Source organism: Schistocerca americana, chromosome 1 (assembly GCF_021461395.2).
Source record: "Schistocerca americana isolate TAMUIC-IGC-003095 chromosome 1, iqSchAmer2.1, whole genome shotgun sequence".
In the NCBI taxonomy this organism is placed as follows: domain Eukaryota; kingdom Metazoa; phylum Arthropoda; class Insecta; order Orthoptera; family Acrididae; genus Schistocerca; species Schistocerca americana.
In genome coordinates, this window is record NC_060119.1 from 284,322,833 (window position 1) to 284,467,011 (window position 144,179).

Below are 144,179 nucleotides of genomic sequence, written 5' to 3' on the forward strand. Positions count from 1 at the left end.
CGTCGGCCAGTCATAATGCAGATGTAGGATGCAGCTTGCACTGCAGAGCATACCGCATTAGTGTGTTGTCGAACACCAGAGAGAGTAAACTATTGGAGAGTAATTTTCTACTGGTAGGTACATAGTTTTCATTTAATAAACAAGTCATTGTTCTAAACCTTACACTCTCAACTACAGTAAGTGGAGGATATTCTTAACAACAAGTCTTAAAATATGTTCGTCAATTTTGGCTAGTTTGGATTAAGGCACTGGTCTTGATGCAAATCCAGTAATCTTTGTTTGTCTACTACATCTACCCAGAACTGAACCGGTGGAAGTGCTGAGTATTTCTTGCACAGATTGTACATCTTGACGCACAGGCACTAAAATGGCAAATTCCTGAACAGCTGCTATGGAAACTGAACTGGCTTCGTCACTGCCCAGATTCATAAAAACTGGTTTCGAATGAGTTTCGTTGAAATTAACCGTGGGATGCTTATGTCACAAATGTCTGTTTAAGCAAGAAGTTGAAGTACCTTTAAACGACAACACTACCGAGCACACGTTACATTTAATTTTCTGAGGACTCATCTTCATAAAGTAATCCAATACCGGGCTATGTGACGCCATGGCTGAAGACAGAAGAACCAACACAAACGGAAATGGAGACGGGAGAAAACTGCAGAAACAACGGATACGCTACTGGGATTCCTACATTCCGTTAGTATGTATAATATACCCGTCCTGCTAATTTTCATGTAGACAAAAGGAATCAATTTGGAGAGGAGGCACATTGACTATAGACTCACAAATAATGCCACGTAATTCGAATTAATAACAAAATATAAGAGAAAAAATTTTTGCCCCAAAGGTGGTTCGAACCATTACTATAAATCCACTATGCTTCCCAGCCCTTTCTGTTCACCATTACACCATCAATGACCAGACAAATCAGGTTTCTTGCAAGTATAAGAACATGCAATATATGTATATGTATAAAAACTGTCACTCTGAGCTTTTTTTATCTAAAATGTTGTATGTTTATTTGCGTCTTTTAATATGATTCTTGTACATAAACAGAGAAGAGTATGTTATAAGAGATGTGTAATTTAACTGAATGTTCTTCACACTTTCATTATTTTGAATGCGAACAGAGTTCGTTATTTTATTGTTTGTTAGAGTTTACAAAGCAGATATTATGACATTTCGGAATAGGGCAGTCAATTAGGAACGAAGCTTTAATTTCGGATATTATAAGCTTCATGCTGTTGTGTGTCAGAAATATTTCGACACTCTTGAAAGTGATTTATGAAGTAGTAAGTTAAACTTGTTTCAGTATATGCTCCATGCCCGAATCTCGTCCGAGACAGAGCAGGAGTGGAACATCACTGTTTAGATATAATTAGTGTGTTTCAAGCGCAAGTGGACTGAAACAGCGTTATATATTTAAAAAATGGTACACTTTCTGTGTCTGGCGTGAGATGTAATCTGGTACTGTTACACGAGGCAGAACGGAATGAAACACCACTGTTACGAAAAAGTGAACCATAATCGTCTCGAAACACTGAGTTCGTCCACATAGAAAGTGTAGTTCCCATCTTTGTTCCGGTTGTTGGCGGTTAGTACGGCTTGCAACAGACCATTTGCAAAAAATTCCACTCTCTCGTGCCAGATTCGCGCATGAGAAGAGAATAACAAACGTATTATACGTATTATTATTTTACTAAGGTGCACTACACCTGTAAACATTTCCAAAAAATACAGTATTATAATAAATGTTGTTTATTGTGGCCTCGGGTTGCTTGACGCCAATGTGGTGTGTGGTGTAATTGCGTGTGTTCTGTTGTACAATTTCAGCAAGATTGCGATAAAATCAGTTACTTATTATTACTGTCACGTGAAGTTTTGCGTAATCACTGCATTTCCCGTCTAAGAATCGTTATTTTGTTGAAGAAATCTCTACCTGAGAACATGTAGCAATGTTGTCTGTCAAGCAGTGCACCTGCCTCTAAGTTCATTCACAAAAGTAATCATTTATAACCAGCAAACAAGCTAAACGGATGATAAACAAGAGTAATGACTTTTAGTAATTTCAGTGCTGTTGTTTAAAAGACTCTTTGCTAGTTGCAGATCGTTTATCGAACTTAACGCCACTGTTATTCATGGTGGCAACATTTTTCTTTAAGCAAAATGAATAGTTTTGGGCACACAGTACCACACGTATACAACACCAATGTATTTTCCAGACAAAATATTTCATAAAAGTTGTTACGAACTAACCACTATTCATAAATCAGCAGATAAGAATTTATATGCAAGATGCTGTTTGCATTCATGGAAGTTCAATGTATTCACAGTCTAACAGGAATTTATTACCTCAGAGTGGGTCCACGGCCACCAGTACACAATTATTATTGCAATTATGACCAACAACGTTTATGTCTGTATAGAAAATCAATTTAAAACGGCCACTGCAATATTTCACTAAGAGGGCTGCTAACATAAGACAATCACTTATCGATTCTGGATCAGAATTTGTTTTACTCCTAATAAATAATAATCTTTTTGCACCTTCACTATATGCATTAACATCTGAAAATATTTCTCAATGTTAATGGTTTAATATTCATAATTCTAATAAACTGCGCTGTGGATCAATAGCGCTAATGCCTGCGCTCATTTTTAGCTGAGCAGAAAACTTGACATTTATATAGGACGAGAATTACGAAATAAAACTCCAACCAAAGAAGATTCATTTCAATAACACATAAACTCTATTTTCAAATATTGCTTAGCAACACAATACATGCCTCTTTGTTATAAGACGTCAATCACATTCTATGAGTACAACAGTTCGAACAAGAAGGATTTTTCTGCAAAAACCATGGATAAGAAAAGATTGCGATTTTCACTTTCTTTTTACATGGGTATTGTCTCAGATATAATTTCTTACAAATATTAAATTATGTCGTTGACAACAATTATTTATTATTTTATTAACAATGAAGTAAGTTTTATTCGTATTACGAGAATAGGATCAAATTTCAGTCACGTTCTACATACGATGCTGCCGTGAATATTATTTTGAATAAAATATAGGCGTGGATATTACAGCGACATCTTTCGTCTCAGTATGGGAATAGATACTGAAATATGAGTCATGAGAGAGAATGACCTATGTTTATCTGAGGATCCTTATGCTGGCGAAAGATGGCCGTGTCTCTTCTAAATATTTTATGCATTGTGAATAATCCACTGCACGTACCCTGACCTGTCATCTGCGCATATGTGATATATGCTGTGACGTAAGAAATCAGTAGCGTTCTTGGACGTGGACGTTTATGCCTTTGTGACGACACTCTAAGATTTCATGAACACCTCAGAGAAAACTGACATTGATGTAAAAGCACAGAACGAATGAAGATTGTAAATCTTAGCTCTTAAACCGCGTTCATTGTGCTCGGACTTATTGATCAATGTATTTTTAGTTTATGAGTTACTGGTATTTGGGTCTGTCTTCACAGTTGATGTAATTAGTTGGAACAGCATAGAAGATTATCAATGAGGAAGTGCTCGCCATTCGGTAGTTGGAAGTAGCGACAGTCCCCTACAGCATGACCCTGCCTCGATACGAAGTCAAGAGGAATACGTTCAAGCACGGCAGTGATAACGGAGTAACCGTAAGACTAAAATGAGACTAAAAGGCGACCGTATTGGAAGAAGAACAGTCAGAGGTAGCGTAGACGACATCACACGGACAGACTGGTCACGCAGCGTTCCCTTCTCGTGGCGTTGCAGCCAAGTCACACCACAAAAACGGGAGGAAACGAAGCAAGATCAACCAGCAGAGAATAGGCACATTTCATGCAGACATAAATAGTATCCATAAAAATATCTAATTCCACATATGAAAATGAACACAAAACAAACACGCTACTGCGATATAACAATGAGGAGAGGAGCAGCAAGCACAAATTTAACGTTTTTAGAAAAAAAAGTCTACATGTCAAATCAACAGAGTCATAAAATCGGAAACTAGCAGCTGAACAACATACGTTACAGAGACTGATTAACATCTAACCAGAGGAGAACGTTACAAAAAGAATTAGAAACAATATAACTCATAACCAAAAACATTGAAGATATCGCCCATATTGAACAAAGACTCATACAAGAACTCAAAACGCAACTAAATAAAAATGAAAAGAAACAGGGAACAAAACATCGCACAAAAATCACATACACTGAAGTACACACAAACAAAAAACAAGACATGACTAACAAAAGGAAATTGTTCAGTTTTAAACCCCAATCAACACACACAATAAGAAATCTAATGCTGCTAGAAAGATGACACGTTGCTTACAGAACAAGAAACACAATCCATTAACATTCACAAACACCACCATACAAATTTGCAAGAGGCTGGTATATACTAGTTAAAATGTCAAGAATGAAAATCATTGTATCCGGGAATGACAGCCATAAGTTTCAAGACTTGGTATAAAGGACACAAAAATAAATGACCAACAGAATATAAGTGACAACTAACTGTTCATGCTAACCACTAAAACAATAAGAAACTGAACAAACTGAGATGCAAAAAAGAACAGATCAAATAATAAATTAAGCCCTTTCCCTCTCTCTCTCTCTCTGACACACACACACACACACACACACACACACACACACACACACACACACACACACACACAGAAACGTACAGACAAGACAAATATACACAGACAAAGACAATCACACAGAATAACACTCTCTTACACATAAGAACAGACGCACTCTCATAGAAAACAAATGTTAAACTACGTATAGACACCACAATACATATAAAAAACTAATGCTAAACACACATCGACAGTTAGCATCACAAAAAATTGTAAAAATACGCACTCAACACTCAGAAAAAAGTGAAAATGAAGTACTCAAACAAATGTGTTCAAAAAAGAAAAATACCGAAAATCAACTATCTGGTATACTGAGACCGACTACGCACGACTCGAGGGTGACACACACGGACTAATAATTTCAGATATCGTAGGTATTGCTAATTTAACCACGTGAAGCAGATGATGTTTATCGCATGCAAGTCAAGATAATACCAGAATATATGTAACCACAAAACAGTCTGCCTACCGTTTAGATGCAAAGACAGAATACATCTCCATGATATAGGAGCAACAAAGAATGGCGGAAACGAAAACATATAAAACGACACAAGTAATCGTTATCTAGAAGATTAATCGGCACGAAACGGTTTTCAAAATTTAAACCATAAGAAGTCACAACTCATTCCCTTGCCAGACTGAAATCTGTTCACTGAACTTTACAGTAAGTCAGATTCTCCCACACACTTCGATAGTACACAATTAATCTGTCTGAAAACAATAATGAATAATACTGAATGTGTACCTAAACAGGGAAGAACAAGCAAGTAGGAAATCTCTCTCTTTGTTACATGGGATTTAATATTGTAGGAAGTTATTTCACCTAAGAAAAGAAACCAGTCCACTCATCAGCTCTCACTAATCTCTGTTACTATGATGTGTAAGTAAGCTGTTTAGGTTTTTATGTTGGTAACGCCACGTAGCGCTCTATATGAAAATCACTGACTCTGCTGTGTGAAGGCTGTGGTTGGTTTGCATTGTTGGAGTATATGCTATTGCAGTGTTGGGCAGTTGGCTGTTAACAGCGCGTAGCGTTGCGCAGTTGGAGGTGAGCCGCCAGCGGTGGTGGATGTGGGGAGAGAGATGGCGGAGTTTTGAGAGCGGATGATATGGACGTGTGTCCATCAGAGACAGTAAATTTGTAAGACTGGATGTCATGAACTGATATATACACTCCTGGAAATTGAAATAAGAACACCGTGAATTCATTGTCCCAGGAAGGGGAAACTTTATTGACACATTCCTGGGGTCAGATACATCACACGATCACACTGACAGAACCACAGGCACATAGACACAGGCAACAGAGCATGCACAATGTCGGCACTAGTACAGTGTATATCCACCTTTCGCAGCAATGCAGGCTGCTATTCTCCCATGGAGACGATCGTAGAGATGCTGGATGTAGTCCTGTGGAACGGCTTGCCATGCCATTTCCACCTGGCGCCTCAGTTGGACCAGCGTTCGTGCTGGACGTGCAGACCGCGTGAGACGACGCTTCATCCAGTCCCAAACATGCTCAATGGGGGACAGATCCGGAGATCTTGCTGGCCAGGGTAGTTGACTTACACCTTCTAGAGCACGTTGGGTGGCACGGGATACATGCGGACGTGCATTGTCCTGTTGGAACAGCAAGTTCCCTTGCCGGTCTAGGAATGGTAGAACGATGGGTTCGATGACGGTTTGGATGTACCGTGCACTATTCAGTGTCCCCTCGACGATCACCAGTGGTGTATGGCCAGTGTAGGAGATCGCTCCCCACACCATGATGGCGGGTGTTGGCCCTGTGTGCCTCGGTCGTATGCAGTCCGGATTGTGGCGCTCACCTGCACGGCGCCAAACACGCATACGACCATCATTGGCACCAAGGCAGAAGCGACTCTTATCGCTGAAGACGACACGTCTCCATTCGTCCCTCCATTCACGCCTGTCGCGACACCACTGGAGGCGGGCTGCACGATGTTGGGGCGTGAGCGGAAGACGGCCTAACGGTGTGCGGGACCGTAGCCCAGCTTCATGGAGACGGTTGCGAATGGTCCTCGCCGATACCCCAGGAGCAACAGTGTCCCTAATTTGCTGGGAAGTGGCGGTGCGGTCCCCTACGGCACTGCGTAGGATCCTACGGTCTTGGTGTGCATCCGTGCGTCGCTGCGGTCCGGTCCCAGGTCGACGGGCACGTGCACCTTCCGCCGACCACTGGCGACAACATCGATGTACTTTGGAGACCTCACGCCCCACGTGTTGAGCAATTCGGCGGTACGTCCACCCGGCCTCCCGCATGCCCACTATACGCCCTCGCTCAAAGTCCGTCAACTGCACATACGGTTCACGACTACGCTGTCGCGGCATGCTACCAGTGTTAAAGACTGCGATGGAGCTCCGTATGCCACGGCAAACTGGCTGACACTGACGGCGGCGGTGCACAAATGCTGCGCAGCTAGCGCCATTCGACGGCCAACACCGCGGTTCCTGGTGTGTCCGCTGTGCCGTGCGTGTGATCATTGCTTGTACAGCCCTCTCGCAGTGTCCGGAACAAGTATGGTGGGTCTGACACACCGGTGTCAATGTGTTCTTTTTTCCATTTCCAGGAGTATATATATATATATATATATATATATATATATATATATATATATATATATAATGACTTTTGAACACTATTAAGGTAAATGCATTGTTTGTTATTTATCAAAATCTTTCATTTGCTAACTATGCCTATCAGTAGTTAGTCCCTTCAGTAGTTAGAATCTTCTATTTAGCGTTTCAGATGTACCTTAACACATCACAAATACCAAGAACTAGGACTAACCATAAGTGTTTGTATACAGTATGTGTGTGTGAACACTTGATTTCTTGAGTCCCTGCTGTGCTCAGTAAGGTTGAACGCGGCCTACTCGGCTACGTGTAATTACTTTTGTCCTCAATATCTCCCGCCGCATATCTTCCTTCCGAAAGTGCGAAATGAGACGTGCTACATTTAGCATCTTAGCTGCATCTGTGCGATATTCTAAACTTTTTCTCTGTCTCCTCAAATTGAACTACACACCTTTTGAACAAACTACGAGGTAATTTGCGTCTAATTTAAATCCACACCTCACCATCGACGTAACTTCACGCTCAGTACAACCCAGCTGTCCAACAATGGACACGTATTTTGTAACAAAGTCAACATTATCTTTGATATCCTTGTTGCTGCCTATTTCCGTTCTTCCTTCCATGCCTTGTTTTAATGTTGTCCAATTATTTCTCTCTCTTCACAGGATAAAATTACTTCTTCTCTTAATATGATTATTTCTGTGCTATTGCAGTGCATTTCTGTTAGTGTGTTATAGCTTTCATTCGGCAGGACAGTAAGGCTCACATAACCTTAATAAGATTCACGTTAGTGCAGCATTTATATTAATTTTCCTTCTTATTTTTATTTTTCCCATTGTTATTACCATTGATAATAGTGTTGTTATGATTGTAAGCAGCTCGTGTACTATGCACATTTCATAGTTAACGATAAAAACAAGGCTGTACACTGAATGGTACATGACTTCAAATCTGTTGTGTTAGCTGAAAAAGCCATTTACATTATCTTCGTAGAAACATTTTTCACGTATCAATTAAATCACTGACTGAGATATGTTGTACACATTCCAAGACGTAATGATAGTGTATTGAAAATGCTATGGAAAGTAGTACGTACTGTTCTCTTCATAACGCTAAGATTTTTACCTGCATGTTGGTCTAATTCATAACCTTTTATAAATGATAGCACGACTACACAGTTACGCTACTCTCTATCTTCTAGCGGTGTCGCTTCTATCACGATTCCGTGAGCAGCAAATTTTAACTACGAAAGCAAAATCACTCTTTAAAGTAACAAATTAGTAATTGTATTGGTGTTTGGACCTCTTGTTATCATTTCTACCTATGTTAATGAAATGAAAATAGTTTGATATAACTCTGTCTACTAAACATGTTTTATTTTCTTTGCTTTCGTTGTACACTCAAATTTCGCCATTCCAGGGGGGTATTTTCGTACAGGATAACGTTCGTCCATGTAACAATATTGAACCCAACATGTTCTGCAGAGTGTCTTCATCTTGCCTTGGCCTCTCGATAACAAGATCTGTCTCAAATGGAGCAGATGTGGAACATCGTCGAACTACAACTCCATCGTCATCCACAAACCACATTAACTTTCCTGCACTGTCCGACCAAGTGCAACAGACGTGGAACTCGATGACAAAAACTGACATCCGACACCTCAACAACACAAAGCATGTACGTTTGTGATCTTGCGTTCAGCGTTCTGGCTGTTACACTGGTTATTAATGTATCAGCATTTCAAATTTACAGCGGTGTATCTCATGCTTACATTAACCTGTTCTATTGCAATGTTAATCACTCAAGTATGTTAACTGGACAATTGCATTCCCGAAATTTCGTTACTCTAAATAAATTATCTTTTGGTATTGTGATTTTTTTTCTTTACTGTATGTCTAAGGTGATTTCTGGTTTGAGCAACCTTTACACAACCAAGGGAAACGTCGAAGATCCGTGATAAGAACTATTTTACTTTATTACTATCAGCTCCATAGGCGTGGTGTCTGTAACTGTTTGTGCATACGCATGAGTAAACTCGGTATCTCGCTCAACCTGTTCTGGAACGTACGCGTTGCTGAATCACGATTATGACAGAAGACTAATGTCGTGGGTACATAATAATACGGAATTTTGATATCACACACTTTGTATTCCCGTAGTACTGCAATGGGATTATTGCCCTTGGTGAGTTAATTCTACCACACAAAGTTTAACATCTAATGAGAACGAAGTAAAAGCAACAAGGAGCAACTGTAATTACTGTAGGGATCAACTGTTTCCAAATTCAGAAAAATAAATGCTTGGCAACAGTGGCTTGGTATTATGCACGAAATAATCCCTTTGCTGGTAAACAGAATTAATTTCCTCAGTAATTTATTATTATTTGCAGAACTGTTTACCTATAAGAGGAAAGAGGTATATTTACATGGATACAGTGTACGCCACTGCGATGTTTAGTGAACGATCACATAGTCTGAACTCTTACAGCTTTGCGTCCACGTCTATTGACCGTCAGGTTTTCTGCAGGGTGGTGGCTAGCACCTTCCCATATTCCCGCTATTTTTCCGGCAAGGCGAAAAAAATGAGGAGCCGTCTTCGTTCAGAGAGGAAGGTAGGATAGCTGTCGCCCTGATATACGACGTCATTACACTCAAAGGCCCCCTTCCGCGCTTCAGAAGCCCGGTGGCTGTAATTTCCGGACCTGTTCCCACAACCCGATACGAATATTCATGCCCTCCGGTCTGTCAGCAAGTACTCTGCTGTCAAGTGCAGTACCTGTCGGCAGCAGTCTTGACGCTCTTCGTGAATCTTCAACGCTTTTTTTTTTTTTTTTTTTTTTTTTTTACATTTTCCTCTTGGTATGCAGAGCGGCTACAGCTGAGTAAGTACACTCGAAATGTCCTTGTAAACATGAGATTAAGAAGGCAGACGATAGCAGCAGTCTAGTCGATTTTGTGATCGCTGACTCACAAACAAAAACATTATGCATAGTTCTACACCCTCGTCCAGTAATCACTGCACAAGAATTCGGTGTTTCTGCTTCGGGAGTAGTTGTTCTGTCCCACACAGCCAGGGGCTAACATACAGAAATGTAATCCCCTGGACGCAAACCAGTTTTAGCAGATCGTGGTCAGTTCCTGACTGGCTCCGACTGATAAGGAGTCGAGTATAATACCTTATCACTTTAACAACACTTGGGACAAAATTCACAAAAGCCAAGAAATAATACAGTTTCTTAGAATAAATCAAATATAATCCGTAAACTAGTCACTAATTCCTTATCATGGATAAATGCATTAGAATCGCAACGAAAACCAGCAATGTAACAGATCATGAACTCATCCAATAGCATCAGTACTTTTTAAACTTCTAAGTCTCGTTCAAAGGCAGTTCATAAGAGCAGAGTTATATTTCCACGTACGTCATACTAGTACGCCGTCAAATCCCTGACTACCCTGAAATTTCTTAAACACAGTCAACATTCAGTTAAAGTAAATCTCGTTGCATGAACCAACATGAAAATGCTCCTACTGATGCACAAGAAAGGTGAATATGCTCCTGTTTAATAGACTCTGAAACCTGGGGCATCAGCTGACTCGTTCTAACTACCTCAACACCTTTGAAATTTTCCCAACAATTTTGTCGTGCGAACATACTAGCGCTCTTTTTAACATGCAACTCACCTCTCATTCACACAAGCTATCCTAACTGTAACTCAAAAAAAAAATGGTTCAAATGGCTCTGAGCACTATGGGACTCAACTGCTGAGGTCATTAGTCCCCTAGAACTTAGAACTAGTTAAACCTAACTAACCTAAGGACATCACAAACATCCATGCCCGAGGCAGGATTCGAACCTGCGACCGTAGCGGTCTTGCGGTTCCAGACTGCAGCGCCTTTAACCGCACGGCCACTTCGGCCGGCAACTGTAACTCGTTCACACCCACTAATCCATCGCTTTAAATCGCTAATGCCCATCCACGTCCACTAGCTGATTCTCATTTACTCATTCAGATAACTAACTGTCGTTATCTTTTTATCTCTCTGTGTCAATGTCTCTTATCTCAGAGCCACAGTATCCTTCGTACTGTCTTACTCTTTCTGTCTGCTGTTGCTGTCATTCTTCCCCTCCTGCTCTCTCTTTTTCTGCTTCTATCTCATTCATTCCTTACAACTGCCGCTATCTCTTCTCATTGTTAGTACCTTTCACTGCTTCGCTATCATGTTCATACACTTTTTTTCTCATTATCACTGGCACTCGCCCACTTTCACTTTCTCCTTCTCTCTATTTCCCTCCCACTGGCACTGTCTCTGTCACTCTTTCGCTGAAAGTATCTACCACTGCCCTGTGTCCCTCTCTTTCCCTATCACTGCCACTGTCTCTTTAGCTCTTTCTATACTACAATCACTGCCTAGTATTTTCCAGTATTTATTTTCCGTCTCTTTCCCACTACAACTATCTCCTTCTCTATCAGCTAATAACATCTCGAATAAGCTCTCCCGCCAAATACACTACTGGCCATTGAAAATTGCTACACCAAGAAGAAATGAAGATGATAAACGGGTATTCATTGGACAAATATATTATACATGAACTGACATGTGATTACATTTTCACGCAATTTGGAAGCATAGATCCTGAGAAATCAGTACCCACAACAACCAACTCTGGCCGCAATAATGGCCTTTATACGCCAGGGCATTGAGTCCAACAGAGCTTGGATGGCGTGTACAGGTACAGCTGCCCAAGCAGGTTCAACACGATACCACAGTTCATCAAGAGTAGAGACTGGCGTATTGTGACTAGCCTGTTACTCGGCCACCATTGACCAGACGTTTTCAATTGCTGAGAGATCTGGAGAATGTACTGGCCAGGGCAGCAATCGAACATTTTCTGCATCCAGAAAGGCCCGTACAGGTCCTGCACCATGCGATCGTGCATTATCCTGCTGAAATGTAGGGATCCGTAGGGATCGAATGAAGGGTGCCGTCAATGCGAACAAGAGGTGACCAAGACGAGTAACCAATGGCACTCCGTGCCATCACGCCGAGTGATACGGCAGTATGGCGATGACGAATACACGCATCCAATGTGCGTTCACTGCGATGTCGCCGAACACGGATGCGACCATCATGATGCTGTAAACACAACCTGGATTCATCCGAAACAATGACGTTTTGCCATTCGTGCACCCACGTTCGTCGTTGAGTACACCATCGCAGGCGCTCCAGTCTGTGATGCAGCTTCAAGGGTAACAGCAGCCACGGTCTCCGAGCTCATAGTCCATGCTGCTGCAAACGTCGTCGAACTGTTCGTGCAGATAATTGTTGTCTTGCAAACGTCCCCATTTGTTGACTCAGGGATCGAGACGTGGCTGCACGATCCATTACCGCCATGCTGATAAGATGCCTGTCATCTCGACTGCTAGTGATACGAGGCCGTTTTGATCCAGCACAGACTCCGTATTACTCTCCTGACCCCACCGATTCCATATTCTGCTAACAGTCATTCGATCTCGACCAAAGCGAGCAGCAATGTCGCGATACGATAAACCGCAATCGCGACAGGCAACGATCCGACCTTTATCAAAGTCGGAAACGTGATGGTACGCATTTCTCCTCCTTACACGAGACATCACAACAACGTTTCACCAGCAACGCCGGTCAACTGCCGTTTATGTATGAGAAATCGGTTGGAAACTTTCCTCATGCCAGCACGTTGTTGCTGTCGCCACCGACTTCAACCTTGTGTGAATGCTATGAAAAGCTAATTATTTGCAGATCACAGCATTTCCTTCCTGTCGGTTAACTTTCGCGTCTGTAGCACGTCGGTTTCGTAGTGTAGCAATGTTAATGGACGGTAGTATATTTTGTGTAAATTTTTGAAAGTTAAGAGGATGGCAGAAAGAGATAGCTGGTATTCCACTTTCCAACGAGATTCCCTTAATAATCATGAACACATTCGCCTTTTTGGAGCTCCGACAGGAGCATTTCTCTGCTGGTTCTCTTCTTCTCCCTACTACAGTACGGCACGTCACTCATATGAAAAGAAATTCACGGCTGAGAAATTCTAATAATTCAAAATTAGTTTTACACTTCAGACATATTTTACCTGCACAAAAATACTGCATGTGCTTCAGTATATTCCCAGAACTATTATACTGACGAAAGAGACGTTTCACAGCTTAGTTCTCCGTGCTACGTCACTCTATTATGCTACGTTTTCGCCTCACGCTTGCTTTTACATTTGTGGTTTACATGTACAAGGAGGGTAGTTTTTAACTTATGTATCTCGGAAACGGATAAATATATCAGTTAAATTTTCAAGAGATCGGCGTCTTAGTTATTGTGCCGATGGTTGACACTATTGCATTCGACAGCGGCTGTCTCAAATACATCGCGAACTCAAGTGACCTCCCTTGACCTATTATCTGGACAGTGTGAAGTGACGGTCAGGCAGCTAACGGTGGTGGGTGTTCCGTCGAGGGGCAGAAGCAGCCATTAGCTTACTCGTCTCGTCGGTTAACTTTTGCCGAACTTAAGTACTCCGTTGACGAGTGCGAGGCGTTGGCCATTTTGTTCGCATTGGAGAAGTATCGCTAATACTTTGAACATCGGGTTTTTCGGCTAGAAACCGACAATCAGGCTTTGAGTTGGGTGTTGGCTAGGCAGCTTAAAACTGGCCGCACTGCCAAGGTGGGCGGTACGCATTTCGGCTTTTCAATTTGAAGTTAAACACGTGAGAGGCTCTGAAAGTATTCTTGCGGATATCGTCAGCCGGATGTTTGCCGAATCGACTCCTAGTGAAGGAACCCGGGAGATAGAGAAATACAGTCTTAATTGTACTGTGTTTGGTGAAATTCCCCACTTTTTCAATGATGTCGCTCAACATCAGGATCAGTATCCTGTTTGGGGCCCGATTAAGCAACGCGTATTGGCTAGAGAGTTATCGGATGAGTATGTTGTTAAGAGTGGTATTCTCTGTAACAGGGTGGGGGATGTTAGGAAGTGCAAGATCTGTTTACCAGTAGCTTTGTTGCGCCCGGTCTTTTGTTACTTTCATGATTCGTTGATAAGAAGGCACTTAGGAACTTATTAGACTCTCCAAAAATTCGAGAAGCATTTAACTTGGTCCTCCATGGACCGGGACGTGAGAGAGATGGTATCCCAATGTCGCATGTGTAATGTAGCTAAACCCAAGAATGCTCTTCAGCAGGGTTTGTTGAGTTCTGAGTCCTGCCCTGTGCGCAAATTTATATTGATTATCTAGGATCTTTCTCTCGTACTAAGAAAGGTCATTGACATGTGTTGGTTATTATCGATGCGTTCTCCAGATTTACTTGGCTCCTTCCGAGCCGTAATCCCACCACTACCACCACTATTTCTCATTTAATTAATGTGTTCATTGTTTTTGGCTCCAGCCTTTCGTTCGGCTCCTTTCAAAGCATTCTCTTTCTGAATGGTGTCAAGCACATCACGACTACGCCGTACTATCCGCATGGATCCTTTGCGGAGAGAGTTAACCGAAATCTTAAATCCGCGTTGATTATTTATCATCGGTAAACGCCTAGTAAATGGGACTCTAGTCTTCCTTCACCTAATTTTGCGTCCGCAGCTCGTGGTCGTGCGGTTGCGTTCTCGCTTCCCGCGCCCGGGTTCCCGGGTTTGATTCCCGCCGGGATCAGGGATTTTCTCTGTCTCGTGATGACTGGGTGTTGTGTGCTGTCCTTAGGTTAGTTAGGTTTAAGTAGTTCTAAGTTCTAGGGGACTGATGACCATAGATTTTAAGTCCCATAGTGCTCAGAGCCATTTGAGCCAACCCAATTTGCCTTTAATACCGCCAGTTATGAAGCCTTGAGAGCTACACCCTCTGGCAAGAAAGGAAGAATGAATTGACTGTTGGTGTTAATAACGATCATCCTCCTTTACCTCCTCTGCATTACTGCAGATGACGTGTCACTGAGCACGTTGGTTCTGTGCTTGCAGTACACGTGAGGCGCCTAGCTGTATCCGCTGCACTGTGTGGAATACGAAGGTTCTGTTATAGTTCACTGACCTGCTGTTTTCGCCGGCCAAAGTGGCCGAGCGGTTCTAGGCGCTACAGTCGAGAACCTCGCGACCGCTTCGGTCGCAGGTTCGAATCCTGCCTCGGCCATGGATGTGTGTATGACGTCCTTAGGTTAGTAAGGTTTAAGAAGTTCTACGTTCTAGGGCACTGGTGACCTCAGCAGTTAAGTCCCGTAGTGCTCAGAGCCATTTGAATTTGAACCTGCTGTCTTCAAGTTGATGTTCCCATCGCAGAAAACAGCACGTAGGTCGTAGGTTCTGTATCTTGAGGCTGAAACTGATTTTTAGCGAGGTTCTGTTCTGAAATAATGTATCACTTCTTTGGGATGCCACTCGCATATTTTAATATAGCCACACGAGAAGACTTCATGATCTTAATACAACACTTTCTGATACAGGAAAGTACATGATCAAACACAATGTTTATGAAAATGTATTTTTACACTATTTGTGGCACGTGTCTTTGCCTCATGACTACCGGAGTGAATCTTCTAATGCTGAATACTGGCAAACACAACCTGCCACAGACAACATGACTGTACATCTCGACTGGCTAATCCAGAGTGACGAACGGGAACTTAAATAAAAGTTGGAAACACATCGTACGACAGACAACATGTCTGTTCTTCTCGACTGCCTAATCCAGAGCGACGGACAGCCCGAAACCCTTCGCGCGCCATACCAGAAAAGGAGTGACCCGAACGCTTCCGAAGTGCTTCGTCTGCAATTTCGTCAGTCTTTTGTTTTCGATTTAAATTGTTTTTAGTAATCGTAAAATGACTGCTTGATAGTCAGCTGTTGAGACATATTTATATTAAAAAGTGAAGTCATTCCAGTGAGTAGTTTAAGTAATAATAATAACTATAACGTTTTGGCGCCCTTGCTCCGAACACAGCAGCCAATCACAGAGCAGTAGCATTATGCAGGCGGTCTTTCTCACGGGAATAGTACCGAATCTAACATCTGTCACAGGTACCTCACACCACATTTCGTCATCTATATACTTCTTGCATCTCCACTGCTCTGGGAACACCTTCTTGGAGCCTAATACGATGGCTGACTAATCCAGAAATATTACAGCCCGCCTCCTTGATCCTTTCCTATCCAGTTAATTCCCCTCTTTCGAACTTGTGGGGAATTCAAGATCTAATTCCGCCGGACATTAGTCCTCAAGTCATCAAGGAAACCTGGAACCGTGCCAGGCGTAATCTACTCAAGGCCCACAGTAAGCAAGCTGAGCGCAACAATCGTAATCGGGTAACATTTAGTGGGAGGACAGGAGTTCAGATCTATGTCCGTAGCCGACCGCTGTGGACGAGCGGTTCTAGGCGCGTCAGTCCAGAACCGCGCTGGTGCTATGGTCACAGGTTCGAATCCTGCCTCGAGCATGGATGTGTGTAACGTCCTTAGGTTAGTTAGGTTCAACTAGTTCTACGTCTAGGGGACTGATGACCTCAGATGTTAAGTCCCATAGTGCTTAGAGCCATTTGAACCATTTGAATAATTATGTCCGTAATTTTCCCGGTAGGCAGGTGCGTGTCTGGAGTCTAAGTAAATTTACTTCTCGTTTTCTGGGACCTTCCACCATCGTGCGTATTTTTGGAACGGTTAATCTGTTTGTGAATGATAACCACTCTGGTAAGCAGTGCCGGGTTCACCGTAGCCAAGTTAAGATCAGGTAGCCATAGAAGTGAGTCCCCTCCCCCCGCCCTCCCCCCCTCCCCCACGGCATTGAGTTTGAGGGTGGGAAGTTGAGCCGTGCACTGCACGTGTTCATCCCTTTAATTGTTTGTCATCTTCTGTTACAGTATGCCGCCTCGTTTTCTTATTCCATTTACTGGCGTCACTAACTATCTGAGTTACTTGCCCGTGAGTGGCAGCAGCAGCGTGAATCGATAAGTGCACTGTCGTGCCATCTCTGGAGCAACCGATAGTATTTCCGGGTCGTCGTGTGTCCGTGTGTCAGTGACTGGGAGATGCACCAGCAGTCGCGGATGGACCATGAGTCCAGTCGGTCGTTTGGCGTGGAGCAGGAAGCAAGCACCCATCACCTGGTGTCGAGCTGGAGCCGCTGGCGGCGTGCACGAGCGGTTGGAGTGTGAGGTGCTGCTTGCGAGCGCTACAAAGTTCGTCGCCCTCCGATCTTGGACATGAAGGTTGAGACCTCACTTAACTTACTATCGAGACTCAACTGTTTACATTTCTTCATTCCACCCTGGTTGTCGCTTTTGGGACAATCCTGTGAGCAACAACGTGTGTGTATTTAAGTCGGCTAAGATTCCAGGCGTCTTCCTGTGAAATTTAACTCAACTTAATTGTGCCCTATTATGTAAGTTCAGAAAAAAAGTGTTCAAATGTTTGTGAAATCTTATGGGACTTAACTGCTAAGGTCATCAGTCCATAAGCTTACACACTACTTAACGTCAATTATCCTGAGGACAAACACACACACACACACACACACACACTCATGCCCGAGGAAGGACTCGAACCTCTGCCGGGACCAGCCGCACATTCCATGACTGCAGCACCCCAGACCGCTCAGCTAATCCCGCGCTGCTATGTAAGTTCACCAGCGGTATGTTCTGCCTTGTGGCCATTAACATTCCAGTTACCTGCCCTGGTCGTTGACGTAATTATAGGCAGTGTATTTTCCTAGTCGTTTTGTTGCTGTCCTGCGCGGCGCAGTTCGACGGCTGAGGTGTTGTTGGTCGTTGTGGGCACCAATATTCTTTGTGTCGTGTATCGAAATCTTGTGGTCATTCTGCTCGTTGCTTGGAGCGGAAGTGACTTGGTTGATTGTTCGGTCAGTTGTCTGTCGGTTGGGTTGCCTCCAGATCAAGAAGTCGTTGGACAGGCTGCCTGTCTCACCTAAATGGGTGTTAGTGTACAATCCCAGCCCGACCGTTGGAAATTTCTGAGCACCGTTCTTTGGGTGTTATGCAGTACTTTCCCTGTATGGATTTTAGTTATTTAGTTGATGTGTGACTTTCAGCCGAATATCAATATCTCTTAAATTAATGTTCTTGTCTTGTCCTTAAGGCATGAGATTGTTATATTCTTGTATTTGGCCTTCACCCGAATTTTACTGGAGAGGTTTTACGAAAAGGCCTTCTGCCTTTTAAATTGAAACTCTTTCTGTGCCTTAAGCCGTTAAACATATTTTGTTGATGTGTGGCCTTCAGCCGAGTATTAATATCTCTTAAATTAATATCCTTGTCTTGCCCTTAAGCATGAGATTGTTATTCTTTATTTTATGTGAAAAGTTTTGTGATATGGCCTTCTGCCCTTTGAAATTGAAACCTTTCTTCTAGGACTTAAGCCGTTAAATTGTTTGTTGGTGAGCGGCCTTCAGTTGATTTTTATTATCTCTTAAATTAATCTTCTTCTCTTGCCCTTAAGGCGTAAGATTGTTATTCTTTTCAATGAGGCCTTCATCCCAATTTGCTTGAAATGTTTCAAGATAAGGCCTTCTGCCTTTTGATTGAAACTCTTCTTATCGCTTGATATGCAAACTCAAGCCTAATTCCCTTAAAATTAAACTTCTAAGGCTTTCAGTCGATTAGACTGAAGATTTAGAAAATATTCTTGGATGAAACCTCCAGAAGAACCTTGTATTTCAATTTTGTTTAAGCCTTGTGTCTTGGGTTTTGAATGTGGCCTTCAGCCGATCTACATTTAATCAAAGGAGGTCGATTAAAGTTATGAGTGTTTTGCATCCGTGTTGTAATATTGTGCGCTGATAAATAAAGTTTGTATGTTGAGTGGAACTGACAGGAACTAATTTTGGCCCCTTTCCATAACCTAATCCGCTCTGTCCTGCTAGCCGAGGCATTTCACAGAATTTATCAATTTCCTTACGTCGTCTTCTTGGTGACATAATATCAGACCTAAGACGACTGTGTATTTCTGCAAAGCTGTTCCTTGACATGTTTAATGATGAAATAAACCGACTATTAAATGCTCCATGAGCGTAGAGTAATCCAGTGAAAGCATCTAGTTCTTCCAGGTTTGGAGACCATTCATCATTACCAACAGCGCTGTGAGCCTTTCTTCGGGACTTCAGTTTCAGGGTCGATTCGCTGACATATAGCCGCAACGCTGAGAGTGGCGAGTCATCTATAACACGTCGTTTCGCGTGTCCCGTCGGCCCATGGATTTCTTGCAACACATTTGGCCCCGGTATCTGTCGCAAGACATTCTGGGCGTTGCGCCTACCTGCTGTGTCGCCTGGCTCAAACCGCGTCCACTTGGTGCCATAGGAACTCTCCACTTCCACGCCAGAGAGTGGATGTCACACAGCGCTTCCTCGTCCTCCTCCATGATGAGCTGCTGCACCACATCTGGTACTAAATGTACTGTGACCATGTACACCACTCACCATTACATTAACTGCACCTCCCGTCACACTATCGCCATCTTATGAGTCATCCGCAACACTTGGATCATCGTCATTGTCAGCTGCAAATGGAATCTTATGTCAAAATTCGTTGTTAATAGTGACAGGTAGGGAGTAACGGCTGATGACGGGCCGTAGCACAATTTACATACATATATGACGGTAGTATCTGTTCCCGAAAGAACAATTACCATTGATGACCATGCAGCTTTGCCAGAAATGAAATGATAATTAAATGGACACCCTAGCTGCAAACAAGCGTTGATGTACTTCATTGGAGAAATGTTGACAATGTGTGCCCCGACTAGGACTCGAACCCGGGGATCTCCTGCTTACATGGCAGACGCTCTATCCATCTGAGCCACCGAGGGCACAGAGGATAGTAAGCCTGCAGGGACTTATCCCTTGCACGTTCCCCGTGAGAACCACATTCCCAACATGTCCACAGCACAACATTCGTAGTGCGCCTAATAGGTGTTTGCCCAAAATACTCATTACTCGTAGCAGATTAATCTACCAAGTCCCGTACGAGTTCGTGCATAGGGTGTGCGTTCGCACAAGAAGGTCAATGGCCGGGAAGCCATATTTTATCTATATAGTATATTCTGAATTTACATACACTTTTACATTAGATGATCAGTGACATTGCGTTTGAGTTTTGAATAAGTTTCTTATCAGTGACTTACCGATTCCATCAAGTAGCCACTAAGTCCCCTACCCTGCCGTCTTCGTCTTTGTCGAAGGTCCCATCCTGCATTGCAAGCACGTTTGTCTCGTCGGTGGGATGCAGGTCCACACCCTCTGTTGGAATCCGTAAATCCGACATTTAAGAATAGAAGTAAGAGAGTCATACATTAGACTGTGTGCTCATTGATTCAAAAGTTTAGGTAGAATGGTTCATGATTACCTTGTGCGAGAGATAGGTCATTGTAGGTAGGTCACTGTAAGGTTGATAAGATACTGCTTGCCGTTCATTTAATGCGTCTGAACCACTTGAGTCAGCAGTTTACACTGGAACAAAATCGTCGTCCTCTTCCGCTTTCGTCCCACTACCGGATTAATCACTCGATTGCGTCAGCGAAACGTTCTCCGGACAGTAGAAAATCTCGGCCACTGTAAACCCATGTCGTCATGCCATCGTAGCAGCAATGACGTGAAACAGCGAAAATAAACTAGAAGCTCACGTCGCTGGCATCAAGACTGCCACAGCCCGCTCGGCTTGACCACAGACAAAGATATACTGACAGGAAACTTCCATTAGGGCGACGTGCCTGACATCTGCTGTCGTGTAAGAGAACTATTAGCAGTCTACGAGACAGCAGGGAATGGGGGTTCCTCAGTAGGTAATACATTATTCTGTGGCGTCGTAGTGTCACTTCGTAGGGCTGCACGTCGCAAGTTCGTGGAAAACGAAAAGTCGCGCTGATATAAAATATCGCCCGACCTCTGAATTCTTTGTGTAAATTTTCATGCTGGTTTCGGCCCAAAGTGTCATAATATACCCCAGCATCTTGTGAATAACGTCGAGACACGCCCAGAAACTACGTAGTGTCTGAAAACCGGTGTTACTGATACCAAATTGCATTAAAATGCTTATTGGTCAATAATGACCCACATGATACTACTTGTATGTAGGTAAATTTTTCATACATCTAGGTTGGCTATGGCGATGAAATTTTGGTGAGTTGTACAACACCATAAGTTATGAAAAGTATCTTGAGCTTTTGGTCATGTGAAGATTATGGGAGACGCTTAGGGCCCTTTAAACACCCTTGTGTGTCAAAAATGACCCACATGGTGCTTCTATTGTTTTCATTAGTCTGCTATAATGGCTAACTACCCATTTGAAACACGACTTCCTGAAACTAGCTTACACAGATCGGCAAGAACGTTATGAACCACCGACCTACTCTTGATGTAAACACGTCCAGGTGATAGCAGTGTCACCTGGCGAGGAATGACCGCTAGTCAGACACGCGCACAGTGCATGTACTATCAGCGAGCATCCTATCGGTGCATAGAATGGGGGAGACGCTCAATGTATCTGAGTTTGAGTGAGGGGAGATTGTGATGGTTCAAAATGGTTCAAATGGCTCTGAGCACTATCGGACTTTACATCTGAGGTCATTAGTCCCCTAAACTTAGAACTACTTAAACCTAACTAACCTAAGGACGTCACACACATCCATGCCCGATGCAGGATTCGAATCTGCGACCATAGCGGTATCGTGGTTCCAGACTGTAGTGCCTAGAACCACTCGGCCACAGAGTCCGGCACCAAATGTGAGTTTCGTGGCTACTACGTTGCTGGTCATAATGTTCTGGCTGATCAGTGTACATTACTGAGAAACATTAATCCAAGAATGTTGAATGAATTCAGTACTAGCTGTCAATCTCACATTCTGGATTTATGAATATGTACTAGGGAAAATTATTAGGACAACTTTTTCAGCAATGTACGGAAATAGTTAGGACAACGTTTTCAATAAGTTCCGAAACTAATTCATGCAAACACGTTAATCTGTCCCTTATCCATAGCCCAGTCACGTGAATGTAGAACTGTACTCACTGATAAACAGCTTAACTGTGAGGCTAATGGATCCTACAGTAATGAAAAAGGTAACCTCGTGTTGAATGTAACCGAGGCAAATATTTTTTCTTGAACGATATATTCGCCTCACACGTTATGGACAGTATTGTTTTTTTTTTTTCCATCAGTGTTCTGACTGGTTTGATGCGGCCCGCCACGAATTCATCTCCTGTGTCAACCTCTTCATCTTAGGTTAGCACTTGTAACTTCTGTCCTCAATTATTTGCTGGATGTATTCTGATCTCTGTCTTGCTCTAAAGCTTCTTCTAGCACCATGGAATTCATTCCTTCATGTCTTAACAGATGTCCGATCATCCTGTCCCTTATCAGTGTTTTCCACATATACCTTTCCTCTCCGATTCTGCACAGAACCCCCTCATTTCTTACCTTATCGGTCCACCCGATTTTCAGCATTCGTCTGTAGCACCATATCTCAAACGCTTCGATTCTCTTCTGTTCTGGTTTTCCCACAGTCCAAGTTTCAGTACCATACAATGCTGTACTCCAGGCGTATATCCTCACAAATTCCTTCCTCAAGACCGGTATTTGATATTAGTAGACTTCTCTTGGCCAGGAATGCCCTTTCTGCTATTGCTAGCCTCCTTTTCATGTCCTCCTTCCTCAGCCCGTCATTGGTTATTTTACTGCCTAGCTAGCGGAATTCCTTAACTTCATCTACTTCGTGACCATCAATCCTGATGTTAAGTTTCTAGCTGTTCTCATTTCTACTACTTCTCATTACCTTCGTCTTTCTCCGATTTACTCTCAAACCATTCTCTGTAATCATTCTCTGTAATTCAGCAGATCATGTAATTCTTCTTCACTTTCACTCAGGATAGTAATGTCATCAGCGAATCGTATCTTTGATATCCTTTCACCTTGAATTTTAATTACACTCTTGAATCGTCTTTTTATTTCCATCATTGCATCCTCGATGTACAAATTGAACAGTAGGGATGAAAGTCTACATCCTTGTCTGAGACCCTTTTTAATAAGAGCACTTTGTTCTTGGTCGTCCACTTTTGTTATTCCCTCTTGGCTGTTGTACATGTTGTACATGACCGTCTTTCCCTATAGCTTACTCCTACTTTTTTCAGAATTTCGAACATCTTGCACCATTTTACATTCTCGAACACTTTTTACAGATCGAAAAATCCTATGAACGTCAAAAATTGAACGCAGATCAAGCATGAAGGTGTACTTAACTGTAAAAAAAAAGCCAAATAGATACAGTGAACGGTCCCAGATGAAGCAGTGCAATATAGAGCCAGCCAAAGGAGCAACGGCGTTGTTGTTAAGTGGTTATCATGTTGACCTGTGAACCGGACTAGTTGTGTTCAAACCTCCTTCGTGCCTTTTCCCTTCTCAACGTCATGAATAGTCCCTCCGTTCATTCAAATTGTTGTTCTCCTTCTGTAGTCTTGGTAGTTGTCATACTACACATTAGCTATAGAATACAAGTCACCGTTGCAAGTACATCTACATCTACATCTACATGGACACTCCGTAAATCACATTTAAATGCATGGCAGAGGGTTCATCGAACCACCTTCTCAATTCTTTATTATTCCAATCTCGTACAGCGCAGGGAAAGAATGAACACCTATATATTTCCAAACGAGCTCCGATTTCCCTTATTTTATCGCAGTGATCGTTCCGCCCTATGTAGGTCGGTGTCAACAAAATATTTTAGCATTCGGAGGAGAAAGTTGGTGATTGGAATATCGTGAGAAGATTCCGTCGCAACGAAAAACGCTTTCTTTTAATGATTTCCAGCCCAAATCCTGTATCATTTCTATGACAATCTCTCCCATATATGGCGATAATATAAAACGTGCTGCCTTTCCTTGAACTTTTTCGATGTACTCTGTCAGTCGTATCTGGTAAGGATCGCACACTGCGCAGCAGTATCCTAAAAGAAGACGGACAAACGTAGTGTAGGCAGTCTCCTTAGTTGGTCTGTTACATTTTCTAAGTGCCCTGCCAATAAAACGCAGCCTTTAGTTAGCCTACCCACTACATTTTCTATGTGTTCTTTCCAATTTAAGTTGTCCGTAATTGTAATACTTAGCTATTTAGTTGAATTTACGGCTTTTAGATTAGACTGATTTATCGTGTAACCGAAGTTTAACGAGTTCCTTTTCGCACTCATGTGGATGACCTCAAGATTTTCGTTATTTAGGGTTAACTGCCACTTTTCGCACCATTCAGATATTTTTTCTACATCGTTTTGCAGTTTGTTTTGATCTTCTGACGACTTTATTAGTCGATAAACGACAGCGTCATCAACAAACAACAGAAGACGGCTGCTCAGATTGTCTCCCAAATCGTTTATATAGATAAGGAACAGCAAAGGGCCTGTAACACTACCTTGGGGAGTGCCTGAAATCACTTCTGTTTTACTCGATGACTTTGCGTCAGGTACTACGAACTGTGACCTCTCTGACAGGAAATCGCAAATCCAGTCACGTAACTGAGGCGATATTCCATAAGCACGCAATTTACTACGAGCCGCTTGTGTGGTACAGTGTCAAAAGCCTTGCGGAAATCCAGGAATACGGAATCTATCTGAAATCCCTTGTGAATAGCACTCAGCACTTCATGTGAATAAAGAGCTAGTTGTGTTTCACAGGAACGATATTTTCTAAATCTATGTTGACTGTGTGTCAGTAGACCGTTTCCTTGGCGGTAATTCATAATGTTCGAACACAATATATGTTCCAAAATCTTGCTGCATATCGACGTTAACGATATGGGCCTGTAATTTATTGGATTATGTAATGAGTAGTGACACAGGCGAGATACCACATAGATGCCTCAGAGAAATGAAAACAACAAAGAAACGGATGTAAACTATGTTTCAACAAGAGTGAAAACTTCCAAAACGGAACACAATTTCCAAAACGTTCAAAAACGTATGTTTTGACAGAGCACAGAAAAACTGTGCAATTGTGAAACTGTTTCGTTCATTTGTTGCAAATTATGTGACATCCACATTCCTAGGAACACCTAAATAGGGTTATGAGGCATATTTTATTTACCAGGCGTACACATTAGGTGCGTCAATGAAAGACCCTTACCATATGATACACGTACTAGTGCCGTGTGCCATGTATGGCACACCAAACGTGTTTTCCAGTGGAGGATTCGGTTGACTTGTCGCCTTGTCATCAAACGTTTACAGTTCCCATTCCAAAGGCACTTCCTTTCGGCTAGTAATAGAGTAGTTGTGCTGAATCAGCTGTCACTATAGGTCCCTTCATTACACCTAGCTGTTGCAAACGGACGTTATACGACGGCACAGACACAACTTTGAATACAGCGAACAGAGATTTTCAAAAAAATTGTCGAGGGCGACGCTGTTGCTACAACGTGCTTCTCTTTATTGTATTACTTCTGTGACGGTTCACTGGTTCTATTTTGCTTTGTTTTTCACAGTTCAGTACACCTTCTTCCTGTTTTCATACTTGAGTTTTGTTCAGATTTTGACGGGCTGTTCACTGCTCCTCTTGCCACTCAATCTGACGAGGGTACCATGGTGAGTTTCCCTTTTTAGAATGTTGTTAGTAAAGTTACCAAGAAACCTCGTATGATTTTGTAAATAGTTTCTAGTCTGGTAGAAAACGCGTGTAACGGATATCATTTGAAATGACATCCGACATACACGTGTAAGCCATGGCAATAGCGTCTAAGTAAACGTAACGTGATTTCCAGTTTGTAAACATTGTAGCATCCTCCGACAAAATGTTTCTCTTTGTGGCACAGTAAAGTTTCCTAAACAGTGTGTAGTGTGGCCAGCACAGAGGTAAGCCCTGTGCTCGCGTTGGTATTAAAACGATTAGAAGCTCTGTCCCCACACTGACTTGTTCTCTTACTGAGCGTGTTACTTTGTAGGAAGTACGTTCCTCTGAGTCTTTCGCGGCGGCATGGCTGTATAAAATCTTCCCGGTTTTCAAGCCACGTCATTTCTACTAAAATTCTCGAGCTTCCGATGGCTGTCTCCACCATCGTCATCAGGAGTAAACTCAAACAACTGTCTACTTTGTATTAACTATTCGCAGTATCTCACTGATTCGGTGACAAGTGATTTCTGCTACCCACTTGAAACACACAAAAAACTAGTAATTACGCTCCTTATGTGTGTTCTGTTGACGCTAACACGCGCTCATAGGCAAAACCTTCCTGATACAGCACTGACTATGTTCCTCTATTAACACATCCACGCATACACACTCCAACTGACACTATACAGCAAAAGTATGAGTATAGAAGAATAAATTATATCAGTAATTATCGAGTAGTGTTGAATTATTGTTAATAACTGAACAGAGTCTGTATTACTTTAGAGCGGAACCAGATAAAATATCCGTCTCACGATGTAAATTGCGTGACATAAAATTACAATAATTAATCTCATATTGATCATCGAAAATTTTCAAATTAATCTTAGCGTAGCTAACTGCTAGAGATGTCTGTATTTCTGAGACACAATGGAAGGTAGGTTGAATGCTGAAACTCGAAATTATTTCTTATTCTTTCGAGACGACTGTTAAATTTGAGAATTTGGTATAGTATAATAATATTTTCTTCCTGATATTTCATTAAATCCTATACTGTTCTCATATATTGAATGTTGCATATTACGTTATCATCCCCACATTTTCCTCGTGTTTTGAATGTGGAGGTTCTAGAGATGTAAATATGCTAGTTGTCTATCTGGAATCATAGTAGCTGCGGAAAGAGTATGCGGAATGAAGAAATCTCTGACCACTGCCTCTGGCCGCCCCGGAGCTGGTGGACCAAGATGGCGACAAGTTGGGATCTGCTCTCGCTTCAGACATTACAAATTCAATAATAAATGCTTCTATTAATATCGTGGCACCAAAACTCCACTCAACGTAAGAAAATGGTGTTACCATTTCAGGACAATCATCTAAATGGGGATAAGATGTGGTAAGTGGGAAAAACACAAATTCGTTATGACAACAATGCTTATACACAAAAGACGTATTTGACGAACCATGCGTACAATTACTTAAAAGTTCCACAGCCACTTACTGGACCTTTACAGTTCGTTGAAAAACCGTTCACTGCAGTGGATAGCCATACATCGTTCACAGATTTCCATAAAGAGTTAGCTTATGTGTCACAGCCTGTATACACGGCACAGTCCTAACGTACTTTCCACTTCCACGAACAATACAATTCTTCTAACTTCACACTCCGTGAACTGTTAAAACACAGTTCCTTCACATTTCTTGAAAGCCAAATTTAATGCATTGCCTGGTTTGTTCTAAATTCTTCAAACTTGCTTTTTCTTAATCTCTTCTCTATTTGACAAGTGATCTACGTCCAGAATTTAGTTTTGCTTCTTCTTCTTCTTCTTTAGTAGCCACTCTTCTCTTCTTCAGCGGCCTTCATAGTCTCTGAAACCTTCACATATGTTCAGTTACAAGGCATTCAACCACTAAAATATTACACAGTCGTTGACGACTATATTTATTAAGTCCGCAGTTTTTTCAGAACCCTTCTACGTTAACTTCTCATCACATCAAATGTCTCTCCCTCTTGCCCTCTTGTCCACACACCATCTAAAGCTTGTCTCAAAAAAATCTTGTTTCCTCATTACAAAAACCGAACCTCTCTAAATCTACACCTATATCCCTCACCATCCTTCCAAACTCAATTCTGTTTTTCTCCGTTTAATGCCACAGATAGTTTTTCTCCTACTGTACAAAGAAATTCCTTTACGCAGATCTCAACAATTACACGCTTTCAGACATTCATGTTTAATTTTAACACTTGCACGAAAATATTAAAGTCGCGAATTATATCAACGCTGAAAGGTAAGGTAATCAAGAGAATCGACAGTATTATTGAAATGATTCATTTCATTGCGTTGACGAAAAATTTCTGTCATAGTGTCTTCCCACAGAACGTTCCTGAATTCCTATTACACATTTGAAGAGGTTCTAGTGGCAACGTCGTGTTTCACTGTTACAGCAATAACAATGTGAGGACGGTACTCACACACTACACAAAAAACTCCAAATGAGAGTCTGTCCACTTTTTCTTCTCTCTAAAGGACACTTCCTTCATTTCCTCATAGACACCTACAACTGTCCCACAAATACCAGCTTGGTGTGCTCTAATCGGTAGTTGCGCACCCCGCTGGCCGGGTCTACTTCTGATAAATTACCGACAGGTCCTTTCCTCCGGCCAACCTCCGAGATTCTTCATGCATCCTACGACACTACTAAAGATAATTGAAGGCGGTGTGAGGGGTGGTGTTGGGGGGGGGGGGGTGGTTGGGAAGGGAGCGCTAGTCGTAAACTCGAATTTGCTCTTTAGTAAACCGTACGACGTGATCAGCTCGTTATGAGTGCAACAGAAATAATGCCCATGTATCGAACACATATGACTGAGTTTATCTGGACTTACAATTCTGGTAGCACTTGTGCATCTGCATCTACGTCTATGTCTATTCTCTGCAAGCAACTTTACGTTGTGTTGCAGAAGGTACGTACCTTACCAGTAGCATATCCCCACTACCCTGTTCCATTCGCCAACACTGTGTGAAAGGATCGTTGCAAATCTTCCTTGTGATATCTAACTAATATGATTTTTTCTTCTTGGTCTTTTCCCGAGACATATTTAGGACGATGTAATATGCTCCCCCACTCTTAATCGGATCATGCTGTTGCAGTTTTGAGAATAGCCCTCTTTCTGAAACACGACGCCTCCGGAGCAGCTACTGCAACCCGAGAATGTTCAGCATTTTCACGTTGCTAAATCATCCAGCGACGAACTGCGCTGCTCTTTGTTGGATCTCTACCTCTTTTATTAATTTGACATGGTAAACGTGCTGGACCAAGGAACTATATCAAAAATCGGTCGAACAAACCCTTTTGTCAGCCACTTGTTTCGTGGATGAATTTCATTTCTTTGAGATTGTTTCACTGAATCTTACCTTTGTATCTGTATTTCCTGCAGTTAGTTTTATGTGGTCACTGAAGGACTGAAAGAAACATTTCAGTCAGCCTACTAACTTCACATACGACCAAAACTTCTTAGGATTTTTGCGTCAAATCGTTTCGCAAAATTTATCTTTCGAGTTCAATTAACGGTTCTCGTATTTCTTTCCTTACATCAATTTTGATTTCATTCAGGTTTGTTTATCAAATACACTCTCATTTCACTTAAATCTGTCATTAAGTTCTCTTCTCTTTTAATGCCTTTTAAGAGCTAATTACGTCTGTTGACTACCCAGCTACTTGGTGATTTGTTTCCTCTCTCTCTGGCAAGAAAAAATATTTTTGTACCGGTCTATCTTTCTTGTGCCCCCTGTAGTCATTTATGCTAAAAAAAAGCCATATAAACACAATTCCCCTCTTACACACTGACTCTTTCGACAATCTCTGTTCTGTTCGTTACTAGGGGGCTTAAGAAATTACTCTCACGAGTCGGTTATTTAACTGTCTGCTCGAAGTAATTTTGAAATTAGACATTCAAAACAATCTCATACTAATCTCTGTCTCTTGCTGTTCTCCGCTACGGCTCAAAAGAAGTAATAGATCACCATGTCTGATCCACCTCTCATGACTAACTTTACCCAGATAACTGCACATTTAGTTGCGCTAATAAATTGATATTATTTACGACAGCCACTAAGGCGATATCTTTGGCCTCTAGCCTATCCTTACCGAAATATTCCAATCTGAATTTATAATTCCGTTATTACTCACTCAAGGCATCAGCCAGCTTTCTGGTCGTAATACCATTTGATGTTTATTACTTTGAATAAGTGAAGTTGATTGTTGAACATTACCATACTCCTGCAGTTTGCTAATAACATACAAACAACATCTCTTTCCGATCTGCAAGTACGGAAGTACTCCTCTGAGAATAATGTCCTTCATCTCTCTTCGCTTTCGAAAAGCAGTTCATCACTGATCCTAGGCAGGATTTTCTCTAACCTAATAAAGCCTTTGAGCGCCAGACGTACACCCTTACCTCAGAAAAAGCTTCCTTTGCGTAATGCACGCCAGATTTCGCGAGAGAGGGGCCAATAAGACTCCAACCGATTGCAGTGGTAGAGAGATTCGCTTCCGTTGTCGACACAAAATCATCTGAGGATCTGGTTTGACTTTCCACTCCTCTCAAAGCGAGATGCTAGCGTTTCATTCTGGGTCAGATGCGATAAACACAGTGCCGTAATTCTGCTCCGCGAGCGAGCCTATCTGTCTTTTCCATCTCCGCCAACCGTTTAAGGGAACCGAGAATAACCTTAGGACCGAGGCTGCAAGTGAAATTTGCATTCAGTTTGCGCCCACTGCGTTCAGTAGCTCCCTGAAAAATAGTAGGTGGCTGAAGAATATGCGTTTTTCGGTAGTCGTTTCGTGATATTCTATGTACTAGTTCTCGCTAGATGTGAGAATTTCCTCTGGTGTCTGTCAGAGAAGATTTCACATTTGTGGCTCACTCCCTCTCCCGTTCAATGCACTTCAAATTACTAGCACCACTTTCTTTTTAACACACTCGATATCCCTGTTAGCTCTACCCGTCATTGGCACAGAACTCAGTATTCAAGTAAACGCCATAAAATTATTTTGACTGTGATCTCTTCAGTAGTCAATTACAATCTCCAAGAATTCCGTGTACGAATTCTTCGGCCATAGCGGAAAGTATGTAGTCATCCCACTTCAGCAACACATTGTTATTCCCAAAGGTTTTTGTATAATATTATCGACTGTAATTGCGGCCGGTCAGTTCAGAAGTCAAGTTATACCACGCACTGACGTATGTGGAGAACATGTGCATTTCTCTTTTAGTTTCTGCTCAAGAGTGGTTTACTGTTGAAGTCAACTAAGATGGTGACAGCACTTTTAGGAAATGAAATTTAGCTGTGAATAACTGAGTCCATTTGGAAGGCCTGAGGTCATAGCTAGCTAACTAGCTTAGAGGGTGATTCCGTTGTGGTGTTACAGCCTTGCAGGTATAGTGGAGAAGGGCAAGTGTATCAACATGACGTCAGCTACCTTGGTCCGGAAACGACCAGATATAATGATGTATGTGAAAATCGTTCTGCCAGCTTTGACAGTGGAATACATGTACCGGTACTGCTGTTTCTAAGATTATATGGTTGACAACTTTCCGTGTTGGTAATATGCACCAAGACAAGAAAAAAAGACAAGAAAAAATTGACAAAAAAAATAAAGTGTGCACCGTAATAGTTATGAGCACTCGTTCATCTTCGCTACTACGAAACACATTTCTTTTACTGAACGAATGCCCATAGCTTTTAAGATACATATTTTAATGCCCTTATTTAGAGTTGTGTACGTCTTCTTGGATACTGTATCACAGGGACAGTCCCTTTCACTCTTAAGAGATGTCACTAAACCCGCCCAAAGATGTAAACAACCAAGCATGAGCAGCGCCTATTAGACGGAGGTGTACAACAGCCGGTCCGTGCCAGTCATTCCACCAGGAAGGAGGTACATGGCTTATGTTGTCTGTTGTTCAACCGTGTCTAGACGATCAATACCGCGGTTCGATCGCTTCCGCATTGTTACTTTGTACCAGGAAGGGCTCTCAACAGGGAAGTGTCCAGGTGTTTCGGAGAGAACCAAAGTGAAGTTGTTCTGACATGGAGGAGACACAGAGAGACAGGAACTGTCGCTGACATGCCTCGCTCAGACCGCCCAAGGGTTACTACTGCAGCGGATGACTGCTACATACCGATTATGCCTCGGAGGAATACTGGCAGCAAGGCCACCATGTTGAATAATGGTTTTCGTGCAACCACAGGACGTCGTGTTACGACCCAAACTATGCGCAATAGGCTGCATGATGCGCAACTTCACTCCCGACGTCCATGGCGAGGTCCATCTTTGCAACCACGACACCGTGCAGCACGGTACAGATGGGCCCAACAACATGCCGAATGGAGCGCTCAGGACAGACATCACGTTCTCTTCAACGATGAGTGTCGCATATGCCTTGAACCAGATAATCGTCGGAAACGTGGTTGGAGGCAACCCGGTCAGGCTGAACGCCTGAGACACACTGTCCAGCGAGTGCAACAAGGTGGAGGTCCCTGCTGCTTTGAGGTGGCATTATGTGGGACTGACGTACGCCGCTGGTGGTCATGGAAGGTGCCGTGACGGCTGTACAATATCTGAATGCCATCCTCTTACCGATAGTGCAACCATATCGGCAGCATATTGGTGAGGGATTCGTCTTCATGAACGACAATTCGCGCCCTCATTGTGCACATCTCATGAATGACTTCCTTCAGGATAACAACAGCACTCAGCTAGAGTGGCCAGCATGTTCTCCAGACACGAACCCTATAGAACATGCCTGGAGTTGACTCACATGGCTCTGAGCACTATGCGACTTAACTGCTGAGGTCATCAGTCGCCTAGAACTTAGAACTAATTAAACCTAACTAACCTAAGAACATCACACACATACATGCCCGAGGCAGGATTCGAACCTGCGACCGTAGCGGTCGCTCGGTTCCAGACTGTAGCGCCTAGAACCGCACGGCCACACCGTCCGGCGGAGTTGACTCAAAAGGGCTGTTTATGGACGACGTGACGCACGAATCACACTGACGTGACCCACCAACCACTCCGTGGGATGTACGCCGAATCGCCGATGAGTTGTGGGACAATCTGGACCAGCAATGCATTCTGGAACCGCGCGACCGCTACGGTCGCAGGTTCGAATCCTGCCTCGGGCATGGATGTGTGTGATGTCCTTAGGTTAGTTAGTTTTAAGTAGTTCTAAGTTCTAGGGGACTGATGATCTCAGATGTTAAGTCCCATAGTGCTCAGAGCCTCTTCTTTTGCGGTGAATGAGAATGATGCCACTCCGTGGACTGCCTTTCTGTTTCCGTCGTAAACTGGTGCACCCAGCTATCGTCCCCCGTAACGATCCGTGACAGAAATATTTCCCGCCGGTCTCAAAACGATTCAACAATTCAGATGAAATGGCCTTTCTTTGAAACCTGTGGTCCGCTGTGAGCAATCGTGGAACCAATCGTGAGCACATGTTTGAATAACCGAGAGTTTCGATCATTGCAGACGCACCTCCAGTACTTACCGACAACTGGGACCAATTGTCGAGTTGTGATGCACGGTCGGCACGAATAATGACATCGGCACGAGTCAGAATGCTCGGAGCACTGGCTGTGACAGAACGTCCCAAGCTTGGCTGATCATGGAGCTCTGTTTCTGCTTTTTCTGAGTCTGGAACTTCCTTTACCCATCGCCCAACTGTACTCCTACCAACTGCAGCATCGCCATACACTGCACACATACGTTTATGGATATTCACCACGGTTTCTTTATCTGCATACAAGAATTCGATAACAGCACGCAGCTTGAAAGTGAGTAGTATGCAGACGCCATTTTGACACTGTACTACGTCTCTGCCATTTGCCAGAACGGTTCGAATGGCTCTGAGCACTATGGGACTCAACTGCTGAGGTCATTAGTCCCCTAGAACTTAGAACCAGTTAAACCTAACTAACCTAAGGACATCACAAACATCCATGCCCGAGGCAGGATTCGAACCTGCGACCGTAGCGGTCTTGCGGTTCCAGACTGCAGCGGCTTTAACCGCACGGCCACTTCGGCCGGCTAGAACGGTTCGAAACCTCACCGGCACACAGATCAAATATTAAATGTGTAGCACCAACAAGGACGTTTGTCTATCTACATTAATGGCTTTTTAAAAAGATGTAGGGTATTAATCATTGAACGACCCTCGTATTTAATTTTTTACTAGCATTTTCCATCCACCACCTTTCACACATTACAGTCATACAAATTCTTCTGCGCAGAGTAAGTAGTTGGCAACAGAAACCTGTTCAGTTTATTTTCAAATTTTACCTTATTGCCAGACGTTTTATATGTCATAAAATTTTAGCTGCGGCATTGTGTACCCCGTTTTGTGGCAAAGACAACCTTAATATAGAGTGATGATTGTAATTTTTCCTTCTCATATTGTAATTATGTAGATTATAGTTCCTTTTGAACTGCAGTACATTAAAAAACAACCAACCTATTGATTTGTCTCTCTACGAGATTCGCAATGAGTCTAAGGGCAAATGTGGCTGAATTAAGTTTTTTTAAGAGTTCCAGAACGTGGTTTTTCCTCATCATTATGGACAACTAAGAATTTTGTAGTTTGCACCCCATCTATTATTTCCTCAGTATTTGTCACACTTGTCGTTGATATACTACCTTTAAATGTACAGAATTAAATATTTGTACCTTTTTAAAATTCAGGGTGAGACCATCTGCCGAAATTAGTCAGCGATGAGGAACAATAGCGGTCATCAGACTGAGCCTTGAGGAGCCCCATACGTGATATCTTTCGAGTCAGAATAATATCCTCGGACTACATTTGTTAGATAAATCATGTTGGCTCGTTCTATGTTTATGCATCTTTGCCTACTGGCGGGATCCGTCTCTGTCCACTCGTCGGGTGGCAATCCGGTCGCGCTCTAGTTGAGTCTTTGGTTGTATTTCCTTGGAGCAGCTTGTTGACCACATCGACCGGCAGTCGATCGTAGTCAGGGCGACAGAGAGGTAAGAGGCACACATGACGTACGGCGCTGTTCACGTAGCTTGCGAGAACAGGATTGTTAAGCGGCCAGTCGTCGATAGAGTTGTGTTGGTCGACAATACTTGAGCGTTATGTCGACGTAGTCGGTTTATCCTAGACTAAGAACGCGTAGTAGCTGATATGGAGGTTGCAGTGAGGTCATTTCCTGGTGCCTTCTATTCTGCCCTTTGAGGGCAAGGTATTCGTTAATTGAGTACAGCATGTGCTCTCATTTGTGTTGAAGTTGCTCCCGCTACGCTGGATTGCTTGTGGTTCTCCATCACTCTGTTTCAAGACTTGAATTTACACATTGGTATCTCTGTATGAAATTATTTGACTCCCGTATTTGTGTGTTTTAAAATTTCTTTCATTACAACTTGTTCAATGTCTGTCTATTTATTAGTTGTGCTTGAAATTAACTGTCAAATGTTATTTATGTTATTGGGCGCCACGTGTGTGAGCGATGAGTGAAGTCGAAACCGAGCCTTATTTGTATTGGAAACTGTTGCTTCCTTGACTGTTGTAGCGATAGTAAAATTTCCTACGGCTGTAGTAAACAAACGCTAACGGCCTGTGAATCTTGGCTCATTTGGGTAATTTGGATCCATAACTCTGGTAGTATTTCGCCCCTTTCATATCAGCGCTTTCAAGAAAATTAATATTTATTGTTTTAAATTAATTATTATTGTAGTCGCTTGAGTATAAACCCATGAGATTTTCCTGCTACTCTTTAAGTCACTGATGTTAATGTGTCTTGTTATATTTTATTGTAAGATTAACAGGTTAATCCTTTTAGTAACTCTAGTAAAATTCTTCTTGTTACACGTGAGATTTGATTAGTGCTTGGGCAACGCTCACATTAAGTATCTTGTCTTGGTCTGAGCATTTTCATATGTTCTATGATCACTATGCATAAATCACATGTTTACTTGTTTTCTCTTGACCTTCCGAGCTGTTCGTAGAACTTGGAGGCCCTGTTCTGGGGTGTTATTTCTTATCGGTCGGTCCATCGGGCCCAGCCTGTCTGCGACGGCTGCGTACGTACGTGCACGAGGCCGAAGTGCCGCTTCCCGTCTGATGAGACGGCCTCCTTCATATGTTGAGATTTTATCTCGTAGCAATCGGTCGTTAATTTACCCAGTAGTGCTGGTTATTATAAACCACCTTATTCAGACATGTCCTACCGTACCTGGCTCTTCCAGGGTTTCCCTCTCTGAAGTTTGGTTTTCAACGTAGTAGTTTTAATATTGATACAAAATTTGTTAAATGTTATTTTTTTTTCCAAGTAAGTATCTTCAATATGCCCAAGAGCCTTCCCTGATAGAGAAAATATGTTTTATGACTTAACGTGTTTAAATTTTGGCCAGTGCAGCGAAAAAAATATTTTTATTTATTTATATCAAGCTTATTGGTGCTCTTTTCACTTGTAAATCTGAACTAAGAGGTTCCACTTTTAATGCATGTTCTGTATTTATGATGGTAAGATGGAGTAAGAGAAATGAGAAGCGATGTGCTTTTGCTATCAGCCTTCTCTGATTGATCAATTATGTTTCCGGAATTATGTAATTCAACTTTGACCAGAGTCACATAAAAAGTTTATTTTTTTATTTACTTATATTGAACCATTTCTTTCTGTTTACCTGTAAACCTGAAATGAAGAGTTTCCATTTTTAATGTGTGTTTCAAAAATGCTATATATTTACGGTGATGAGATGAAATAAGAGAATTCAGGAGAATGTGTTTTTTTCCAGGCAGCTGAATCATAAGATTTATCTGTTCAATAAAATGTTGTTGGACTCTTGTGAACTAACAAATGCCTTGAGATATGTGGCCTGTCCACTGACATTTCATTAGACAGGATTTTATCCTTTGGACAGCTGCACCATCTATCCCATAAAACTTCAGTTTATCTAGGAGAATATTGTGTTTCACACAGTTAAATGCCTTGATAGGTCACATTTTGATATTTAATGCTTGTAAAATTTGGTGAGTGAACATGCGAAAGACATTCTCTGTAGACCAGTTCTTCTAAAATCCGAAATGTGATTTGATGTCGAATCTCAGACAGGCACAAAGACAGACTATTAAACATGTAAGTTTTCGGTCAGAAGGCCTTCTTCTGAAACAGGAAAGATACACACCCACATTTAACCAAATTCATCTCTCTCACACATTATCGTTGTCTCTGGCTGAGAAACTGGTCATGTCTCTGTGAGATGCGTTTCAGAAGTAGGCCTTCTGGCCGAAATCTTACGTGTTTAATAGTCGTTTCTTTTTGTGCCTGTCACCAGCTCAGCACATCTCCGCTGTATGGTGAGTAGTTATCTATCATTTTAATAATATTGTCATTATACAGTGAACTATTCAGATCTGTGGGGCATTCCGGTGGGACAGTGGCCCGATGTTGGGCTGCTTACTTAGGTGAGAGTAGGCTACTTCTCGTCAGTTCTCCGGCACACCATGTATGACCACGAAAAGGCATCTTTGTACATACAGCACGTATGCACTTACTATCCGATAAGAAGTAATGGGTACCGTCGATATTCTGTGTCACCCTACATTGATCGGAGGCTAGCAGGAGCTGGACTAGGAAATTACTGTGCCATGCGTGGGCTGCCGTTGGCGCAGTAACACAGTCGGCTGCGTTTGGAGTGCTACGGCTTTCGGGAAGCATGGACTGCTCATAAATGGCGTCTCATAGTATTAAGCGATGAATCACGGTTCTGTACTACACCGGATGACTTGGCGAGATTTCGTACTCTTCCATTCCTATGGAGAAACGCAACTCTATTAGTTCTGGTGTCATGTGGGAATTTATCTGGTACGCTTATGGTCACTCCTGGTCAGGGAATTTCGACAGCACAACGCTATGCCCGGACATCCTGTTTCCTCGTTTGCTACCTCTCTGGTGACAGTATCGTGGTGCCATTTATCAGCAAGGCAACGCTCGACTACACGCCTGCGCCATGTTGAGATACTCCTATGGCCAGCTATGTCTCCGTATCCGACCCGATGTAACTTATATGAGACCAGCCAGGACGCCAACTCCGTCCCACTGACAGCATCCTCGATATGAAGCACCAGTTAAAACAGTTTTGGGCTAGCTGGCATTTAGAAGAGGTTTCGACGTCCTTTTCACACCCTTTCTAACCGAATCAGCGGAAACATCCAAGCCGGAGGGGGTGGAACGTTATACTAATAAGTTAGCTCATACTACCAAGTTATTTGTAAACGTAACTCTATTTTGCAACCACTCTAATAACATCACATAACCCCCCAACCTTTTAATGGTTGCACATTCTGTCCTCCTCATCTGGGTGTTCCACTTATTTGTCAGGCTGTGCTTACATATATCTTTACCAGAAAATGGGTTTTCTGACGTTTCTCGAAACACTGATAAATTTCACCGCGGCCACGCATTTGAATCTTCGAGAATTTTTTTAAGCAACATACTGGGAAAAATTTATCTTCACACAGTTCTTCTGGCCATAAATTTTCAGGACGTCTCATTATTAAAAGGTATTGTTTCTTTCTTGACAGAATCGTTTTTCTTGACACATTCATAAACGGCCTCGGCCATAATGGCCATCTTCAGAAGCTAAAAGCGGCATTTGGTTAACATATTTTTGACAAGACTGAAGCGTTGGCTGGGATACGTACCGGGGAAAACAGACAACGCCAGAAGGCCAATATTTTGAATACGTGGAAGTTGTGGAGAGTGCGAGCAGGCACAGTTTCTCTAATAAAAGTTTTCTTTACCTTTAAAATTTTACAACTTTATTAACTATATTTTAAAACAGTAATTGAACATTCGTTATCATGGAAAGCAAGATCCTCAGTATAGTTCCTTTATGAAAGTTCCTGAAGCATTATTTTAACAGATCAAAGAACAACTCTCAGAGTCAATTAACAATGCTTAAAACTCAAAATTCCTTTTCAAGCAAAGGAAAGAAATACAATACAATACAATAATGCAAGGTTGAATAAAAGATTCTGACACCGTATGGCAATATTAAAATTTTCTTAGATAACACCTGTGATCTGTAAAGGGAATAAACTATTGATCGCAAATTTTTAATTGTAATAACAAATTAAATGCAATAAAATCTGATTACTATCAACGTATACTCAAACCCTGAAGCATCTACATTGCGCACCATATCACAAAATATTTTCCTTCCATTAAGACACTTTACACCATAAACCTCCCTACATATGATGCATACTACACCCAACGAATTATGACAAATAATTAAGCATAGATGTTGTAATTAACCAGAGATGTAAATCTGTTCCCTTCAAAATAAATAAAAAAACACATAAATCAACTCATAAGCTCAGTGATTACATCTGTTAAAAATAATATATAATACGTATCTTTTGATTTACTACTGGTCATGCGCTGTTGTGCGGCGTTCTTTCCTTCAGGGTCGCATGCGGCACGGGAAAGATTTTCCACGATGTACAAAACGTTAACAGGGCGCAACCAACTTACAAAAACTGCATACTGGGATTATACGTCGATATGGATGCGGCTCGCAAATCTTAAAGTGAGCGAGGGGGTAGATGCGATACTACCGAACACTTCGACTATACCGCAGCGCAGCAAACAGCAATACGATGAGGTAGACAAGTGACATACCTGCAACTGTTGCAAGGGAAGCTCTGCAAGGCAGTAAGAAAATGTGTGGAAATTTTTGGGAAGGTCGCACCAAACCATAGAATGACGTCCCAAGCTAAGCTACGGAAATACCACTGGAAATTTCGTCACGACAAGTAGACGAATACCATATGAAGTGAACTACAATCAGCACGATTCATAAGGTCCTACTGAAAAGCTCCATTGTCTATCTTTCCCTTACTAAAAACACTTAGCAGTACCTACAAAGATCACTCATGTACACTAACAGTGACTATTACTCGTTACAACTGTGGATAAGTTTCCCATGCTGGGTGTCGCTCACTTTGATCCACTTTCGATCCAAAACAGTCATTTGCTTTATTTACTGTAAAGCACCTAAACAGGTGACAATGCCGATATCAACGCTGACCACCCAAGCAGTACTCTAACTCGAGTCTGCAGTACCGTAGCAAAGCTTGCACCACACACAAGTCTGATATACGCGCCATCAAAGTACACTTGTTTAGAATTCCTCATACACAAAACTTGTAATTCTTCGTCGGAATCCAAGGGCAGAGTCAAGAAATCACCTCTGAGCCCTTGAATGACCACACGAAGATCGCCATCGGGACATCACCGGCGCTCCACACTAGAATCTTCGAGTCCGCGGCGTTCCGTACCCAACCGCCTGCTTCTGCTTACTCTCCTACACCGACGTCGCTCTTCTAGCACAGCCCAGAACTAACTCCCAGAAACCCCTAGCGGCGAACGGAAAACCAACTCACCAAAGATATGCGGCGACCAGAAACTCCAATCCGATCTAGACATTGACATCGCGGCGAATACTGAGAAGGCGGGTGATTTAAAAAACAAAGCAATTTAAATAGCGAGTGGTACCGGCTCAAACACATTAACATGTGTTCACCAAATGGCTCTGAGCACTATGGGACTTAACATCTGAGGTCATCAGTTCCCTAGAACTTAGAACTACTTAAACCTAACTAACCTAAGGACATCACACACATCCATGCCCGAGGCAGGATTCGAACCTGCGACCGTAGCGGTCGTGCGGTTCCAGACTGAAGAAACATTTCGCCAAATGGGCTTTTGGCGTCTGAAAAGGGCCATTGTGGGCCAAACTGGTTATGGTTCTGTCATAAACTAGTAATTGTGTCAATAAACAAACAAAACTTTATAAAAGACACAAGGGGATTGATAACAGTAGCTGCTAGTGGACACTGATTTAAATCAATGAGCCGGCCGTAGTGGCCATGCGGTTCTAAGCGCTACAGTCTGGAACCGTGCGACCGCTTCGGTCGCAGGTTCGAATCCTGCCTAGGGCAGGTATGTGTGTGATGTCCTTAAGTTAGTTAGGTATAAGTAGTTCTAAGTTCTAGGGTACTGATGACCTCAGAAGTCAAGTCCCATAGTGCTCAGAGCCAATTTAACCATTTGATTTTTTTAAATCAATGAGGAAAGAAAGAAAAATTCGTGAGAGAGCGGGATTCAAACCTCGATCCTCCGCTTTCCAAACTGCTGCTCTGACCACTGCGCCATCAGCACAATGTGAGCATTGCATCTGCACGGACTACCTTTCACACCCTAATTGATCCAGAGTGGGTGCAGGGCAAAGTCTGTCACACACCAAATATAAAACTTTATAAAGCAATCACAGTGTATTAGTCATAGTATCAAACTGGATGTCGTTTTTCTATATTATTATTTATGCCAAACAATAAGAGAAACGTGCCAAGTCAGGCGTGTGGAGATCACAGAAAATTGTTCAAGATCATAAGATGATTGTGCTTAAGTCGAAACTAGTTATCAGATAAAATAAATTGTAGTCTTGAATTTTCGGAATCAAGAGATTCGTTACTCACTGTTGAAATTTTCGGTACATGGGCGCCTGAAACGACTCGACTTTCAGTTCAGATGAACTGTATAAATCTGAAAATCTCGAAAGTGCTCATATAACACTTACGGCTGCTAGTGTTACAACTCTTGACAAGACAGCCGAACTCGACAGCGTCTGGCTTCGATTGCTGTCGGAGTCCCCAAGAGTACACGCGTGGTGAGACAAGAGCCATCGCGCGCAGCAGTCTGGACGACCGACCGCAGCTGGCATCAAGGGCCACGGGATCCCAGGGAAACAATAACACGCCGCAATTCCGCCCAATTTCTCGCTTGCGTGCAGCCAGCTGCCGTGGGACGGGAAGCAATCGACCTCTCGGTCCACGATACCCCTGTGGGCTGCTCGACTTTGTCCACATATCGCACACGTCCAGTCGTGCACTACTCTATGCTTGTAAGAGTTACAGCTTGATTTTCTCCAAAGATTCAAAGTACGATTGCCTTAACAACGTCAACAATGTGTACTCTTGTCAGGTGATTATGTGAAATCATCTGTCATATCGGAATATTAAGTTTGCTCGTGTTTATCTGATTTCAGTTTTCTTTTGACGCGCACAGAATTTTCAGGTGCATTTGTCCCATCCTTTACCACAATTTCCCGGGGTTCTCTTGCTCAGAAGCATGCTTGGAAACAGCTCATCTCGTAACTGTCTAGAAACATACGTCATTTTGGCGTAGAAAACAGCCACATTTTAGAAAGTTCTTTTTATTTAATTGATGACCGGTTTCGGGTATCAGAACCCATTCTCAAATCATCCAAACAGAAAGAATGGTATGTTCTGTGATAGCACACTACTCTTATTAATATACTGGTGTCCGTTGACAGAACAACCTTGGTTAACATCCTTAGTGAGTTTGGAGCAAACAAGAAAACAGTCGCAATCGTCAAAGAAACACTTACGGATACCTATGCAAAAGTAAAGTTCCGTGGTGAGGTATCCAGACCATTCAAATCAGAACAGGATTAAGACAAGGAGATGGGTTGTCACTTACCCTATTCAACTGCGTGTTAGAAAAAGTTATTAGAGAGTGGAGGAAGAAAACGACTGAAGAAGGAATACAAAAAATCAGATTAGGAAGAATAAAGGATGGATTAGAAGTAGATTGCCTCGCTTTTGCTGATGACTTAGCAATTCTGGCAGGAAGTTTGGAAGAAGCAGTCAAACAGACCAATATTCTGAATGAAACAGCAGAAAAAGTAGGACTGAAAATCTCCTTTGAAAAGACAGAGTACCTAACCAATGTAAAAGAGGCACTGAACAATATGATTACAAAGTATGGCCAGATAAAGAAGGTTTCTAATTTCAAATATTTAGGGGAAATCATCCAGCCCAATGCTTCAGATAAAGAAGGAAATAAAACAAGAACAAGAAAAATGGAAATGGCATTCCAGCTAACAAAGAATGTGTACAACAAGAAGTCAGTATCAATAAAGGCAAAAATAAGGCACTACAACACTGTGATTAAGCCAGAGTGTCTGTATGCATCTGAATGTTTAGCAATGAACACTAACAAGGAAATCGAAGCTATAGCAAAAAAGGAGCGAGAAATCATTAGAAGAGTACTTGGGCCGAGGTTTGAGAATGGGACTCGGAAGCTTAGAAGTGATAGAGAAGTGTATGACAAAATTGAGAAAGTGGGAGATACTATGAGGAAGAGAAGAGTAAGCTTTTATGCTCATTTGAAAAGAATGAATGATGAAAGGCTGACAAAGAAAATATTCATGTTTTTTGACAAGAACCCCAGAACCCAAATTACCTGGTTCAAAGAAGTCAAAGCAGACTTAGAGGAGATGGGTATAGGAGAAGATGATATAACCAACAGAGACTTAATGAGAGACAAAATTCAACATTTTGAAGGATTTGAAGTGAAGAAGAGAAGAACTGGAGGAACAGTGTGGACAGAAGACCGAAGGGAGCAGCACAGAGAGAGGATGAAGACATATTGGCAGAAGAGAAAAGAGGAGGAGCGCAATAGGAGAAATGTACATTGAAAAATAGTTGTTTAACGCGGTCCCTAGACGGCCAAAATCGGTTATAAAAATAACAAAAATACTGGTGTCTAAGTTCAAATGGTTCAAATGGCTCTGAGCACTATGGGACTTAACTTTTGAGGTCATCAGTCGCCTAGAACTTAGAACTACTTAAACCTAACTAACACACACATCCATGCCCGAGGCAGGATTCGAACCTGCGACCGTAGCGGTCGTGCGGTTCCAGACTGTAGCGCCGAGAACCGCTCGGCCACTTCGGCCGGCCGTGTCTAAGTTAAGTTTTCCAGTGACCATTGCCAGTACAATCAAACATCCGTGCTCGCTGAAAAACGTGACTTTCACTATGTGTTATATCAACATATTTAACATAATTTGCTGACCTTTTATTAACCAAGCATGCTGTAAATCGAAAGATACGTCCTTTCATTCCTCACTGAAATATTTATTCAATTTGCAAAACGCAATATAATGACCGGTTGCTGAGTGATGGAGGAAGTGTAACAAGTGGGAAAAATTATTTTATTAATCTGTCTGTAAAAATCTGTTACAAATTTTAACTGGCAAGGAACGTTAGATCCGACATCCAGCTTCGCATTCTCGGAAATGGGGTACCCGGAAGACTGGCGTAGATGTGGTATACGTAAGGAAATGATAGCCTAAGAACACCCAAAGTCGGCCGTTGTTTTCTCATGAATTAACATAAGTATGACACTTCCATGTACGCAATCTTTGTATTTTATCTGTCCTTGTTTGACGCGTTTCTAGTTGAGCCATGTCTGAACTATTACATCATGTATTATTAAAGCTATTAAGAAAGTGATTTTTATGAATGGTGGTTCCTGTGATATTTCTGGACGAAAATATTATGTTGTTAATTCAGTGATCAATGTTTACTTCCAAAGTGAACTGATATGAAAGTGATCTCATTATATTACCAGTCGGTTTGTGTAGAGAGCAGTTTCTCAACCTCTGCTTGAGGCCATAGTCTAACATACACAGTCGTGACACACAGGAGTGCTGTGAAAAATGTTACCATCTGACGGTTGGAACGACACGGTTGGAACAGATCTACCGTCCTGCATCATTCCCACCAATTGGTTAGTAGGACCTTAGAACATATTCTTAAGCCAAACATTATGAGATCTCTAGAGTAAAATAACTCTTTGACAGGTGTTTTTTTTTCTGCTACGTTAACGAAACGGATACTATATTTTTACGTCCCAAGCATTATTACATCATCAAGAGATGTCAATGATCGTGGAATAAACGTAAAAGCTCTAGAATCTCAGTAATTCGGTGACGTAAGCGCCACGTTATTCATGAAGAAATGCTTTCGAATACGTGTCTATTTGCAGCTTACTCCGCTTAAAGTAAGAGAAAATAAGCATATATTTCATGCACGAGAAGCATATACTTTTGTCGATGGCTGCTATTATGCTAGGCTCTACTAATCCCGATGCAACATTAACGAATGCGTGATGGTATTAACTGGTTTTTAATAGCCTTAAGGTGCGATATGCACGCTTTAGGTATACTTTGTACATGTTCCTTCCTCCTAGTTATCTTAATAGGCTACTTAGTTATTGGTATGACAAACTTTTTATTTATTATGACACCTTGTGGAATGTGTGCCGCTCGTAATCACAATTACTTAGACAATTTATACAAGTGATGTAAGAGGAACTATTTCTTGAAGTTTTACCGGTGGACAGAACATTCCATCAACTTTTGGGGGCTAGTATGAGGGCTATCATATTTTTGTCCTCCGATCGGTTGTGAAATGCAAACCATAGTGAAAATCAAAAAAGTTTTCTATGCAATATTTAGCTGCACCTTACAGCAGCTACTCTGCATATTCCTTGCTCCGACTGAGATATTTGTCATAGTGTTCTGCACCTCATTTTCTGTGCCAAAACTCTGTCCTCATAGCGGTTTATGTGAGCGAAGATATGAAAATGGGAGGGAGCAAAGTCCGGGCTATATGGTGGGTGATCAAACACTTCCCATAGAAGAAGCTGTAGGAGGGTATTCATGGCACCTGCAGTGTTCGGCCTGGAACTGTCATGAGAAACGAAGTACATGATAGTTACGTCATGTGGCCTCCGTTAAATCAGGAGCTACACACTTTACAGGAAACGCTATTCTTGGAGACGTCTTCACATGCACAGTTACTCCATAGTACCGCGCAGTTATCAGCTGAAATGTCGGTTTAAGAAATAATACTATCTCTTACAAACGCCCAAAACATGTGTTGGAGTGCCTGTTCTCGAATGATAGCTTGTGATAGGCTACAGAAGACAACGCTATGTTTTAGTTTATGTAAACGGGTCCAGAGAAAACAAAACACAATACAAGCTAAAACTAAAATCTAATACTGATTGCAAGGAAGCTAGCTAACACTTTCAGAGTAAAATGTCCGGAAGCCAGAATAGCACAGTCATTCGCTGGAAACAAGTCTTACATGTCACAAGTTTGGCTCGGATTACTGAAAAGCAGGAGGTGTACAGTCCTGGCTTGTCCCACATTCACAAAATGTTTCGTCACTGATACCCCGCTTCTTCTTATTAGTGTTGCACATTGTCACCCGTGTTCTACCCGTGTTCTGAGTCTCTTGAGTGTCTTCCCGTGTTGGAAATGGCTGCTAAATGGTAGCTCCTCTTTTGCTGTGTATAAGACATTTTTCTCCATAGCACAGCCCAACAGGCTTCTGCTGAATTTGGAATTGGTGCTGTTGTAGGTGGGAAGGTTCCTGTAGATTTCAGCCTTGATGGATAAGCGTGGCTTCCAAACAACGAATGACTTGGATCTAGTATTGCTTCGTCTTTTCATTCTCTGCTGCTTCTTGTCTTCATATTAAGGTGTTACTCTCATGAGTGAAAACATTTTTTTGACTGCTGTTGGCCTTAGGCATCCTGTGACTCTTCAAGAGCCATATCAAAGTGTTTATCATGTGCCGAATCCGTCCAGACTGCTGTGCGATATTCGGCAACAGAGCAAACACAGAGCACGTGCGGATATACGAAGGATGTTGGGATGCTCTCCCTATGTTGCGCTTGTCAGTTTGCGAATCAGACTGTTCCTGAAGCATAAGTTCTGTCTCACGCCTACACAGTGTTCTTTGTAAGTGAAGGCACTATCCAACTTCAACCCTAAGTACTAGGGATGGGCATAGTGATTTCGATTGCGTTCTGCCAGGTGGTGTTAAGCTTCTTTCTTGTCTCCTCACTGCGTATGTGGAAATCACACACTTGAATTTTATTCGAATGATATAATACTGGAGCCAACACAGTTCTTTGGGATAGGCTGTTCTTCTGCATTCTCAGTTGTGTTTCGCCTTTACTGCAGCAGACACTGAGTAAACAGCGCCCTTTAGTTGCTTACAGCTTATTGTTTCTTATGATTCATGGTATCGTAAGCAGCTGTAAAATTGATGAATGTGACTCCTCTACGCTGCTTTCTTGCCTTCCATTCCTCGCTGTCCTGGGTTAAATTAAGTACCTGAGCAGTACGTAACTTTCCTAGCCCGAAACATTGTTCTTCAATATTCTTCCAGTCGATACACTCAAAAATTCGATTCAATATCATTCCCTCCCGAACTTTAAGCAGATGTCACACAAGTGGCATAGGTCTGAAGTTTTAGGTGCTATTCGATATTTGAGCTGGTTTAAGCAATGCCATGACTTTTGCCTTGAGCTATTTCTTTGCCATTAGCATCATCGCAATACAAGTGTTCTTCATTTTCAAGATCCATTTGGTAGTAACAGGGCTAAAGTTTTTTAATTGTTTTGATGTTATGTCCTCCAAGCCTGCAGCTTTGTTACCTTTCATCTGATGAATAGCAGTTGGAGTTGGAGTGCCATGATTATCCTTCTTCTCTTCACATCGTTCAAGTTTTGTTACTTTTTTTTGCCATTCAGCAACAGTTGTTCAGTTGGTGTCTTGCTTCGTCAGGGGTAATCCAACACATTGCTAAGGGTGAAACTATAGGATCAGTGTTAATGTCTCTCAGTGATGTCTAGCTTAGTGACTACTACGTTTCATGTCGAAACTTTCGAGGAGATTATGCCCTTTTCCTGTTCGTGATATTGCTATGACTTGGGTAAGTTGTTCTATCTTTATTGTCTCTTCCGACAATTGCTCGTTTTAGAAGAACTGTTCGAATCTCTTAAGGAACAGTTTTGAGTCTTTATCAAATCCAGGTAAGTGTATTGTTCTACAGCCTCCTGTGATGTGTTTACTAGAGATCCTCCTCACTAGATCCACAAAATCTCCATAACTTTCTGTATCAGGGCTGTTTTTAAGACTTGCAGTAAGGCTTCATTATAAGGGGATGTCCTGTACATCTAAGAGAAGAGTGGTCTCACATGTTCGACCACGTACGCTGTACGTCATCATGCCGCAATAGCTGTTACAAATTATACTTTCCGTATACCATACTATTTGGCTGAAATGACTGTCTCCCAATAAACCAACATCACTCTTCAGATTTGGCAGGTCTCATCATAGGACTATTAACCAAAAATATTAGTCAGAGGATTATTGTATACCTTTCACACGTTTTTTTTTTTTTTTTTTACTTTCTGTGTCCGAGCAATAACACTTAAACTCAAAGACTGCAGCCTGTCAGTGCATAAAAATAGATCTTCTGTTGTGAAAGCAAACGCAGTCTTGCTCTGTGTAATGTTTTTGGCTAATAGTCCTATGCTAAGACCTACAAAATCTGGAACGTGATGTTCGTTTATTGGGGAACAGTCATTACAGCCAAATAATTCTGTGTCGAACTGTGTTTCTAAATATTCACACTAGTCATGTGAAGAGTAGCCCTGTTTAACCATGTCTACCTAGCATTTTGCGGCTCCTGCTCTTAATCTATTCAGTATTCTCCATCCTTTAGAGGGTGGCCTCATGCGATTTCCTCTTTGAGGTGCAGGGAACGTAGAGAAATACCACAAATTTTTACACGCAATCAGTAGACAGACAATGTCTGACCCAGTATTACCGACAGCTGCTTTAAATGCGAGATTCACGGCTTGGCTGTGATGTTCGACATATTTTCCACAAGTGTAGCTACAACTTTTAAGCCACTGTTACTTGATTAAAACTTTGAAAACATAGCAGTTGTCAGCATTAGTAACACATTTAGAAAAATAATATAGGCCTTTGAGGGCCGTGTCAGCATTTGCCAGGTACACCGTATGTGAGGAAAACAAATCTCGTGACACCGGATTTATATTTCCCTACGAATATTAGTAATGTACACTTTACTGTTCAAAACCAAAGGGGAACCAACTTTGGCGCATTTAGATACAGTAAACTGGAGGTGGGTGGGTTACGATGAGACATCGAATGTAAATTTTACGCGGAGGTAATATCGAAAACTTGTAATCTCCCCCTTTTTTTTTTTTTTTTTTTTTTTTTTTTTTTTTTTTTTTTTTTTTTTTTGTCTAGTGGAAGGAAGTGGAAGGGCGATAGGGGCGGATACCATCGCACCAAACTCTCACTACAGGCAGGCTGTTGGTTGCCTGCGGTCACTGGTTCTCCAAAAAGCGCTTGGCCAGCAGCGGCAAGCGCGCGATGCGATCCCGGCATGCTCCAGCACCAGGCGGGCACCTGTTCCATTCTGCTCTGGCCGCAATTTCCCCGCCGGTAGATCGGCCGGCGCTGGAATGCGGCCTGACGACGCGCCCGAAACAAACGCGGCGCACGCATGCGCGGCGAGCCTCTATTGTTCTCGCACTCCCACTTTAGAAGAGCTATTTGCGCGCGCGCAGGTGAAAGTAAATTGGCGTTCACTTTCAGACGTAACCGGTTTTTCCTCTATTATGTGCAGCCCTCTATCTGTGCAGTCTCGTTCTGTGGAGCCCTACACCTGCGTACATTCCCGCGCGCGCTGCGGCGCCCGATAGAAATTACGCCGAGAACGATGACGGTAGAGGAACCAAACGCGATTCACAAATTAGCGGGACGGGCGGAACAAAAAGTGCCAGGGGCAGCATCAAAGCGTTATCGTGTTACTCTTTTGTTCAGCTGTAATTAAGCATTATCGATTTTGTTAAATGGGCTCGTCGACGCTTTCTGTTACAGGCAATTATTTTTTCCGCGTGGCTGATTCTTCTCGTCGAGCACCCGTCCTGCTCTTACATACTGGAACATTGTTTTAATGTCGAACTTGTTTCAGTTGTCTGAGTTCCTTCACTTAATAACATTATTAGTGTCAATGACAGATAGATTTCCCATAATGTTATTCAAGCATTCCATTAGCATCATGGGTTGTATTGGAATAAGCTCTTGCATAAATTCGCTTTAAATTATTTTAATTCTTCTATGTTTAACAATTAAGGGGGTGGAGGCTAGAATAGTCGTCTAGAGACCTAGATTTCAACCAGTAACACCGGTCTATAGTTGATTTCTTGCAGAGACCAAAGCAGATGATCTTTATAGATTTCGGTGGGCTGAATATGAATATTACCGTTACTATTGACTTCTAGCTCAGGTTTACAAGGAAAGTTGGGGCTTTACGCTTCACGTACATTGCTAACGTACTCAACAAGATGTTTATCTTAAGTGAACTACCCTAGTTTATGTGCGCCGTTTCTTTGCCATCATCTTGTGGGTGGTGTCTGGAGCATCCCCCTGTAGCATATAACAGAAATCAGCCAACATAAGCAGTTGTCCACCGTCCTGCGGACCGCTGATTCATGAGAGAAATGCCCTGGTCGGAACGCTCGCCATGCTCATCATTGAATGCACCACAATTCTCTTAAATACTTCGAGATTGGAGTAACGGAATCGCATCTTCAGGCTCATGTAGCAACCAATGATCTTAAGTGCTTCAATGAGTTCGTCCACAGGGTTATTGTAATTTTCGGCCCTCTTGTTTCCCAAGAACAATGTTGTTACGTTACGCAAACAATTCCACGAATGTAAATGTTAGAGTGGACTCAAAGTGTATGCCCCCCAATAGCTGTGATATCTGTGGACCAACAAATATCTCATTTGTAATTATCTCTGTGCTGAATTGTGGAAGCTTCTTACATAAATACTGAAATACTGCTACATTCCTGTGTGCAGGCTTAACAAAAGCAGTCGTGAGTCCCAACTTAATGTGCAAGGTGGAAGAAGAATTTTATTCGGGTTCACTAAATGTTCTTCAGCAATATTGTTTGACTCAGGCACCAGAGCTCTTTGTCTGTGTAGTGATTTCAAAAATGGCTCAAATGGCTCTAAGCACTATGGGACTTAACATCTGAGGTCATCAGCCCCCTAGACTTAGGACTACTTAAATCTAACTAACCTAAGGACATCACACATATCCATGCCCGAGGCAGGATTCGAACCTGCGACCGTAGCAGCAGCGCGGTTCCGGACTGAAGCGCTTAGAACCGGTCGGCCACAGAGGCCGGCGTAGTGTTTTTATCTTGCGCGACTATGCCTCTCAAGTTTCAGCAATAATTAGTGTAAGTCCCTTAAAAACACAACAGAATCGCAATGCCTTTCAAATCTCCACGTATCAGCCGTTCAAGCTTTCTGTAGTTAAAACAGTTTGCAAAGGGTTAGAACATGGTACAACTTTCTTTATCTTCACTGCATATGTGTATTACATTTACTGTTGCATAGTAGCGCTGCAAAGCGTTACAACATATTTCAACTTTCTTTATCTACACAGCATATGTGTATTATATCTACTAGTGTATAATAGCACTGTCCTCAGTCTGGTTTTTAAGTTTTCCTTGAAGAGTCTCTACTCGTCTAGTTTGAATGTAACGTCGAGGTCTCCCAAGAAACGGTCAATGTCACTTCAGAATTTGATGCCGCCCTCAGTACTGAAATGACACTCATGTTTTTTTTCCGCGGTTGCCAAAACACACACACACACACACACACACACACACAGAGAGAGAGAGAGAGAGAGAGAGAGAGAGAGAGAGAGAGTGGCCGTGCGGTTAAAGGCGCTGCAGTCTGGAACCGCAAGACCGCTACGGTCGCAGGTTCGAATACTGCCTCGGGCATGGATGTTTGTGATGTCCTTAGGTTAGTTAGGTTTAACTAGTTCTAAGTTCTAGGGGACTAATGACCTCAGCCGTTGAGTCCCATAGTGCTCAGAGCCATTTGAACCATTTTTAGAGAGAGAGAGAGGGAGAGAGAGAGACAAACACACATACACACACGTACCCTTACAGAGAGAAAATTGGAAATTTCACTTCTGCAGTCATAAGGTCTGGAGCTTGCCTTTGTGCCTTGAAAGATCTAAATACCTAAAGGAACACTTAGTTCACTTTGTGTGATTTTGTGTGGTTCTCCATATGACACTGTTGGTGTAAATGAAGCCTCAGTGTCACTGGTATATGAGTCTTATTCAGTTGTAGGCTATGTATCGTTCAGCATCATTGCTATCAATGTTTGATGGTGGTACATTTGGAGGAACAGGAACCTTTAAACATTCTCCTTGAAACCACAAAGCCAATAACAGATGAGATGACAGGGTATTGAATATCCCGCTTCCTCCTGGTATTCTCATGAGAGGTACCATACAAAAATAATAATCCGATGCATGATTTGTGGCTTCCCGCCAAATAGCAGGCACGGGATGCTCTAAAGCAGTGTTGCCAAGGTGCACTGGAAGTATTCTCTTCACTAATGGCAAAGATATAGATGTCACAATGACTCTGCATGAAGCTGTCATAAATCCCCGTAAGTGTGACTGTGGAACCTAAACACCTGAGCTAGGAAATAGTTTTGACCTTGACATTCGCATACAGTACATCTAAATCCATAAAGCGCGGTTACTTCCGTTTCTGTAATAAATAAAAAGAGAAAATTTGTGGCTCAATGTTATTTATAACATAGTGCAACTGCTCAACTGCTGCGGAATCATATTAGGGTCTCACCAGTAATGACTCCTCCCTCCAAATCTTTAAAGAACAGGATTCTTATCAATAAATGGTCGCGCCTCTCTAACTATTTTCCATACAATGTCGTAATTTGGAGGTTCTGTGTTGCGAACAGAGTTAGAACTACAGAAGTAATGCCTGATGATGTACTTCTGCTACATAGCCGATGAAAGTTTTGAAACTATGCGTTAAGTTTGTTGGAAGTTGCGAAGTGCTCCCAACACTCGATGAAGACAGTCTGTAAAATATGCGCTCCGTGGAGTTACACTGTCTTAGGACATATAAGATGCACAGCATCAAACTTCAGTAGTTGATATGTGCTCTCATATCTTTAGTGAAAGACTATTCCTCCTAATTATTAACTGAAGGAAACATTTTCAATTTTTTATTTCGGCTAATAATTTAATAATGTATTGGAAATAAAATATTTATGCCACTGGAAGCTAAGGGATAGGCAGACTGCAACTCACAACTTGCAGCCTCCATCTTGCACCGTGCTCTGTTTCACCCAAAAATTACACTGTTCAGTCACATTAATGTGACCATGGGTCAAAACCCTGGATAACCATCTTTTGCCGCACGGACCCCTTCGAGACCTGATGGAAGGAAGTCAGTGAGGTTCTGGAAGGTACTGACAGGAATGTGTCAGGCCGGTGCTCCTACAACCATATACGTACACTGCTAGCTGTATGATACTTGCATTGTTCTGTTGGTAGATGCCACCGTGATGAGGAAAAGTGTCGGCAGCTAGGGGTTCTCATTGTCCCCGGAGATAGCTCTACGCTTGTATTGATATGTTGTGATTTCCAGAATGACGAGAAACCCCAGAGGATGTCCAAAAAACATTCTTCGGACAACAATTCTCCCTCCCCTGGCCTCGATCCAACTGATATTTGTTGTTCAGTGTTTGATCTACTGCAACTGAACATAATCAGTGGACTTCCAGCTGGGTTGCAAGCAGTAATCTTCATCGCCAATAAACAGCAGTCAGCGTAGGTGCTTGTATGAGGCACGTCTTGGAAATCTGGAAACTTGCCGTAAGACCTTATGGGACAAAACTGCTGAGGTCACCGGTCCCTAAGCTTACATACTACTCAATCTAACTTAAACTAACTTACGCTTAGGACTCACACACGCACTCATGCCGGAGGGAGGACTCGAACCTCCAACCTCCGACGGTGGGAGCCACGCGAACCGTGACAGGACGCCCAAGGCCGTGCAGCTGCCCGGCACGGTAGCACCTGTTGCAGAGGTTCATAAGTAGCAACACTGCCTGAGCACTCGTTGAGAAGAAACTATTGCTAGCTTCTTGGTTCATCTGAGTGGGCAGTTGCTCAAGGCTTGCACGTCTAGTTGCCTGTATTCATCTCCACAGTTCTCATTCAGTGCTGCCATCTGTGGCCTGTTGTGCACACTAAGTTTCTTCAGTGCGGGTTTTATACAGCGCCATTTTGCCACTCACAGTAAACTTCGACCACTGCGCCGTGGCACGTGGCCTTTTTACAAACTGCTTCTACCCTCGGTCCGAAAACCAGTGATCATGTTGTTTTGGACGTCAGATAAATCGCTCCGTTTCTGCAATACGGCCACGACTCCACTTTTTGCCGCATTCGCCCCCACGACACGCTATAATGACCCCCCTCCCCCGTCCGTTAGTGCTGACATCTGCCGTGTGTGAGTGGACATTTCTCATTGAAGCTCTACATAGGCAATGGTCACATTAACGTCGTTAGACCGTGTATTACAGACACAGAAAAAAGATTATTGAAAGTTAACGTCCTGTCAAGGATGGCATTCATGTGAGTTTGGGGTTGGGTTATTTGTAGGAAGAGACCAAACAGCTGCACTGCTCGACTCTACGGCCAGAAGAATCCGGACACCTTTTAAAACACATTAATTTGTGGTGTGACCATCTTTCTGACAGCTTCAACTCTGCTGGAGAAATTGCAAGCAAGTTTCTAAGGGTTTGTGGAACACTGGCAACTTCCTCGAGATTAGAAACCAGAGGAGGCAGCACTCTAAGCTCTGAAATCGATGTTCTAAGTTATCCCAACCATTGGGTTCAGGTCGGGGGTCTGCCAGGGCAGTCACTTTCGGGAATGTTATTATCCACAAACAATTTTCTCACAGACACTGCATCATAACAGGGCGCATTGTCATGCCGATAGAACCATCATTTCTGAAATATTCCTTTGAATTATGTAGTACATAATGTTGTAAATCATGTTCTTATCCTACATAATTTAGTGTATTCTTAAGCACAATAAGAGGACCACATTACAGAAAACACTCCGATCCCTTTACACCACTTCCTCTGTACTTCACTGCTGAAGCTAACGGAAAGTAACTTTGTCCTGGAATTCGCAGAACTAAAACCACACTGTCAGACTGCCGTAGGACACAGCATAATCCAACTGACAGTAAAGTATTTTGACCCCATTCCACAAATACACTCCTGGAAATGGAAAAAAGAACACATTGACACCGGTGTGTCAGACCCACCATACTTGCTCCGGACACTGCGAGAGGGCTGTACAAGCAATGATCACACGCACGGCACAGCGGACACACCAGGAACCGCGGTGTTGGCCGTCGAATGGCGCTAGCTGCGCAGCATTTGTGCACCGCCGCCGTCAGTGTCAGCCAGTTTGCCGTGGCATACAGAGCTCCATCGCAGTCTTTAACACTGGTAGCATGTCGCGACAGCGTGGACGTGAACCGTATGTGCAGTTGACGGACTTTGAGCGAGGGCGTATACTGGGCATGCGGGAGGCCGGGTGGACGTACCGCCGAATTGCTCAACACGTGGGGCGTGAGGTCTCCACAGCACATCGATGTTGTCGCCAGTGGTCGGCGGAAGGTGCACGTGCCCGTCGACCTGGGACCGGACCGCAGCGACGCACGGATGCACGCCAAGACCGTAGGATCCTACGCAGTGCCGTAGGGGACCGCACCGCCACTTCCCAGCAAATTAGGGACACTGTTGCTCCTGGGGTATCGGCGAGGACCATTCGCAACCGTCTCCATGAAGCTGGGCTACGGTCCCGCACACCGTTAGGCCGTCTTCCGCTCACGCCCCAACATCGTGCAGCCCGCCTCCAGTGGTGTCCCGACAGGCGTGAATGGAGGGACGAATGGAGACGTGTCGTCTTCAGCGATGAGAGTCGCTTCTGCCTTGGTGCCAATGATGGTCGTATGCGTGTTTGGCGGCGTGCAGGTGAGCGCCACAATCAGGACTGCATACAACCGAGACACACAGGGCCAACACCCGGCATCATGGTGTGGGGAGCGATCTCCTACACTGACCGTACACCACTGGTGATCGTCGAGGGGACACTGAATAGTGCACGGTACATCCAAACCGTCATCGAACCCATCGTTCTACCATTCCTAGACCGGCAAGGGAACTTGCTGTTCCAACAGGACAATGCACGTCCGCATGTATCCCGTGCCACCCAACGTGCTCTAGAAGGTGTAAGTCAACTACCCTGGCCAGCAAGATCTCCGGATCTGTCCCCCATTGAGCATGTTTGGGACTGGATGAAGCGTCGTCTCACGCGGTCTGCACGTCCAGCACGAACGCTGGTCCAACTGAGGCGCCAGGTGGAAATGGCATGGCAAGCTGTTCCACAGGACTACATCCAGCATCTCTACGATCGTCTCCGTGGGAGAATAGCAGCCTGCATTCCTGCGAAAGGTGGATATACACTGTACTAGTGCCGACATTGTGCATGCTCTGTTGCCTGTGTCTATGTGCCTGTGGTTCTGTCAGTGTGATCATGTGATGTATCTGACCCCAGGAATGTGTCAATAAAGTTTCCCCTTCCTGGGACAATGAATTCACGGTGTTCTTATTTCAATTTCCAGGAGTGTATAACCTCATCTGTCCTGCTAGCCCAGCGATATCAGAGAGAGTATTATTTGGAGAGCTTAATTCATTATATGACAGTTTACGATCAAATACCAACATATTACATGCATACATGACGATGTCTGTATCTACTTTTATATTTTGAAAAAGTCTGATGCACGCTAGAGAGAACCAATTTTCATTCAACTGTACTGTGAGAGGAAAAACTTAGAGTTATCCTGGTGTACGTAACACAAAATTAAACATTTTTTTACAATTTTATTTTAACCGAAAATAGTTTTACACAATATAAAAGATTGCAGTCAGGATCACTAGCGGTAAAAACTGGGCGACACATTTTGAAAATATCTTTTGTCATAACAGGGTGGCATTAGAAATGTTCACTTCTCGTCATTATTATGATTCATTGCGATTTCCCTCATTCTTCCAGTTGACCTACTTCTACACTACAAATGACAAGATTGCCAAATTTATGGCCTTCTTACGTATGTGATAATTTCTTCAAAGTAAATGAGCTACATGTTCGAGAAGCACAAACTGGTTCGTTGTGCACCTTCACTCTCAACTGGATACTGTTACTGCCAACAGCACGATATATCAGAAACACTAGCCTCCAAGACACCTCCGTATCATCGGACAGGTTTGTGTTATATACTGCAGTTGAACCCACATTCAGCACTGCCTGTCTTGCTACATTCAGGCAATGGCTTTTTTAAGCTCTCACTGATTTAATCTAATAACTGCCTCGACCACTAGGAGACATCAACGCCCATAATTTGCGTTTTTGTTGTTGCTGTGGTCTCCAGGCATACGCCTGGTATAGTGCAACATTCCAGCCTACTCTACCGTGGGCAAATCTATTCATCTCCGAGTAACTACAGAGGCACACATCCCTTTGAACCTGTTTCCTACACTCTTTTCTTGGTCTCCCTCTGCAATTTTTCCCTGCACACATCTCTTCAAATGACACTGTCGATTCCTTCGTAACTCTGAGCGTCCTACAAACCGATCATTTCCTTTAGTTTAATTAGCCCACAAATTACTTTTCTACCCATTTCTATTATATACCTCTGCCTTTTTTACACGATATAACCACCTAATCTTCAGCATTCTTCGAAGAATGTTCTGTTGGATCACTACTGTACCTTTCTGGTTTTCCAAAATGTCATTGCATTTTTCCATTTGCTAAATTTTGCGAAAATAATCTGCCTCTTCCCGAATTGTGCAGCTGATTTCTTTAAGCCTTCTTGTTCGATAAATGATAATACGGATCCCCTATGCTCACTTTCTTCCTAACCCTATTAATGTGAAAATCCAATCCAGCAACAGACGGCAAATATGTAAATTAATAAGAGGAACACGGAAAAGTCTTCTCACTGAGACATCGTCTTGCTGTGATGAAAAGTCTGTTAACTTCGGTTTCCACAAAAAATACCAGTATAAGCATAAACAGAGCAGAAACAACTGCAACCACCATCATAGCTGGAAGCTCCTCTTAACAGGTCAAGGATTAAACAAGACATATATTCTTGAAATAATAGGTTTTCATTTGTATGCGGTAATACAATGTATGGTCGCAGCGAGACATGCAGAAATTCCAGAAAGGCGGGCCATTGTGCCTTGTGAACAATACAGAGCTCAAGTAATGCATATATCACAGCCGCTGCTCAGAGCAGTTGCCTTCCAAGAACAGCAGGGATTCGTCATGGTCTGTTCACAGTGGTTTGCACCTGGCAGAACACTTCACTGATTAATGGTGGAGACACGTCTCCTGCAGACATGCTGGTCCATCCCAGAAAAAACTGCTCAGAAACTGATCTCGGCTGCATATTGAGCTAGTCAGAAGTTGACAGCAGGCTCGTCTTGTCTGAGAGGTGAAACAGAAATTGGGGTTAGAGTTAGAGTGTTATTATAAAAGACCCATTGCTTTAAATGACTGCATACTGGGTAAGCTGGTAATGCCCTCTAGCGTTAGACAGGGGAGCGCCAAAGCCAGCGCAGTGAACAGGCAGTTAGTTGGATCGAGCCTTCATGTAAGGGACAACAGGGCTGTGGCCCCAAAGTACCGTTATCCAAGATGGCGGTGGTGACGGCATCCAAGATGGCGGCCTGTAGACTCGGCAACAGTGCGTGACGTCATACAATATGGCGGCTGTGACATCAGCTGATGATACATGCACCTTTACCCAAGATGGTGGCTTTTGGCGGGAAGTTTGATTTGCTGTAATAAGACAGGTCAATTTGGCCACCTTCACTAACCTTACCCCCTCTCCTCCACCTTCCTCAAGATAATGGCGGAAAATTCAAATTCCATCAGGACTATGCACCACATCACTGCTACCTCCATTAATGTAAGAAAATGGCGCGAATAAAGAGCACTTGGGCTACCTACACTAAGTCACCTGACTGCCACCTCTTCCCAGGAACTGGCAGGAAAGGGACCTGGCCTGTGCTGGACATGTCTTTATTTTCAGTCTTTATTTAAACAATTATAGGCAGAACCACCATCAAGTGTGTTCTCCATGGTGTCTGGAGTGCAATGGACCTGGTACACAGTACTGCAACCAGAAGGCACAGTCATTGATTCCATGATGTAATCCAAGATGGTGGTCTGGGGTGGGGGAAAATGGTGGGAAAAGGACTCAACCTGTGCTGGATGTAAGTCTTTATTTTGCATGCAGTCCTTATTTAAACAACAGAAAACAGTACTGCCATCAAGTGTGTTTGCCATGAGGTCAGGAGTGCAACTGACCTAGTGTACAGAACTGCCACCAGAAGGTGCTGTCATCCCTTCCATGACATACCCCAATTTGGTGGTCTGGAAGGGGAAAAAGGCGCGAAAATGACCCAACCTGTGCTAGGCTGCTGGAGAGAGGATGGAGTGTACTTCATTTATTTTTGTAACAGTTTATTTACTTCCAGATTTCACGTAGTTTATTTTTTTACACTGATACAAATCACACACTCCGATGTGCTTGGGGTAGGAATGCACAGCCTACAGACCCTCAAACTACTCCCAAGTTACTGAAATAACGCATGTTACACACTCTGCAGGCAGGATCACTAATTCTAATCTGTCCAAATAATGAACTACACAGCACACAGACAAGCAAACTACTCGTATATTACCAAAATAATGCATTACACTAGTGTACAGACACGAAATCAACTCGTAAACTACGGAAATAATGCATATATAATGCTCTGCCAACACGCTCAGAATGCTTAAACAACCAAAAATACTGCACCCCACAAACACTCAGTGCACTCAAAAATCGCTTTCGAACTATAGGCAATCACAATGTATCAGAGGCTCCAACACATGCACACATCAGTGCTGCTACGAGCCACCACCACTGCCGAGCCATGCACAGGTGTCCACTCGGATTCTGCAAGAGTGAGGCGGCGGCATCCCTTTCGTACTTAACATGTGAGAAATTGCTGATGAAATGATGCATAGCTGAGGTGCGATTCCAGTGCTGAGAAAGATGTGTGCATAGCAGTTAAAAGGTTGGCAATGTTATACTGACATCACAGGTTGCACAGCCTGTTCACCACTTATTTATTAATTTATTTATTTTATTTATTTGTTTATTGTTCCGTGGGACCAAATTAAGGAGAAGTCTCCATGGTCATGGAACGAGTCAATACATGAAATTATAAGACGATAGTAGAAAAAGATAAAATGAAGTACAAGAAACGTATTCAGGCGACAATTCGTAAGTTTAAATAAAGAAAATCAATCCTGTAACACTGGAATTTGCTTTATTTTTCAGCTCTTCCAGGACCTCCTCGACAGAATAAAAGGAGTGAGCCATGAGGAAACTCTTCAGTTTACACTTAAACGCGTTTGGGCTACAGCTAAGATTTTTGAGTTCTAGTGGTAGCTTATTGAAAATGGATGCAGCAGAATAGTGCACTCCTTTCTGCACAAGAGTCAAGGAAGTGCATTCCACATGCAGATTTGATTTCTGCCTAGTATTAATTGAGTGAAAGCTGCTAACTCTTGGGAATAAGCTAATATTGCTAACAACAAACGACATTAAAGAAAATATATACTGTGAGGGGCAATGTCAGAATTCCCACACTATTGAACAGGGAACGACAAGAGGTTGTCGAACTTACACGACATATAGCTCCAACAGTCCGTTTTTGAGCCAAAAATACCCTTTTTGAATCAGAAGAATTACCCCAAGAAATAATACCATATGACATAAGTGTATGAAAATAAGCAAAGTAGACTACTTTTCATGTTGAACTGTCACTTATTTCAGATACTATTCTAATGGTAAATAAAGCAGCATTTAGTTTCTGAACAAGTTCCTGAACATGGGCTTTCCACAACAGCTTACGATCTATTCAACGCCTAGGAACTTGAACTGTTCCGTCTCGCTTATAATATGCCCATTCTGTCTGATCAAAATGTCAGTTCTTGTTGAACTGTGAGTTAGAAGCTGTGAAAACTGAGTCTTACTGTGATTTAGCATCAAATTATTTTCCAGAAGCCATGAACTTATTTCATGAACTACATTATTTGATAATGTTTCAATATTACACACAAGATCCTTCACTACCAAGCTGGTGTCATCAGCAAACAGAAATATTTTTGAATCACCTGTAATGCTAGAAGGCATATCATTTACATAAATAACCCTTGGGGAACGCCCCACTTAACAGTGCCACATTGGGACCCGACGTCACTATCACTCTCAATATTGTAGAGAATTACCTTCTGCTTTCTGTTCTTGAAGTAAGAGGCGAACCAATTGTAAGCTACTCGCCTTACTCCGTAATGGTCCAACTTCTGCCGTAATATTTTGTGGCCAACACAGTCAAAAGCCTTCGTTAAATCAAAGAAAACACCTAGCGTTCGTAACCTCTTATTTAATCCGACCAAAACCTCACAGAGAAAAGAGAATATAGCATTTTCAGTTGTTAAACCATTTCTAAAACCAAATAGTACATTTGACAGCAAATTATGTGAATTTAAATGCTCCAGTAACCTTGTATATACAACCTTCTCGATAACTTTAGCAAACACCCATGGCATAGCAATAGGTCTATAATAGTCAACATTATCCCTGTCTCCCTTTTTATAAAGTGGCTTCACTACCGAGTACTTTAATTGGTCAGGAAACCGACCGCTCCTAAAGGAGAAGTTACAGATATGGCTAAGTACTGGGCTAACATACATAGGACAATACTTCAGTATTCTGCTACATACCCCGTCATATCCATGAGAGTTCTTGGCTTTTAGTGATTCAATTACTAACTCAATCTCCCTCTTGTCAGTATCATGGAGGAGCATTTCAGGTAACAGTCTCGGAACACTTTTTTCTACGAGCGCTATATGATTCTCTCTTGGGACTAGGTTTCTATTTAGTTCACCTGCTATATTCAGAAAGTGATTATTAAATACTGTACATACATGCAACTTATCAGTAACACAGGCATTCCCACTACGCACTGATTCTATATCCTTGACCTATCTCTGCAGAGCAGCCACGACTGACCATATGGTTTTATTTTTATCCTGAGACTTAGCTATTCTATCTGTATATCACATACTTTTTGCCTTTCTAATAACTTTTTTAAGCACCTTACAATACTGTTTGTAATGGGCTGCTGCATTTATATTTTGACTGTTTCTACCGTTTTGATATAATTGCCACTTTGTTGTTATCTAGTCAGCCACCCAGGCTGCCTGCTTGTGCTAGTACCTTGTTTTGAACGTTCTAACGGAAAGCTACTTTCAAAGAGCACGAGAAAAGTCATAAGGAAAGCATTATATTTATTTTCTATTGTATCAGCACTATAAACATCTTGCCACTCTTGTTCCTTGATATGGTTTACAAAGGTCTCTACAGCAACTGGATCAGCTTTCCTATAAAGTTGATAACTATATTTAACATGTGTTGCAGCACAAAAATTTTCTAGAGTTAAAACTTGTGCATCATGAACTGAAAGGCCATTCACGTTTTTGCTAACAGAATGCCCTTCTAGTAATAAGGAATGAACAAAAATGTTGTCTATGGTTGTTCTACTATTTCCTTGCACTCTCGTTGGAAATAATATGGTTTGCATAAGATTATATGAATTAAGAAGGTCTACCAGCATCCTTTTCCTTGCACAATCACTTACACAATTAATATTGAAGTCACCACATATAACTAACTTTTTGTATTTCCTATAAAGTGAACCGAGAACCTCCTCTAGCTTTAGCAAAAATGTTGTGAAATCGGAGTCTGGGGATCTACAAATAACAACAGTCAGATGTTCACTAAATTTAACCACACCCGCACAACAGTCAAACACCTTTTCAGTGCAGTACTTTGAAACATCAATTGACTCAAATGGGATACCGTTTTTCACATACATGGCTACTCCCCCACATCGCAAACAGCTCCCAGAAAAGTTGCCAGCCAACCTGTATCCTGGTAAAGGAAGCCTCTGAATTACCCCTTATTTAAATGGTTCAAATGGCTCTGAGCACTATGGGACTCAACTGCTGAGGTCATTAGTCCCCTAGAACTTAGAACTAGTTAAACCTAACTAACCTAAGGACATCACAAACATCCATGCCCGAGGCAGGATTCGAACCTGCGACCGTAACGGTCTTGCGGTTCCAGACTGCAGCGCCTTTAACTGCACGGCCACTTCGGCCGGCCACCCCTTATTTAAGAAGTGTTCAGATATACCAATAATTTCAGAGTCAACATCTATAAGCAATTCACTAACTTTATCTCTAATACCTTGTATATTTTGATGACATATACTAATTCCTTCATTACTCGGATACCCAAGCTTTGTCGAAAGTGGTTCCTTTCTTAGAGAGACTTCCTTTAAGAGGAATACCTATCAGCTGACTCCACCTTAAAAAAGGTGCAGCTCTAACACCCACTAGTACAGGAATTTTCCCATGAGTGATCCCACCACCCCCACCTATACTGTCACCTGTAAGCTTTGCCGACCTCTCCTTTCCATACCTGTTGAGGTGCAGGCCATGTCTAGTGAAACCCATCCTGCTGGTGGACTCCATCGACACCACTGAAATGTGACTCATGCCTTCTGTCATCAGCGCACCCCTAAGTCTGGTTATTACACTTGACGGTTGTATTAAGATGAGGCCGATTGTGATGCTGAAACAGTTACACGAAATGCACATTCGTGTTGCCAGTCTGAGTGGCTACCTTTTTCAGGTCACCATCTATGTCATACTCCCCATCCCTATCAATATTATTACCAGCCCCACCCACAATCATTACCTGATCCTCTTTAGTAAAATCCCTACATAACCCCCTACTTCCTACAACTGCTGGCCTACACCTCTACCATGAGAACTACCTAACAGCATAACCTTCTTCTTTCTCTTAGACTCTGCAACTGTCCTAGCCACCATAGCTGCTGAGGTCTGCCACATACTTCCTACATCTACAGCTACTAGAGATTCCTCTCCACTAGACTCTGACAGTTGGTCATATCTATTGCAAACACCAATAGTAAAACTATCTGAAAATCTCTTTCTCCTAGCAGATCTCTTGCCAACAGCCAGCTCCCATTCCCCAACCCCCTTCTCCCTCCTCATCCTATCTATCTCCTCCTGTGCGTTTTTCAACTGCACCTGAAGGGCACAGATCTTACGCTCCTGCTCCTCTATCAACTTACTCTTGCTACATAACCTGCAGTTCCAGGAGAGGATCTCACCAGAATGCCCACTTGCTTCCCCACTGCATTCCCCCCAGTGAAAATACTTTGAACAAGTCTCACACCACAATCCACTACTCACGAACCTACGGCAAAGCCCACACTTCTCACTCATGGTAAAATTTTACACTTATTGAGAGAAGAAAACTACTTTATCTAAGTTCCGCTAGTACAATAAGAAAATGTTAAAAGAAACTGAATACAATAATCACAAACTTACTCTACAAGGGAAGTAACTGCTATTATTAACAGTATTAATCAACAGCAAATGAGAATATAACAAAAGACTACCACAGAATGAAAATCAAACGTCTAATGACACAGTAACGAAACTGAAAACAGTTCCCAAAAATTTCTTCTGAAATTATTTCACCAGAAAACACTAAGACACCGGTTGAATACTACTAAAGTTCCTAAATAAACCACTATACACAAACAATTAATTAGTACTTGGCTTTCGATGCGCCGCTACAGCTGCAACTGGTCAGCGCGGAATGTATACACAGGTAAGAGGTTAAGTTGCCTGATACATAGTAAATGTTATCACAAAAACCGTTAAAATATGTATCTGAAACCTAAATATATACAAAAACTTAGAGAGCGATCTCAAACGCAGTCACGCGCTTATGACGTCACGCCAAACTGCTGCCAGTGTGGGAGCACCATCTACCATTGTTTTCTGCAGAGGAGACTTTCATTAGCATAAAACTATTTTTCTTTTATACAGATCGCCATGTTGCACTGACTGTTAAACCCTGCAAAAGAGCCCTATGTATCGTCAAATACAGAAACACTCTTACTAAATTACACTGCTCTGCCACTAAGGGGGAGAGTGAAGACCGGATGGGAGCTGAGACCTATTTGCAGAGCGACTCACCCTCACAGACACTGCAGAAATCTCTTCAATTGCTTGCCAGAATAGCACAGGTTGCTTTCTCTTCCTCGCAATCCTAATGGGATATTTGAACTGTGTCTAGCTGTGCAAAATGCGTGCATGTAGCCATACACCGTCACAAGCGCATCTAAAAAGGTTATCAATATTATAATGACATCACATGGCTATATAAAATAAGAACCAAGTCGAACTCTCGGAAATTGTATAGTGTCGCACAAATAGATACGCTAGTTTTTGTAGGAGCTTTTGTGATGTCTCAGCTTGTCTGCATGGAAATCCTTGCCCTAACAGAACCTGTTTAAGAAAATAGCGAAGAATAACGTCGAATGCATTCTTCCTCGCGGTCCTAACATGGGCACCCCGACCATCACGTGTTACCCTTGCAGCTTTCAACATTTGCAAATGGTCTCACCACTATGTAGAGACTCCTATGTCCCAGCACAAAGGATATCTTGTGAATCAATGAATGGAGCATTATGATTGGCTCTTATCGAAGTTACCCGCCGAATTACTGATGCCGTTGGTGTGGAAGCACATTCTGTCCCTTTTTTTTCTATCTGCAGATGAGACTTTCAGCAGCAGAGAGTATTTTACACAGATCGCTAAATTGCACTAAAAATTAAAGCTTGCAAAGTGCCCTAAATATCGTCAAATACAGAAAGAATCTCACTCAATTACACTGCTCTCCCACTGAGAACAGGAGATTGAATATTAGAGTGTGAAACCGATCTCCAGCCCAGCAATGTATCTCCGCGTACTGTGTCAATGTAGTAAATATACAATTTTTATCCTGCATCATACAAAATCACCTGTTTTACATCATTTGTACATATACCGCGAAGACAGACAGCATAAGCACCTGCATCATAGGTATACTCACAGCACTAGACATTTCCCGTGAAGTCATCCACTCCCAACGTGTGACCAGAGGACTTGATTCCAAATCCCAACAGCATTTCAAGTTGATAGTGTAGCACTAGAGATACGAAAAGCTAGTGTACATTTCTGATGACATCAAACAGCAAACCATCCACTGTTTGTGATCCTTATCAATCAAGTATTACCTATAGCCAAGTAGATATGTCACCAAACCTCTGACATTGTATCAACACAGAAAGCATTGCAAATACTGGAGAAATATCTAGCAGTGGTGGCGTGAGGGAGTAGCAAATACCAGTTTCATTCCACTTGTCTTAGCCAAATCACTTTCTACATTGGGTAATTTTATTACAAGGTTGCACTGTTGGCGACGTGTAAGCGAACTGTTGCTCTGATACTATATATTCCAGTGGTCATCATCTAGCTACAGTGTTATGGTATTTGTCTGAACAAAAAACCACCTCATTCAGAAGTAAGGTTGTACATCAATTTGTTGCTCTGATACTATACATTCCAGTGGTCATCATCTAGATACAGTTTTATGGTATCTGTCTGAACAAAAAACCGCCTCATTCAGAAGTAAGGTTGTACCTCAATTTGTAAAGCAGGTATAGCTTTTAACATGGATACTTGTATGCACCTGTGGTACGAGGACTGCTTGTGATGGTAATATGGTTTGGTTTTTTAACATCACTCTGTTTGTAAGACGACTGCACCTCTAGGACACAATGGTACCACTTGTAAGAAAACTTACTAGATATGTTCACCCATTGTTGATTTTCAGTCGGTATTATTTCGTACTGTAGCTGAAATATTATACTTAGTAGTATGGGATGTGTGATAGGTGCGCCTTGAGCATCAGGCTTATAAAGAATGTATTTGTGTTCAGATATGTGCAATGGAATTGATTATGTCCAGTCATAAGACAGCTATGGATTTGATGTGGAATACTGTGATGGTGAAGGGAGCGTATGTCAAGTCATAAGAATGGTATAAATATTTCTGTTTCCAGAGCCATAGCTGTCAGCAGGGTGTATTTCTGATACCTCACTCATTGTCAAATGTCATTCAACTGAAACCATGATCCTAACATTTAATTGTAAGTATAGGAATCAAATATATATGTGATCGATTTCATAGGATTTTTGTGTGTCAACGTGGCCTGTGGTGGGAATGATTCATGTTTCCCACTAACGGCAGGGACTGTCTGAATGGAGAGGGCTGCAGTGCAGGAATGTACTTGACTTAACCTTGTAGTCCTCTAGATGGCCATATAGTGAACTAATACTTAATATGTGTTGGCCACCTTTCATGATCAATTGGAAATTTGACAAGATTTAATATGGATGTATGTTTATGCTGGGCCATTATTCCCCCCCATGTAAATTTTTCCATTGACTGCTTCTTCGAATTTGACTTCTTTATTTAGTTGGGAGAAGATCGATTGCAGTGAGTGCAGGCGGAAGACACATTTGCCGGTTCTCTAGATATGAGAAACCCCTTATTTGCCTTTGTAAATTGTAGGGATAATTCAGAATGTGTTACATCACCAACATCGGTATTCATGAGAGGAAATATGAGATTGCTCTATTTTCTTTTTTCAAGTTTTCACATAAAGGTATTCTCAGATGGGATAAGTTTCTAGTTACTCCATGATTTGCAGCATGCTCCACATAGATAAAGTTCAGGGTTTGTAGAGAAATAATTTCCAGTCTAGATCTTCAGAATAATGTTTGAAAGAAATACTGCTAAGTAAGCCTTATTGCTATATGCTTCATATCAAGAAGTATCACGAAAATGTTATAATATACTAGCAAACCATGCGAAATTACATATGTTCTTATAATCCCAGAGTCTGGAGATGTGTATAGAAAACGAAGCAAGCAAGCAGGTCTGGACCAGAAACAGTAAAGCGTTTTTCTGAGGAGGGAAACGAGCCCATCTTTGCACAACAGTTTTGAGATTGACTTCGATCCACTGAGGGCGCTCTGGTCACTCATTGGGAGTGGATGATCACCCAATCTTGCAGGAAATACCTAGTGCCACGAGAGTACCTATGGTGCATGTGCTTATGCTGCATGTCTTCACAGTATATGTATGAACGATGTAAAAGGGTTGATTTTGTATGGCACATTTTATGAATTGTATGTTTACTACATCGACATGGTATGAAGTGATAAAGTGCTGGGATGGAGATTCGTTTCACACTCTAATATTCAAGCTCCTGTCGCCAGTGGTACAGCAGTGTAATTGAGTAAGAGTCTTTCCGAATTTGACGATATGTAGGGCACTTTGCACGATTTAATTGTCGATACAGTGTGGCGATCTGTGTAAAATAGCTGTTTACCACAGAAAGATTTGTCTGCAGAAAACAATGACGGACAGTGCTCCCACATTGGCAGCAGTAAGTTTAGTGACAAACGAGCTGTCCACTTAGGATCAGAGTCAGACACCTGTGATGTCAGTAGAACATTGTGAACCTTTTAGCTGCTATGCACACATCTCTCTCAGCACTGCATCACAGCTATGCATCATAGTCTCAGCTACGGTGCCAAGGTGAACACATATTTTCGACAGGTATTTCTCAGGTGTCAAGTATGAAAGGGATGCCAGTGCCTCATGCTTACGTTACCACAGCTCACCAATGGCTTTGCTTACAGCGGCGTCGATATGTGCCTGTAGTGGAGTCTCTGATACCTTGGGATTGGCTGTAGTTCAAAAGCGTTTTTGATGTGGACTGAGTGTTTGTGCAGTGCATTATTTTCGGTTGTTTAAGCATTGTGAGCGTGTTGGCACAGCGATATATATGCATTATTTCGGTAATTTACGAATTTATTTCGTGTCTGTACATCAGTGTAGTGCATTACTTTGATAATTTACGAGTATTTTGTATACCTGTGTGCTGTGTAGTTCATTATTTGGACAGTTTAGAATTAGTCAGCATGTCTGCAGTGTGTATACAATGCGTTACTTCTGTAATTTACAAGTCGTTTGTGAGTCTGTAGGCTGTGAATTGCGACCCCAAGCACATCAGAGTGTGTGATTTGTATGTGTAATAAATAAACTACATGAAATCTGGTCATAAATAAATTGTTACACAAATAAATTAAGTACACTCCTTCCTCTCTTCAGCAGCCCTGGACAGTTTGAGTCATTGTTTAAATAAAGACTAAAAATAAAGACACGTCCAGCACAGGCCAAATTCCTTTTCCTGCCAATTCCTAGGATGAGGTAGCGGTCGGGTGACTTTGGTTAGTGGAGGTAGCCCAAGTGCCCCTTTTTCCCACCACTTTCTTATGTTAGTGGAGGTAGCTGTGGTCTGTAGCATTGTCCTGATGGAATTTGAACTTCCCACGATTTTCTGATGGAGGGGGCAGGGGAGGGGCTAAGGTTAGTGGAGGTAGCCCAACAGACCTGTCTTCCTGTTCAAATTTTAACTTCCCACCAAAAGCCATCATCTGTGGTAATGGTACATGCATCATCAGCTGACATCACAGTCGCCATCTTGAATGATGCCATGCTCTGCTGCCAAGTCTACAGGCCGCCATCGTGGATTATATCGTCGCCACTATCTCTGATAACAGTACTTTGGTGCTGCACCACTGTTGTCGCACTACTGTGGTGGTGTGTACGGACAGCCATTGATATGTTGTCGTGTTTGACAGTTACTGTGAGTGTTTGCTCATTAACTTTTTTTGTCTGTTTACAATGAAGAACTGAGTTGTTAGAGGTCACTGTTTACCTTGATTAGCTTCCGACCGTCGATGTTTGCTGATTCAATACTGCTCCGTTTCTCAGCTGATCTTAGCTGTTATTAGGGGAATACGAGCAAGGACTAAGAATTTATGACTCTTACTGATATGCCGTTGTACTTGCGTACTTCTCAGTGACAGGAATCCGTTTCGAATTTATTAAGCTGTGGTTAGCGTTGCTCTGGGAAGTGTTCCATGTTAACTAAATTAAGATTTTTGTTTATTGACTGTGTGTGTGTGTGTGTGTGAGTGAGTTAATCAATTGACTGTTCTCTACGGCAGACTGCATATATAAAAAGAGAACGTAAAACTTCTGTCAAGATTTTCTCGTGAATGGAGTCACCTATGAAGCAGTGCTTGCATGCACAACTGTTTCCTTCCTTAATCCTTTATCCTGTCTCTCGCCCTCTCCCCCTCCTACGTAAATCCACATTATCAAAGAACATGTGAGGTAAGCGATCCAACAAATGCTGAATTGTCTCCTGTTTTGATGATTTTTCACGTACTGCCATTCTGTTTATCTATTAGTACCAGAAGCGTAACGTTAACAACAAAACGAAGCAAGGGAAAGGCACTTACTTTTTTACATACATTTAATGTCACTTCCGTACCGCCTCTGTCATCGTCCTCTTTCCAGTGTCCAAAACACATTGTGACACCATTTGTAAAGTACAGAAGAAGATGTGGCTACTAGTGGCAAATAATTTATTGCTTTCTAGGTTGGACGGGCTTAGCTACACTTCCATAGGCCGCGGTCATTGGTGGCTGTCGACAAACACACGTCTGGACGCTCGACCGAAGGTGTGTCAATGTCAGAACTTTCGTCAGTACGGCTCGGTGGCGATGTAGACATTCGACGCCGTTCGGTGTTAGGATACAGAGTTCCTGTTTTCGTAGATCAGTCAGAATGTGCCATTACTCAGCCCTGCTGTAGGCTGTTGCTATGCATGGGTTCAAGTCCTGGACCGTTGGCTAGAGTGCGGCAAGTGGTGCTGGCGGGACCCAGCGGCTTGGAGCTGAAGGACGTTTGCTCGCCCCCATCTGATCCTGGTTGTGATAGACTTCCAGCTGGCGGTGCTCCCCAGACGGCGGAAAAACATTGGTGGCCTTGCGGCGGAAGCCATCACGTAGCTGATGGCTGTTCTAAGCTCCACTATGGCGACATTCGCTGCTTAGTCGGATGACTAGTTTTTATAAACATCAAGACCAAAGCCACGTACACGGTCTGCCAACTGCCATATAAATATCTCTAAACTTCCTTTATTGCTCTAGCACTTGGGTTGTAGTTGCACAACCGCTGGTATGGCGTAAATGCTGGTTGTCGGTAGGGGCCTGTATTTCGGCATCAGGTCCTGGCCTGTTCATGTGCAGCCGCAACTTGTCTTTACGTCATGAATCCACTAGTTACCAGTGTGACATTAAGTGACATATCGTTATAACGAATTGTACGGAAAACGACATGTTGTTGATAAAACAGAAATGTTCTGGTGCATTGAGATGGCACACTTGCATAGCACAAACGCTGTTATTCGAAAAGCATCAAATCGAAAATCCTTGAACAACTAATATGACATTCCCCATCATTTTAGTGTAACATGTCGTATCGGAACGATGCGTTTCCGGAAGATCTTCAATGCGTTGGTGCTGTGAAGCAACATATATTCGCACCACTCAAGTTATTGCACAAAAATCAGAAGAACGGGTTTCATCTGCAAAAGACGTATCCTAATACAGTGTCTCCTGGGTCCGCCTGTAGCGTGAAAGTGATCTTTCATCTCATGTGTCGTGTTCTCTCCACGAGGCGAAAACTACTGCGTCTGATTCGGCCGTTTACGCTTTAAATAATATATCTGACATCACAAAACTTGACCAGCACTAGGTCCACATTCTCTTTCATATGTCGTGTAACGACATCATAAAAAATGATGCCCTTTAATATTATTTACGTTCGCATTAACGTAATGGAACTTGCCCTGACGTGGAACGCAAGTATGTTTGGTGAGATGTTGAGTCCATACCCATCCCACAGCAGCTCTCACGTGATGAGACTGACGTAGAGCACGAGGCAGTGGAAAACAGAACTCGCGCGCAGCGCCTCTCAGCCCGCGAGCTTTCGGCAGGGTAGACGGCGGACAGCGATCGCACGGCGTCACGCCGTGTGCGCCCAGGTTGCGTACCTCCGGTCGCGCCGAACAAGTTTCTGCTTTCTGGCAGATCACGCGGCAGAGTGCGGTCCTCCCATCTGGCAGACAACTTCGGGAAACACAGGCACCTGCAGTTCGGGCGGCGCCGGTATTCACCGCAGGGAGTTCTCCCGTCTGTCTCTGCTCTCAGCGAACACCGCACGGTGAAGTAAGAGACTGCGAAACATTACGTACAGAACGCGAGTACGAGACGTCGGTGCTGATGTATGGCAGAATGTTACCGGTAAGGGCAGCGTTAAATTAGAATTACGTGAAGGTGACAGTGACAGCGTTAAAGAGGCAGAACTAAACATCTTTACAGATGCAGTACTCGTGCTAATGAATGTGGTCTTCATTCTGCAGACTAGTTTGATGCAGTTCTCCTGGCTGCTCTACACATCTGCACGTATATATATATATATATATATATATATATATATATATATATATATATATATATATATATATAATCTGAAAAACGCTGTGAAGTACGTGACACAGGGTACTTCCCATTGTACCCCTCATTAGGGCTTCTCTTGGTCTCATTTACTTACGGACAGTGGGAAGAATGATTGCTTAACAGCCAATATGTGTGCTATAATTAGACTAATGTTGTCATCACAATAGGCTTGTTCCATTATCATTAATGTACACAACATTTCGATGCTGGAATCCTTAAAACATCCGACTAACGACCTTCGATGCTAGCACAAAAACCGAAATAATGTTTATTACTGTGAGTAATCTATTCATCATATACAATTATTTTTCTGAACATGATTCATAAGATCAATGGAGTGGTTAATAAAGTAAAAATGGCATTTAAAAACTATCGTTTATACCGGTATTTGTCTCGATGGTTAATTTTTCAGCAAAAAATCTCTTTAAAAGATTCATCAACTGCCTGAGTTGATTACTACTACGGACAGGACTGTAATGTGGTTTACATAAAGTTCAGTTCCAAGTGATGCAATAATAAACGAATCGGGCTCAAAGAAAATTCAAGAAGTATGCATCAGAGGAAATTAGACGTTTTAAATGATTGAAAAATGTTTGCAACTCCATCCTGTGTTTAATATCATCATTAAATGCCATTCTGCTCCTCTACCAATGAAAACAGCCGCTGATATTGTAGATATGGCCGAAAGTTCTGACTTGCTGCGATGTATAGAAGTGGATATTTGTGAAATTTTCGCAGGAATGTGCGTTAAAAGCTGTGAAGTAATTCCAGTAACTAGTATAATCATTATTAAAATACCTGGCATGCAATCAATACAGACAGTTGCAGAAATTCTGAAGAATATTACCGTAGCAAAAATTAAAAACTGCTTGGTACTTGGTGCAGATGTTAACACATTTTCCAGATCTACGTTGTTAGATGCTAAATTCAAGAATATACACTTTCAATATCCTATCTTCGAAGAACAAGTATAACGATCACGGATTTGTCTACATATCTTGAAATAAATATCAGTGGGAATGATAAGATACCTATAGATTACAAGAAAACAGATATACGAAATATTATTTATTGAGTAGACGTTACAAAATACTTCAGGAAAATAGTAATCTACAAACTGTGACAGAAACGAACCTACTCTCATGGTTAAACCATTATCTGAAATGTCGCCTCCTTAAACAAGTTCCAATAGAATTATAGAATCACGCCATTACTATATACTCAAAGCTGTAAAAACCTATGCTTATATACGCGAGCTTTATAGCCATACCGGGTGTTGGTGGTGTAAATGGAGATATTTCTACTAATGGCGCAGTACAATGTACTGAACAACATTGTATCAGTATCTACTTTGTTATCAGGCTAATAATTATAGCTATAACTATTAGCATGTTTTTAGGTTGGTCAGTATCTCGGCTTATTTCCCCCCTGGGTAGCAGGTCTGATGTTGAAGTGTTGACAGGCGTAGTTCACACAGTGGTGCAATTACCATCGTGCAGAAGAGCAGACTGTCCTATTCAGAGAAAAGAACCAACACACTGATGCGTATTCGTATTAAGGTACTACAAATAAAGGTTCTGCACTTATACCTTTTACATCCTGTGAATATGTATATAATAAAATGCTTCAGTCACAACAGACAGAGAGCTATAAACATAAATATACCCTCACATGTGCCAGCAGTAAGTCACTAATGTTTATTTTCCCATAGGCCGGAAGCCAAGGATTGAAGTGTGGACATATGGATGCAAAACGGTAAGCGTAGTCCACTTACCCGAGCGGCTGCCACCGTGCAAAGACATCAGACAATAAATTGTATTCTGTGCTTGAGAAGATCCATCAGTTAATATTAATATTAGAAACGTTGATGTTTTATGGTCGATTAATATGTTTTCCACGATTTGCCAGCGCCGCACCTAAACTTCACGATCGTAGGTCGTTGTGGTAAACAAGTACTCCGAGAGTCCTCTTTTAAAGACGACTATTAAAATTCTGTAAGTTGGATTTTACAGGATAGTTTGCCTCTGTCTTGAAGCATCTGCCAGTAATGGCTCTTCAGCATTTTCCACAGGTTGAACAAACCTGCATTCATAAGCTCTGTCCTTCTTAATCCTATTTTACACCAGTTGCACACACATTTCCTTTTCCTTGTCTGAACTGCTTATCGATCACACTTTGCTTTCGTACAAGACAGGTCTTCATACTAGTACATTCTCAAAACACATCCTTACGTATAAATTTATATTCGATGTTGATCTTCCTATGTTTCAAAATACCTTTTTTTTTGCTATTGTCAGTATCAGCTTCATAATCTCTTTACTATGACCATTGGCACTTATTTTAGTGCTCAGGTAACAAAAACAATTTACTTGTTTAAGCGTCTGAATTCCTAATCTAATTTTATTTCCACACTTTTAATGTTTCATTTCGTAATCTGATTCCATTGCCCTTGCCTTATTTTGTTGGTTTTTTAATTATAACCTGTTTTTAATACACTCTCCATTTTGCTGAAATGATATTCCTAACCCTTTGTCTCCTCGGATCACATAGTAACGTCATCCGTAAATCTCTAGGTTTTTCTTTCATCTTCCTGAACTTTCACTCCCTAATCAAAATTCTCCTTGGTCTCCTTCACAATTTTCTCAATAGTTTCCGTGATAGATGTAAACATTGTCTCATTCGCTTCTCAACTAACACAACTTTTTTATGTTTTTCGACCCTAATAACAGCAGTCTAGTTTGTGAGGAATGGAAAATACCCATCGTGGTTCGACAACCACGTTAGTAAGCTACTACAACACAAAAGAGAGCTTCACAACAAATTTTAGCATAGCCAAAGCCTTACAGGCAAACGATAATGAAATGGAAAATCTTAAGATGTTTTGTTCTGATGCTGAACCAGTAAACGTTCGGAACCCATCTGTCTAGGAACTCTGTGACCATAAGGCGAGAGATACCAATGCCCAGATAGACATCATGTTCCTTGACTTCTGTAAGACATTTAATATAGTTCCTAACTGCCACCTACTGAAGAAAACAAAAGCGTAGGGAATATCAAACTGACTATGTGACTGGACTGAAGAGATTCTAGTAAACAGAAGACAGCTTGTCATTCTCAATGGAGGGAAGTCTCCAGACATAAAAGTGACTTCGGGCATACTCCAAAGGAGTATTACAGGCTCGTCACTTTTCACAATAGAAATAAATGACGTAGTAGACAACATTGGAAACTCCATGAAGTTTCTTGTGGCCGATGCTGTCGTATATAGAGAAGTTGCAACGCTAGAAAATTGTATCCAAATGCAGCAATGCCTGCAGAAGGTCGATACTTGGTGCAGGAAGTGACAAGTTATCCTCCAGATAAATAAAAATTGCATATTGAAAATACATAGACAGAAAGAGCCGTATTTGAATGGTTACACAACTCCAAAACAGTTACGGGAAGCAGTTAGGTGCATAAAATATCAAGGAGTATGCATAGAGATCGATTTAAAGTGAAATGACCACACAATACTAATCACAATAAAGGCATATGTAAAGATATATGCCAAACTGGGATTCATTGAAATGTCCTTAGGAAATGTAGTGCATTAACGAAGGATGTAGCATCCAAAGTCCTCGTTCGACCAATACATGTGTTCAAATGTGTGTGAAGTCTTATGGGACTTAACCGCTAAGGTCATTGCGTTTCTTCTTGCTTTCACCAATCCAACATGTACAACAGTACACATAGACAGTCGATTTGGTGGTATAGTGATGTGTGAGAAAAGGTTGATTTTCAATATCCTTTTTTCCATCAAAATAAGCTTTCGTTGCAAATTATCAATTAAAATGTTTCAATCCTTTGTATTTTTGAGGAGTTGCATTTGTTGTGGAAAATTGTATAACTCAGCATACCGCACGAGCGAAACTAATGTCACTAGCTTTCGTATTCCTATGTTTTTACTATTTAAAACAGCGCTTAATAATCTCTTTCCACGCCGGAAAAGCTTGAATATGAGGAATTCTGGTTAAATTTAATTTATTGACTTAAATACACATAGCCCAAAGGCATCGTTAGAAAGTACCAGGAGATAATGCAGCATAAATCCAAACAGTCTCGATCGCCTCCCCTCTGCCAGCCCATATAAGACGAACACGTTTAGCAGTTTGCTGCGTAGCTGCTTCTAGCACAGCTGAGAATCAGCAACATCATCGCAAATATTTGGCAATCCTGTTAGAGTGCATGCACTTCCGCGTATGTCACTGACTAGATCCGCTAAGCTTACACACTACTTAACCTAAATTATCCTAAGTACAAACACACACACCCAGCCGCACAGTCCATGACTGCAGCGCCTTAAACCGCTCGGCTAATACCACGCGGCCCAATACATGTACTTGAATATTGCTCGTCAGTGTGGGATACGTAGACTCTTTGACATTAAATCTGGCCAGTGGCTGCCAGCCGATCGTTGACTTGAGACAAATAACGCGGCCGCACAGATAAGTATTCTAAGTCCGGCCATCTGCAAGATGTGGCAACCCTGTAAGCTACGGCACTTCCTGGAGGACGCCTTGTCTCCAGTTCGAGGCGGTCAGTTCCGTTCATGGGAGTGGTCTAGCGGTAAAATGCGTGACGTCCGAGTGTCTTGCCTCGCGATCGAGGCCCGCCGTCAGCTACGTTTTTATAGTTCCTTTCGCCTGAATGTTGACGCCGGCAGTGAAATGATTGCAGAGCTACTATTTATTTCACTTTCTGATAATACAGTTTCTACCAATAACAGTAACCGACTGCTTGGCGGTTTGTCTGCCTCTGAACGCCACACACGCCGCAACAGCCAAGGCCCATTTGTTAATTCCTGGTAGCGGCTGCCACGGCGAAGACGCGCTTCCTCGCCCCTTATCGAAGGCGCCTGCTACCGCTAATCGCTTTGGGTGGTATAAAATGCTTTACTTTTGTCGTGTGGTGCTACAACAAAAACTCCACAATTTGCATGAAGGAGGCATTCGACCGTTTTTAAAATGATGACTTTTCTATTACACTAATATAGCACAAAACTATTTCTATAGTGTTCGATCCAGTTAAAACACCTCACTACATTGTTTAATGTTATTATTAATGTTTTATATCTCACTTCTTTTCCTTTTAGAGGCACATTGCTCATTTTAGGATTCATGGAGACCTAACGCTAATAGAAATCAATTATATTTAAACCGCCAAAACTGACCATATTTCAAGCTACCCCGAGCGGAAAGAAGTTGCTAACGCTGGTGTGAGCAGACGTATAACGGGTGTGTCTCACTGCTGTTACAGAAATTCGGCCAAGGGGAAGTATATTAATCAATATGTTCACTTCACAGCTACTTCTGACATGTTGGTTCTATGTGACGAGCAATCCTCAAATTATATAGTTGACGGTCGATTCATATCTCTGCAGAGAAGATAGTATAATGATGCAGCTTGATATTCGGCAGATATCTACGGTCATTAAAACAATTTACGTAGTGGAGAAGGCGAGAAGACTTAATGTGTTGAAGTCTTCTTCAGATTCCGTTAAAGAACTTTTCTTAGCCGTCGCAGTGTAACACATGTGCAGAACCCCTGAGCTTACTAAACGTTGCAAGCAGCAGCCCTCTCATATCAGAAGCTCTATCTCTAGCCCCGGTAACACACCGATAAACGTAAGAACAGCTGGTACTTATGCAACGTACGGATTACAAGTTAAGTAATGAAATTATCCTTCACATTGTCTCATCTGAGATGAAGATTGTACAGCGTAAGTCAAGGAGGGTGAATGTCATGTGAAGTTAGCGGATCTACTCAGTGACATACGCGGAAGTGCATGCACTCTAACAGGATTGCCAAATATATGCGATGATGTTGCTGATTCTCAGCTGTGCTAGAAGCAGCTACGCAGCAAACTGCTAAACGTGTTCGTCTTATATGGGCTGGCAGAGGGGAGGCGATCGAGACTGTTTGGATTTATGCTGCATTATCTCCCGGTACTTTCTAACGACGCCTTTTGGGCTATGTATATTTAAGTCAATAAATTAAATTTAACCAGAATTCCTCATTTTCTAGCTTCTCTACATCTACATCTATATTTACATCTATACTCCGCAAGCCACCCAACGGTGTGTGGCGGAGGGCACTTTACGTGCCACTGTCATTACCTCCCTTTCCTGTTCCAGTCGCGTACGGTTCGCGGGAAGAACGACTGTCTGAAAGCCTCTGTGCGCTCTCTAATCTCTCTAATTTTACATTCGTGATCTCCTCGGGAGGTATAAGTAGGGGGAAGCAATATATTCGATACCTCATCCAGAAACACACCCTCTCGAAACCTGGCGAGCAAGCTACACCGCGATGCAGAGCGCCTCTCTTGCAGAGTCTGCCACTTGAGTTTATTAAACATCTCCGTAACGCTATCACGGTTACCAAATAACCCTGTGACGAAACGCGCCGCTCTTCTTTGGATCTTCTCTATCTCCTCCGTCAAACCGATCTGGTACGGATCCCACACTGATGAGCAATACTCAAGTATAGGTCGAACGAGTGTTTTGTAAGCCACCTCCATTGTTGATGGACTACATTTTCTAAGCACTCTCCCAATGAATCTCAACCTGGTACCCGCCTTACCAACAATTAATTTTATATGATCATTCCACTTCAAATCGTTCCGCACGCATACTCCCAGACATTTTACAGAAGTAACTGCTACCAGTGTTTGTTCCGCTATCATATAATCATACAATAAAGGATCCTTCTTTCTATGTATTCGCAATACATTACATTTGTCTATGTTAAGGGTCAGTTGCCACTCCCTGCACCAAGTGCCTATCCGCTGCAGATCTTCCTGCATTTCGCTACAATTTTCTAATGCTGCAACTTCTCTGTATACTACAGCATCATCCGCGAAAAGCCGCATGGAACTACCGACACTATCTACTACGTCATTTATATATATTGTGAAAAGTAATGGTCCCATAACACTCCCCTGCGGCACGCCAGAGGTTACTTTAACGTCTGTAGACGTCTCTGCATTGATAACAACATGCTGTGTTCTGTTTGCTAAAAACTCTTCAATCCAGCCACACAGCTGGTCTGATATTCCGTAGGCTCTTACTTTGTTTATCAGGCGACAGTGGGGAACTGTATCGAACGCCTTCCCGAAGTCAAGAAAAATAGCATCTACCTGGGAGCCTGTATCTAATATTTTCTGGGTCTCATGAACAAATAAAGCGAGTTGGGTCTCACAAGATCGCTGTTTCCGGAATCCATGTTGATTCCTACATAGTAGATTCTGGGTTTCCAAAAACGACATGATACTCGAGCAAAAAACATGTTCTAAAATTCTACAACAGATCGACGTCAGAGATATAGGTCTATTAACTTCCACCTAAGACTATAACATGCTGAGAAAATTTATGTGAAATGTATTCCAAATTTTCTCTCAGTTGTTCTGCCACTAATGCTGCTGAGTCGGGAGGTCGGTAAAAGGAGCCAATTATTAACCTAGTTCGGTTGTTGAGTGTAACCTCCACCCATAATAAATCACAGGAACTATCCACTTTTACTTCACTACAGGATAAACTACTACTAACAGCGACTAACACTCCACCACCGGTTGCATGCAATCTATCCTTTCTAAACACCGTCTGTACCTTTGTAAAAATTTCGGCAGAATTTATCTCTGGCTTAAGCCAGCTTTCTGTGCCTATAACGATTTCAGCTTCGGTGCTTTCTATCAGCGCTTGAAGTTCTGGTACTTTACCAACGCAACTTCGACAGTTGACAATTACAATACCGATTGCTGCTTGGTCCCCGCATGTCCTGACTTTGCCCCGCACCCGTTGAGGCTGTTGCCCTTTCTGTACTTGCCCAAGGCCGTCTAACCTAAAAAACCGCCCAGCCCACGCCACACAACCCCTGCTACCCGTGTAGCCGCTTGTTGCGTGTAGTGGACTCCTGACCTATCCAGCGGAACCCGAAACCCCACCACCCTATGGCGCAAGTCGAGGAATCTGCAGCCCACACGGTCGCAGAACTGTCTCAGCCTCTGATTCAGACCCTCCACTCGGCTCTGTACCAAAGGTCCGCAGTCAGTCCTGTCGACGATGCTGCAGATGGTGAGCTCTGCTTTCATCCCGCTAGCGAGACTGGCAGTCTTCACCAAATCAGATAGCCGCCGGAAGCCAGAGAGGATTTCCTCCGATCCATAGCGACACACATCATTGGTGCCGACGTGAGCGACCACCTGCAGATGGGTGCACCCTGTACCCTTCATGGCATCCGGAAGGACCCTTTCCACATCTGGAATGACTCCCCCCGGTATTCACACGGAGTGCACATTGGTTTTCTTCCCCTCTCTTGCTGCCATTTCCCTAAGGGGCCCCATTACGCGCCTGACGTTGGAGCTCCCAACTACCAGTAAGCGCACCCTCTGCGACTGCCCGGATCTTGCAGACTGAGGGGCAACCTCTGGAACAGGACAAGCAGCCATGTCAGGCCGAAGATCAGTATCAGCCTGAGACAGAGCCTGAAACCGGTTCGTCAGACAAACTGGAGAGGCTTTCCGTTCAGCCCTCCGGAATGTCTTTCGCCCCCTGCCACACCTTGAGACGACCTCCCACTCTACCACAGGTGAGGGATCAACCTCAATGCGTGCAGTATCCCGGGCAACCACAGTCGTAGTCCGATCAGGGGATGCGTGGGGCGAGCTGGCCGTCCCCGACAAACCCCCATCCGGACCCCCACAGTGATGCCCATTGGCAACAGCCTCAAGCTGTGTGACCGAAGCCAACACTGCCTGAAGCTGGGAGCGAAGGGATGCCAACTCAGCCTGCATCAGAACACAGCAGTTGCAGTCCCTATCCATGCTAAAAACTGTTTTGCAAATAACATATGAACTAATCTACTGGGAGCGCAAACAAATCGACAAAATTTAAACGGTTATTAAAATACAAGATTGCCTGTAAATGCAGTAATGCTGCTACTTGCGCACTGCTGACACTGCTCGGCGGCGGAAGGAGACTACGCGAATTTACACTATTCAGGTACTAAAACGCGATGCTACACTCTCAAATACTATAATATGCCCGAAATTTATGAATTAAACAATGCAAGTACCAAAAACACGCAAAGAAATTAAGAATTATACTATGTAACAAATGAGTGAGCTAGGAGTATACGACTTGCTGCTGCAGCTGCTTATCCAACGGCGGCAGGGAGCACACTGACTGTGACCAACCGACACTGGCCGTTCAAAACAAAAACAGAAGACAAACGACTACGCGAATTTACACTATTCAGGTACTAAAACGCGATGCTACAACTCTCAAATACTATAATACGCCCTAAATTTATGAATTAAACAATGCAAGTACCAAAAACACGCAAAGAAATTAAGAATTAAACTATGTAACAAATGAGTGAGCTAAGAGTGAAAAGAGATTGTTAAGCGCTGTGTTATATAGTAAAAACATAGGGATACCAAACCTAGTGATATTAGTTTCGCTCGTGCGGCATGCTGAGTTATACAAATTTCCACAACAAATGCAACGCCCCAAAATTACAAAGGATTGAAACACTTTGATTGATAATTTGCAACGAAAGCTCATATTGATGGAAAAAAGGATATTGAAAATCAACCTTTTCTCACACATCACTATACCACCAAATCGACTGTCTATGTGTACTCTGGTACATGTTGCATTGGTGAAAGCAAGAAGAGACGCAATTAACTAATTAGTCGATACCACGCACTAATCAATTCATTTGAGGACTGAGAAGGGAAGAGAGTCCAAATATGTCACTGAACCAGAAACAATTTTGTACAAATATGGGCAATAGGCAATTCAATGCCTTCATACTTTTGTCAGCCGGGGAGCCGTTTATATATCTAATATATACCACATAGTCTACTTACTGCTTTCGTGTTGTCCCCCCCCCCCCCCCCCCCACCCATTTTACCTTTCATCGCCACACTTATTTCCTCCGCAAAGACGAAAATAACGGAAATCCGTGTCACAGATGGTTCCTGCGAATTGTTCTAGGACTTTTTTCTGTGTTGTTGCTTGATATTTTGAAAGTGAAACACTAAACCGTCTGCAACGGTATTGAATCAAGATAGCTAGGAGACTTTTTAACTGCATACGAAATCGAATGTCGTAAGTGAAACACCTACTTGATGACCTGGAATTTACATACTGCTTTACATATCTTTGTAAACAAGAACAAGAAAAAACTATGCACTGTCATGTGTCTGAATTGCTAAGGGACCAAACTGCTGAGATCATCGATCCCCTGACTTACACACTACTTAAACTAACTTATGCTAAGAATAGCCCACACACCCACGCCCGATGGAGGACTCGAACCTCCGGCGAGAGCGGCAGCACAGTAAGTGGCATGGCGCCTCTAACCGCGCGGCCACTGCGCGCGGCTGCACTGTCGTAACCCATTCGAATAGTATAACAAAAGAATTATCAAACATGGTTGTAGAGTAACGGCTGTAAGTGGAAAACTAACAGCTGAGTCAAGGGTAAACAATGGTTGCCGTCACAAATTCATAGCTATCTGTAGAAAAGTCCATCCCTACTATATATTCCATTGCTGAGTAATACAATGCAATGTGAATTTATTCGTGGTCATGGTGTTAAATCAACAGAAAGTGTTGAAGAGTTCTGCCTGCGTCATCGATTGTCGTTTACTCTTATCGGGATATTCCTATTGCCCGAACATAAGATGCGAAGCTAAATGTGTGTAGTCTGGGTGGCAAAACATCCACATTCCATTCTTCCAAATTCACTTATCAAGTGCATTTCCACAAAATAGCGATACGAAATTTCTTGCGACTGAAGGACTGACAACAACAATAGTAATAATAACTAACCAATAATGCGTTACAGAAGATGACATTAAAAATAAAAAAAAAAGGCTGAGCGTTCAGTTGGCGCAATGCAAAGTTTTCTTTCTCAGTTTGTCACTGAATTCGATTCGTGATATTTTCAAATAAATAGCAAATACCGAAGCGACGTACATCGGTAGTCCGAGATCTGAATCAGCAACTACCCTTTCTCTAGATTACGAGACAAGAATGTTGCCGCGGAGCTAGCATGACACTGGTTCCTTTCAGCTTCTTCCACTTGTCTGCTGGTAGTTAATCCTGGTAGGTCACAACACGAAACGAAGAACCAGTTACAGTTTAGGCATGATGACCTTCCTAGAGAGATTTAAAACAGTTCTCATTTGCTCATTATTTCAAAGAACTTTGAAATCGGTTGTGTGCACATTATGTCATACAGCATGGATGAAGCGCCTTTCCATATTTGACATTCTGAAAATAAGTTCACGTGAAACTCGTAAATAACAGCGATTTTCGGAAATCGAGCGACTAATTTTTTTCCCCAGCGACCACGCTAACTATGTTTAGAGTTTTAGCATCCAATATATTTATCCGTGTAGTCATTCGTCGACTCCTTCGCCGTACTGGTAACAATGAAGTCTTGTGCTGCCATGTGAAAACTACAGGGCAACACACGGAACTCACAACGTGGCCCGTTCAAAAATTCACATGTGTTCCCAGCTAATGGGCCTACATCATTAGTTCCGACAACTGCAGCAGACTCTGATACGTCCTGACTCCCACAACGCACAGGTGGTGCCAGCACGTGATTAGATATCCGTCGGAAACATACTTCGTCGGTCGCATAAACCCGCTGAAGTGTGGGCACTTAACGGTACGATCCATTACAAAGTAGCAGTGGGACCGAGAGACTATAGTGTGAGTGACTTCGTTGATTGGAAATGGTACTGCTCTGCGCTGGTGAAAAGAATACCATGACAGGGGCTATATCGAGTGGAAAGGAGGAAGCGGCCAACCACGTGGGTCTAGTGAAGCAGGTGATCTACGTCTCTTGGAGAAAGTACGAGCTAGTCCGTTTCTGAGTTGTAGTGCTCTGAGAGAGATTGGTCACTTTCCCAATAGTGGGAAAACTGTTACGAGGAGGCTGAAAGACGCCCGTTTGTATTTATCGGAGAGCTATTTCAATCACCCTTTGATCGACCATCAGGAAACTGACCACATGGCTTTTGCGGCACATTGTATTGACTTTGATTGGGGTAAACTAGTCTTCTCCGACGAAAAAGTATTTTCTTTGTGTAGTGATGCCCCTGTTCAGAAGATATATGAAAGTTATTATATAAAATTATTTCAGAACCAATTTTTTTTGTTCCTAAATGGTTTTAGGTCTGTGTTAGGTTACAAATAACAGATATAACCAGTTTCGTATATCCTGACTTCATATGTCTGATCAATAATCCGTTAAGTAAATGTAATGCCTGAAGGTGTACGTAATTGTGTTAACAAATAAACAGTTTGGTTGTTTTAGGTGCATCGCCCACGGGGACAACGCTTCCATCCAGCCTATGACCACGAAAGACAAAGGAGGGGAGGGTCCTCTGTTGCAGTGTGGAGCTATATTTCGGCTCGTTGAGCAGGTCCTCTGTGGATAGTAGATGGAATTCTTAACGGTGACGTCAACATAAATATGCTCAACTCCATCATGAAACCGTGTGGAAATGCTGTACCCACAGCATGAAATATATTTTCTGCATGAATGAACAATGAAAAGTGTGGAGTTTGAAGTACTTTCAGTTTTTCCTAAAATTTATCCATTACTTTCGTGAACTGTACTTCTTGTCAAAGCAACTGTTTTACTCTCCCTCTTATTCCTTTCATCTCCCCATAACAAACAGATTTTGTTCTGATGTTGACAGCTTTCTTTGGCATCCCCTTAGTTTCTTACTTAGTGCTACATTTCCTAATTATATTTGGAAGGAAGAATTTTTTGTAGGAACATGACCTATGAATTTCTTTTCGTCCTTCCTTTTCACTACTTAGTTTCTTATCAGGCTTGTCTTGTCACAACACTCTGGGAATTGATTTTCTCTGCATTTAACTTGTTTTTAGTCATTTTCTACTAATATTCAATTTCCTGTTGCCACAGGCGAAGCATACCTTTTTTCTCCAGGGTACAGAAAAGTGTTCTCAACATAATTCGTTTTGTAGTGGGTTTCTGTATTTCTACCGCTGGTATATTCACTTGTAAGACTATTGTTCATAACCATTAACGGTTTTTCTAGTGCTATCATTCACCGTACTTTTATTAAATATTTGTTTTCCTCTGTAATTCCACTATTGAAGTTGTTGAACTGCTGTACTTTATTACTTCTGTGGCCATCCATTTTTATCTCTGCGTTGATATTTGTGTTATTTTTCCTCTTTGCCGTTACATCTGTTTCTTTCTTCTTACATACAGATTTTACTTTGTTTGTCGGCTAATACCTGAAATATTTTATTCATTTTGTATCCAAGTTTGGAGCCATTAGCAAGTCATTGAAATGTGATATAGTTTATCTCTTCACAGCTGAGTTTAGTTCGTCGTGTTTCCTGTTCGTCGTTTGTATTGTTTCTTCAAAGTATACACATCGTTAAAGAAGACGTATTCCAGTTTTTGCGAGGTCGTAGAGATTCCAACATAAGAGGAAATTTCTATTATATGTGGGGTCTAATATGCTTACCTTTAGAGATACGAGCACATATTCTGCACAAGAGACGTGCAGAAAAAATGCTCATAGGTCTTCATATATGAACTTTAGAGGCATCGTATACTGGCCATTGTCTTGTTTTGATCCCTACGATCACCCCTCACAATATGAGATAATTTTTTAACACCTTGTACTTCAAGCAGATACACTATGTGATTAAAAGTATCCGCACACCTGGCTGAAAAAGACTTACAAGTTCGTGGTGCCCTCCATCGATAACGCTGGAATCCAATGTGGTGTTCGCCCACCAGTACCCTTGATGACAGCTTACACTCTCGCAGGAACACATTCAGTCAGGCGCTGGAAGGTTTCTTGGGGAATGGCAGCCCATTCTGCACGGAGTGCTGCACTGAGGAGAGGTGTCGATGTCGGTCGGTGAGTCCTGGCACGAAGTCGGCGTTCCAAAGCATCCCAAAGGTGTTCTATAGGATTGAGGTCAGGACTCGGTGCAGGCCAGTCAATTACAGGGATGTTATTGTCGTGTAACTACATCACTGTCGGTCTGTGCAGTGATAATGCCACTCAAAACAAACACCAGTGCAACCCCCTCCGTGAAAAACATGACCACACCGTAATACCACCGCCTCCGAATTTTACTGTTGGAACTATACGCGCTGGCAGATGACGTTCACCGAGCATTCGCCATACCCACCTCCTGCCATCGGATCGCCACATTGTGTACCGTGATTCGTCACTCCACACAACGTTGTTCAATCGTCCAGTGTTTACGCTCCTTACACCAAGCGAGGCGTCGTTTGGAATTAGCCGGCGTGATGTGTCGTTTATGAGCAGCCACACGACCATGAAATCCAAGTTTTCTCATCTCCGGTCTAACTGTCACAGTACTTGCAGTGGACCCTGAGGCAGTTTGGGATTACTGTGTGATGGTTTGGATAGACGTCTGCCTATTACACATTACGACCCTCTTCAACTGTCGGCAGTCTGTCAGTCAACAGACGAGTTCGGCCTGTACGCTTTTGTATTGTACGTGACTTAAAGTTTCCACTTCACTATCACATCGGAAACAGTGGACCTAGTGATGTTTAGGAGTGTGGAAATCTCTCGTACAGACGTGTAACACGAGTGACACTCAGACAACTGACCATGTTAGAAGTCTGTCAGTGCCGCGGAGCGCCCCATTCTGCTCTCTCACGACGTCTAATGACTGCTGAGGTCACTGATATGGAGTACTTGGCAGGAGGTGGCAGCACAATGCTCCTAATATGAAAAACGTATGTTTTGGGGTTGTCCGGATACTTTAAATCACATAGTGTATGTAGGCACAGGACACCCACGCGGTACTGATTTCCTGACTTCATATCCCTCTCCTATTATTTACAATTATTGTAGACTGATTTATGCACAACCTATAATGAATCTTCCGCACTCATTCCAGTCCAACTTTTTTATAGTGGTAAAACTACAACTTCCAGTTAGCACCACTTCTAAATCAAAAAAGGCGAGATACTTCCATTAATTTCTGTCATGTCTCTTTGACAAACACCACACGCAAGGCTGTATTCTTCCTACCTTAAAGTCGGTGCCAATAGACTGATTGATTTCTCCTTTTATTCTTATCTTAATACGTTTTTATTAGCTCGCTTTCTTGTGTCTGCCAGTTTTGCAGTTGGAACTTAACATTAGATAGAGACTTGAAACTTTCAACGTAGCACAGAACTAGATGATAATGCATATTAACTCGCTTTTGTGTCTGTATTACGGAGGGTACTTTGTTTTCCCGTGTGTTCGGTAAAAATTTTCCAGCTGATTTTAAACTTACTGCCCGATGAGTTAGAGACTGTAAATTTATAGCATACCATAGAACTGGATAAAATATTAACTTGCTTTCTTGTCTGATGTCCCCCTATTACTGTTTCAGCGCGGAAGTTCCGTACTAAGAACGATTGCTAGTACGCCTGTCTGTAAGGTCTAATCTCTCTAATTTTTCCTTCAGCACCTTTTCATAAGATATACGTAGGACGAAGCAATAGATTGGTTGACTCAGATGAAGGACAACTGAAATTTAACGAATGGCTGTGTTGTAATCTCATGAAAATGTTTGAAAGCGATTGATATATTTCAAACAAACTGGACTAAAAAGCATAAAACAATTACTTAAGTAAAAATCTTTTTAATGTAACGCGTTTTTAAGCAGCCTAAGAGGTACAAAATATCCTAGCCAGTCCCATACAGTTCCTACCCCCATGTAGGAAGATCTGAAAATTTTTGCTTCTCATTTTCTAAAAGCCGAGACAGCACTCGTAAAATTTAGAACTAAATCCTTGTGGCGCATAGGACATATAACAGTAAGACGAGTGAAGAGCAACTGTGTTGAGAAAAATTACACAAGAGTTCCTATAATTTGCAGTATAAAAAAGTTTGAGTTACTTAAGTGAACTATTCATGCACCAATTAATTGCATGCGCTGAACCTTTTTCATTTTAAATTTTGGGAAGCATTGGCACAGCTATTGAAAACTGACAAGCCCAAAACTTCCTGATTATCTGATCGGACAAAGAATTTGTATGGGACAAGGAGAAATTACTTTACGTCTGTTATTCCGTTTTAAAAAATGGTTAAATAATTACACACATCAAAAAAGTTTTGCGTAACCTCGGTTCCGAGAGTTCCGTAGCCTGTACAGAAAATTGGAATAGGGATCAACATAAACATCATTTCCGCCTTTTTTATTGCTCATGAAAACTACACATTGCATGTTGTACTACCATATAGCGAGACATTCAGAGGTGGTGGTCCAGATTGTTGTACAAACCGCTACCTCTAATACCCAGTAGCACGTCCTCTTGAACTGATGCATATCTGTATTCGTCGTGGCATACTATCCATAAGTTCATCAAGGCACTGTTGGTCCAGATTGTTCCACTCCTCAACGGCGATTCGGCGTACATCCCACGGAGTGGTTGGTGGTTCACGTCGTCCATAAACAGCCCTTTTTAATCTGTCCCAGGCATGTTCAATAGGGTTCCCGTCTGGGGAACATTCTGGCCACTCTAGTCGAGCGATGTCATTATCCTCAAGGAAGTCATTCACAAGATGTGCTCGAAGGGGGCGCGAACTGCCGTCCGTGAAGACGAATGCCTCGCCAATATGCTGTCGATATGGTTGCACTTTCGATCAGAGGATGGCATCACGTATCTTACAACCGTTACGGCACCTACCGTGACCACAAGCGGCGTACGTCGGGCCCACATAATGCCACCCCAAAACAGCAGGGAACTTCCACCTCACTGCACTCGGTGGACAGTGTATCAGCCTCACCGGGTTACCTCCAAACATGTCTCCTACGATTGTCTGGTTGAAGGCATATGCGACACTCATCGGAGAAGAGAACGTGATGGCAGTCTTGAGCGGTCCATTCGGTATGTTGTTGGGCCCATGTGTACCGCGCTGCATGGTGCCGTGGTTGCCAAGATGAACCTCGCCAAGGACGTCGGGACTGAAGTTGCGCATCATGCATCCTATTGCGCACAGTTTGAGTCGTAACACGACGTCCTGTGGCTGCACGTTGTGCGGCATGAGCGAGGCATGTCAACGACAGCTCCCGTCTCTCTGTATTTCATTCATCGATTTGGTTCACTGCGAGACGCCTGGGCACTTACCTTGTTGAGAGTCCTTCCTGGCACAAAGTAGCAATGCGGACGTGATCGAACGGCGGTATTGACCGTCTAGGCATGGTTGAACTATAGACAACACGAGCTGTATACCTCCTTCCTGGCGGAATGATTGGAACTGATAGGCTGTTGGACCACTCCCGTGTAATAGTCGCTGCTCACGCATGGTTATTTACATCTTTGAGCGGGTTTAGTGACATCTCTGAACAGTCAAAGGGATTGTGTCTGTGATAAAATATCCACACTCAACGTCTATCTTCAGAAGTTCTGGGAACTGGGGTGACGCCAAACTTTTTTTGATGTCTGTGTTTACGAGATTCGTATGTTTCTTGACGCCTTGAGGCTGGAACTTTGTACTGTTAACTACGTTAGCAGATTATGACATAGTTTCCATATAGCCAATACCAGGTCATTCGAAGTCGCTTCTGCCAAACCTCCTTACAAGGTAAATGTGCGAGGTCGGGGCTAGGGATCAGAGTGGGGTGAACGATGATCTAGTTTTAGATGCCAGTTATCTATCCGCAAAGCCGTTTACACTGGTGGGCCGTGGTCAGGAGATATCGCTCTCGGAAAGAAATGAGGTAGCGGTATTAGTAACGTCCCACGCTAGCTCGCTATGGTGTATGGGTTCGATCCCACTCATGCGCGAGCTTTGTTTTTCATTTGTCCCTTTCTTGAAGCTTCTTCTACTCTGATAACAGTTAACGATTACCTCCATTGCGTTAATTATAAAACAGATGACATGGAGATAAAATACAACAGATTTCAGATTTAATATGGCCTAGTTGCGTGCAGATGTATTTATTATAATGCGGTTTACACGTTTAATGCCGTTTGTCGTCATGTCAACGCTGGAAGCATAAATTGTTTCGTGAGTACGCCTCAAAGTGGCATTTATTTGTTACTAAATGGAAGGAGAAATTTGATTCATTCACATTCTGCCGTCCGTTATTTATATCAACCGTAGTAGTTTGTTTCAAGCTCCGAGCCGCGAGTGATCGCGTTGACACGAGGCGTGAAGGGGCAACGGCAATGGCAGAAACGACCTAGGCCACATTGTGCAAGCGGCCGTGTGTGACCTCCAATCTGGTGTCTTTGTGAGTGGAAGGAGAGAAAAAGGAATACTAAAGTAAAGGGAATCTGTCGTTTTGAGTAGTCGAAGCCATGAATGAAAGTCTAACGGGAGGTCAGCACAATTCTCCACTACCTGCCGTAACACTAACGCATTTCGACTCCAACAAATACAAGAATGAAAACTCTAATACGACTTGCGTCGAATCCAAGATTCCCGATAGGTTAGCCTAACATCGGACATTTTAGCCTATCTCAGCATTAAAATCGCAGATGACTTACCGGCTTGCGTGAGATACCTGGCACCTTAAACTGCATACCAACCATTCTGTATTCTGATCCCCATCCCTACATCCTTTCATAAGTGCGATTTTTTTCCACAGTTCTCATCCGAGTTTTATCGAATATGAAACCCTTTCTCCTACTGTGATTTTTAAACGTCTAGCTTACAAGCCACAGCTGTTGCAGGGGTCAAATTTTTTCACGGTATCGAAGTTAAAAATTCTTAGCATTACTTCCAAACTGAAAGGTGATAATTTCTTTGAAGGATCGTAGTCCAATTCACAACAGCAGAGCTGTCCAGAATTGGTTTCTACGACAGAGATGGATGAAACACCATTCTTTCGTGACGAGATCACCAGACCCACTGTAAAGTATGTGGGCGTGCAGTCTAGCAATGCACGCAGGAAGCCTTGGTCGAACATAGAGACTATGCTGTGGGGGATTAATGTTCGGGAACATCTCTATAGGCATCAAGCACTGTCCATGCCCTGATGGCTTCTAACTGTCATAAAAAATCTGCAAAGGATGGGTGTGGGTACGAAAATCAAAATAAGGGCTAAATCAGTAAGGGATTAATCTCCCAAGGGTTTCATGACGTACTTCAATCCCCTTGTTTCCAGGGCACTGAAAAGGCTCTCTAAGAGCGCAGAAACTGATGGTTGGATTGGCGCATATATTGTCATCTGTTTGACTGGAAATACGGGGCGGACACTTCGGCCTGTCCGTAGAATACAGCCCCCAGTCACTAAATGTTTTATTCAATATTCCACACATTTCCCCGGCTTCTGGTGCGTGTTAGTTTCCGTAAGACATTAGTTTTTATTTGTCGAAGAATGAGTGAAACTCGTTGGATAGTTTACTGTTCATAAATAAAAAATTTACAATCAGTTGTATTTTTCTTTAGGTAATACTTTGTGCCCAACTGATGACTTTCGCAAAATATTTTTCATATTATTTGCATGAGTGGTATTGACAAGAGACAGCGCTCTACTGACACTGACACTCCCGAGAAATAACGTGATAAGTAGCTTGCAAAGCCACCTGCTGAGGCAGCCACTGTGAAGGGATGGTTTTGGCTCTGATCGCATCATCCGATTGCTCCCATTATACAAATCCAACGGAACAAACTGAATCTGCGTTACTCGAATTCATACAGGGCCTACGCAGAAAAAAAGAAACCTTCCCAAACGCTAACGGATTTGAAATTCTTCACAGTTAAAGGAGTTTTTCGAAAAGCATATAAATCTTTTCTGTCTCTTACGACATAAGACTTGCGTTACCATGAAGCCGGTAAATATTCATTTTTAGGATTCTGCTTCAACGTGTGGAGCCTAATGCCAGGTCGCATTTTAAACATTAACACAGGCAGTAGTTGCGTATGCTATCATCGAATAGTCTATTTCCAGGCATGCATTGTTACCATCGAGAGAGTTTTATTGTAGGTCTTGCTGTCATTACGTCCTTCATCAAAAATGGTCCTTTATTTTTGAACAGTTGTACAGAGCAATTGGCAGCTAAAACGATTTACTGCTCTAAAACAATGAACAGTTTTCATCATACCTGTAATTACGTATGACCGCCACTTTCTAAAATGGTAGCTTCTTTCGACATTAGTTCCAAATTTGCTGCCACTGTTGTATCTTATTAATTCCGTTCCGCTATTACTAGTCAGTGTTTATAATGTTTTGTGTTCTGACAAAGAGATGAGCCTGTGACCAGTGGCGAAAGTGCGACAGGTTACTCTAAAATATAACGCAGCACACACGTGTCACATTACACATGAAAATCCACCTGACGATTCGGGTTTAATTCATTTCGCTACTTCTTTAACTAAGCCGCCAACTGTCACATCGAAAGTTAGAAATGAATCTTAAGAACACCTCTGTCTCTCCTGGGTCCTAGCATGTTGTAGCAGATTCCAGGGTCCTGCTTTACGAGTACAAAGATCCATTCCCAATAAAACGTGTGAGAGTCTTTGAAAACATTTGAATTAACTGTCAGTGACATGAATCTATATTTTGTTCAGCATCTCGGCATTCAACAATACGGGAAAAATTGCTGGAAGCACTAAACAAGCTTGTTAGCATCTATTATGTACGGTAGACCCAACGGTGAAAAACATAATAGAGACCACAATTGCACATTTCCACAAGTATTATGGTTCTTTCTGCTTCAGGAGTCATATCTTCAAATTTTTCTTGTGAGCCAACAATTTGATTTATTCCTCCGTGGTATTACTATATTTGATATAGAGGCAAGGAATCATTCTTTGACAATTTACACATACGACTAATCGTTATGGATACAAAAATTATCAGACATATCAGTACAGGTAGCAACTCCCGACTGGGTAGTCCTGAATGTTCTACATGCAATCACATCACGAGGTGGAAAAGTTTCCAAATCACCAAAACTAGAAGGAAATGCAGAATCCACACGCAAGAGTCCAACAGTAAACAACTATTGTCCTTGAAGAACATCAACACAGTCAAAGCAAAGTCGAATCGCCCACCACGAAAATCGATCTGTCCGTGTAACACATGAACGAAAGTAACATTCCCTGTTACCATATTATCGTATCTTCACATCTTGGTGGCATTCCTGACCCAGTTATATATTACATGTTACCAGATGTAATACAGTCCACTTTAAGTCAACTCTCCAAAGTATCTTAATGTCTCTTGACGTTTCCGACAAGGTCGTTTCCCACTCAGTTTTAGTTCGGTTAAAATAAGCTCTCGCAGCAAACCAAGCAGGATAAGTGAGCGTTTCATTTTTAATTTTCAGCGGTGTAATCTGTTGTCGATCTGCACCGTTCCCTTATATCAGTTTTCGGTAAGTCAGCTCCACTGTGGGCTGGCTGGAGCAGGCTGTGGTCAACAGTCAGGACGTTCTGAGTTGTTCCTGAAGTTCTTCGAAGTCGTAACGCAGATGTGTCTTGGAAATACTGATGACCATGTTTGGCACTTCTGTGATCTTTTACTCACTTTTTGTAATGGTTCTAAGAGGGCTAAATTCTCGTAAAAGTCTCTTTTCATACTGATGAAGTAATCTGATTAGTCACTGTTGGAGCTATATTTATCGTGAGAGGACAGCAACGGAACTAATGTTTAAGAGAATTCCAATATATTCTTCAGTCTCAGTTGTACAATCTTTGAAAATGTGCAACTGAGACGGGAGTATAAATCAGATTTGTTTTAAATCTTGTAAAGTCATCGCGTTTATATGACATCAACGTCGTAAATTTTTCGACTCTTCGAAGGTCAAATCACACTCGACTTGCTACCTGTTCTTTATTTCGTTACCTTCCACCAGAGAGAGTATTGCACCAATGTCGTGTTAGCACAGTGGCGCCAGCCTCATTTGATAAATCTAGACAACGGTGCCCGCTGGCTCAAATCTCGTTGGATTACCGATGTGAAACGCTTCACCTTTTTCTTCTATCTCTGCATATAGCCAGAACAGATTTCAGTAACGAAACGCGAAGGAAACATTTATATTGTTCTAATTCTTATCTACTTTCATTTTTAATCGTCAACCTTCTTCTGTAGTGCAATAAACTTCATTCACTATTACTTTCTTATTGTTACTGTTATTATTGTTATTCCTTCACTCGCAAGAACTTCCGTATGCTTATACTGTGTCGATGAATGTGATCAGTGAATTTCGGATATTTCTCCTCTCAGAATACACACATTTACTTCGTCGTCTAGTGTTCAAGGTAATGGCAGTAGCCCAATAAGCACAGACGACAACGTAAGGTCGGTGAGGCAAGCAGAACACCGCAACATTTTCAGCTGATTCCTCAACAATCGAATTTGCAGTAAGGTCGCAGCGCCTGCTACAGACATCTGCGAATTGTGGCCGCAACCATAGTTTACCCTTGGCAAAGCTGTTTGTTAGAGTGTAACAACTGTAACTGGATAACGTTGTTTGTGCTTCTATTCGAGTCGTTAATGCCAGTGGATAAATTAAAATTTTCTATTGCTTTTATTTACGTAGCTACGCAATGTATTTTTTAAATTCCATGTAATCTAGTGCGTATTTGCTTGTGACGTTAGATTTCGAGTACAGCTCGTAAGTCTTTGGCAGTCTTCATCCGGTACCTCGTGGGACGCAGGCATAGGTAGACACAGCGTTCTGCTTTCCGAATATCAAGGAACAACACAGACAAATTTGAAATCGGCATTGTTCCACTATGGTGTGTTTCCTATACTTTTTATTTACGATACTTCTTTTGGGCATTGGCCGTTCTCGAGCGCATCTGGAGTGACAGATGTGTTGTTGTCGCTTAAAAAATCTCAGACGTGCACATTTTTCCACAAAGAGGCATGATCTTCGATATTTTAAAATAACGTCAACGATGTCTCCACGTTTGTCCCCGTAGATGCATTTGAGAATGAACAGTGCCCGAAACCAGTAGTGATCATAAGATTTATTTACAACGTAGAAACAAATGTCGCTGGAGTGATTAGAATCATCTTTTCATCATTTAGAGTCCAAATTAGGGAGGAATATTAACAAAGTAGTTAACAGAAATAAAAGGTGAAATATGTGTCAAGGAACTGAGATGCACATTGCCCACGCCTGCAGTTTCTTTTCCGTGTTAACGAACACATTTCTGAGTTCTTCGTTTCTGAATACTGAAATCAAATAATTACTGCATAGCTTCGGATAATTAGTTAACTGCGGTTCTACTTACTTCCATCCCCATCAACATACACAGCCGATTTTGACGTGCAAAGTGTTTGATATAAAAGTGGCTTTTCTTGCTCCCATCTCCACCAACATACACAGTTGATTCTGGGGTCCAAAGATTTTGACATCTCACTGTCACCTGACGTGGGGCAAGTTTGATTTATAGTTACTTTTTATTCCACTGAAATGAGTTATGTGTGTGTCTCATTCGTTTTTCTTCTGTATCAATTACAATAAAGAAGGAAAATTATACACCTTAATATTTCACATGCCATACACTCCATGAGCGAAACTGCCAATAGCTTAGATATCTTTACGTTGATATTGTATAACACCTGTATTAACAGCCCCCTCCAACGCTGGGAAGCTTAAAAATTAAGAAATTTGGATTAAATATAATTGACTGACTTAAGTATAGCTAATCTAATTGGCGACGATAGACGCGTATCAGAAGATAACAATGTAAGATGAGCACAGCTAAGCATTTGCGCCATAGTAGCAAATAGATGGTAACACCATTAGATTGCACATATTTCCGCGCACGACCCTTAATACACATGCTAAATTCATTTGATATTCACTTCCAGCTCGATGACTTAAGCTGTGAGAAAAGACACTGAGAAGGGAAATTCCTATTCTGGACTGTAGATATTCCGTACTTTACATAAGTAACAACTGTACTTATGTTTAACGGTGCGTGATGAAGCTTAACGAACGATCTTCCCAGTCAACTTTTAGAGGCGCAGTGGTTCGGATGGTGTTTACGTCTCTGCCGCATGTGTGTGTGAGAGGTGTTTTCATTAAGTATGTAGCGCTGCGCCGGTCATAGTGGCCGAGCTGTTCTAGGCGCTTCAGTCTGGAACCGCGCGACCGCTACGGTCGCAGGTTCGAATCTTGCCTCGGCCATCAATATGTGTGATGTCCTAGGGTTATTTAGGCTTAAGAAGTTCTAAGTTCTAGCGGACTGATGACCTCAGATGTTAAGTCTCATAGTGCTCAGAGCCATTTGAACCATTTTCGATGTAGCGGTGTGCAGCGGTGATACATAGAAAGAACCATGGCTTTGTCGTTCCGAAACTCGACACTGAAATTCAGTTTTGTTAACGAATATGCTCGACCGAAGATTTATGAGATAGAAAGTTATTTACGGGACGAGCTAAAAATCGAACCTGACTTTCTAGTGGAAATACATTTGGCTATAGTCAGCAGTGTGAGCTATGTGAAGCTCATTAATGAAGCGGCACGTGGCGAACTACTACTCCGACATCGACTAGGGCTTCGTTTCTGTCATTCGGACGGTAATGTTGGAGATACTGCAGTTGAACACGCCGGCATTGGGGCTACGAACGATCTGCGTCTTTGAACTTCAATTCGAAGTGCCAGAATTGGGAAGAGACGCCTTTCGTCCTTATGGAACTTTTCTATCCCATGTGGCTGAAAAATGGCAAGTTTTAGAACGTACACTGTCTTCAATGGCGTCAGAGAAATATGGATCGAACTATGAAAACATGTTCCGTTCTACCCATACATTGCTGGTTGTAGGGCGATTGTAATGGTTGAGGGACAATCAGGAACGTGCCTTGGGTGTCTGAGTGTACCCAAAGAAGGTTTTTATAGCTGCCACGGAATGATCCACCACTCACACCGCATCCGACTATGCTCCCCCTGAGATATGTCCCCCAAGTATTACCCGATGACATAGGCCGCGCGATATAACCATACTGAAACGTAGAGGCCGAGGTAAATTGTGGCGAACCACGAAAGGAAGACGTTGCACTGGACAGCCTTTCTTCAATACAGCACTTACTGACTTCGATAATGCTGGCCCCTGATTCCGAGGCTCGGCAACGGAACCAGCGATAACCAAAAGGCCAGATGAAGCACCGCCTCTTGTGGAGAACGACCAACCAGATCAAACAGGCAATACTGAGGCGCTTCTAGGTACATAGGAGGCGAAGATGGATGCAGAAGAACTTTCTGGCGTGGATGCATTGTTGGCCAGCGGGACGGTGACACGACCTACCCATGACGATGCTCCAGAGACAGCGGAGGAGTCCAATCGACGGCAACGGGACACTGGGGATGCTACGGCGGCTACAAATCGCCACGACTATGGGACGCTGGGGGGACTGGTGACAAGACCCACCCCCGTAGGGAACGGATGATGCTGGAGGAGATGCGCTCACACTCTCTCCCGGTGTAAGACCGAAAGTTACGGAATAACGCCACGCCTCATGTGGGTATGGCGGGGGACGGTAGAAAGAAACCAATCTTTGAACGGAAGTGTTATCGGCCGTAAGGTGCTCTATCTACGATGACAGTCATGCAACAAGCTTATCGGTTAGGGTCGGTTAACATCAATAGCATTGGGACGCCTGTAAAAATCAAGATGCTAAGTGACATGATAAGGGCTGCAGACTTACACATAGTGCTGTTACAGGAAGTTCGGGTGCTCCCCCGTCGGACTTTTACGGTTATGTTATTTACTTTTCCCCGTGTGACGACAGAGGCGCTGGCACTGGGGTACTGTGGTACGTGCAGAAAAAGTGGAGTATTTGCCTTCGGCCCGTGGTACGGCCGTTACCATTGGAGGAGAACGTTTGATCAATATACACGTACTGTCAGGCTCTTATAAGAGAAGGGAACGAGGAGGTTTGTACGCCGACAAGGTTACACCGTTGTTCCAGGGATGATACGAGGCTTACATTCTCTGCGGAGATTTTAATTGTGTGCTCGACAGGAAGGACCTACTTCCTAAATATATTCCTCGCCAAGAACTTCGGGAACTGGTCAACGGAATGGAGTTAGTCGATACATGGGATTTGAAGTATCGTAACCAACCACGATATACATTTTATACGGACCACTCCGCGATCCGCTTGGATCGGACCCATGTTTCAATGGAGTTAGAGATGTCGACGACGGAAGCAGAAATCTGGCCGACCGCGTTTACAGAAAAATGGTTCAAATGGCTCTGAGCACTATGGGACTCAACTTCTGAGGTCATTAGTCCCCTAGAACTTAGAACTAGTTAAACCTAACTAACCTAAAGACATCACAAACATCCATGCCCGAGGCAGGATTCGAACCTGCGACCGTAGCGGTCTTGCGGTTCCAGACTGCAGCGCCTTTAACCGCACGGCCACTTCGGCCGGCGCGTTTACAGACCATGAGGCATGTGTTTATACGGTTACCTTGCTAGACAGCAGGTAAGGAAACGGAGGGGTAGTCGGAATATGAACGTCTCCCACCTACGTGATGCAGAATGCCGACGCATGGTGGAGAACAGGTGGCATGGCTGCCTCCGTCGACGAAATTCTTACCGCTCTGTCCTACAGTGGTGGACCGAGTGCTCGAAGCCAGCTGTACAGACGACGTCAATAGGTCATAGGGAAGAAGATTTCTCGATGGCAGAACACGACTTCTGCCAATTACCTTACGGCCGTTCGCTCAACCAGCTACATCAGAACGCCATACAGCCGTCGACCGAGGCAAGGCGAAGTTGATCCAACTTGCGACGCTAAGGACGGCGGGTGCGACGATACGAGGGAGGTCGCAGGACTTCCAGCCCAACGAACTTCCGTCGATGCATTATGTGATAAACGAAAAAAGAAGGAGACGAAGAACATTAATTTATGATATCGATCTCGGCGTTGGCCATCGTTTTTCAACGCAAGGCGGCGCAGCACAGGCGTTCGCGGATAATTTTAGCAGATTCTATGCGAACGACTGGGAGGGTCAGAGCGAGATGGCGACCGTCCTGGACGAAATCCCAGACGTGACGCGTGTGAACGAGGAAGCGAACGTGTTATCTGAAATTACGTGCCAGGAGCTGCAGGAGGCGATTACACGAGGCGCCTCCAACAAGTCCCCAGGCCCTGATGGATTCCCGTGCCTTTGTGACCACTATGACACCGCTGTGGTTATGCATGTTTAATGAGCTTCTGCGGTAAGAGGTCCTGGATCCCGTAGAATGCACGGAAGAGCTCGTGATCCCGATGCCCAAATGATCTTGTGATTATTGTCCTCTGACCCATCTCAACAGTGATTACAAACCTTTATGTGCGTACTGGGCAATCGAAACGATACGTCGTTGGCGGTTCGGATACATGCCGATCAGACGTGTCCTGGTGGCGTCATCAATTTATCAATTTCTACACAGTCTTGGGAGATTATCATGACGTCGTCGCCCTAGCGGCTGCACGCCGCCTACGGCGGGAGGGGGGGGGGGGGGGGGAACTGGTTGCTATGGATTTCGATCGTGGCTTTGACGGGGTGCATTATGTGTAGGCCTACCTCGCGACGGTGATGAACAGGGTGGATATCTCGCCATTATTGACCACTGCAGTGATGTGGCTGTTGCACGGCTCCAGTTCAGCGATGATGATTTTGCGATCTTAAGATGAGTTACACAAACTCCTATATGAGAACGCCTTGGGGCCTTGCCTCGCAGGCCTTCGCCGCCCACTCAACGGTACCTCCCTGCGGCATCTATCTACGTCTACATCTACGTCTACATACATACTCCGCAGTCCACCATACGGTGCGTGGCGGAGGGTACCTCGTACCACAACTAGCATCTTCTCTCCCTGTTCCACTCCCAAACAGAACCAGGGCCTGCCTATATGCCTCTGTACGAGCCCTAATCTCTCTTACCTTATCTTTCTGGTCTTGCGAAATGTAAGTTGGCGGCAGTAAAATTGCACGGCAGTCAGCCTGAAATGCTGGTTCTCTAAATTTCCTCAACAGCGATTCACGAAAAGAACGTCTCCTTTCCTCTAGAGACTCCCACCCGAGTTCCTGAATCATTTCCGTAACGCTCGCGTGATGATCAAACCTACCCGTAACAAATCTAGCAGACCGCCTCTGAATTGCTTCTATGTCCTCCCTAATTCCAAACGCTCGAGCAGTACTCAAGAATAGGTCACACCAGCGTTCTTTAAGCGGTCTCCTTTACTGATGAACCAAATCTTCCCAGAATTCTACCAATGAACCGAAGACGACCATCCGCCTTCCCCACAACTGCCATTACTTGCTTGTCCCACTTCATATCGCTCTGCAATGTTACGCCCAAATATTTAATTGACGTGACTGTGTCAAGCGCTACACTACTAATGGAATGTAGAGCATACGCAGATGACATTGTGTTCCTCGTCCGAAATGAGCGGGAGGCTCGATCAGCAATGGATTGGCTACAGACATTTGGGATGGCAGCTTGCAGCGAGGTCAACTTCCGAAAATTCGTGCATGTGGGGCGTGGATTAGAGCCAGGAACAGAATGACCCTTACCTGTGGAGCTAAACCTCCAACGTTTGAGTATCACCTTTGATTAGGAGACGGCAGGAATGGCTGCGGACAGCTACCGAAAGATGTTGCTCAGAGTTCTCCATCGGTACGGCTAAACGCCCTACGGTCGGTGGATACGCTGCAGCGAGTGTCACTCATCAACTTTTTTCTCCTTCCCATGATTTTCCGCCTGACAAACTTGTTCCCTTGTCGGATACGTCGGATATGAGGATTCAGGCGGTCTTTGGGTAGTACATAAGCTTGGGCAGCTCTTTGAGGTACAGTATAACACGCTTACCCTCCCAGCACTAGAAGGGGGCTTTGGATTAGTCAACATATACAAGAAGCCGCGTGGCATGTATATTAACACCATGCTAAAACGGTGGTGAACAGGAATCACATCCTTACGCGGACAATCATGTAAGAACTAGTGTCGACATCGCATCTTCCCCCTGTCAGTGTCGGCCATATATCGCCCCCGTTAACGCATGTGCGTACGTTCATCACTGAACGCAGTTACGTTCGGGGGCATTTACCGACGTCCCGACAGCCGACATCGAAGGACGTGTACCGTTTGCTGTTTCGACAGATCGTCCGGAACGGGGTAGAACTAAAACATCCTGCCGTTAATTGACAATTGGTGTGGCGTATGGTACACCAGCCGCACCTACCTACAACATAAGGTCAACATGGTACGTTCTAGTGAACGGGAAGTACCCAACGAATGACAAAAAGTGCGTGACACATTTGACGGATTCGCCTATAGGTCAGAAATGGAGCATGGTCTGCGACGAGGCGTTGCCTATCTGGATCTAGCAAGAAAGATCACTGCTCATGCGGAGCGCTATACATACAGTATTATCTTACGATGTATTTTTTCCAGAGGAAATCTTTCTTCTGCGACATAAGACGAACGCAGTGGCGTAAATCACAGGAAAGAGCGCCCATTACATATGTAGAGATACACATATAAACATACTGGTTTACTGGCAATACTTCAAGATGGACACACAAAACTGTTACGGCTACGAAACTACAAAGACTGGTATGGAAATTTGATGGGTTCTTGCTGAATAAATGTTCAAATGTGTGTGAAATGTTATGGGACTTAACTGCTAAGGTCATCAGTCCCTAAGCTTACACACTACTTAACCTAAATCATCCTAAGGACAAACATGCAAATCCATGCCCGAGGGAGGACTCGAACCTCCGCCGGGATCAGCCGCACAGTCCATGACTGCAGCGCCTGAGACCGCTCGGCCAATCCCGCGCGGCTTTTGCTGGTCATCCAGATAATTTGGTTGTGCCGGGTGAGCAAAGATGAGCGGCGGTGTTGCCGTTTGTGAAGCCGACCAGGTAACGTGATCAGCTACGGAAAACTATTCGCCCCAGGAAAAACTTGCACAGCTAGCAATGGAATATTTTGTTTCAGTGCGAGTCACGAAAGAAACTGAGTGGTTCTGATAGTTGTTACAAAGCCACAGTGGTGTGGTTTGTAAGTTTAAATCGCGGTGGGTAGAAGGGCAGTGAAAATTATTTTTTTTCAATTCTCGTTTTTCTTCATGGAGCTAAAACTTGCTGAAAAAATTCCTTAATGAAACCAGATGAAAACCTTTACACTTTCAACCTTCTCTCACTCTCGGCTAAGTAAGCTGTTTTAATGGCCATAGATGTCCGTCTTGCCAATATCAAACTCCATCAATATACATACGTCTCAGAATCAACCGTCAACGATACTAATTTGAGTTTGGTTCGTCTCGTAGAATCCATATGTCCAGGGGAATAGCTATAACGTGAACATACTGATTAACAGACGTAGTTCCTCTGTGCAAAGTTTCTGTAGTAGCAGGTAGGCAGCCCTTGGAGACGTTTACTGATGGCGGTTTTAACCACTTCCTTCCGTTCAGAGTGGCTTCGAATATGGGCAGATTTGTTGGTTTAAATCTAATTTAATACCTTAAATATAACTTTCGATTGGCATTAAGTTTTCCACGAGTCCATATTTGTTTCTCAAAATGTACAGTATGCCTGAGCTGTTATAGATCATGCACTAAAGTATTCTCAGAGTTTATCACGGTCATTTAACGTAACAAATCAAACAAAGACAGTAAAAATCCGTGTACATTACTTAATGCAACAGAGATAGACGAATTCCTGACGAAACAATTGCATGAAGAATCGCCTCTAAAAGGAGAAAAGCGACATATAAAGCATTAAGAAGATTAAACAACGTAGGTATTTTAATTGAATAAAAAACTACAAAAATAATTTTGTAACATATTCAGGCCTTGCATATTAGTGTTATAGAAACGTCATCATGTCGAAAAGGGTGGTCTGCCTATGCTTTTATCACCTGCGAAATCCTAATCGTAGACTTTCATGTGGAGCATCACTCAACATCGTAAAGCGTTTTGTACTCTTCAAATCGATGAGCGACGGCAGGCGCCTTTGACAAGGGCAAGGCAGTGTAGCGCCGTCGTAGCAACCGCTGGCAGTAACTGATAACGAATGGGTCCCGGACAGCACTGCCGCATGTTGCATTCAGAGGCACACAGTCCGCGAAGCTGTCTCTCGCAAAACTCTGTACACACGGAGACATTTCTTGTGCCATGACCGGTATAATGAGTAAACTGCTGCGTGTGAACAGTTACCTAGCCTGCCATCTGGTGGCGTGTCACGTGCTAGTAAATGGTTTGCGGTCGAATGGAGCTACTGTATATTCCACGCAACATGGCTGCCATTTGAATGCGCAGATCGGTTTGTTTTTGTTATCGGTAGCGCACTGTGATGTGTCGACAGAAGTGCCGACACAGTGTGGTTTGAGGAGACCGAAATGCACGCTATAAGCTCACGCAGGATGGCGTGAGGTCTGAAACAGGATACGTAATGAATGCTATAAAGAAAAGTACTTAGCTTCTGGAATACTTAACTTTAATCCATCATTTGTATACATCGTTCTTGATGAGACATGCTTCATACGATAACTATCAATTGCTATGGCGCCTTGCTAGGTCGTAGCCATTGACTTAGCTGAAGGCTATTCTAACTATCTTCTCTGCAAATAAACGAGGCTTCGTCCGTTGCATCGCTAGCTAAGTCGTCCGTACAACTGGGGCGAGTGCTAGTAAGTCTCTCGAGACCTGCCGTGTGGTGGCGCTCGGTCTGCGATCACTGACAGTGGCGACACGCGGGTCCGACATGTACTAATGGACCGCGGCCTATTTAAAGCTACCACCTAGCAAGTGTGGTGTCTGGCGGTGACACCACACACTGTATGAGAATTGAGTGGTCAGGAAGCTTTAGAAATTCTTGTTTAAACATACTGACTCGAAACTTGTCTTTATGACTCAAAATCACCCACATATCATAGCAAACACACAAGAAAACACTCACTCGACAAAATAGTTGATTAACTAAAGGAGGTTATGTTTTCGTCTCGTGCCGAAGTTTTAGTAGTAGATGAAAATTTTACGAACGACGTTTGTTCGGAATTAAATAAAATAAAAGCTTCGACGAAGAGTGGTATGGGATCTGCGTACGTGTATGAATCCACAATGTGGTATATTGAGAAACCTCTACTCGTACTTTTGCGATACCACGTTCAGGCAAGTAAAGAGACTTGCAGCAAAAAATTCGCACAAGAAAGCGTGGACTATACTAAAAATACTAGCGTCAAAGTAAGTAAATCTTTATCCTTGAGTTTCCCCTGTTGTTAACACAGTAGGTGAAAAAAAGAAATCTAAGCTGATAACTAATTTGTCTTGGCGGAACGCACAAGTTACATTATACTCAGTTGTTTACAGTCTCTCAAAATGGCTCAGTTATTTGGCATTTTTAGTTTTTAATTCGAAGAATGTGGGTTCGAACCCAAGAAGTGTCGTTTTTTTTCTTCTTTGTAACGTATGACAAAATACTACGTGAAGCCGAGTTCGTGATCAATGATCTTATACATTGTCTATTATTCGCTATAAATATCGAATCACAAAAAGTATAAAGTACACAGTGCAAACCGTATACAGTTATTATTATCTTCCAGGATGACTGTGTGGGCAGGGAGATCTCAAAATATCCCTTCGATGCTTGTGAGGACTTCATTTTTATAGACGAATGTAATGTTGCACTATGTGGCCAGCCATTTCAAACAGCATCATTGTCATCATCATACAGCAGTCCACGTGGGAGTGATATGATAATGGGGGTAAAAAGGAGGACTGCTTACAACGTAGAAGAAAATGGTTTTCTGCAAAAAGCTGACAATATAGTGACCAGCATAAGTAAACTCAAAATTGCTGCAACTGATGTTGAAGTATTTGGTTCATATGTAACTGCTTCTATACTGCAAATAACAAGTAAAGCTCTGGTGATGAAAACTAATAGAAAGAGATTTAACCTACTTTGTAATTTACGAGAGGAAGACTTAAACAATAAGACGCGACAAGACTCTCCATTTATTTATTTTGAGCTAAAAATCTGTTTATTTGTTTATTTAAACTAAAATCTAATTTCTTAATGTCTAGAGAATGCAAGTTGAATTCAGTACATTATCTTCAATGTGAAATGTAATTACAGGAAACTGAAATTACAAAATTTATTGCTAATACCAACTGACTTATTTTATGAGTGTCATACATTTTCCTTCACACCATATTTACATTTCAGTCGTAATTTACACTAATTATTTTCAATATTTGGCACTGTATTAGTACAGAAATTTTTTTGTAGATTCCGACTGCCACTGCACATCTCTGTTAGAGTTGAAAAGTTCCTGAAGCGTGTCCCTCACTTTCCTAGCTTCTTTAACTGACTTGTGTTGAACTAATCTTCTTATGCAATTCTCCTGGAATGATAACACATTGATTTGTGTCCTCTTTCTCTTACAAGTGTCACACATAACTCTTCCCACACGTGTCCAGTATAAAGTTACGTAGCACGCAAGTAGACAATGTGATTTTCTGATTTTCTCCACAGGTTCAACAGGTATCTCCATTTTCTTAAGAGGAATTTCATTATATACTGTGATAAGGGAAAAGCATTATCACCTACAACTACATAAGGCACTGCACTTTGAGCTCGTGGTAATATCTCTGGTGGAGGTACGTTCATTAAATTTTCAGCATAAGTAAGAATTTCGCAGAATGAACTGATCTGGAACCCTCCTCCATCACTATCCGTCCCATTACAACCTACATCCACACATTTAAATTTATACTGTGCATCAACAAGTGCCAGTATCACAATGCTGCCCCCTCCTTTGTAATTGTGGTAGTATGGTCCCATACATCTTGGGGTCAGAATTCCACACGCTATCCATCTAAAGCCCAAAGACAATTTGGAAAATTCCACATGTCTTGGAACTATTTTGAAATATGTTTCCATTCACTTTCTGCTGCTAGCATCTGAAATATAGAAAATCTTATGTGAATATGTCAATAGGACTTTCATTCCTAATTGAACTGAAAACTATTTGTAAGTATGATCTTAAACTCTGGAATCACTGTGTATCACTCACATTTTCCGCTTACAAGTGAAAATGATGAATTGCATTGATTTTGTCTGACAGTGCCTCAGATAGCGGAAGTGCTGTTTGGGCCTGTGAACAATACGGTTCATTTCTTAACATAAATTTCAACAATGTAGGGCTACAGTTCATATAGAGTTGCCAAATATGAAAATATATGGTAAAGGCTGCACACGGGCAAGGCTGAAGTTTGGATAAGAGATACACCCTTCCACCGAAATATTTTTTTTGGAAATTGTTGACAAGGTCACTTTAAAGACTTGTTATGTCTAATGAATTTAGCAGAATAAAGTGAATGCTAGGGGTTTAATAATTAACTATACATAGCAAATAAAACTGCATCAAAAAGTTGTTGCAGAGGCACCCAGAATACAAAACCCGCCCGAAATATCTTTCTTTCTGAGAGTAACACATCTGAACTAAAGTGCTTGCCTTATTGTTCTTTTCAGCTTATTCAAATGTGTTTTAGCATGAACTTACATTAGTCATGTTTTATAGAAACATAAAAAAAAATCAACGGACCTTTACATATGAATCCCTCAACCAGTGGTAAACTGCGTCACAAATTCAAACAATAATTGAGGGTATCGTGCTTGCAGGTATTCGGCAGCTTTCTAGGAACCCTAGTGTTGGAACTAACGTAAATGAAATTATGGATTTAGTTACAAGTTTACACGAATGCACTGTATATACGGAAGCTTCATAATACCAAGCTTATATAATGGTAGCTACTCATCTCTTTGAAGCTGAGATACCTTCTCGCATAACTGTACTTTGCTTCGTTATTTTCGGACCTGCTAAACAAACAATTGTCGAGAATACTGTCTCGCCCATCCCCAGAACACATACGTATGATTCCCTGTTCTTCAAATGGTTCAAATGCCTCTAAGTACTATGGGACTTAACATCTGAGGTTATCAGGCCCCTAGAAATAGAACTACTTAGACCTGGCTAACCTAAGGACATCACACACATCCAAGACCGAGGCAGGATTCGAACCTATGACCGTAGCAGCAGCGCGGTTCCGGATTGAAGCGCCTGGAACCGCTCGGTCATATCAGTCGGCCCCTGTTCTCCAAACTCAGTTTATCGTTAATAGGCTGCGCAATTCCTGACCGCCGTCGTCACGTCTTACAATCCAAGATTAACTCCACCAACTTCTGTTATGCCAACGTAAATTTCTTCGTCGACGTTGCCGAGATATTACTGCAGTAATTACTGTGTGCACAAACGCAGCTACCAGATGGCATGCTGGCACTTGTAGCGGGAAGTTGTACCGTTTAATTGCACGATTAATGGGGCGAGACGTGTTCTCCTACGTACAGAGCTTTATTGGACGGAACTGTTATTACCGGTATGCCAGGAGGCGAAATTCACTGTAGCTTCTCTATGATGACGCTCATGACATCAACATTCAGACGAAAAGCGCTGTAAAATTTTAAGCAATTAGTTGTCTCGCTCGCGAGACCTTATATTCGGACGTCACGCATGTTACCGATTTTTTTTATTATAAGAGTGATTTGGTACTATCGTGAAAGTTCAGTAGACCATAGTCAAACCATCATGTCATATAAGTTGCAAATGGGAGAAAAAATTATGACTACAACAAAACAATATTATAAGGAGAACGAAGAAAAAACGAGAACATAGACGAAACATCACAACCAATCTCTCATGATAAGTATAAATATTTTTTATAGTGTTATATAGTGTTTTAATATTTATTTAGGTTTCTAAATATATATATATATATATATATATATATATATATATATGTATGTATATGTGTGTGTGTGTGTGTGTGTGTGTGTGTGTGTGTGTGTGTGTGTGTGTGTGTCCATGTACAACGAGATCAGATTATAATCGGAATAGCAAACTAAGAAAATTTCCAAGCTGATGTCAAATACTGTATACGCTCATGTGTATATATACTTCATCTATACACATTTTACAATAGAACTGGAGTGACACTGAGTCAAAACACAAAACAAAACGAGCAGGTAAATTAGGAAAGAACAAGCTGAGGCGAATCAGATGGGAAACGTACATAGAAAAGATAACACCTGTCATCGGAAGAACGAAATCAACCAACACCTTGCCGACAGAAAACAAGATTCAACACGTTGGCGAAGAGGTCTCGATATCGAGGCGTTCGTAAGCATGTCCAATAGGCCATGATCACGTACTGCATAACGTTTATGTGATCTTCCCCTCGTCTTCTGCTACATAATGAGCGAAGTGTCCCAGTAAACACTTTACGGTACGTGTATTGAAGCGTGGGAAAAAGGGAGAATCTGGGCGTAAAGTAATGTAAGTAGTGTATAAAGTCGCAGAAGATCAAGTAAGGAAGGCCAATTGCGTCCTAACACCGAGACCAATTTGCCGTATGACCCCCACAAGTAATGCGATGTCGTATCGTATCTGTAGACCTACAACGACTACATTAATCCGTGTCGCCAAGCCCAATACTTAAAAGCCGCTCGTTCCTTGGAATGAAGTTATTCACTACCTTATACCAAGAGGACGCTACGCGCATCCACGAAATCGGAAGACTGATATTGCACCAAACTGCCGTCCAGATTGTTTGTGGCGATCACCTTTCAACGAGGTTGAGGGAAGGGACTGCTTTCCAGCGAGTCTGTAGGTGTCTCACGGTGAGGACAGATCTCCATAAAATGATAGACCATAAATAGCTCATCGCAAGATAGAGATAATGAATTTAATTTGACTTATAATTTCTGCAACCAACATCAATAGGGGTACAAGGCTATCAGAGCGGTCTCAGATAAATAAACCAGACGTGAATGTGTAAGTTTCTTGAGCCATCGTCAAAACAGTAGGTCGCCCAAGTAGTATCTGCGTCTTCTTTCGGATGTCACCCAGGCCCAAGCCCCCTAAGTAATGAGGTTTCGTGTCCACCTCATACCGTAAGCGAAAGATTTGTCTTTTACGTAAGAAAAGACAACTGCTGTAGTTTCTTCGCTTACATCTAGGGAAGCGGATAAACTTGAGCCACGTAAAAATCTTTGCATAAGACATATGGATTAAGTATTCGAACTTTCTAGAGCGGAGTAAGAGAACGCTTCTCATGTTCTAGTATCCCTCCGGAAAACATACAGACTTTCAGCTGGGATGCTAGCATCCGACACAGGGGCTCCAGAGAGAACACAAACAAAGTCATTGACAGCGGGTTTCCTTGAGACTCGACCTGACGGATATTTATCGGGGGCGTCAGTTGGCCATTAACAACCACCGAAGCACAAATACTGATAAACAGATTTGAGAGCACTCGCCGTGTGTCAACAGTAAAACCAACTGCCTCCAGAATCCTAAGCAAAATGTCGTGTTTAACACGATCAAGTGCCGTATCAAAGTCTAGGGAAGCGAGGGGACAAGGGACGAGCGTTACAGCAACAAACGAAACCACGTCACGAGACTCGACCATAGGGGTATGAATGACACGACGAGGTTTTGCAGTAATCACCTCCAACAGAGCCGACATCCTAATACTAACTGCCCTCGCCACAGTCTTATAATCAAAGTAATTGGGCAAAAGCTATCAGGGGTAGACGGCCCAGCGTGTTTCGGGATAAATACAACTTTTCCCGCTTTGAACGAGGTCGGCACAACTCTAGCCTGTAACACTTCCTTGAAAAGAGATGTAAAGGTAGCATCCAACAACGGCCGAAAGTGCACGTAAAATTCCTTGGGAAGTCCATTCAGACTGGTAGACATATGAGGACGCGATCTCAAAATAAGTTTGTAAACTTCCTCAGACTGAAATGCAGCTAAGAGCGTATCATTATGTTCAGGTGTATTTGTCGTATCCAAGATGTCTACATAGTAATCACGTAAGACACGCACTACATCAGCTTGCTCCGATACGGTATGTCCATTATTTGTCGTGAGAGAATGAATACAAGCGCGTCTGCGACAGGTCTGATGAATCAAATGATGTAAGGAAGTCAGTTCTTCCGTCACCAATGAAAGCGACTAGGATCGGATTTTCAACCCTTTCTTTTCAAGGTCGACAATTTTGCCTCACACGCTTAACATGCGCAATTCGCAGAAGGGCGTGGTGCGCAGCATCATAAAGTTCACGCAAGATGGAATAGTAATATTCGTAAGTTCTCAGAAAGTCTCACAATTTGGCAGCACAGAAAAGTATCAAAGTTTGCCTGAGCCTCGGTTCTATTAGCTTTTTCCACCAATCAATGATGGAAGAGTGCTCCCCCGTGGACCGTTGGGTACTCTCCCACAAGGCTCGCATCACGCCATCGAGAGAGTGGTCATCTAGGTGAGCAACGTTTAACATCTACGGAGTGCGAAAGATTTTGATTGGTTACTGTTCTGGATTGAGGTTCAGAATGGTTCAAATGGCTCTGGGCGCTATGGGACTTAACTTCTGAGGTCATCAGTCCCCTAGAACTTAGAACACATACATATGAATCCCTGTTCTTCAAATGGTTCAAATGGCTCTAAGTACTATGGAACTTAACATCTGAGGTTATCAGGCCCCTAGAAATAGAACTACTTAGACCTGGCTAACCTAAGAACATCACACACATCCATTCCCGGGGCAGGATTCGAACCTGCAACCGTAGCGGTCGCGCGGTTCCAGATTGGAGCGCCTAGAACCGTTCGGCCACCTCGGCCGGCCCTGGATTGAGGGTTGTAATCACAGAACAGTGTTCCGTAAAGGAAGCTGGGATGACTTCAACATTAAGAATGCAATCGCGCTGACAGTCTGATAAGTACAACCTATCTAACCGACCACCAGAAGTCGCAGTAAAGTGGATAACTTTAACTAACTTCAGATATTTGCATATCCAGACGTCTTCCAGGTGTAAGGAGCGGACCAATTCATGTAATTCGTGACAGAAATTAAAATTTGGAGATTGATCTGCAGGACGCAACACACAGTTAAAAATCACAACCCAACAGAATTCCGGAGGACTCTTTTTTTTAATTTTGGCCATCAGTCTTCTGACTGAATTGATGCGACCCGCGAAGAACTTCTCTGCTGCGCTAACTTCTTCATCTCAGAGTAGCACTTGCAACCTACGTCCTTAATTATTTGCCGGATGTACTCCAATCCAGTCTTCCTCTACAGTTTATGCCCTCTACAGCTCCCTCCAGTACATGGAAATCATTCCTCCGCCTCTTAGCAGACGTCCTGTCATCCTACCCCTTCTCTTATCAGTGTTTTCCACACGTTCCTTTCCTCTCCGATTCTGTGCAGAACCTCCTCATTCCTTTTCTTATCAGTCCACCTAATTTTCAACATTCGTCTGTAGCACCACATCTCAAATGCTTTGATTCTCTTCTGTTCTGGTTTTCCCACAGTCCATGTTTCACTACCATACAGTGCTGTACTCCAGACGTACTTTCTCAGAAATTTCTTCCTCAAATTAAGGCCGATGTTTGATATTAGTAGACTTCTCTTGGCCAGGAATACCCTTTGTGCCATTGCTAGTCTGCTTTTAATGTTCTCCTTGCTCCATCCGTCATTGGTTATTTTACTGCCTAGGTAGCAGAATTCCTTAACTTTATCTATTTCGTGACCATCAAACCTGATATTTTCTCGCTGATGTGATTTCAACTGCTTCTCATTACCTTCGTCTTTCTTCGATTTTCTCTCAATCCATAGTCTGTACTCAGCAGACTGTACATTCTGTTCAGCAGATCATGTAATTCTTATTCACATTGACTCAAGATAGCAATGTCATCGACGAATCGTGTCATTGATATCCTTTCACCTTGAATTTTAGTTCCATTCGTGAACCTTTCTTTTAATCCATCATTGCTTCTCCGATGTACAGTTTGAACAGTAGGGGAGAAAGGCTAAATTCTTGTCTTCAACCTTTTTAATACGAGCGCTTAGTTCTTGATCGTCCACTCTTATTATTTCCTCTTGGCTGTTGTACATATTGCATATTACTCGTCCCTCCTATAGCGTATCCCTACATTTTTCAGAATTTCGAACAGATTGCACCATTTTATATTGTCGAACGCTTTTTGCAGGTCAACAAATCCTATGAACGTGTCCTGATTTTTCTTTAGTCTTGCTTCCATTATTAACCGCAACCTCAGATTGCCCCTTTCGTGCCTTTACCTTTCCTAAAGCCAAACTCATTGTAATCTAGGGCATCCTCAATTTTCTTCTGTATATTATTCTTGTACAACGTGAATAGTCGTTTTGTTGCCACTTCCCGCAATGATTTTAGAAATTCTGATGGAATGTTATTTATCCCTTCTGCCTTTTTTGATCTTACATCCTCCAAAGCTCTTTTAAATTCTGATTTTAATATTAGACCCCCTATCTCTTCAAAATCGACTCCTGTTTCTAATTCTTCCACATCAGACAAATCTTCCCCCTCATAGAGACCTTCAATGTACACTCCTGGAAATTGAAATAAGAACACCGTGAATTCATTGTCCCAGGAAGGGGAAACTTTATTGACACATTCCTGGGGTCAGATACGTCACATGATCACACTGACAGAACCACAGGCACATAGACACAGGCAACAGAGCATGCACAATGTCGGCACTAGTACAGTGTATATCCACCTTTCGCAGCAATGCAGGCTGCTATTCTCCCATGGAGACGATCGTAGAGATGCTGGATGTAGTCCTGTGGAACGGCTTGCCATGCCATTTCCACCTGGCGCCTCAGTTGGACCAGCGTTCGTGCTGGACGTGCAGACCGCGTGAGACGACGCTTCATCCAGTCCCAAACATGCTCAATGGGGGACAGATCCGGAGATCTTGCTGGCCAGGGTAGTTGACTTACACCTTCTAGAGCACGTTGGGAGGCACGGGATACATGCGTACGTGCATTGTCCCTTGCCGGTCTAGGAATGGTAGAACGATGGGTTCGATGACGGTTTGGATGTACCGTGCACTATTCAGTGTGCCCTCGACGATCACCAGTGGTGTACGGCCAGTGTAGGAGATCGCTCCCCACACCATGATGCCGGGTGTTGGCCCTGTGTGCCTCGGTCGTATGCAGTCCTGATTGTGGCGCTCACCTGCACGGTGCCAAACACGCATACGACCATCATTGGGACCAAGGCAGAAGCGACTCTCATCGCTGAAGACGACACGTCTCCATTCGTCCCCCCATTCACGCCTGTCGCGACACCACTGGAGGCGGGCTGCACGATGTTGGGGCGTGAGCGGAAGACGGCCTAACGGTGTGCGGTACCGTAGCCCAGCTTCATGGAGACAGTTGCGAATGGTCCTCGCCGATACCCCAGAAGCAACAGTGTCCCTAATTTGCTGGGAAGTGGCGGTGCGGTCCCCTACGGCACTGCGTAGGATCCTACGGTCTTGGCGTGCTCCGTGCGTCGCTGCGGTCTGGTCCCAGGTCGACGGGCACGTGCACCTTCCGCCGACCACTGGCGACAACATCGATGTACTGTGGAGACCTCACGCCCCACGTGTTGAGCAATTCGGCGGTACGTCCACCAGGCCTCCCGCATGCCCACTATACGCCCTCGCTCAAAGTCCGTCAACTGCACATACGGTTCACGTCCACGCTGTCGCGGCATGCTACCAGTGTTAAAGACTGCGATGGAGCTCCGTATGCCACGGCAAACTGGCTGACACTGACGGCGGCGGTGCACAAATGCTGCGCAGCTAGCGCCATTCGACGGCCAACACCGCGGTTCCTGGTGTGTCCGCTGTGCCGTGCGAGTGATCATTGCTTGTACAGCCCTCTCGCAGTGTCTGGAGCAAGTATGGTGGGTCTGACACACCGGTGTCAATGTGTTCTTTTTTCCATTTCCAGGAGTGTATTTTTTCCACCTATCCGCTCTCTCCTCTGCAGAAGAATTCCCGTTGTACTCTTAATATTATCACCTTTACTTTTAATGTCACCTAAGGTTGTTATGACTTCCGTGTATGCTCTTTCCTTCCGACAATCATTTCTATTTCGATATCTTTACATTTTTCCTGCAGCCATTTCGTATTACCCTGCCAGCACTTTCTATTTATTTCATTCCTCAGAGACTTGTATTTCTGTATTCCGGAATTCCTCGGAAGATTTTTGTACTTTCTCCTTTCATCGATCAATTGAAGTATTTCTTCTTTTACTCGTGGTTTCTTGGCAGTTATCTTTTTTGTACCTATGTTTTCCTTCCCAGATTCTGTGATGGCCCTTTTTAGAGATGGCCATTCCTCTTCAACTGTACAGCCTACTGACGTATTCCTATTGCTGCATCTACAGCCTTATAGAACTTCAAGCGTATCTCGTCATTCCTTAGTACTTCCGTATCCCACTTCTTTGGATATTGGTTCTTCCTGACTAACGTCTTAAACTTCAGCTACTCTTCATCAAAACTATATTGTGATCTGAGTTTATATCTGCTCCTAGGTACACCTTACAAACCAGTATCTGATTTCAGAATCTCTGTCTGACCATGACGTAATCTAACTGAAATCTTCCCGTATCACCGGCCTTTACCAAGAATACCTCATGCTCTTGTGATTCTTGAAGAGAGAATTCGCTATTAATAGCTGAAACTTGTTTCAGAACTCAAATAGTCCGTCTCCTCTCTCATTCATTGTCCCAAGCCCATATTCTCCAGTAATCTTTTCATCTACTCCTTCCCCTACAAATGCATTACAGTCCCCCACGACTATTAGATTTTCATCCCCCTTTCCATACTGTATTACTTTTTCAGTATCCTCATACACTTTCTCTATCTCCAGCTTGGGACGTCGTCATGTATACCTCAACTATCGTTGTCAGTGTTGGTTTGCTGTCGATTCTGATAAGCACTACCCTGTCAGGGAACTGTTCACAGTAACGAACTCTCTGCCCTACGTTCCCGTTCATAACGAGTCCTACTCCTGTTACACCATTTTCTGCTGCTGTTGATATTACCCCATACTCATGTGACCAAAATTCCTTGTCCTCTATCCACTCCACTTCACCGACGCCTACAATATCTATATTGAGACTTTGCTTTTCCCTTTTCAGATTTTCTGGATTCCCCACCGTGTTCAAGCTTCTGACATTCCACGTCCCGACTCGTAGAAAGTTATCCTTTCGTTGATTTCTCAATCTTTTTCTCATGGGAACCTACCCCTTGGCGGTCCCTTCCTGAGATTCGAATGGGGGACTATTCCGGAATCTTTTGCCAATGGAGAGATCATCATGACACTTCTTCAGTTAGGTACCACGTGTGCTTTGGATTCGCGTTACGTGTCTTAAAAGCAGTGGTTTACATTGCCTTCTGCATTCTCATGCCATTGATGATTGCTGATTCTTCCGCCTTTAGGGGCAGTATCCCACCTCTAGGACAAGAGAGTGCCCTGAACCTCTGTCCGCTCCTCCGCCCTCTTTGACGACGCCGTTGGCAGAACGCGGGTGACTTCTTATGCCGCAAGTCTTCGGCCGCCAGTGCTGACTACTAATCAAAATTTAAGCAGCGACGGGATATCAACCCGGAACAGAGGTCGTTTTGACTGTGAATCGGGATCTTTGCCTTCCGCGGGCAAGTTCTCTACCAACTGAGCTACCCAGGCATGACTCACGCCCCGTCCTCACAGCTTTAATTCCACCAGTACCTCATCTCCTAACTTCGAGTCTCCGTCAGGCACACAGTTTTAATATGCCAGGACGTTTCATATCAGTGCACAGTCCACTGTAGAGTGAAAATTTCATTCTCCTCTGTCGGTATTTGCTGTGGTAGGTATTTGATTGCCACTTTCAATGTCTTGTCTTCTTGCGCCTGGTGCGCAAAATGTGGTGTGTTTTGTGATTTGACCAACTCAAATGCTGTCTAGCAATCTGTAGTGGAGTCGGTATTTGACGGTTTCTCCATTGTATACTGCCATAAGGGGTCCATTAAGTTTTTCTCTTAGGTCGTGGTTCAGTCCAAATATGCTGTGTGGTGGATTGCTATCTGTGTTTCTCGCATTTCTTTAGTCTTTGGGGTTATCTTCTCCTGTTGGTTCCCCTTCCTCTACCAGCGGTAGGGTCGTAAACCTGGTTTTGCTTTCAAAGTTGTTTTCAACCTTTAGAGATTCAGTGGTAGAACTTGTTTTCGCGTCTTTTTCGCTTCCCTTCATGGTTGGTGTCTTATGAGGTTGGGGGCATGTGCTTGTCAGCTCTTGGTATCTCCTCTCCTAGCAGCATCATGTTCCCTTGGCATGTCCGTACTCCGAGGTTGTTATTTACAGACTTTGTTCGGCTGTGGTACTTTGTCTCCACACCTGTGAAATTGGCTTCTTGGACCTTGGGTGTTGAATGTGATTTAGGCATTTGAGGGCCGATTGTGTCGGTGATTTCCCCGTTGTGTTCCTCATCGGTGTGAATTACGCCTGCTGGTGTGGAGGGACACCTAATCTCGGAAGGGCCTTGTCCCTATACCTGTTCTGGCCTGGAAGACAGAGGACATGTCCCACCGCACCAGGGGCCCTGGTTCTGCAGCGTCCTCTAGCACTATCAAGCCCCAGTTCCAGCTGTCCAGAACGTTAATCCTGTCTCCTAAACTCGAACCTGGAAGCTGATAAAGCTTTTGCTTTTTTGTGATTACGACAGGAGGAGGAAGGGGAGGAAGGATAAAGTTTCGTGAATGCGGCCTTATGGGCTACTATAGTCCTCTATGGCCGCTGGTGTTCCTATTCTGGTGTCCGCGCCCGGCTCGGCTACCCTCTGCGATTGTGGTCGTCATCTGAGGTTCGTCAAATCCGACCACTAATGTCTGGTGCTCTGTGTCACAGCTGATTTCTCTGTCTGCACTTCAGTTTCTTGCAAAATATCGAAGTGTTCTTCATTGACTTTTCAGAAGCTCAAGAGCCAGATCCCAGACAGTGATGAACTGGTATGAAGTGTCATGGCTGATGAGATTCTCCATGACCTTTACCTCGATGGATCTTTTATGTCACTGTTCTAGTACCTTGGGGTCTGTGTGATAACCTTGATGTCATCGTAGTTCATCCAGTGACCAAATTCTAGACAGTGTTCCGCTAAGGCTGATTTCGTTGCCTGTCTGGTACGCCTCTGGTGTTCTTTACATCTGGCGTCCACAGCCCTGGTGGCCTTGCCGATGTATGACATCCCACACTGGCATGGGATGTTGTAAATACCTGGCTTGCATAGCTCCGGGTCATACTTCACATTCCCCAGCATCGTCCCAATTTTAGTGTGTGTTCAAAATATTGCTGATCCTGGCAGAGATCGGCCCAGCATATGGCTGGTATGCCACTGAGCCGTTCGCGGCTCTTGTTCTTGCCGTTTATTGCTTGACATCTTGTCTTTGCGGTACTGCCGTCCCGTTTCTTATTGGATTTACTGGCGTCACTAAGATGCTGGCTTGCCTGCCCATGAGTGGCAGCAGCAGCACATATCGATAAGAGCACTGTCGTACTATCTTTGGAGCGACCGCTAGTACTTCCGGATCGTCGTGTGTCGGGAGTTCGGTCGGGAGGGAGCAGCAGTGAGATCCGGACAGCCCGACCGTTCCAGACACACAAGACTTGTGTGGGGACGACCTTGGTTGGTCGTTGGGTTGGTCGTCTCAACGGACGACGTGTATTTGGTCGCCGACCGCTTCTGTGTCAACTTGTGATTCGTCCTTGTTGTCCCACTGTCACTGGTTTTAGTATTGTTCGAGTTGTTTGTGGAAGTCTTTCGTGGAACCGTGTGTAGCTTATGTGGTTTTGACTGAGCAGCTTGAGCCGTGCAGGCTCGCGCTTATCCCATTTACTGTTGGCATCTTCTATTAGGGTACTGCCGCCTCGTTTTCTTATTCCATTTACTGGCGTCATTAACTTCCTGCCTTACTTGCCCGTGAGCGTCAGCAGCAGCGCATGTCGATAAGTGCCCTGTCGAACCATCTCTGGAGCGACCGAGAGTATTCCCGGGTCATCGTGTGTCTGGCAGTCTGTTGGTGACGGACCAGCAATGCAGTCGGGACGCAGCAGCAGTGAAGTCTGGAAGGGAGCGTCGGTGAGGCGCCGACAGCCAGTGCTTGCCGACCGCTGGCGACACAGATGAACTGTCCGACGGAGGGAGATTGGAGCAGGACGACAGTTGGTTGGTCGTTCGGTTGGTCATCTCATCAGCCGACGTATATTTGGTCCATTCACCATTTCTGGGCCTGGAGTCAGCCGGTTTGCGTGGAGCAGCGAGGAATTCTCCACGGGACGTAGTTTGTCTGGGGCCGCTTCCGGTCTCTACGCAGTGTTGGAGTGTGTGGGGCTGTTCCCGTTGCTACGAGGTCTGTGGCTCACGACCCTGGGCACGAAAGTTGAGTTTTGATTTAATCTACCAGCAAGTCAAGACTCTTTGGAGTTCGTTGTCGGCTTTTGGGATATGCCAGCGAGCAACAACATGGTTTTCAAGTTGGAAAATTCTAGCCAGCCTCAGTTGGAGTTTCACGGTATTTGGTTATTTGAATCGAAGTGCACCAGTGGAATCTTCTGCCTTGTGGCCATTTACGTTCCGGTTACCTGCCCTGGCCGTTAACGTAAATTTCAGGCAGTGTAGTTTCCTCATCGTGTTTTTGCTGTCGAGCACAGTGTGTAGTTTTGACAGCTCCATGTATGATTGGTTGTGGGCGCCAATATCTTCTACATAGTTCCGTTGAACTCCCTGTTGTGCCCTGGCTGGGTGAAATGGAATTATCTTGTCGGTGGGTCCGTTGACTGTCGGTCGGTTGGGTTGTTGTCGGATCGTGAATGGTTGGCCTGACTGCCCGTCTCACCTAAGCGAGCGTTAGTGTTTGAATTCCAGGCCGACCATCGAACATCTGAGCGCCCTTGGGTGTAATGCCTTTTTTTATTTGTTCTTGTTATTTTTACTACTATTACTTCTAGTCGATTTTTTTTATTAAGGTTGCTTTGCCCTTAAAGTGTAAGATTCTTTAGGCCTTCAGCCTCATTTAAAGAACTCTTTCACATAAAACCTTCGGCACTTTAAAGGTTTTAATGTTGTTGAATTTTAAGTGTTGGGCCTTCAGCCGATTTTGAATTCAACAAGTTTACTCGAAAAATCTCAGATTCGTTAGGCTTCAGCCTAACTAAAGAACTGTTTTAAGATAAGGCTTTGCCTTTTATATTTCTGTTTTGGTTCAATTTTGCCTAATTAAGAAGTGTTTTACATAAGGCATTTTATTTGTAATTTAATGTTGTTTAGCCTTAAGTGTTGGGCTTTCAGCCGATTTTGAATTCGAACAGTTTGCTCTGAAAATCTCAGATTCCTTGGGTCTTCAGCCTAAATAAAGAAATGTTGTAAGATAAGGCTTGCCTTATAAATTTCTGATTATGCTTGCGTTTTCAGTTATTGGCCTTCAGCCGTTTTTAAATTAAAGTGCCTTTCAGCTGATAATTAAGTTCCAAAGGTTAAAGCAGTGTGTTTAAAAATTTTTTTGGGGGGCTCTTGTAAGGTTTGATCAAATAATATAGCCGTATGTTCGAGTGTAACTGACAGAACCTTATTTTGGCCCCTTTCCACAACTTTAACTACCTGTCCTGTCCTGCGGGTTAAGCCGGGCGTTTCACAGCTATCTTAATGCTGTCTGCATGCTGCAGGCAGTCAGTTGGTTGTGACGGAACAGCGAGGAACTGTTCGCAGCGTGAGGGCAGGCCAGGACCAATGGCAGCGTGCATGCACTGTCAGATCGTGAGGCGCTAGCTGCGAGAGCGACCAAGTTCGTTGCCCACCGAACCTGGACGCTCAAGTTGAGTGATCATTTAACCTGTTATGAAGCCTCAACTATTGTGACATCATTCATTTGCGGGTTGTTGCTCCCTGGGCCGTTTGGGCTAGTAGTAACATATGATGTGTTGGAGTCGGCGAAATCTTGCAGCCATCTTCCTACATTGTGATTAATTATTAAATTGACTGTTACTTACCTGCGAAGTGCACCAGCGGTATTTTCTGCCCTGTGGTCGTTAACGCCCCAGTTACCTGCTCTGTTTGTTAGCGTACTTATCCAGCAGTTTGGCTTTCCTCATCGTGTTGATACTGTCTGGCACGGCGTGTAGTTCGGCAGCCTTCTAAGTTATTTGCTTAGACTGGTTATTGTTCCCTTAGTTGTTTTTAAACGCCAATTTCTGAAGACATAGTGCTGTTCGTATCCTCGTCCTCGGCCGATATTTTCCATCGTTGTGCCGTTGATCGGACAGAAGGGAATTGGTTAAATTGTTGGTCGGTCTTTGGGCCGTCTTTGGGTTGCAATCCGATTATTTAACTTCCACTCTTGGCTACCTGTCTCACCTCACTGTACGTTTGAACTACCTTCTCAGCCCAACCCTTGGAACACTTCTGAACACCACTTGTTCTGTTTGTTTTAGATAGTGATTTTCATTTTAGTTTGAAGTAATGTGTGAGGCCTTTGGTCGTATATTAATTCTGTTATTTTAAATTTTACATAAAGGTCTTCAGCTGTGTTAAATTAAAAGTTTGAAGATTGATTTTATTTTAAAAAAGAAAAAAAATTTCCCTTAAAATTGGTTCTATCTGACACTGTAATCCAGACCTTAAGCCGTTAGTTGTTTGATGGGTTTATGTGTGGCCTTCAGGTGAGGATTTACGTGAACCCCATTTAATAAAGCCTTCAGCCATGTGTATTCTTCAAAGAAAAATTTGTTTTATAAGAAGGGAAGGGTTTATTTGCAATTGTTTGTCTGACTTCTTGTTCTGGCCTTCAGCCATTGTTTCAAATTTGTTTGTGGCCTTCAGCCGTGCAATAAGTTTATATTTATTTACTTAGACTTTCGGCCATTCTGTTGTAAGTTTAAAAAGAAATTTCCTGCTTGGAAAATTGTTTATTAATGTGTTTTAATTGTAGTTGTCCTTCAGACGTGTAGTGTAGGCCTTCATCCAATAATTGTTTTCAATTGGATTTTTTTTTTAAAAGAAAATAAATTTACCAAGCATCTCATGTTCTTTAAGTAGGTCTTCAGCCGTATTGTTTAATTGTGATGTTTTAAAGCAATGTGTAAATGAGTGGATCTTGTGCAACTCGCAGTAATTGTTTACGTCCCCATCCACAATCATAACCTTATCCTGTGCGCTTTCTGAATACCTACCAACCTGGTTTCAGCCACATTCTTCGCCTCTTCTGGTTCTTCTTCTGGAACCTGTGGCTGACTCCCAGGTCGAAGGGCCTTCTAGCTGTCTCTAGAGGAAAACGCATTTTTGCTGAACACCGATTGTGCGTGTTCTACTTCCGCCACCAAACTGTGGCTTTCTGACAGAGTATGTGCCCTATGGGCTAGAGTTTTGAGCACTCCGTTCTTGTGTGCCAGTTGGGGCCAGCTATCGACTGTGAGTAGGTTTGCAGTACACACTGTGCCAAATTGTGCCACCTGCCTTCCTCTTGACTAATAAACCCAGCAATGACAGTTGTCCATCCTTCTCCAATTCTATCAGCCACAGGGTCCAGAAGAAGAACCAGAAGAAGCGGATAAGATGGCGTACCTGCCTTATGTTATACCGATCTCTGCCAAGATCAGCAGAATTCTCATGAAACATGACGTCAGGAGCGTATTTTGCCCACGCACTAAAAGTGGGACAATGCTGGGGAATGTAAAGGATGACCTGGGGTACGCAGTCCCGGTGTTTGCAACATTACATCACAGTTTGGGACGTCATACACCCGCCAGACCACCAGGACTGTGGACGCCTGGTGTAAAGATCACCAGAGGCACAGTGGACTCAAACAGGCAACAAAATCAGCCATAGCGGAGCACTGTTTGCAACTTGGTGGCTTGATGAACTACATTTGTACAACGACGCGAAGATTATCACACAGACCTCAATATACTGGACAGGTCATAAAAGAATCCTACGAGGTAGTCACAGAGAATCTCATCAACCGTGACGTTCGGTCTCAGCTCAGCACTGTCCGGGATCTGGCTCTTGAGCTTCTGAAGACCCAACGTAGGAAGGTGCAGACCGAGAATGCAGCCATGAGACTGCACCGGACGGCTCGTATTTGGCAAACTTCAGATGACAACCACAACTCCAGAGGACATCCGAGCCGGACTCGGATACGAGTAAGAACACCAGCGGCCGGAGAGGACAACTGGAGCCGCTCGTGGCGGACGTACCACCCGACGCGGTGCGGACAGATTACGGAGCGCCGAGCACCATCCAGCCATAAATACTGGACCCAATCTCTCCTACGGCCATTATAGGGTAGCACCTGAAGAAGACAGCGAGTTACACTTTAGAGATATCGTGAGAGAACGACGCGAATATCCGGTAGAGATCACTATTATTCTACATGTCATCCAACATCTCTATTCCTCATGTGTACTTGCAGAGTGTTAGAGATATAAGTGCATATATTTCTCCTGACAACTGAGCAGAGTGTACAGAACAACATTCCATCACTATTTATTTCATGCGCCGGCAAATAACTATATTACGAGCAGGAAGTTTTCAGCTACATAGGTACCTCAAAGTATGCATGGCAGAAGCAAGCGCTTAATGTTTATTTTCCCCTGGGCAGCAGATCAGGTGCTGAAGTTCGGGTGCGCGGACGCACAATGGGTAGTCTGCATCAACAGGTGTAGGCCACTCCACAATTCAGCTACGATTATGCAGGAAACAGAGATAGTAAACTACATTACTGGCCATTGAAATTGCTGCACAACGAAGATGACGTGCTACAGACGCGAAATTTAACCGACGCCAAGGAGATGCTGTGATATGCAAGTGATTAGCTTTTCAGAGCATTCACACAAGGTTGGCGCCGGTGGCGACACCTACAACGTGCTGACATGACGAAAGTTTCCAACCGATTTCTCATACACAAACAGCAGGTGACCGACATTGCCTGGTGAAACGTTGTTGTGATGCCTCATGTAAGGACGAGAAATACGTAGCATCACGTTTCCGACTTTGATAAAGGTCGGATTGTAGCCTATTCCGATTACGGTTTAACGTATCGCGACATTGCAGCTCGCGTTTGTCGAGATCCAATGACTGTTAGCAGAATAAGGAATAGGTGGGTTCAGGAGGGTAATACGGAACGGCATGGTGGATCCCAACGGCCTCGTATCACTAGCACTCGAGATGACAGGCATCTTATCCGCATGGCTGTAACGGTTCGTGCAGCTACGTCTCGATCCCCGAGTCAACAGATGGGGACGTTTGCAAGACAACAACCATCTGCACGAACAGTTGGACGACGTTTGCAGCAGCATGGACTATCAGCTCGGACACCATGGCTGCGGTTGCCCTTGACGCTGTTTCACAGACAGAAGCGCCTGCGATGGTGTACTCAACGACGAACCTGGATGCACGAATGGCAAATCGTCATTTTTTCGGATGAATCCAGGTTCTGTTTACAACATCATGATGGTCCCATCCGTGTTTGGCGACATCGTGGTGAAGGCACATTGGAAGAGTGTATTCGTCATCGCCATACTGGCGTATCACCCGGCGTGATGATATGGGGTGCCTTTGGTTATACGTCTCGATTACCTCTTGTTCGCATTAACAGCACTTTGAACAGTGATCGTTACTTTCAGATGTATTACGACCCGTGGCTCTACCCTTCATGCGTTCCCTGCGAAACCCTACGTTTCAGCAGGATAATGCACGACAGCATGTTGCAGGTCTTGTACGGGCCTTTCTGGATACAGAAAATGTTAGACTGCTGCCCTGGCCAGCACATTATCCAGATCTCTCACCTATTGAGAACGTCTGATCAATGGTGGCCGAGCAACTGGGTCGTCACAATACGCCAGTCACTACTCTTGATGAACTGCGGTGTGGTGTTGACGCTGCATGGGCAGCTGTACCTGTACGCGCCATCCAAACTCTGTTTGACTCAATGCCCAGGCGTATCGAGACGGTTATTATGGCCACAGGTGGTTGTTCTGGGTACTGATTTCTCAGGATCAATGCACCCAAATTGCGTGAAAATGTAATCACATGTCAATTCTAGTATAATATATTTGTCCAATGACTACCCGTTTATCATCTGCATTTCTTCTTGGTGTAGCAATTTTAATGGCCAGTAGTGTATGTAATATGTTTGCGCGAAGACTGTTGGAAACAAGGAAAAAATAACTAACGTACTGAAGTGACTACGTATTACATACAGACTATCAAAATATCTGTACCTATACTATACAAATATTCCAAATTTGCAGCCCTTGCCCCTAGAGGCCCCCTACGTATAGCGTGGTCTGTAACGTAACTAAGTCGATGCGTGAGAAACAGTGTGTCTCGGGCATGTATGTGTGTGATATCCTTGGGTTAGTTAGGTTTAAGTAGTTCTAAGTTCTAGGGGACCGATGACGTCAGAAGTTAAGTCCCGTAGTGCTCAGATCCATTTGAACCATTTGAGAAACAGTGTGCTGCAATGGAGATTCCAATTTAGAACCTCTCCTTCAGCATGACAGTGGCAGACTCCACACGAGCACTATGAGATCTGCAACATTCTGACACCTTAGGTGCTGTGTCATCGATCATTCTCTATACAGTCCAGACTTAGATCCATTCGTTTCTCATCTGTTTCCAAAGCTTCGAGGACTTTACTCTGATATTGATGAAGCAGAGGTGATGTTGTATCTCAGTCAACGAAGTCAGACATTCTACAGTGACGGTATCAAGTAACTGGCTTCCCGTTGGAAGAAATGTGTTCTTCGCTGGGGTGACTATGCTGATAAATAAATACGTTTACATGAAATATGGAAATGTGGAATGTTAGTAATGTCTGTTTTATTCAAAAAGCTTTAAAAATATTCACATAAAAAATTCAGAGGCATTACTTTTCAGCAAGCTCTCGTAAATATTACTTGTTTTATATGATAACTGCATGAATAATAATTTTAGTATTACATTGGTACGTCAGAGGCTCTACTTGACATAAATAGAAACCATTATTTTGAATCGTAATCATTTCACATTTACTAACGGTATCGATTTCGATTATGAAACAACCATCTTCAAATCTGTTTCACTCAGCGTGAACAATCAGCGCACGAAACCATTATAAACACACTGCTTTCTTATTTACCATCAACTGCGCGGTGTGAATCTTTCTATGATTTATTTGGTCGGGAATCCATGGAGAAAAGAATTACTTCATTCAGTTTGACTGAATTTATTTCTTGTCGCATACTATTTTCTTTATACGAAAAATATTTTGCTTGTGCGTGAACATTGACGTATGACTTAATAGCCCTATGTACCTCTGACGGAGCAGGTGCTGCGCCAAAGAAACTTTTGTACAAATGCACCACACTTCAAGGTTTACTTGATTTCCTTGTACAGTTTGGGAAAGGGGACATGCGAAAAATTGGTACTCGTACTAAAATTATTATTATTAGCTTCAGATCAGGCACTTTACTTTGAAACAAAGAACCATAAACAAAAATAAATCGATAGATCTCAATTAGATTTATTGTTGTGTCCATAGCAACCTAATTGCGTAGAAATCCGTCAGGAACAAAGGGTAACGATGAACGGCGAGCAGTATTTGGAAAGCAAACTCAATAAAACATGTAAAACCCAATAGAGGGTAAAAACCTACGTGGTTCGTCGAGTGGTCTCGGTTATAAACGCCCACTCACGATGTTTCTTGTTCGGTTTGTCTCTGCAATTCTTTGTGGTCCGTGACCGAACTGCGTGGCATAATAGGTAACCACAGGCACTGACCTCTGTATACCCTGCCGTCCGCAATATTTCTGATGTCGCATTTATTTCTATATCATTATGCGTAGCGTACATGTTATCGAATTTTTGTCATACTGAGACTCTGGTATGATTTTAATATGTTCATACTCAGTACACATATACAATTTTTGTTCCTCTTTTACTGGCCACAAAGGTCACTGTTTCCACAAGCATCCACGTTACTACTATGAGAAGGCAGAATATTTCATCGGTAATATTCAGTAAAATATTCTCGGAATTCCAACTATATCACGGGATTAAATATCCACCAACATTCGACCAAGTATAGCACGGCCATTGTAAAATGGAACAGACTGCAGGTGGCTTGCTATTACGCCTTTAAACACTGAAACTTCCTGTGTGCCGTGAATTGTGCTCGCGGTATCGTCAAGTCCGTGTGTTGCTACCGTGTTCTGCTATAACCTCGACATCACAATTACGCCACTGTTGTTCAACTTATTTCGTTATGAAAGAAGATGGAAGTGGGAAAAAAGTTCATAAATATGCAACAATGAACTTTCTGTTGTTTTGTGATGCTTGTAAGCGATGACGAACTGAATTATACTGTATGTAGCCCAGAATTTTGGTTATGGATGTTGTCGTTGTTGTGATTTTCATTCCAGAGACTGGTTTGATGCAGCTCTCCATGCTAGTCTATCCTGTGCAAGCTGCTTCATCTCCGAGTAATTATTACAACCTACATCCTTCTGAATCTGCTTAGTGTGTTCATCTCTTGGTCACCGTCTACGATTTTTACCCTCCACCATTCCCTCAAATATTACTTTCATGATCCCTTGATGTCTCTCCCACCAACCGATCCCTTTATTTAGTGAAGCTGTGCCACAAATTCCTCTTCTCCCCAATTCTCTTCAGCATCTCCTCATTAGTTACGTGATCTGCCCATCTAATCTTCAGCATTCTTCTGTAGCACCACATTTCGAAAGCTTCTATTCTCTTCTTGTCCAAACTATTTATCGTCCATGTTTCACTTCCATACATTGCTACACTCCATACAAATACTTTCAGAAATGACTTCCTGACACTTAAATCTATACTCGATGTTAACAAATTTCTCTTCTTCGGAAACGCTTTTCTTGCCATTGCCAGTCTACATTTTCTATCCTCTTTACTTCGACCATCATCAGTTATTTTGCTCCCAAAATAGCAAAACTCATTTACTGTTTTAAGTGACTCATTTCCCAGTCTAATTCCGTCAGCATCTCCTGATTTAAAATGACTACATTCCATTAACCTCGTTTTGCTTTTGTTTATGTTCATCTTATATCCTTTCAACGCACTGGATAAGGAAAATGGAAGCTATAAAGTCAGAAACGAAGAATAATAACAGAGTGATAACATCAGACTTTAGGAAAACGAAGAAGATGTTACAAGAATCACCTACCTATGTCGAAATATTGCCATTAATGAACAAAACAAGGTAGGTTTTAGCTGATGCAAGAAAACGTTCTTGGACAATATACTGATATCGCGTGTCGACGTGAATATGAAGACGTTTACGCCTGAAGCACAATGCTATAGGCTACAGAATGTCAAATATATGTTAACTATGTTTGTGTTACAGACTAAAAGAAGTTGAGGAGAAGGAACTGCAAGTTTGATAGATACGTGCTACGTCATGCTGGAAAAGTTACCTTAGCACTGAAAAAAGTAAAAGAGGAAAAGCAGGGGTGCATAGGAAGACTAGATTGTACGAAACACATTATCGAATACGGTGCGCGTAGAACGCGGGGTCTAAGTAGAATTGAAACGATAGCGCTATGCAAAAAGAGCTGGATGACAACACAGAGCCAGTCAAAATACTGATGATTTAAAAATGAAAAATCTAGCAAGTAGATTTGTAACTGAAAACAAGTTATAGCGATGAAGCGCTTCACATAATCTGTCCAACTTTTTTTGCTTGTGACTTAATAGACGGGGCCTTCCGACAGATCCACATTTCTTCTACAGAAAGCAGTCGCTAAGGACTGCTTGTCGTAGCTATCAATATTTGGCGAGGACATTATATTTACATATTGGAGCACAGAGCGCTGGATATACGCCAGACACATATTTCTGAAGGTCAGTCAACACAACAAGCGACGACCGAGTTGCCAGCTAGGGTTCTGCTATGTTGTACCTTTACCAACACATCAGAAAACTACGTCCCTACGTAAATTCGTTAGTGTCTTTTAAGAAACCTATGTACTTAGTAACTGGAACGGAACACCTCAATGAACACGCACAGTAAGATTCCTTCCAACGAACTTCAAACCAGTACTTGGTTTGTAGATAAAAGCGCGTTTTCTTGCTTTAAAGCATCGTCAGTGGGCTCTATAATGATACAGTCTTGTTGTTTTTAGATTTTTTTAGATTATCAAACAGTTAGCGTCGCCGTCTTTTATGTAAATAAGTAATTACTTACGGTATGCTGTGATCTGCGTTTTCTCTCATTTGGTCTAGAGGTCGCACTTCCACTGTATCGCCAACGCATAAGCACAATTTTGTACTCCGAACTTTTTCACAGTGCTCACCATAACTTTCCTTCTTTTTTGAGGTGGACTATTATTCTTTTACCACTTGATATACCTATTTTTTCGGACACTGTGCTTTTTACAACGTAAATACTGTAACTCCATTACATGTTTCCTCCTCTTGGATTTGTTTACCTATATGTATTTTGCCAACCTAACGAACTGTCTGAGAGAGAGCGTGAGAGACTTGAGCTGAAGAGTGCGTATAGGTTTCTTCTTCCTCTTGTAATGTGTGCGTGTGGCTGGTGGGAGGGGGGGGGGGGGAGAATTGGTGGCTTCAGTTGTAGTTATAGAGTGTTGAATATAAATATACTAGCTGTTCGCGAGTGGTTGGTGGTTGAAAGCTTTGGTGACAGCTTTCTGTGGAGGGATTCATGGAAAAGTGAGTGTAAAGATGTTTTACATTGGGTGATATTATTATATTAATCCGCTTTCGGAGTGTTGTTCTATTGTTTAATCTATTAGTGTAAGTATTCGTCCTCTCTAGAATCATACAGATCCAAATGGGTGTAAGACTGTCAGACATCAGCTCTATGTCCCCCTTTACCACAGACAGTGCATTTTACATTCCGAAAGTCTGAAAAGAAGATGGAACTTTGGAACAACTATGTGGCGTGTATGGAGCAAACCATCGTGGTCCATAGCATCACCAGAGACACCCAGCAGCGCGCCTAACTCCATGCTCCCACTTATGACACTCTGAAGGTCAGTCTTTCTGAGTTCTTTGAAGCACAGATCCATTTGGCTGCTGCCCTGTCAAAATTTTGTAGCTCCTACAAGGCCCCCAAACAGTATTACTTGGAATGGATCGCACGTCTTCAAGTTTTATCCCGGGACTGCCATTTTGTCTTTCAACAGTCCTATGCTGCTTCTGCGATGCGTGAAATGATCATTGTCCATACACAATACGACAACCTCCATACCGATATGTTGAAACTGGAAAATCGTCCTTCAGACATATGTCTTTCAGTTACAGGGGCATTCGAGCAGTAATTACGTTCGACTGTCTCTCTCCATGCTCCGTCTTCTGCCCACGCCGCATGACCAACGCACCAGACAGGAATTCCTCCCCACCCATTGGATCGCTTGGAGACACCGATTGCAGGTCCTGATTGTAAAGTTAGTCGCCGCCCACGACCGTTGCCATCGTGTTGACATTGTTTTTCCTAGCATCCGCGCCATCATTGTAGCCACTAACGCCAAAAATGCACTGCCTGGGTAAAGGGGAACATAGAGCTGCGGTCTGGCAGTCTTACAGATATTTAGATCTGTTTGATGGTGTGGAGGACGACGCAGCAGGCGTCTTTCCTTCCATTTCTGTGAAACAGTCTGGCTTTCCACATTCTACGGATGCCATTTCCATCCGACAGTCAATTAACAACGTGCCAGTCGACTTCCAGGTCGATACTCGCCAACCTGTAACTATCATTGACTGGAGATCATATGTCTGCATAGGGTCACCGCCCATACGTCCATTCGATATCCCCCTTTACAACGATCTTACTTTGATAAGCAGCCAGTTTTACACTTCTGTCCAGTACCACTCCATTATCGCCTCGGATTCTGACTGTAAATTCTTTTCGTACCAACAGTCTCTTCGGCATGAATCTTTTTAATATTTTGGGCATAGAGAACCATGAGTGTGCTCTTTCTGACTAGGCAGTCATGGATAGTTCCTACTTACAGGAATTGTTGCATGGCTCTGTCTTCGAGCAATACACTACAAGAGTCTTTGGATTTGAAGCCATGTTGCCCTCCTTGCCAAGGCAATGCCAAGGCCCTTTATCCTTAGGGATGTACTCCGCCAGGTTTCTACAATATTCAGGACGCGAATGTCCTCACTCCAGTGCCTCGTAGTCAATGGTCATCGGCCCATTGTGATCATCGAAAACCTTAATGAGGCGTAATACGAGGGTTACCCAGAAATTAATGCACCTCATCTGTTTTTCTTCAACAATTCTTGATTGAACATAATGAAAATTACACAAACAGAAAAATGTTATTTTTATCTCCACACCCTATTTTTCCAAGTAGTCTCCATCCCATTCTATGGCCTTCCTCCAGTGAGAAACATGGGCGTGTATGCCCTGTCGGTACGAATCCTTGTCCTGGTGACGGAGCCAGTGCTTCACTGTGTGAACCACCTCCTCATCGCCCTCAACATGTCTTCCACAATGGTATCCTTTAATGACCCAAACAAATGGAGGGACTAGATCAGATGTGGCATGTGTTAAAACAGTGGATAGTCTCCCTTAACGCCGAAAATTGTGGAGCTCCGCCGAACCGCCTTCTGATGACCTCACCCCCTGTGCCTAGCGACTTACTTCTGTCGACAGCACATGCGCCATAGACTTTGCACAAGCGTTTGTCAATATTCTCCACAGTTTCTTTCTCTGCAGTGAGAAATTCAATGACGGCATATTGAATGTAACGTACCTACAGACCACATTTTGAAATTTTTCTGCAGCTACGCTATCTGTTGGAAGTGAAGGAAAGTTGTTTTTGTCTCAGAAAAAAATGCGGTGCACTACTTTCTGGGCAACCATCGTACATTTGTGGGGATTGCAAGCATAGAATCAGTGCTTAGTCAGTATCTGATGCACATCCCATTCCCATTCTCTCTCTTGGCTGGCTGGTAGCCGTGTATTCACCAAAATTGACATGAAGGATGCCTATCTGCAGCTACCGTTGGATTATAACTCCCAGAAGCTGCTCGTCGTTAATATGCCGCTTAGCCAGTTTCAGTATAATTGGTTGAATTTTGGTGTCCCCAGCGCACCCAACATCTTTCAGCGATTTCTGAAACGATTGACACATGAGGTACTAGGCACAGCCAACTACACTCCTGGAAATTGAAATAAGAACACCGTGAATTCATTGTCCCAGGAAGGGGAAACTTTATTGACACATTCCTGGGGTCAGATACATCACATGATCACACTGACAGAACCACAGGCACATAGACACAGGCAACAGAGCATGCACAATGTCGGCACTAGCATAGTGTATATCCACCTTTCGCAGCAATGCAGGCTGCTATTCTCCCATGGAGACGATCGTAGAGATGCTGGATGTAGTCCTGTGGAACGGCTTGCCATGCCATTTCCACCTGGCGCCGCAGTTGGACCAGCGTTCGTGCTGGACGTGCAGACCGCGTGAGACGACGCTTCATCCAGTCCCAAACATGCTCAATGGGGGACAGATCCGGAGATCTTGCTGGCCAGGGTTGTTGACTTACACCTTCTAGAGCACGTTGGGTGGCACGGGATACATGCGGACGTGCATTGTCCTGTTGGAACAGCAAGTTCCCTTGCCGGTCTAGGAATGGTAGAACGATGGGTTCGATGACGGTTTGGATGTACCGTGCACTATTCAGTGTCCCCTCGACGATCACCAGTGGTATACGGCCAGTGTAGGAGATCGCTCCCCACACCATGACGCCGGGTGTTGGCCCTGTGTGCCTCGGTCGTATGCAGTCCTGATTGTGGCGCTCACCTGCACGGCGCCAAACACGCATACGACCATCATTGGCACCAAGGCAGAAGCGACTCTCATCGCTGAAGACGACACGTCTCCATTCGTCCCTCCATTCACGCCTGTCGCGACACCACTGGAGGCGGGCTGCACGATGTTGGGGCGTGAGCGGAAGACGGCCTAACGGTGTGCGGGACCATAGCCCAGCTTCATGGAGACGGTTGCGAATGATCCTCGCCGATACCCCAGGAGCAACAGTGTCCCTAATTTGCTGGGAAGTGGCGGTGCGGTCCCCTACGGCACTGCGTAGGATCCTACGGTCTTGGCGTGCATCCGTGCGTCGCTGCGGTCCGGTCCCAGGTCGACGGGCACGTGCACCTTCCGCCGACCACTGGCGACAACATCGATATACTGTGGAGACCTCACGCCCCACGTGTTGAGCAATTCGGCGGTACGTCCACCCAGCCTCCCGCATGCCTACTATACGCCCTCGCTCAAAGTCCGTCAACTGCACATACGGTTCACGTCCACGCTGTCGCGGCATGCTACCAGTGTTAAAGACTGCGATGGAGCTCCGTATGCCACGGCAAACTGGCTGACACTGACGGCAGCGGTGCACAAATGCTGCGCAGCTAGCGCCATTCGACGGCCAACACCGCGGTTCCTGGTGTGTCCGCTGTGCCGTGCGTGTGATCATTGCTTGTACAGCCCTCTCGCAGTGTCCGGAGCCAGTATGGTGGGTCTCACACACCGGTGTCAATGTGTTCTTTTTTCCATTTCCAGGAGTGTATTTAGATGACCTTCTGGTCGCAGGCAAAGACACCCAGGTTCTGGCTCACAGTCTTCATTCTCTGTTCAGTGTACCAAAACGTCAGCCTTAAAGGTAACAAGGACATGTTATGTGTCTTTTTGTCTCTCAGGTGGAATACTTGGACCCTGTGTTCAGCGCAGCAGGGGAACAAGCTAATGCCCCAGTATATGGATGCCATTGAACATCTACCTCCTCCCTCCGACACTGGTCAACAGAAGTCAGTCATAGGCAAGTTGAACTATTGCTGCAGGTTCATTTCTCATTCAGTGGCCATGGCCGAACCCTTACAAAGGCTACTTCACAAGAATGCTAAATGGCACTGATCGACCAGCTGTGCTGAAGCTTTCCAGGCGCCAAAAAACGCTCTCCTTCACCTCAACTGCCTGGCAGCATATGATCGATTCACACCTCTGATCTTAAGCAACTGCTTCTGATTGTGACCTTGGCACTGTCCTGTGCAGGTTATGGATGGGGTGGAGAGACAAGTTACCTTAGTGTCTAAGTCTTTGACAAACGCTCAAAGGAATTATAGTCAGATTGAAAAAGAAACGTTGGCAATAATATTTGGGGTCAAGAAATTCCACAATTATGTCTATGGCAAAGAGTTCACTGTAATAACTAATTTTGGATACAACTTAACTTTTATACATAATTTGTCAAGCATATACACTACTGGCCATTAAAATTGATACAGCAAGAAGAAATGCAGATGATAAACGAATATTCAATGGACAAATATATTATACTAGAACTGACATGTGATTACATTTTCACGCAATTTCGGCGCGTAGATCCTGAGAAATCAGTACCGAGAACAACCACCTCTGGCCGTAATGACGGCCTTGATATGCCTGGGCATTCAGTCAGACAGAGCTTGGATGGCGTGTACAGGTACAGCTGCCCATGCAGCTTCAACACGATACCACAGTTCATCAAGAGTAGTGACTGGCGTGTTGTGACGACCCAGTTGCCGGCCACCATTGACCAGACGTTTTCAATTGGTGAGAGATCTGGAGAATTTGCTGATCAGGGCAACAGTCGAACATTTTCTTTATCCAGAAGGGCCTGTACAGGACATGCAAGATGTGGTCGTACATTATCCTGCTGAAATATAGGTTTTCGCAGGGATAGAATGAAGGGTAGAGCCACGGGTCGTAACACATGTGAAATGTAACGTCCACTGTTCAAAGTGCCGTCAATGCGAACAAGAGGTAATCGAGACGTGTGACCAATGGCACCCCATACCACCACGCCGGGTGATACGCCAGTATGGCGATGACGAATGCACGCTTCCAATGTGCGTTCACCGCGATGTCGCCAAACACGGATGCGACCATCATGATGCTGTAAACAGAACCTGCATTCATCCGAAAAAATGACGTTTTGCCATTCGTGCACCCAGGTTCGTCGTTGAGTACACCATCGCAGGCGCTCCTGTCTGTGATGCAGCGTCAAGGGTAACCGCAGCCATGGTCTCCGAGCTGATAGTCCATGCTGCTGCAAGCGTCATCGAACTGTTCGTGCATATGGTTGTTGTCTTGCAAACGTCCCCATCTGTTGACTCTGGGATCAAAACGTGGCTGCACGATCCGTTACAGCCATGCGGATAAGATGCCTGTCATCTCGACTGCTAGTGATACGAGGCAGTTGCGATCCAGCATGGCGTTTCGTATCACCCTCCTGAACCCACCGATTCCATCATTGGATCTCGACCAACATGAGCAGCAATGTCGCGATACGGTAAACACGCAATCGCGATAGGCTACAATCCGTCCTTTATCAAAGTCGGAAACGTGATGGTCCGCATTTCTTCTCCTTACAGGAAGCATCACAACAACGTTTCACCCGGCAACGCCGGTCGACTGCTGTTTGTGTATGAGAGATCGGTTGGAAACTTTCCTCATGTCAGCACGTTTTAGGTGTCGCCAGCGACGCCAACCTTGTGTGAATGCTCTGAAAAGCCAATCATTTGCATATCACATCATCTTCTTGCTGTCGCTTAAATTTCGCGTCTGTAGCACGTCATCTTCGTGGTGTAGCAATTTTAATGGCCAGTAGTGTAAGTATTAAGACACATAATATATAATGAATTATTCATTCAATATCCTCTTACCGACCGACGTGGTGCAGTGGCTAGAACTCTGGAATCGCATTCGGGGAGACGATGGTTCAATCTTGCGTCCGACCATCCTGATTTAGGTTTTCCGTGAGTTACCTAAACAGCGCCAGGCAAATGCGGTAATGTTTCCTTTGAAATGGCACGGCCGACTTCTTTCCCCGTCCTTCCCTAATCCGCTGAGACCGATGACCTCGCTGTCTGTTCTCCTTCCCCAAACAACCCAACCCAACCCTCAATACCTTCTATCACGAAATTCTGCTCTCCTGACAAAATACGCTTTTTTCTTGTAACGCTGAGCAAAAATCATTTAACACGAAAACGTTTCACATTTCGAACGAACAAATATACCAGCTTTCTGCAGTCACGGTTTCACCCATTTTTATTGGTTTATTTCTGCCTTATACCGAAGAAATTTTTCCAACGCTTGATTCTGTTGCCGATTTTCTTTGGGTACTACCGTAGTCGAAGCACTTTCAGTTAAATTCTGGGCACTTAGAGTAAGTTTTAGAATTCGCTGATGGATGTGTCAGAGCTGGCGAATTATGTTTTAAAACCACTAAATGCTTTTTAATCGTGTCGAGCCGTCGCATCGATTAATCAGTCTCTAGATCGCGGCAGCAGGGCACGATCTTTGGTGGTTTCTTCGCGCGAGGAACTTTGACCTGAACGAGAAAGACGGATCGAATTTGCAGTCTGATTTGAAGGATTCTTACTGTTTGGCGACATTGCGCGAAAATGTAATCACATATCTGTTCTAGTATAATATATTTGTCCAATGAATACCCGTTAATCATCTGCATTTCTCTTGGTGTAGCAATTTTAATGGCCAGTATTGTATAACAGATTTTACTTGCAATTTGTGCGTGCTTCTTAGCTATGGCGTTGCTTGAATGTTACTTCAAGGCTTCTGTCATCTTGAGCTGTGCTGTTTAGCTGTAATTTTAACGATAGAGAAGACGGCCTTGCCGTTTCTGTGGGGCCAGCCTTGTCGTGTGCCACGCTGCCTTGTGATGGACGACTTTCACCCACCGTGTTGCCCTCCTGCGAGGACAGGTCGCATTACGTTGTGCGACAAGTACCGTTGCGGTATGCCCACTTCCCCGCTGGTTGCGTCCGCTACTCGGCAGCTGGGCTCCTGCTGCGTCCACTGTGTTCAGTTTGTGCATCGCTACAGTCGGTATCAATTCATTCTGTCCCTATATATACATCCCTCTCTGCAGGGGATACCATGTTCAACACTCTCCTTGCTTTAACAAGACCAGTCATAGAAGCTGTTAGTGATAGATCACCTCAACTCGGCAAGTTAGCTGGTAGCGACATGCACGCGTACTCGCTAAAGGTACCTTAAATCCACCGGCCTGCATCTTTCAGATGACGATATTCCCTCTGTACAGAACGAGGCTGGTCGTGGATTCGCCATTCTCAGGATCTGGTTGAGTAGTTGTAACGATGTGCACTACTGGCCATTAAAATTGCTACACCAAGAAGAAAAGCAGATGATTAACGGGTATTCATTAGACAAATATATTATACTAGTACTGACATGTGATTACATTTTCACGCAATTTGGGTGCATAGATCCTGAGAAATCAGTACCCAGAACAACCACCTGTGGCCGTAATAGCGGCCTTGATACGCCTGGGCATTGAAACAAACAGAGCTTGGATGGTGTGTACAGGTACAGCTGCCCATGCAGCTTCACCACGATACCACAGTTCATCAAGGGTAGTGACTGGCCAAACACGGATGCGACCATCATGATACTGTAAACAGAACCTGCATTCATCCGAAAAAATGACGTTTTGCCATTCGTGCACCCAGGTTCGTCGTTGAGTACACCACCGCAAGCACTCCTGTCTGTGATGCAGCGTCAAGGGTAACCGCAGTCATGGTCTCCGAGCTGATAGTCCATGCTGCTGCAAACGTCATCGAACTGTTCTGTTTGTCTTGAAAACGTCCCCATCTGTTGACTCAGGGATCCGTTACAGCCATGAGGGTAAAATGCCTGTCATCTCGACTGCTAGTGACACGAGGCCGGTTGGATCCAGCACGGCGTTCCGTATTACCCTCCTGAACCCACCGATTCCATACTCTGCTAACAGTCATTGGATCTCAACCAACGCGAGCAGCAATGTCGCGATACGATAAACCGCAATCGCGATAGGCTACAATCCGTAGCAATTTTAATGGCCAGTAATGTAGAATGAGTGAAGTCTGACAGGAGTTAGTGGTGGAATAGTAGCGCGCACGATTTTTGAAGGGCTGGCAACTTTAATTCCAGTAATAACCTTTGTTGCAGCTTACAAAACACGTTTACACAGTCACTTACCATCAATATGCGCTGTATACAGATTACAAAGCTACTACATTTGCATCTGACCCTAAAACAATTGCTGTTACATTTAACAAACTGTAAAGAGTGACACAGTCTAATTGATAAGAGATATTCTACCGTGATCAGCGGTATTTACACCCGCAACATAACCGCTTTCCTTCTCCATCCCTTCCAGACTGCCACTTATTACCTTTACGCGGTGTAGAAAAGTGCTTCCTTGCGTTTTGGGTCAATCAGAGCCCGCCGTTTTGTTGCATATATGCATATTTCCTTCTGTGGTCAACGAATGGTCGTCTTCTTACGCGGATGTTGTAATGCTAGGTCACCAGGGACGCTATGGAAGGGCGCTCTCTGTTCCCCACTTTTTTTTTACTCTCTCTCTCTCTCCCTTACAATCAAGTGGTAAGATATTGTCCAACATTGCGTAATCTTACGTATGACTCATTGTCTACCTTGTATTAACATAATCACATAATCATTATAGCAGCATTAGGAGTGGCCCAACGTAAAGCTGTTTAATTTAAAAATACTTCATCTACATGCCATTTGTGTGCTCTGATAGGATGTTGAAAACGTGTGTACCAATGTGTCTGACTCCTATCTGGACTAATGTAAACCACTTGAAGCATTTTCGGTCCCAGTGTTAAATTCATGCTTTCCAGAATTTCTTGAGAAAACAGAAATACTGTTTTGACGACGGACATTTATGAATACAAACATTATGAAGCAGCAGTAAAGGCAACCAGATTTCTGGAAGGCAGGATGTTCCAGTATTAACATCGAATCTAATTCCTATAACACCTTTCTGTACTCAGAAATTACGGTGCATCGAATGCAGCCAGAAATTTAATCCAGTCCTCAATAATGATTGAATTTCAACAGATGAACAATTTTCTTCATTTTCAAATTACTTATATCTGCCATCATGTGTACTGCAACAAAACAGAAGAAAGTTTCTCCGTTAATTCTAGGCAGTGGGTTTCTCAGTTCTGGTCATGAACTTCTGTATTCCCAAAGACATTACCCATTTATGTCTTGATTTCACTGTTGAAAAACCTCTTTTTATAGATTGTAGATATTTTTGAGATGTAATGATTTGGTCGAAATTCAGTTGCAACCTATTTTCCTTGAACAAGCTGTTGTCTTTTGCAAATAATCCAGTCGTATCTTTTCAATAGTGTAAATCGTGCAATTTTTTATTCATGTTCTTCTACCATATGAAAAAAAAGATAAATTTGCGTGCTCTGAACTGCAAGTGAAACATCGTTTAAACTGGCTGACAGAAGAAGTAATGGAAATGGAAACCAGCGTTTGGCTTCATTGGCCGGGAGGCCCCTTGCGGGACAGGTCCGGCTGCCTTGGTGCAGGTCTTATAACATTCGACGCCACATTCGGCGACCTGCGCGGCGGATGGGGATGAAAGGATGATGAAGACAACACGACACCCAGTCCCTGAACGCAGAAGAAAAAGTAATGACCCTAGAAGACATAGTCAGATGTCAAAGTAACATCGCATACACATCCACCATCAACTGGTATGTAAGTGCTGCAAATTGCAATTCTCTGGTACAGACAGAACAGCCTTATGAGTGAAACGATCATATGGCATTGATGGCTGAGAGTCTTTTCCTGGGGAAGTTTGGCTGCCGTGTTGTAAACCGTTTCATTTCACGCCACGTTGGGCAACCAGCATGTCGAAGATTATGAAATGATGACGTAGACAACGTGATACCCATTCCCTGAACAAAGAAGATTTCCAGCCTGGTCGGCAATCGAGCCCGCATCCACTGCATAGCAGTCAGACACTCAAACAGCTAGACGTGCAGACCATTCAAATAAGGGGGCAGATGTCTCAAGAGTGCATTACTGTTATACGTATTTAGTGTTGTTAGCAGTCCTGGGAGGGTATATAAGTGGTGTGAACAGAGGAGTTGAGGGACCACTGTGTTGCTTACAGGGATGGCGCATACTCGTGTGATACGCTTTTATCAGAACCTGACAGAATTTAAAATGGGCTTCGTAGTGGGTCTCCATTTGACCTGCTGGTGGATTTGTGCAATATTAAGATTTGTGCGGGACAGATGTGACAGAGGCCCGATGCTGGACAGCATGGGACAGTGAGAGCAAGCTTAGTATCAACAGGCTCCTGAGGAACACTGTAACCCTGCACATCATCGACTACTACATTTGTGATCGACAACAGCCGGAATAGGTAATTACGTCCCAAACGTAGGCTGCCATTAACACCACAATACAAATGGCTGCGTTAGGAATGGTGCTATGGCCGGAAGCTTCCACTATTGGCGAGTTGCGTCTCATTGTTTTCAGGTATGAATCGTGGCTCCGCAGCGCCCTGATGACTGTCGTCCGGCAAGCAAAGCGGCGACGTGGGAAGGCCTCCCATACGTCCAGTGTAGGGAGAGGGACTGCGCTGTACGAGCAGACCTCAAATATGACATCAGATTGCGTTTGGTAGTGATTGAGGGATTACTGACGGTACAGCGGTACGTTACCGGGCATCCTGCATCCTCATATACAGCCTCCCATGTGACAGAATTGTGGTGCCTTTTTTAACGCGATGCTCATCCACTCATGGTAATGTGTCTGTGAACTCTCTGGGTGATGTAGATATATTCTCCTGGCCAGCAAGGCCGCCAGATATGCCCTGATACAACGTGTTTCGTAACAGCTAGGACACCAGTTGTGGGCCAACGTAGCTCAGGAGAGAATACAATGACGTTCTGACATCTTACCCAAGTGGAAGAGTACATCAGCCAGGCCTGATGGAGTGCAATTTTGTATTTGTAAATGGGTACATACTGACAACTTGACTAAATAGTGTAGTCACTCATAAAGTTTGGTTTCTTCTCCCCTTCACAAATCCAAAAATCGAACTGTTGTTGTTGTTGTTGTTGTTGTGGTCTTAAGTCCTGAGACTGGTTTGATGCAGCTCTCCATGCTACTCCATCCTGTGCAAGTTTCTTCATCTCCCAGTAAGTACTGCAACCTACATCCTTCTGAATCTGCTTAGTGTATTCATCTCTTGGTCTCCCTCTACGATTTTCACCCTCCACGCTGCCCTCCAATACGAAATTGGTGATCCCTTGATGCCTCAGAACATGTCGTACCAACCGATCCCTTCTTCTAGTCAAGTTGTGCCACAAACTCCTCTTCTCCCCAGTCCTATTCAATACCTCCCCATTAGTTATGTGATTTACCCATCTGATCTTCAGCATTCTTCTGTAGCACCACATTTCGAAAGCTTCAATTCTCTTCTTGTCCAAACTATTTATCGGCCATGTTTCACTTCCATACAAGGCTACACTCCATACAAATACTTTCAGAAACGACTTCCTGACACTTAAATCTATACTCGATGTTAACAAATTTCTCCTCTTCAGAAACGCTTTCCTTGCCATTGCCAGTCTACATTTTATATCCCCTCTACTTCGACCATCATCAGTTATTTTGCTCCCCAAATAGCAAAACTCCTTTACTACTTTAAGTGTGCCATTTCCTAATCTAATTCCCTCAGCATCAGCCGACTTAATTCGACTATCCTCCATCATCCTCGTTTTGCTTTTGTTGATGTTCATCTTATACCCTCCTTTCAAGAAACTGTCCATTCCGTTTAACTGCTCTTCCAAGTCCTTTGCTGTCTGTGATAGAGTTACAATGTCATCGGCGAACCTCAAAGTTTTTTTATTTCTTCTCCATGGATTTTGATACCTACTCCAAATTTTTCTTTTGCTTCCTTCACTGCTTGCTCAATATACAGATTGAATAACATCGAGGACGGGCTACAACCCTGTCTCACCCCCTTCCCAACCACTGCTTCCCTTTCGTGTCCCTCGACTCTTATGCCATCTGGTTTCTGTACAAATTGTAAATAGCCTTTCGCTCCTTGTATTTTACCCCTACCACCTTCAGAATTTGAAAGAGAGTATTCCAGTCAACATTGTCAAAAGCTTTCTCTAAGTCTACAAATGCTAGAAACGTAGGTTTGCCTTTCCATAATCTAGCTTCTAAGATAAGTCGTAGGGTCAGTATTGCCTCACGTGTTCCAATATTTCTACGGAATCCAAATTGATCTTCCCCGAGATCGGCTTCTACTAGTTTTTCCATTCGTCTGTAAAGAATTCGTGTTAGTACTTTGCAGCCGTGACTTATTAAACTGATAGTTCGGTAATTTTCAAATCTGTCAACACGAGCTTTCTTTGGGGTTGGAATTATTAAATTCTTCTTAAAGTCTGAGGGTATTTCGCCTGTCTCATATATCTTGCTCACCAGATGGTAGAGTTTTGTCAGGACTGGCTCTCCCAAGGCCGTCAGTAGTTCTAATGGAAAAATCGAACTGAGCCGTGGTAAAAATTGCTGTTTTGAAGAGCGCGCCGCAACGCTTAGTGTGAGGCAGTCGCCCTCCGTTTCTGGCGGTGGCGCCACTGTGGCAGTCGCAAGTTTCGTGTCTCCCTCTGGTGGGAAAGGGGAAAGGTTGCCTGTTCACGTGCATTTAAGGGGCGCTATGAGCTCATCAGTCGGTCAGTCTGGATCAGTCTCTCGTCCCCAGCTTGCTAGTCTGTCTCTCGTCGGCATTTGTTGGGCAGTTAGTGTCTGTCTGTCGTTCGGAGTGCTAGCATGTCTGTCACACGGATCAACCTTTAAAGCCGGCAAAATGAGAGTCTTTCCACTCCGCCAATAAGAGAACTCAGCGATTGGTCGCCCGGTCGGGGCTTAGTTCCTGCATCTGAGTTACCGCGTTAGGCCGCCAGTCTACTCGAGTTTGCTCAGGCAATGGTCATTGGCGGTTGGATCGATCGGTTGGTCGGCCGCGCACTGAGACACCAGATGACTTGTCCGTCTTGAGAATCGGCGCATGTGAGGTCGGCCGTGGCGTATAGCGAGGGGTAGTGACTCCGCGGTCGACACGAGAGCAACAGGAGTCAACCCACGACATCAGTCTGGCGGGGGCGAGCTGCGATACCGTGAGACGGTAGATCGGCGCGTCTTCCTGCGTCCGTTGATGCGGCTGGCAGCGGACGGTTCGGAAGAGCGATTTGGGGGTGCTGCGCCAGGTCGTCTCGAGTATTTCGCAGTTTATTAGACATTGTTTGATTTACTCTTGTTAAATTCTACATGTTTTCTTGGCGAGGTCACCAGCCGGTTTGCTTTGGGTCCGTCCCACCATTCTTCTCCGTTTCCCCACCCGCGGGAAGTTCGTTGTTTATAAATTGGGTGGTCCGTTTTTCCCCTGTAGAGTAGGGGCGGGTTAGAGCAACCTGCGGTTCGGGTTGTTCGGTAATCTCCCTATCAATCTTCCGAACGTTAGCAGCTACCTCGGTCGTGGTTGTCGGATTTGGTGTGTTAACGAATTTATTGCTTGGAAAAAAAATGGCTCTGAGCACTATGGGACTTAACATATGAGGTCATCAGTCCCATAGAACTTATAACTACTTAATCTTAACTAACCTAAGAACATCACACACATCCATGCCCGAGGCAGGATTCGAACCTGCGCCGTAGCGGTCGCGCGGTTCCAGACTGAAGCGCCTAGAACCGCTCGGTATTGCTTGGACTATAACAGCCTATTACCTGAAATATGTTTTTATCTTTGGAAACTTTGATATTATTGCCTATGATCTTAAGAGGCGGTGTTTGTGTACTGTAGAGCATCTTAACTATTGTTTGGCCAACCTTGTAGGATTTTATGTAAGATTGCATTTAATGGGCTTTTATTTAAATGATCATTCTAGTACATAAAGTTGCCACCCATTCACTGTAAGACTTTCCTTAGAAGTCAAAATCAAGTTTCACCTTCGGTGGCAAGGTCAATATTTTAATTATTAGTGTTTCGTACCATTTACATCCTTCCTATGGGGATGCATAGTTTGTGTGCTTCTCTAAATTGTTAAAACTCTTAGTTTAAAGTTATCTGGTGTGTTGTAGATTTGCACCAGTGTAGTCTTTCAGAGGCTGTTGTGAGCGGTCGTAACTACGGCCGTGTCAAAAGGGAGCGGCAAGGTTCTTTGCCCGAAAGCTCATACAGTCAAAACTTGTTTCTTTCCACCTCTGAATAAATTGTAACTTTGATATTTAGAGGGTGCTCTGATTATAATTTTAAATCTGTTTCTTTTAAAAAATGCTTTTAGGCACTATTAATGTGAATAAAGTTCACATTTGTTAAAAGGAATTTAGTTATGATTTCATCAGTCACTCCCTGGCAACTACTTCCATGCTTACATAGTGTGATTAAATGTGTTAATGTTCTTGATGAATCGCTAGCAAATAAAATAAATTCTTAAGAATATTCTTTGAAAATAAATCACGGTTCACGGACCTTGTTCATCACCATGTCTAATGGTTTCGAATTATGAGTGGCTATTGTTACCTGATTGACACACTTTACTTTCTGTGAGTCACATAAGCGAAAAACACATCATGAACCTGCTGAGCCTTCAGTTCCATACATCACGTTATAACCATATTCAAGTCCAAATTCGTCAGCAATCAATGAAGTACAACACTTAGCACCAAATACCGTTTGTTACGAACACCAACGGATACCCCAAATTGAACTGAACTCCTGGACGGAAACTGCTGCTATTTATTTAAAAAAAAGACACTTAATATTCCAGAATAAACAAACATCGCAAAGATAAGAAACCTCTGAAACCTTCCAGAAATGGTAAATACTAAACAGCAGGTCTGAACTACCGATCCGTAACACGCTTGCTAACTATTACGCCACACTGCATCCAACACAGCTAGCGGCATTGATCCCTCTCGTTGACTGTATCTCCAGCTTTCTTTTACATCCTATCGACAAACTGGGCCTCAGGAGTGTAGTAGCGGTTCACAGAGAGTACATGGATTAAATCTCTTTACTTTTGTCATAACCGTCGACTTCACAAGCGACAAAGAAAGTAGCGCTTTGATCAATATTTACGATGATCCCACAACCCGCACAGCATTATCTCACTGGTCGGTGCTTGTGGTATAGCGGTTTAAGTTCTCGGTCAAAGAGGCTGCAGGAGTGGAAAGAGGTTCAGGGCACCATCTGGTCCTTAGGGTTGGAAAATGCCCCTA